Here is a 144,179-nt window from a genome sequence, read left to right as displayed (position 1 = left end):
CCTTTTTCTTGTTTATTATAGAGATATATCTTTTTTTTCTTCCATCTGATGTAGTCCATGGGTGAATGATTAGAGACCTAGTGAAAAGCAAAATTACTGAGATAGACTGGTTACTGATGTGAGGTGGTTTTGCTAGTGTATTTATCCACTGATTCCACTGTTATGAATAATACGCATATTCATCACGCCACTGCTTCAAGGGACAATGCTCTCATCCAGGCCCTCTGTGCATTTTAAATAGCTGGGCCTTCCCCTGAGATCTGGGAGTAAAGGACTAAACTTGTCTTTGGTGTAAACTCTACAGAGATCAGTGAAACCACTGAGACCTAGGATGACTCTGACCCAGGGAGAGAGACTCTCAGGAGCTCCATTTAATCTCTGTCACAGCATGATTTTCCCCAGGAATCACCAATAGCCATCCACCTCTCTTAACACCCATAATAAATAATTTACTCACAGATATAAGGAAGCACTTTGCCTCAATCTACTAATGATTTTAGCTCTGAAAGGGGCACTGCCATGCTTAAATCCTCTTTACATTGCCTGAGAGATTCAAAGTGCCATTATGGTTAAATGGGATAACAAGAAATGAATAGGAGACAGTACACTGCAGTAGTTATCAGCATTTCCATTGCAATTTTCAGGTGGATCTTCAGCAATTTAAATATCTAAGTGAGGATCATCTGAAGTTACCTTAGCTGTCCAGTCAACAGAGACCAACACTTCTGGGGGAGTCTTTTTGTATTACAGATGGAGCCTACGTGATGTATAAAGGTTTTGACAGCTAAAGCCAAGTGAGATTAATCCCATTCCTAAATATCTGTTTGAACTCAGTCCCTTCTCACCAAGCTTGGTGTCTCCCTGACACTTGCCTTGCTTAGTCTCTTAAGCCACAGTGAAGAGGCAACAGTGTGACCCTAGGATTTGGCTTCAGCCATCTGCAGACACCACAGCTGGAAGCAGCATACAGCTGCACATGTGGAGATAGTCCTCATCTCCAGAGGCCAGCTTCCAGTCTTGCTTAGGTCCTGGCCTGAGACCTGCTAAGTGTGGCAAGTGCAGCAGCAATCCTCAGAGCTGATGTCTTTGCAGCAGAGAAATGTACTTGCTGCAATCCCTTCCTCCCTTGCACAGGGTCTGTCCTCTACTTGACTGACCTCCATGTTATGTATATTTGAGGACTCTCCTCTCTAGATCAAAATGACCTGGATGCTGGCATTTCTTATCAAATGCTGTTCCAGTCTAGAAGCTTCCAATATAATTCTTTCATGATAGCTTTAATATCTCTGGTTAATTTCCTCCTTGATGTGCCCTTTTTTATTGCCCTAAGTAATTCATTTCCATCCCTGGCACTGCACATTTTAAGAATTGATTTAAAATTAATACATGAATAAAACAGTATAAATAATGTATGGTTGCTGTATTTAATATTAATAGCCATTAAGTGAGGGGAAAAATTGCATACCTGCAGATGATTTGCAAAAGGATTGTGAGGCCATAATATTACATTTCAAAGAGAGACGTTGAGGTTGCCTAATGCCTCCCATCAAAAGAGATTTTTTATTTCAGCTGCCTACAGATTTGTCAGACTTCTCTCCTGCAGAGATTCTTTTGAAAACAGACTTTTGCCTCAGAGTGAATTATTCACTGCTATGCACATTGTGGAAAACATCTCCCAAATAGCTCAGACGTTTCTGTGAATGAGACAAGGCAGAAAAGTGTGCTGTCTGCTGACATAAGACAAGCTAAGTGTGTAGACTTAGTAGCACTGTGCTGTAGAGCAAGAACCAGGCAGAGATGTAGCCAGTCTGTCTTGTAATGTCCCTGTGAAAATTCTTCTCCTCCCCCAAATCTGGCCTTGTGGAAGCATTTGAAGCTACCAAGCACTGACTTGCTGGAACACCTCTGTACACATTTACTTGCAGAGGGCATGCACCAACCTGATACCAAGGAGTCTGTCCTCCTTTCTGTGCACCACAGCAAGCCTGAGCTCCTGCAGCACTGGTTCTCCCCTTGATCTGAACTCAGTGGGCAAAAGGATCACACCAAGGAGAGCCAGGATGGATGATGAGGACAGGAGACACGGCAGAAAACAAGAGCCTGCAGGCTCATAGGCAAGGACCAGAGAGGTAAACTAGCTGTTAGAGCAGAGTGCCAGTGTGGTGAGGAGACCAGGATTTAATAAAACTGGGAATTAAGGAGTGTAAGATAGAGAAGAAAACGCTGGGAGGGGTAGTGCCATTCACAGAGATACTGAATTTCTTACCCCTGGGCATTTCAATATGCCCTTGCATCTGTGTCCCATAGCTAGTGTACACTACAGAGCCATAAACTTCTCACTGCCCTGCCAGGAGCCCAAGCAAGCAGACACCTGGAGGTTTTGTCTTGGCTTTCAAACACACCTCTCTCTTTCATATGCTGTTTCATATGCTGTTTCTTCTGGAAGAACAGGAAGGTCCTGGCATTTAGGAAACAGCTCCTCTCCAAGAAATGTGCCCTCCCTCATCTTGACCATACATGGGGATCACACACCACTGGCCGTGCTTACTGTCTGGCTCTGCCATCACACAGGTCAGATGAGCTGAGCTGACTGTCAGGGATGGGTACTAAGGGGAGAGAAAAAGCTGAGACCAAGGAGACCAACATCCACAGGATATGTTTGGTTTCCAGTAAGCAAGGGGTTAATGCTAGTTGGAGCCCTCACACAGGTGTAGTGAGTCAGGGCCAGAACTGATGGCTGTCCAGGAGGGAATACAAGAAACTTTCACTCTTCAGGAAGGTAGAGAGGAGAAAGGATCGTTTTCACTCTTGATGAACATGGGGATTTCACCTCATTTTTTAATGAATCAGCCAAAGGCTTGCTTTTCCCCATGCTTTTCCCCATGTTTTTCCATGGCACAGACACAGCCCTGAAAGCTTTTCTTCTAGTGGCTTTTCTTTACCTGCTAGTGCAGTTGTCATCCCACCATGACCCCCTTGTCAGGTTCAGTGGGGAGAGAAGGAGCTTTATGTTGTTTTCACATCACAGAGACCTTGATCAAGCTTCAGCTGCAACGGCTGGGATGCTAGAAGCAAAAAAAGGTATGCCTCTGTTGAAGTTTAGTGAATCTGTTATTAATTTTCCTGTTTGTGTGTCATTATTTGTGAGACTCAGACAGGAAGGAGCATGTAGTGAGATGAGGGTAGTAGAGCTCAGAGGAGCTTCTTCCATGATGAGTCCCTGCAATGTCTCATCCGTGGATGATTAGTCCTGCACTTTGCCTTCTCTAGAACCCTTCTCTGCTCTGGTCCCAGCTGTTTCCGTAGTCTCCCTAAGAAGAGAGGTTGCTCATTTATTCTTGGGTAACCTTCTCAGAAATAGGCAATGAGGATATCCAGATCATCCTAGTGATGACAGTAAACTCCCAAACTCACTGGAACTGTTTTGTATGCTGCTCACTTGTGATAGCAGGCTGACTTTAGAGGAAAACAAGTTCTGTCGTTGAACAGCAATACTTCATCAAGACAAACTTTAGCTACAGGGCTGCCCCACACCACAATTCAACTCCATCATATTCAGCTAAAGAGGCAGGACTCAGCACCTCCAGATAAAAAAGTAACACTCTAGCACCAGGAAATGAATGGCCAGAGGCTACAAAATACACCTGATTTATTTAAAATATTAAAAAATTTTAAATATTTATGTAATATTAAATAATAATCTTGCTCAGAGATAATCTCATAGGGCAGAGCAATGTAAGTTGAGTAGACCCTTCTCAGCCCATGCCTACACTGTATCTGATATCCAAGTCCAAACCCCAGACGGCCAGGTGGGAACAAGCTTGTCTGGAGCAGCCTGATGGGGATGAAGTGATTGTGCCCTGCAGAACAGCAGTTCAAACTCAGCAAAGGTCTGTGGTGATTTTTGCTACCAGAGGAAAACACAGAGTGTTTCCGCACAGAGTGACCATCACCAGTTCTGCTGCACACCTACCTGCCTGCCTGGGGCATGGGGAAGGGAGTGACCCGCGGGGACTGCGTGCCCACAGGCCACTGTGGGCCATGGCTTGTCCCGTGTGTGCAGAGAGCGGCAAACCGTGCAGGCACACAGAGGGGCGAGAGCCTGCACCCACCCCTCCGGCAGCACAGCCTTCAGGGCCGGGGCCACATATGGAGCAGGGAGCAAACATGGAGAGCATGACTGTTTAAATGCCTGAAGCCTGAATCGCCAGCGCTTTCTTGGAAGTTACGCGCTGCACTTCCTGGGTGAGCGGCACGCTGACAAACAGTGCGCTTGTCACTTCTGAGAAACAAAAGAGAATGAAACCGTAAACTGCTGAGTTGCTCAACCTTTGCTGTGGTTTGGCAACAACAACAACAAGAAAAAAGTGTAGGAATTTCTTAATGCTTAGTGCAAAGTGATGGACAAGTCAGTTTGGGAGCGAGGTGTATTGGGAACACCTTAACATGTGAAGGAAAGAGGGAGCACGGGAGCTCGGGTTTAGCCAAGTGTGAGAAATGTTGCACATCCAAAAGATCAAGACAATTTGCAGAGATGGGGACTGCAAGGTCTCAGCTTCCTGACAGCCTCTAAAAGTCACCCTGCTGGTCCTTTTCTGCTCCTCCAGTTTGCCTGACCTCATCTGACCTCAATGATGCATCTCTAAGGCTCTTTAATGACCCCCCAGTCTCCTTCAAACTTCAGAAGCTTAGTGGACGCTGCAAGAATTAGATCTTCCCCGCCTCCAGTGAAATGTAAGAAGTCTATGAGGAAGGACCACAATGCAGAGTCACAGCAGCCAGGGAGATGGAGCAGGTGTGTGGCTGAGAGCAGTCATGTCTGCTGGCATTGAGGGAAGCATGGAAGAACAAGGAACCCTCTAGTCCTTCCAAACAAGGGAACCTAAAGTGCTCAACAGAGGAGACAACTGACCACATTATCAATCAGCTGAAGTCAGACAAATGATTGCTGAAGCGGACTCCATGCTGGAGTGGTACCAAAGGAATTGTCAGTTCCAGAGTTGTCTTCATCTGCACTTCCCATGGCATTGTTTGCCTGAGATCTCTGTCAGAGTCATCCCCCTACGTTCACCGAATTACCTGGATCGGTTGAAGATCTGTCATGCCATAGCTGGAAACTATATTCAGATCCCAAAATGTGAGACTTTGAGGGTCATACCCTACTCTGAGTGCAGATGTCAAAGCACACACACAGCTGTGGAGACCTTCCTGGGCAGTCAGGCTGCTGCCTCAGGGAGGTTTTCTTCCTCTTGTTATCACAGGAGAAAAGAGGCTCCTTTCATGGCCCTCTGTGTTCCTTTCCCCAAACAGCTGTCAGTGCCTCACGTTTTAGCCAGCTACTTTACAATAAGAAACACCTTTCTAAGCCTACCCTAACCTCATGTGTGCAGTGCCAACAGTCAGAGCAAAACAAGTAGGTTTTTTTTCCTGTGCCCTGTGGGCTGTGCATGCTGAGTCTGGCCCTTCCAGCCTTTTCTAGCTCCAAAAGACACGAGCCTTGGCACTGAGGCCCAGAAGCTGTCCTGCTCTAGAGCTGTGGGAGCTTCTGCCTCGACGTGCGTAGCTAACACATGTGTCCTGTTGAGTCCCTTCCCCAGCAGCCTGGAGGCTACGGTCTTGACTTTGACATCACCTAGTCATGCCTCTTGCCTGACTCCTGCCTTGTTTCAAAGGCAGAATCCGAGGATTTGCTGTCACTTTAAAGCATTCGCCATCCTCCACCGCTCAGTCATTCTGCCCCGGGGCTTGGGGGCAGCCTGAGCGTGATGCAGCAGTTCAGCTGCCGCAGGGCAGCAGATCCAATCTCTCTCCGGCACGTTCAGCTCTTGTTTGCGGTCAAACCTCTGCTCGTGCTGCATGCAGATGGTGGCAGGCGCCCACAGGAATCTGCTTAACAAATACACGCCTTGCCAGCTGAGAAGAAAAAGGATTTGGGGGTGGAAAGGTGCTGAGCAGGAACTATCACGCTTCTTACTTCCTGTTCAGCAAGCTGTCCAGCTCTACAGCCACTCTCAGAGGCTGTGAGCGGAGCCAGGCAGACACTGCCTGCCGAAAACAAATCCCACTTCTCCGAACGTGGCTGTCAGTACCCAGCAGAGATGCTGAAATTCACCTGGAGCCCAGGGCTGCAAATGCCCGTGCGGCCTTCCCGGTTACTGCCCCCAGGCCGGGGCTGGGCTGGCAGAGCTGCCACGGCCGCCTCTCCATCCTCACCGCGGAGAGGCCTCACACCCAGGGACTGGCCCTTCCTGCCTCGCTCCGGCTGTTCCTGAACTGCTGCCCGAGCAGCATGAGGCAGAGCCGTGGCAGGGAAGGAGGCACAAGGGCCCGATGTTATTGACTCCAGCCAGCGAGCGGGCAGTGTAATCTGTCTGCTTTTGTTCCGTTCGCTTGGTGGTGTGCTCTCATTAGCCCCCCACCAACAGTCAACCTGTCAGCAGGTCTGCGCTCCAACTGCCTGACCTCTGACTTCCACTCATTCTTCCACAAATTAATTTCCCAAATTGACAAATTAAAGTGCACAGTATGCCCAAGGTCACTAAATCACACTGGGTTCTGGTAAATGTCAACTAGCATCGAGGGGAGAAGAGGGAAAAAAAAAAAAGGAAAAATAGGGGGAGATGAGGGATAGAGGGTAAAAAGGGATAAAAGGAAAAAAATACCATATTTGTTTGAAAGAAATGTACAAAAACTCTGAACTGTAGTTTCTGATTTGCAGAGGATGATGCTGTGTGAGAGCAAATAAAATGGAGGCTCACCCAGCACACTAGAAGGGCTGAAACACAGCTGGCCAGGTCTCGGTGCTCTATCAGGTCACGCTGATGGCTTCCCAAAATGGCCTTGGCTGGCCCACAAAAATGGTGAAACCGTGAAGCCCAGGCTGGGTCTCATCTCACTTGCAGTGCCACTACACTGACACATTGCAGTTGAGTTTTTCCTGATTCATGTCCAGTCAAATGGGAATGCCAGCCAGAGTCTGGGCACAGATGTTAGGAAAAGCAGTGCACATAGATACCCAGGGAGAGGGGAGACTGACATTGGGAAGCCCCAGGGAGTGAAGAGCATTTACCATTGCACCAAGCCCCATTGAACCTCGAGTGCCAGTCAGCAAGATGTGGACACGAGGAACCTGCAGGAACATGAACCCCATGACCCTCTTGCCACTGTCACCACGTTGTACAATCTTCCCCAAAGACCAAATAAATGCCTTTCTGCCATACCCTGCCCACGAGTAACCATAAACCCTGCAACTCTCAGTGTATCCATGGTCAGTTTGTATTTTTTGGTTGCCTGCATTGTCTCTGAACTCATGCATTCCTCTCCACTGCATTTACCCACTGCTTTTTTAAAGAAAGCCACTGTGTCATCTTGCAGCTGCTGCTCACTGGGTATGGAGACCAGCATTGATACGATCCTCTGATGCTCCTAATAGCCTCTCTCTGCACCTGCACCATCAGGGCTTCATCTTTCTTTACCGCAGCAAACAGAAGTGCTCCAGGGGAGATCTCACCCCTCTCCATTGGCATTAATACTTCCCTGCCTCTTGGGAAGGCTGTGACTCATATACCCTACACTCACATTTGTCTTTTTCATGGTGGCATGATATCTATGCTTCTTGGTTATCCCATCAACTAATACACCCAGGTCTTTCTCTTCTGTGCTTGTTTTGAGCTGATAAGCTTTCAGCTTATAGTGGAAATTCGTGTTATTAGTCCCTAAGTGCATGACCTTGCACTCTGTAATATTGAATTTCATCCCATTTCTAATAGTCCAGCCCTCAAGGTCAGTCAATGCTTCCTGTATCATACCCTGATCTTGCATAATAACTATGGTCCCAAACCTGCTGTCACTTACAAATTTCATCCCCACACTTCTACATTCCATCATGAGGCCACACTGAAATATTAAGCAGAATCAGACCCAAGATTATTTCTTGAGCAACTGCACAAACAGTCCCCTCCCTCCAGCTTGTTCATTCCCACACCAACATCACCTGTATTCATCCCATCCTTAGCCAGACCTCCACACACTGTTCTGCCTAACCCCATCATCCCCCACTGAATTCATAATTTCCCATGTGGCATCATATCAAATGCTTTGCTGATAGTCAGATCAGCCATGTTTCCTTTACAAGGAAAATCAATTAGCTTTCTTTGATAAGATATCAGATTCTTCTGGCACAATTCACCTTTGACAAAACCAGGCAGCATACAATCTTTTTATTTGTGTCCTTTTTTCTGTTCTCTACAGACCCCAAAGAGGTTTGCCTTGCACAGAGTGCTGATGAAAGCACACTCACTGTGCAGACACAAGCAGCAATCCTTGTTCCATTAGTGGTGTTTTCATCTAGGAGAAAGATGTGCCCCCCGTTGCAGTGATCTTTCCTCTGCCCTGTTTTCTGCAGCTCTTCCCCTTCTACAGCATGGAAGCATTTGGCATAACCCCTGTCTAAATCAAGGTATTGTACATAATGAAGAATTTGTCTGCACAACCAAAAATTGGTGTTCATCAAAAACACTAAAGAACAGACTAAGACTGGACGCTCCTGTTCCATTCTCCCTGCACATGGCACTTTGTGGTCCTGCTGAAATCCCTGGGACTGTTCATAGAGTAAACTATTACTCCATAAACTGAGTTCAGTGGCTACCATCTGGAGAAATTTTATGGCCTGCCTGAGTTGTTTCTATGATCACTACGGACAGACGTCAGCAAATACGAGCACTCAGCCTACATTTGTTATCCTCATTGTTTTTGTTGCTTATCAGAGCACTTTCCCAAGGAGTTATGCTTTCAGTAGGCTCCACTGTGGGGCTGTCCCTTAAAAGACAGAGTCAATGCCGTCCTATCATTCAGGAAGTCATTGAGAAGTGGAGAACTGAGGTTTTACTCTTGCTGCATCAAGACGAAACCACCAGTCTGCGATTACTTGAAACAATTTTGTGATTCTGTAGGGCTAAGTTCTGCACTGCCTGCTGTACTGGAAAAGACGTATAGGACAAGACTTAGGGCACTGACTCCATAAACAGGATATGAAATATTGTAACCGTGGCAAGCACAGGTTATTCTGTGGTTGCATCATGGTTCTGTGAAAGGGATCCCTGCATCATTCACTCTGTAAGCAAAGGACAAGGAGAAATTACAGCTCTCACCCTTCCCATCTTCTCCTTCTCAGGCATCAGTCCTGACACCACAAGAGAAAATTGGGAAGCACTGTGGTTTTGAACAGAAATCCCTCTGGGTTCCCCCTGCCCACCAAGTCTCTCCTCTAACTTGCAGGAGGGTAGGCATATACTGCTTCTCTCTGTCCTGGGCAGTCAGAGCCCATGTAGGCTCTGTAGGATGCAGTCAGAGCCATGTAGGCTCTGATGTAGGGAGGGACAAAGACTCTGCCTGCCATTGCTCAACATTTGCTGCAGCAAAAAACTAATCAGTCAAATAGTCTTGTATATTTTTTATATGTTTGGATAAAAGATGGAATCTTCCTATTAGATGTCTGCAGGGAATTGTTATTCATCTTGACTCCTTTGCACCAGCACGTAATCTGGGTTAAAGATCAGCAGAATAAACTCCTAGTCCTAACTCATCTGAGCATGGTCGGGCAGGTATGAATCTGTGCTTTTCACATGAAAACTCCTTTCTTCTTCCCTGCTCCCACATGGTAAAACACAGAGTAAAAGTAAATCAGCATCTGAAGAATTTTGTTGGTCTTGAGAGAGGAATTCTATCATAGTTTATCTGCTTCCCTATGACAATGACATTGCACCTCTCCAGCTAGCAGTTCAGCTCATAAAATATGCTCATCTGAGTAAAAAAATCAGTGTTACCCAGAAGTTTAAGCATTACTTTTAAGACCACTAATTGATTCTGCTGCTCCGATATCCTCTTGCAAGGGATTCCAGAGCCTAGAAACAGGCAAATGCTCTGGCACCAGCTGTCTTGAGCCTAAATCTAGTCTCCACCAAAAGTCTGGCATTAGATGTCTTCTCATTTTACATGTTTGCATTTTTAAAACAACATTCCACAGTTTTGAGGCTACTGTAGGCTGGATGAAGAATCAATTTGGTGACCTACAATTCTGAGTCTTACCCCGGGAGACAAAAAGCAATGACCACAATAGAAAAGAAAGCTGTTAAGTTACTCTTTACATCAGCTCCGCACCTGAGGTGCACATGCACCTCCCAGGACATGGATATAAACTAGTGTGACCATGTAATTTATACTTCTGCATCCAGGGACTTGTCCAATATAACTAAAGGAGGGTGTTTTATTTCAATATTGGTTGAAACACATGAAAATTCTACCCCTCTGCCTTTAATACTGCATGCTGCTGCACTTACCCTGCTGCTGCTCAAGACAATAGTGTTCCCCTGCATGCTGCCTTTCCACAAACCACACTGGGCAAACAGGAAAAGCAGACACCAGTGGACAAGCCTTTTACAGCAGCTACTTAGCCAGCACAGCTTGAAGTCCCATGGTTAACCAGAATCACCTCTCCCATCTTGTAACATGTAGTGATTTTAATTTAAGAGAGATCAAGCCTCACTCCTTAGTCCTCGTGTCCCTTTTCACAAAACACGGGAAGTGAAAACCACAAACCACAGAGAACGTAACAAAATTCAACCAGGCTACCAGTTTAAACCTCTAGCTTGGAGCTGGCAGGCACACTCTAGATTTACCCTGCAAAATCAGTATTTCAACCTGTTTCTTTCACAGCTAGCTGTGATTAGAGTCTGCACCTGGGATTTGCTGCTTCCAATGTTGCAAAATAAAGCACAAAAAAAGCAAACACATAGGTGAAACACAGGCACAGGAAAGAAAGGCAAGAGCGTTTATTATAACCAAAACTTTGCACTTCATGTCACCAAGTGGACTTGTCAGTCTCACATGCATAGCCAAGGAAATCAACCCTAGACCCCAGAAATTACACTACATATCATATAACCCACTGGAATATTAATACCCTTTCCTTTTAAAATCTTTGCTCTCCCTTTGGAGCCTGCCCTCTCACTGGGGATCAGACTGACACATTATAGGCTCAGCTTTCTTTCTGAGCTGACACCTCGTCCAGGAAGAGCTGGCTAGGATGTCAGTCTTTGGAGGGTACATAGAAAATTCCAATGTGCAATTTGCATATCATCACTTTACTGGAAGGTATAGTAAGAAGAAATAAATACTTCTGTCTTATAGGGCAATACCTTCAGCTTTTAGCCAGCAAATCACACTTGAATTTAAAAAAAAAAAAACTGCACTGAGTTTCACTACGTGACCATCTTCTCAATAATGTTGAGCTGAGAAAAAGCCAGTGCAGAAACAACCACTCCATGCATCTCCCTTTCCCCTTCTCCCCACACTTATTTATGGAAATATGTGGAAATTGAAATATAGTCCTTATTTTAGGTGACTCCAATTGTTACCTTTTGAAACCTTCCTGAAAAGCTGCCTATTAAAAAAGAACTCTGTATAAAATGAAGTCTAGGATGATAAAATAGGAAGCATAAAATCTGAGAAATTATTTAGATGCTTCCATCATCTTCCCAACACAGAGACTTTGGTCACAGAAAAAACACTACTGAAGATGATAAATTGTGAGGTTTTTAAACAGAGCAGATGATTACATAATTATGGTAATTTAATATCACCTCATAGTTATACTAGAGTGACCATCTTGTAAGTATTTTTACCATGCAACAGAGGCTTCATTTCTCCCATCACACTGTGAATATACACTTGCATGTGCATGGAAATAAATAAACTCAGAGGAAAAGCTACACCTGGACACCAGAAGCCACATACTCATAGCAGTGACCTTTCAAGGGAGCCCCCTCATAGGAGCTCAGACTGACTGGTGTCTAGGAAACATGTGCCTCTCTTCTCCACAGATGAAGAGTGGAGAGTGAAGTCCACATACAGGTCAGCTACTACTGGTGTCTAACTTACAAACCAGCCTTTGGAAGATGTCTGTGGTCAGGACAGGGGTGAGCCTCAGCTTGCTCCCAGGACCTCAGCAGATCTAGCATGCAGCCCAGTAGCACGTAGAGATAGAAAAAACACTACCAGCAGCCACGGAGGGAACATGCTCTGACACAGAAACTTTGAGACCTCTTTTGAGCAGTGTCCACTCCACTCCATTTAAAAAAAAATAGCCAGGTTATGATTTTGTCATCTTTCACAATTCCCTACCTCATACCACTCCAGAAAGACAGAATTCACTCCCCTGCTGAAAAAGAGATGTGAAAAACTGAGTTGTTTGCACCTTCTCAAACACCACCATGTTCCCCATAAGGCCTATCAGAATACAGCCCTCAGTGACCTAGACAATTTACAAGGGGCAGGCCATAAAAGTTTTTAAAAGTGAAGAATTTGAGAAACTACCTACATTCAGTTTACTCTGTAATCTGTTTGTACATGGTTTGGATCTTCTTGCACAGGAAAGGTATTATCTCAACAAAACTTACTACAGGAAAGCAAGCGTTAAAATTAACTCAAACTTGTATTATAAGGACTGATGAAGGATCAGAAATGTATGAGCTCTATTCTCCCAACTTTTGTTAAGCAAATTCCTTTCTCCTTAGAGTTACTTGCAGAAGTGGTACTGGGTGGCTGTTTCCAGAGGTCTTGCGATTTTCTCTGGAGAGCAATGCCCATAAGACCACAGGGTGCTTAAAAAAACAGCATGACTTAGACCAAGGAGGCACAGCTGTGTGTTCAAGAAGAGTTTCTTGCATTTTTCATCTTAAAAATGGGGTGTGTTACCAGTTAAATCCTTTTGTCTGCATTCTTCTATCCACAAACCATAAAGTAAGAAGGCTCTGGCTCCCAAAAGTAGCTTTACATATAGAGACAGTCCTCCACATCTGAGACCATCCAGAGTTTTTCAGCCCTGCAGCCCTGAATCCACCTGTCCCAATGGTTTTGTCTCTACTGATTTTGCCGTGGTTTTGCTGCAGTCCTCTTTTCACTTTCCTGCTGGCCAGACCTTTAAGGCCCTGACTTGTGTCAGACAGAAGCATTTTAAAATCTCATTCCAGATCTCTGCAGCTAACACTGTACATGGCTAGCACAGCTAGGTGAACAAGGACACGGCTACAAGCTGATGATAGAACCTCTCCTCTCATCTACCGAATACCAGGAAAGCCCGTGTGTCTTCAGCTAGTTAACTTCTTCTGTAAGAAGACTTTTTTCCTCAACAATTAAATGAAAATGACCCCTAAGTCAATTTACTGACTGGTAATGACTGTACCTTCCTTCCAATTTCTCTCCTGTAATTATGTGTGGCCAGGAGAGGCCGTGCAAATTTAATCAGTGGAAACAAAATGTTGTGGGAAGCGCTGTATCCATGACATTGCTGTTGTTCTCCAAGGATCACTTTCAGAGATTCTCCTAACATTACGATGTTGCATTCCTTCAGGTGTAGGGGCCGGTGTATCAGGAGCACAGTTTTTCTCTGAGGTATTTCCTTCCTCTGACTTAGGCTGCTGTTGAGGTTGACCAAAGTGCATACAGGGGCCAAGATGCCAAGGGAACATGTGTCCATACTGCATTGTCTGAAGGTACTCCAACAGCAGGATAAGGACAACTCTCTCAGCAGAGTAGCGACTGAAGAGAGAACCCAGAGAAGCTCTGAGGGTCAAGCCATCTATTTTGCTTTTCTTTCTATTAGGAAGCATGAGAAATGCCTGCTCTTTCTTAGGTGTTTCTCACTCTCTCTTTGGGGGTTACTCTATCTCACCACACTTTGCTGATCTGGGCAGTCTCAGTGCAGCCTGGCATGCCTCACATGTGCATGAGGCAGTGCATGAGCTGCTGATCTGCAGGTGAGAGCCCTCAGGTGTGTGTGCTGGTCAGCTCTACTGCCCATAAAACACAATGGGACAGCATTCCTGCTGCACAAGTTCAGTGAGGAACCACCTCAAACTGAAGGCCATCAGATGTCCACCACCATACAGTGCTCCATCTCCAAGGCTGATAGGTGTAGCCAGACTGCATTTTGTGGGGTTATTTTTTCCTAGGGGGCAATTGGGGGTTGGTTTTTTTCTTTCCTTTTTTTCCTTGTTACCTGTGGCGTTTTTTCCCACTGAGTTGATAACCAGATTATGCCCCATAATCTGGTCCATGGTGTTTTGTCTGTACAGTAAGCTCACACCATCTTTGAGGAGGAGCTGGCATTTCAGTCAGGAAATATCTGAATGGTATCTAAGTACTTTTCAGCATCAGCTATGGTTGGCTGTGTGGTTTCATCCACAAATGAATCATCCTCAAGAATCAACACCCTGGGTGGGGCATGGATGGGTCTCCCTCCTTGCCCCCACCCTCAGTGCTCTAAACACTGCAGTGGTTTGATTTTTAAAACATATGTCTAACAAATGTAACAGTGATAATGAGGAACATGTCAATCTGCCATGTTTCCTGTTCAAATTTCCGTTTTAATTTCCAAAGTTCAAGTACATCTTGATCCCCACAAGATAAACATGAGCAAGTAAAACAGAAGTGTGAAGAGGTGAGAGCTCAGAGCTGCAATGAAGGCCAGAACCACTGCACAACACAGCCAGGCTCTGCTGGGGGATAAGATTGGCCAAGCAGCCCCATACCACCCTGCTGAACCAGTTAGGTTGAAAGACCTGATCCCCAGTTTTGGCAGGGCCTGTGCACTGCCCCAACAAGCTTTGCTGTGTTCAGTGCCTAATAGATTTGCTTTCTGCTGCCAAAGAGACAGTGAAAGTTTCTGTGGTCAAAATCTCCGCTTCCCTCTCACACCCCAGTTGCATCTAACAATTCTTTTTTTTTTTTTTTTTTTTTTTTTTTATTAAAGCACTAAGGACCACATAAGCTGACATTTTAAGTGCCTAAAATGCCACGTGCTGTGTCTTTGTTGCCCAGTCCTGCCTACCTCAGTGACTGATGCTGAGACTTCACAATCAGCACAGGGCACTACCACACATAACACAAGCACAAATGCTATCCTTCCATGCAGGTGAGCTGATGTTTCAGGAAAGAGATGAGAGAGAGTTTACTCTCTTTCAAACACAGTATGCATCCAGAAACTCCTCGATCACCAGCCACACAGCTAAAATTTTACCAACAGGAAAATACTATCCACGTCTCTTAGAACACACTCCTCAGCTTTTTTAGTAAAAAAAGAATACTTTGAGTCATTCTTTCAGCCACAGACCAGTTCCTAGAGTTTGTAAGCCAATTAGATCAGCCCATCCTGACACACTTCTCTATGGTTTTGATTCTGAGAACACCTTCACTAAGTTTAAGATTAGAAATTATAAGAAATAGAAAAATCTTGGGGGGAAGGGAAAGAAGAGAAGATGGCTATCTAGGTTTATGAGAGGTATATTCAAAGATTTCAGAAGAATGGCAAACAGCTATAGAAAAATTGTCTTGTCTTGACTTGTCTTGCCCCAAAAGTCCTAATGAAAAAATATGGTCCAGATGTCATGGAAGTAAAGGAGAGGAGATAAAATATGAAACTGGTATCAAGAGATGACTTCGGAGATGAAATCTTGTCCTGCTTGCTACTATCCTGAGTAGTTAAGTAACCAAATTCTGTCTATCACCAGGGGTTCAGAATAGATAAGGGCAGTCCACTTAAGCTATTTTTCATCTGTTCATGGCAATCTTTGAGACCTTCTGACAAGCAGCATTATCTACCACCACAAGTTCCTCCTTGTCATTCTCACAATCGTGCATTTCAGGAGGAGGAAGTGCCAGAGTGCCAGCCAGCATCTGGAGTTGTCTCTTTCTCCAAAGGAGCTACACTCCTGTTTTTACAATCCTCCTATCTGCATGCAATCAGAGAAGGTTTTCCACTGTCCTCAGCTGTTCTTTACGCAGTCTAATATGGCCAGATAACCTGCCTAAGAAATGGGTTAAACACATTTGTCTCCTATCCCAGCTTCACTAGTGCTGGGATTTTTTCACATCTCTTAACAATAAGTCTAACACATAGGTGTCCATGTCATTTGGGATGTCTCTGGGCATCCAGCACATCTAGGGAACAGCTGCACCCTTTGGGAGTGGGAGCTGGATGCCAGGTGGGTGTGGGGAATTAGACTGTGTAGGTGCTACATTTCTTCCTCCCTCTGGGCTGAGCTACCAGCCTCTAAGTAACCACATTTGCTTCTCCTACTCTGAAACACTGATGATGTCTTTTAAAAAAACTTTCGTACTTCAGGGTGATCTTTTCTTATAGCTCCTGACAAGCTCCGCTTAAGCACTTCCTCAGCTATTTCTGCAGAAAACAGTAAATACCAATAGAGCACATATCAAGACAAAACTGTAGAATCTGGCAATGGAGCACCCAAAATCCCCATCCATTTAAGACAACAGCCCTTTATTATTAACGATTAACTTTCTTCTGTCAAATCTCTCAAATTCACGATACTCATAATGATGTCAATTATTTATTAGCAATGCACTGGGAACCAGGGACTGATTGTTGAATTATAACTTATCAACAGCTACTTCTGCTAGGGAAAGGGAAGAATCACTTATAGAGCTGGACACTGTGACATTTGGGGCTGTCAGGGGACAGTCTGGCTGCCTCTTGCTTAAGGTTGAGCTGACTGATCAAGTGTCACACCCAAGGTGACCCTGGAAACCCATGGTTTAGGAGGGATTACAGCACAGCAAGATCCTTAGCAACACTCGCTCTTGCCCTCTGAACCCTAGACCCTATGGCTCCTCATCAAAATGTGACCTGCTTAGATAAAAATATCCAGTATTTTTTCACTCTGGAGCAACTGGTTTAAAAAATGTCTAGAGCCTGGTCTTGTTGTTTGAAATGAGCAGCACAGTTTTTCTGCTCTGCCTGGGTTACTTTCAACATGCTGCTACTGTTAAAATTGAAATAAATAGCTAACTAGCCAGCCAAGATCACTAGAAATGAAAATGTGCCAAATCAGCTCATAGTGACATAAAGACACATCATCATATGATCAGCACATTTGGCAAAACCTGACCAGTCAGTCCTTTAGGTTGCATCCAGAAAAATCACCCTCTCCCTGAGAGCATAGGAGGAGCGGGCAGCACACTAGGCTCACCAGAGCCAGTGTCTCTCAGAACATACTGCCTGTGCATCACAACCCATGTGCATGTGTGGTGAACAAAGCAAGTTTTGTGAGCAAGCAGCTCAAGGGTTCAGAGAAACAGCCAGTGTTCAGGGCTTATGGAGGTGCTATGTGTCAGTCAAACCTCTGTAATTGTCCATGCCTGTGTTTTTAATTCTTTCAGCAAGTTTTCAGACAAATGGCATTACCTCAGACCTAGGGCAGACTAAAACCATGCATGGCAAACAGCTACCAAGGTTGCCACAGCTCAGCTGATGCCTGGCTTGTGTACAAGGGCACTAAGTACAGGAGGCTCACACAATCATGAGAAAATGAAGAATGTTGGGTGAAGACTACTTCAGTCCTTTAACATTTTCTTTCTGAAATCCAGAAGGCTGAGGAGGTTGCATTATTAATCTGATGCCACTGAGATATATTTTCAATATGAAGTCTTTCACTGGAAGTTTTTGCTGCCTGGAACCAGAGAAACCTAGGAGCTGAGCACGGAGTAGTGGAGTATTCCCTACTTCAAAGCAAAACACTCTTTGTGGAATCTTTAATGATGTAGTAAGAAATCCTTACAATGAAATCATAAACCTGAAGCCACTGAATGTTGGGGCCGCACAGGATCTGAGTTCTCAAGATGTACCCATGGCTGATTACAAAAAAGAGCTGATGTCATAACATTTCCAAATTTCTCAATAAGATGCTGAATATGCTGAGTTTTGATTCAGTCTGTAATACAGCCTGTGCATCATCAGTGACTTCCTGCACGTGAGGGATATTCATGGCAATTCAAAGCTAAAAAAAAAGCCCATCAGTCTGCCAAGAGGAATAGCAAAGGAAAATGCTGCTATCTGAGGACAAGGGAGCTGAGAGATCCCATTTAAGCTAGAAGGAGACTGACCACATTTCCCCCATGAAATGCCTAGGACACTCAGACTTGGAAGTCTGTTTCAGTTTCATTTCCCATCAGGGCTCACTGCAATCAGAACTCCACACCACAATTTTAAGCATTTGATTTCCTTTCTGTACCTTGTCATCCTTTCTCTAAAGAAAAGAAGTAATCCAGAATTCCTCACTGATGAGGTCTTCTGAGATTTGTTTCATGCCTGTTCAGCCACATAAGGCTGAAAGGTAAAGAAGGAAGATAAAAAGAAATGCAAGGAAGGGTTATTATTAACAAGTATTGTCTGTGGGTTGAGAATATCTCTTGCTACAGAAAAAAAATCTCTGCACTTTCCAACTGTTGTTACTTGAACTTGTGACGTAGAATGGAGCTGCTGGCTTTCTCAGCAATTAAAGCTCAGCTGTTATTGAGGATGTTTCCCAACACATTTCCACAATGGAAAAACAAACACAAATACCCAGTGTCTTACCAGTAGAGGAAGTATTTGCAAGCAAAGGCCTAGCACATCAGGCTGAAAGTCTACTTGATTATACCAATACATAGTGGTGTGATAAAGGCAGTCTTGTGCTCAGTAACTGAAATAAAAGAGGTTTTTTTCCATCTCATTCAGACCTGCCCATTCCAGTGACAATGAAGTCATCTAGGGTGAAAAGTGTCGTAATCTGGCCTTCATTAGCTTTGGGTTGCTGACAGAACTTCCCTCTTCCATGTTCCATCACTCTGTCTTTTCCCTAAGAGAGGAGTGAGGAAGCAGCACAGACAAAAAGCAATCGTTTATCAAAGCACTTGGTTAGTGGACAGGTGGACCACTTTCATTCCTCAAAAAGAGCTCTTGAACACTGACTCAAGTTATCCCAGTGTAGGTTTCTGTCTGGAAATGAGGTCATGGTTTCCTTATATCTCATCACAAAACTGGCCTCGTGCCACCAACATTATCAACCGCCCCTATCACTCTGACCAGGATGGGCTAAAGTATGCAAGGAACCTCTGTTCAGCTGCTCTCTCTGCCTCTGTCTGCAGTGGTCACCCACCTTTTCAAGCATTTCAGGAACACATTAAGTCATTCTAGACAAGGTTTGCTATGCAGCTAAACAAGTGACCCTTTCTGTGCATCACGCAAAATGAGAGCTGGGAAACAATTGGAGGAAGTGAACCAAGCAGATGCTCCTGCAGTAATTATCATCATTCACTTAGGGAAGAGGGGGAGCAGGGGAGCACCCTGGTTAGGACCACCCTCTCCTCTGAGGCTGGGGTCCGCTCCCATTGTTCTCACCAGGAGCCATACCACCGCCTCCAGCGGGAGCAAGACCAGGTCTTTTAATCCCCACTTCCTCTTGGCCGAATGAACCGCAGTGTATGCCAGTGACAGCTAAATGAAGGATTCCTTTTTCCAGAGGACCGGCAACGGCTCTTAACTCATAAACTCAAGGTAATTGACATTACAAACAAGCCTTACCCAGAGGGACCCCAAAGCAGTCAACAATTGTGCTTTAATGAGTAGGAAGGGAGAAGGGGGGAAGTCTTTATATGCTGCAGTAGGACATTCTAAGAAAAGCTCTTTCCCTTTTCCAGGCAAGGCAATGATTAAAGTCTGTGCATGAAACCCAGCAAGGAGGGAGGCCTTGCTGAAAACGCCTTTCTTCCTGGCTTTCCTGTGGAAAAACAAGGGGGGTTGAAAAATGGTTCTTGGGACTTGAGAAGGACAACAGTGGCCAGTTAACAAACCCAAACAATAAAAGAGGAAGCCAAGCTCAGACAAAAAAAGTTGAAGATTCCAACACTCTGGAGTTTTGCATACAAACAGAATTCAAATACTAGTATGAACTGCCATAGAAGGGCAGAGAGTGGGGTGGAAGTAGCTAAGGCTGATGTAACACTGCTACCTTGCTGGCATTGTGCTTTAAGTACAGTAAACCTGTGCAAGGCAGATCAGAGGCAAATTTACAGCATACAGACTGTTGTATAAAACTGACCGGGAATTGCCTAGACCAGTAATATCATTTTGCTTGAGACCTCAAACTGAACCCAAACCATGTTTCCAACTTTGAAAGGCCAGTGCATTATCTGCTAAGCCATCAATCCTACTGGAAAATCTTCTCCACGCTCATACAAAAGGAAAATAAAACCCAGGCTGCTCTGGGCTCTAAGCCAAGTCTGAACACAACATACACACTCCCCAACAGGCAGGGAAAGTGATGCACCAGGGTTTGGCAATTATGAACAAGCACCAATAGTTGCAAAGTTAGGCTTTGCCACTAAAGTCTTTATGCTGACAGTTTTGACTATGCTATACCAGTTGTTTGGAAGCTGCAGGTGTATTTCCTTGCTAGTATTATTGCATTCCTCCTGGAAGGGAAGGCAAAGCTGGAGTATGCTAGCCTTCAGTAGAGGAGAGCTATGTACAGACAGACTCTTGAAATGCAGGGCACCATCTTGTTTATTCTTTTCTTCTGTGCCCTTCTAGACTGTAAGCACCTTTGTTTTACCAGGGCGGGTGCAGAGGCACCCAGAACAAGATTTTCTCCTATCCTGTTCTCTGCTTTGAAATCTCTGGTCACTGCAGTCTCCTGTGAAAGCTGTGTCCTTCCACATGATGTAAGTTCTCACCTAGCTGATGCACAGTTACTCTTCAAGAACGTACCTCATGTGAGGCTCCATCACAGCGTAGGTCTGTTACACTTTAACAATCTATTGTTTTGTTCCATATCCAAGCAAGGCACCATTCATTACCATTTATTACCCTTTATCTACATACCAAATTCCCCTTGAGGTGACTGAAAATGTGGCCATATTCAGTGTTATATTGTAATAATCCACAGCACCAATGGTTTGGTTATTGGTTAATAGTGCTCGGCTGGCACTCACAGTTTCCACAAGGACAGTGACAGTTTGGCCCCAGATGTGACACACTGAATGCCCATCTCCAGGGGATACTACTGGGTATTAACATGTGATTTCCCCAACTTCTGCTTCAGAAAAACCAGCCCTATTGCCCTTTCTAGTGTTATGTTCTAGGAAAACAGCCACAGTGCTGAGGGGTGACAACACTCCTGCAGAACACTGCAGTACAGGGTGGCACTAGGCTGAAGGAGGAGCTCTGCAAATGAACTTCTCCACTGGCACTATGAGATACCCTCTTCAAGGTCACACAACTGCTTTTGATGGGATATTTTTATGGTGGAAAGGCTTTTCCAAAAAAAGTAAATGAGATGTATACACGATGCTTGGAAGGGACCTGACAGCATTACAAAAGACAGGACAGAGAGGTTATTTTTTGAATATATGAATAAAGACCAATAGAAACACAGAAAGAGCGGAGCTATCCATGTCTGTGAAAAAAGTGTAAGGCTATTTTGAATTAATTATATTTATATTTATATTTATATTTATACAGCACAGGCATCCTGTGAGGCTTGAAAATTCATGCACGGCATTGCACATTGCCTATCAAGAAAGCTAAAGAGCTGAAGTGCATGCAGCCAACAAGCCTGATTCAAAGAAAAGGAAATTTATTCAGAGTCCTTCTGAGTAAACCCATGTTTTTTATAAGAAACCATGAACTGCATGGCTTAGCCACTTCTGCATAGCAAACTGCTTGGTTTATCAGTTTCAGAGTGGCTTAAGGCAGTATCAGTTTTACCTAGATTTGTATCTACAGTTCCAGAGTACAGAGATAAAATAAACTTATGTTTAGACCACAAACCCTACTCCCTCAGTAGAGTTTTTTAATGGATCTTTTACTGCTTAGGCATTGCATGAAAGAGATAAATGGACAGTAGTTCACAGAATCACAGAATGGGTCAGGTTGCAAGGGATCACAGGAGATCATCTGGCCCAACTTCCCTACTCAAGCAGGGTCATCCTAGAGCACATTGCACAGCATTGTGTCCAGGCAGTTCTTGACTATCTCCAGTGAAGGACACTCCACAACCACAATGGTTCAGAAACCATTAAAATGCACATTAAAATGCACAGTTCTTGACTATCTCCAGTGAAGGACACTCCACAACCACAATGGTTCAGAAACCATTAAAATGCACATTAGTAAACATAAGTGAGCATTATCACTGAGGCCATAATTGTGGACTCCTTGGTGATATCCCCAGGGCAATGTGCCATATGATGTGAGCTGCTTCCCAGCCACTAGTGCTTGGAAGGGCAGTGACCCTGCATTTGGCAGAGTGAAAACTTCCTAAGCCTTGGCATTTGGAAACACTGACCCCCAATCAGACTTTTGCTACTCACTGAGAATTCATTCCTAGACATGGGAATTGCCACAAACTGAAGTCAGTTACCGTTGAGAGGGACTTCAAGTACTACCTTATTTGAATTTCTCCTCCTTGGAGACAAAGTGTCCTGTGAATGAAAGTCATCTGGCCTTCCTCTAGCCACCAAATCTGCTTGGGCTGGACATGGGTCCAGCATGGATGTGCTCCTGGGGTTTGAAAGAGCCTACAGCCCTTTGGCCTTGCCAAATCCCCAGTCAGTGCCTCTCTCAGATGGGCCAAGATGCCATCCTGGTCCTGCAGGAAACTGCAAGTGCTGCACATCACTATGCCAACTTTGATATGCCTCCAGGCAGGCTTGAAAACAGTCCCAACCCTACTGTGATGCAGCAACAGACTGCTTTAGATGAACATGCCTGCAAGAGAGGGCTCCCTTCCTTCTCCAAAATATGGCTTGTTCCATGAGACCATGGGCAGGTTCACAAGACCACACATGAGATCACAAAGCAATTTCCTCATCTTCCTAAGTGATTCTGTGGCTTCTTTTGCCCCGACCAACTGAACAGGTCCAGCGTCAGCTCCGAGTAAGGGGAGCTGTGGGCACTCAGTACCTGAAACACGTGGATTTAGGAGCCTTTATTCCCCATGGCCATCCATTTTAACCCCTCCAGAGCGTTCAGAGAGGGGCGTACAGCAACCAGGGGTCAGACTTCTGTGGACTGTAGCCACATCAAGGTCTCCTCAGCAAGGCAGCTGTACAAAAGTGACCCAGGCACCTGGAGAGAGAGCAGCAGTTTGAGAAAAGCCTCTCCCGGCCGCCCGGCACGGCCCCGGTGCAGCGCAGCCGCCACGAGACGCACACGCCGCCCACAGCAGCGACTGCTATTCACAGAGATGGAAGGAGCCATTTTTTTGTCATTAACAAAAGGCAGTGTCTATTAAAAAATAAAAGGCGTCGCAAAACAAACAAAATGATTCATTGGGATTTTAGAACTCACCTCCAGACACAGCGGGAGGGGAAGAGCTTGCCATTACCCATTCTGGCTGCAGAATGGGATCAGCCTAAGGAAAAGCATGTTCCCACAGTAGACAGTTTGAGCTTGTTTTGTCAGACACTGAGGTTCAAATGACCTTTCTTTTTTGGCACAAGGATTTTGGCAGCCTGGAGAATGCTGGTGCTAAATAACAGTAACACCAGCTTTTTCCTGGTACCACATAGGGTAAACAATGCCAACAGTGTTTCAGGGACTTGGTGGGGCTGAGCTGCCGATTCGGATGCAGAGACGGATCAACCTTTGGTTAGAGAATGAATAGCTTTTATTTACTTGTAATCTCCACCTTGATGGGAGACAGACATGCATGTGAGAGAAACTCCCTCTTCAAAAAGATTTTTCACCTTTCTTGTCTCTGTGCTCTGCTTCTTCAAATATCTTCTTGGATGTCATCTTGTCAGCTAATGTGTCAGGCAGAAAAGGTACCCAGTCACAGGAACAGTATTGAGAAGCAAATGTACGGTATTGACAGCTACAGAAAAAGCTAACATAATCCTGCACTGCAAGTTTCCTACCTCACGTTACCTTTTAATTCAGATAGTCATGACTTTATTTTTTGTTTAAAAACTTTTGAATTCATAGGAAAATTTCAATTCATTTGGTCAGAGGGATGGGGATGTTTTCTACTTCACCTTTTCACAAGGTCTGTGAAAGGCTTTGTGAGGAAAGAGTCCCTCAAGTTCTGATACAGAAGGATCCTGCTCTCTGGGGTCTCTCAGTCATTATTAGACATCAAACAATCCAAGCAAACATCAGATTCCTTCTCCAGACCTGTCTGGTCTGCATCTTACTGAACAGCACTCCACTCCAAAGTTAAGCATGCAGGTATCTACAGCTCCCTCCAGCTTCCTACCAGGAGCAGACTTCTCAGAAAGCCACTAGAAGGGATTCCAGTAGGGAGGGAAAAAAAAGGCAATCCAAAAAGCTAAGTGTCATTACCTTTTGATGAGCTTAGCCTTAGATTCACTCAAGGAAGCAAGGCAGAGGGCTTGCTAGGAACTCTCGAACATACAAGAAAGATATTGCATAGCTCAGTATTACCTGGAAATGTTTGGTTCATTTCCTGAAGACACTAACCCTCTTGAATGCTCCAACAGCTTTACTTTCTGTCTGGCTGTCCACTGTTCCACTCGTGACCTCGCTGCTAAAAGATGTCTTCCAAATAAAGTGTTTTACACCTTATTACAACACTGAAATGAATCCAGGTGGTAGTTTTCACAGGAGCTGAAGGTAGAAAGTCAGCACCTCACTTCCTTTTAGAACCCTTGACAATCCCATCTTCAATCCCAACTCCCTGCAGCAGTGGGCACAGCAGTTCACACAGGAGGACAGGCAGGGAGGATGCAGTCAACCCCCAGCTCAACAGAAGGGCTGAGTTGGTGGTCATCATTCTCTCAGAAGGAGCTCATGTGTGGTACCCACTTGCCAGGGAGTGACATCCTCTGCAGTCACTGGAAAGGATGCAGTGGTGCAGACTAAGCTCCCACAGAAACAGAAAGCTGTCCAGGTCTCAGGCTGCAGGGAGTGCCAGTGTCTGGCATTGGAGCTGGATGACAGCAGAGACAACAGCTGGGTGAAATGTGAGCAGGCAGATGATCTGCCCATCATGGTGGCAGTGCTAAGAGAGAAGGTGGAAAGGTTAAGAAGCATCAGGGACCCTGAGGAGGAGATTGGCTGGTGGAGCCACTCTACATCATCCTTGTGGCAAATGCACCAGCCAGCTGCATCACAAGAAGCAGAGGATGCCTTGCCATCTCACCACATCAGGCAGAAGAAGGGCACATCTGGATTGGAGGGGGGAGGAATGGAAACAGGTCTCTGCTAGAGGCAGCAGGTAAATCCCCTCCCACAAGGAAATCTGGTGTAAAAGTTCTTTGGAAGTGAAATTGCTTTTTGTATCGACCTGAAATATACTGAAAAACATCAGGAGTTATTTATCTTCCTCTGGAAACTGATGATACTACTTTTTTTCATGGAAAGAATGTAAGTGTGATATTGTTTTTGCTCTGTTCGAGTATAACAAATCCTGCCCTAACCTCACAGCAACAAAAGAATCAAGACTGAATGAAGAAAACCTTGCACAGAATCCAAGCCTACTATATGCTGATTGACACCTACTCCTAAGGAAGGTACTAATCACACAATATTAAACCATTGCTCCTTTACATAACAAAAACGTGGTTTTCTGAAAATAGTGGGTTTCTGATATTGCTTTCTAATCTGACCATAGATTATTCTTTGTTAGATCTTTCTGTGTGCCCATCTACTTGTGTTCTCCCCACAGAGAGATACCTGTAACACCTCAAATGTAAATAAGTTCAAACTCCTCAGAAAGGTGAGAGCAACTCATAGTTTTGGTGAGGAATACCACTTTCTCATCAAGGAGGAGAGGTAGAACACTGAACAGAAGCATCCAGGGGTCCCACTGTCAGTGGGAATCAAAAGAGAGCTACATTAAAGAAAATAATTAAGTCTTTTCCCATTTGTCCAAAAGGAAAGGCCAGAGGCTATCTACAGGAGCAGCATGGATCAACACAGCTAACAACAGGCATTTGATCTCTTAAGTAGAAATAAATCATTCATATTTCGAAACATAGGCAAAAGTATTGTGTTAAGAAAATAGCTCCCTTATCCCACTGTGATGCAGACAGTGTATCCACATAGATGTCAGTGACACAAAATTCTATTTGCTTGTGTCCAGTCAGATGAGCCAGGAATATGAACAGCAGATTTTCAGGACCAAAGGCATCTTGAAGGTGGCTTCATCAGCTACCTGGGTAATTAAGCCACAGCCTATCCAAATGCCAAGAGGGTTGTTAAATATTTCTTCCATTAAACTCAACAAACATTAAACTCTGCTTTCCCCATGGGCAGATGGCCATGCCACCCAAACCTGGCCTAATACCTCCTGCAGCCCTTATACCCAGCCCTGTCCCCAGTTCCCAGGCCTTTCCTTCCCTCCAAAATTAGAGTTCTGTCTCTCTGCTTCAGCCCTGCCTGAGGCACTGGCTGCTGCCAGTGAAGCTCTGAGACTGAGTGGATGGTGACCAGAGCTCCTTTCTGCTTCTGCACTCCTGGGATGAAATGCCCCATTTTCAAACTCAGACAATGAAGTTCAGCACCCTGACCCTGCAACACATTCCTCAAGTGTCTTTTAGATTAGTAAAACAGGTATTTAGGGACCAGTGCACTCATTTGAATGTTCAGACACAGTAATTTGGCACCTGGTCCTGATTTGAAAACTGGGTCAACTGTTACTTTCTCCTCTGATCTGCCTCCTTTCACTGGTGACAGTCAGCAAAAACTGCTTTTCTAATCTGAGACAGTTTTACAGATTAATAGGGCAGAACATCAGCACCTATACTGGAGAATTACAATCTATGGGGCTGCAAAACCATGTGGTTCATCCTATTAAAAAGGTAGGATTTCAGCAGCCTTTGCAGAATTACATCCTGAGATATAGGACAGTTCTCCCAACAAACAGATGTGTCCAGGGTGTCAATAGGCATAATTTGCAGTGTCCCCTGAGCAGATGCTGAGGTAAAAGACTATATGGAGGGCATCTGGAAAGACTTAAAAGGGGATTGATTGTGGAAAACATATTCTGTAGGCTGAGTGCATATTAAGTTTTTATCAGTTTCACTTCTGGTCATCTGTGTGCTGACATATTAATGAGGGCTTGCTGCCTGCTTCTCAGTTTTGTTTTATTTTTGTGTGAATCCTGTACACAGAATGGCCCACAACCAGAAAGCTTGTGGTGCTACCCATTTCAGTTTAGAAACTGCCAAACTGAGAGCCGTTGACCTCAAGTTTCTGTTGACTAGAACAAAACCAAAAGTCTGCAAATCCATGTTAACTCACTTTGACCAACTACACAAAAAAGCCATGATCAGGCTGGGCTCAGTGTTTTACTGGGATGTGCCAATCCCAAACTGTAGCCCACTCTGTGGGGCCTGTGAGGAGGGACAACAGAGGCAGGACAGCAAATCACCGAATCAGAGTTTCAATGCCTTTGGCTGGAGAGATCATGATACCTCCAACACAGTTTGTCTCAGCTTCAGCTGAGACAGTCCTGGGAGAGCACAAAAGCACCATCACCAAGCCCAGGTGGGGTCTTCAACACAGAGGTTACTTGGGAACTCAAGGGGTAGCCTAGTATCCAGTGACATCTTTTCAGCTCAATTCATAAATCGCAGCTTCCTATACACATTAGTAATTAATATGATTATTAATATGATATTAATATTAATATGATTAGGAGTGATATAATTGCACCCAGCCCCTCTGGATACAATTACAGGTTATTGTCTGCAGCCAGTCATTCCCTCTGTGTCATCTTGTGTGAACTCCTGCCAGTTAACCTCCATCCCAGCCCAAACCTTCTGTTAATATGAGATCATCTTTTCCACCACACCAGCAACACCAACTGTGGAGGAAACGTCCCACTAGGTTTCAGCCCCATGCTGCAGACACCACCTCAGGGACTGGACACTTGAAGCCTCTGGGATCTCCCAAAGGAAAGTGATGGAGATGACCAGTGCTTGATTGGCTTGATTGTAGCTTTGGGAGTTGTCATGATCTGCTTGCAGTGCCCTTGCCCTGGCCTCTGTTACTCTCAGCATGCTGGGCATACTTTAATTCAGACCCTCATTTATACTTGGTGTTTCAGTATAACCCTGCAAAATTCAAGTTCCTGTTCTGAGCAGCACGCTGCATGTTTATGGTGATAAGTCCAAAGACACAAAGCATCCAACAGATGCTTGTTGCTCAGGCTGACAAATGATGTCTGAGATTATACATTGTGTTTTGGCTATGGGTTAAGTCTCAATTCAAGACATTTTTTTTGCCCATTTCAAAGCACAACTGAACTACTACAGGGACTCATGCTTAGCTTGGATATATTTACTATCAAGTGTATTATTACAGCTCTCCTTTTTCTAAATGGGCTGACCTTGTGCATTTCCCTTGCAACAATTTTAGAAAGATGCTTGGGGGAACAAGAGCTCCTCAGTGCTCTAGTGAGACTGATCCATCTCCAAAGTCTATTTAAGAAAAGTTACCCTGAAGACTCTTATGGTACTGGCAGAGGCTGACCCCAGCCATCTTTTCCCAACAACAGGGCCAAAGCAGGGAGCTGTGAGGGTCAGCTGCATGGCCAAGGACTTTCAGCTAGTCACATCAGGATTCGTCCAGCCACACACAAAACTGGAAAAGTAACAAAACACTGTGTAAGCATAGAGAATGTTTAAGTCTTCCAGAGAGTTTGTTTAATTTTTTGATCCTGCTAATAAAACATGAGGGCTTGACCTATTTCACATTGTTTCTTCTTTTCCTTACTGCTTCTTCTATATTTTTCTTATCAACTGTTCTTCCCATAAACGCTGTTGCTGAAGCAATGAAGTTTTCCCATTAAAAAATAAAAATTCACTGTCATTTCTGCAGCCTGACCAGGCTCCTCTGTTTGTTACACTGTGCCCCACTAGGAACTGGGAGGATGAGCTCCATGGCAGGACCCCCAGTTCGAAAGCACTGGGACGCGCGTGTGCACGAGCATGTGCGTGTGTGCAGAAAGGGAATGCGAGAGGGAGAGAATGTGTGTGTCCCCAGTTTAATTAGAAAATTTAATTGGATGGAGTTTGGGTCATTTCCCCCCCCTCCCGTTTAGAACTGGCTCCAATAAACAGACTTTTCTCTTTCCCTTTCATCCTTCAGTGGTTTGTAGTTCTGCATCTGCTCCGCTGGCATTGTCTCTGCTAACGGCCATACCGATCAGGAAGCCAGAGCCAGGAGGCAAATGAAGGGACTGCATTGATACCACTGATCACTGAGCCCCACATAACTGGCAACTGTTTCTGTCTTTTACCTCTGGAGATGAGTTGAACAGATTGTGTAAAATTTGGTGGCTTCCAAAAAAGAAAGGGGGGTGGGGAAAGAGGGAGGCACATCTTACTGCTTTGGCCCTCTTGGTACCTGGTACCCAAGGGTCTGTTTGAACAACATCCTCAACACAGGAAGCAAAAGTGAAAAATTCGTGGAAATGAGCAAATCCGCTGATTTCAGAGAATGTTTGTACAAAAGAGTGAGAGACTAAACACACTGCTCCTTTTTCTCTGGGGGCGGATGCTACAGGCTTAAGTGCTGCCACAGAGCTCTCCACCTCTCAGCTTTAGCTCTGCTGTGGCAAGAGAGCAGGCAAAGCCTTGCACCACATGCTTGGGAAAGCGCTCAGCTCGGACACAGGGGAGCCAGTGCCAGGAACAGTGACTAACATTCAAGAGAGTCTGAGCATGTGGGACACTTCTCACAGATGCTGTTTTCCATTGCTCAGCAGCATCTCATCACACAGGATATGGGCCACACTCATAAGGTGAGGTGGATATTTGTCATCTCTACCAAGAAAAAATGGCCTGGGCAAACCAAGCAGTGGCTTTCTTGTTCTCTTCAGTTTGACTTTCAAGCAAGATAGTAAAAATCATCTCCCTCACCATGTTCTGCCACCTTTCTGCACATTAGCAGCTCTCCTGATGTTTGCTGTATGCTTGAGAATGCAGATAATTTACATGGAAGTGGATGTTTGCCCATCCTTGTCCAGCATAGAGGAGGATTATGACAAAATAAACCTCTCATAGAGGTCAAATTTTGATGGAAACAGTTCCTTTCTCTGAATTTTAAGACGAAAGGGACAAGGTGGGCCCCTACCATATCATCCTGCTGGTTCCTCAGGTGGATCAAGTTCAAACACAAGCATTATATGGTCCACACACCCCATAATCTCTCTTTTTCTTCTTGCTTTCCCTGCCCTCCCCCCACCCCAACCACATTACACAGTCAGGCTGGGATCAAATTCAGCTTACTTGAATGTATATCATTTCCAAGTTGAAGTCTAATCTGCAGCTTTGTCCCCAGTGAGATACTCAATTTACCACTCCTGTAACTAAAGCTCATTGTTACGGCTATAATAATCAAATGTATCACTTTCCTAAAGGATACTTCTGGTCAACATTTTGCATTTTTTAGAAAGTTCTCTATAAAACTCTTCTTTTTGTTATGTCACACACAGGCTTCCTGCTCCATTCAACCTTTGGGTTTTTTTCTGTGACCTATTCATTGCATCAATCTAGAGGCAAAAAAATAAAAAAAAAAAAAAAATTATATTTCCCTTAGAAGAATCAAAACTGTTCATGTCTACAAAAGAATAATAGCATGACCAGGGGACTTACAGATCAATGTTATCCAGATCAGCACTTAAATGGAAATCACTCTGCATGAAAAATTCACGATGCCCTCTATCCTTTACATGGATAATGGGGACATCTGGTTACAGCAGACAGAATCATTTTACATACATATATATATGTGATATACAGAATTGTGGGCTTTCAGTGTAATTCAGACAATGACTGACATTAGTTATGCCAGAATTAGTTATTTTGTAACTATTTTGAGGAGACTAATACACCTTCCTCTAATGAAGACAAGTTCCTAATAGTAGCATTATCCAAGACAGGACATAGGTCTAGATAAGACCACTGATGAGGTCTTATCACAGGTGATACCTGCAGGTTTTACCTGATTCTATTTTTTAATTGAAATTTTTCATATTGATAAAAGGAGTGGTGGCCAATCTTCTTGTCCATTCATTTCTCCTTCTTTGGCCTCAGCCCCAGTGAGGTTTCTGCAGCCCTTGGACTCTTGGCAACATTAAGAAGGAGGAAGTGCAGAGCCTCCCCACACCCCAGGCACTTTGCACTTTTTGCCCACAGGTGTCCAAAGCAGTTTATGCCCTGATGGACTCAGAGCAGCTAGGGAAAAACCATGTCTTAAATCTCTGACCACACCACTGAGGATTGTACAAACCACACACTTACCTACCACCCTGCCCACCCTTCTAAAGGCTAATGCCTCAATGCTTTATGTCCCAGGACTGAACAGGACCTTCTCACCCTTTAAACACAGGTGGAGGCAGCTCCTATGGCCTTCTGATGTGGTGTACTTGGGCTAGGAATAGCCCTCAAGAAAGTGGAAAACTCAGCTTGTTCCTTTCCCTACTGCCACAGGACTCGATCCCATGCTCTCACCAGTCTGGGGAGGGAAAGCCTTAAGGAAGAGGCTGAGCAGAGAGGCAATGCCTCCATCTTTCCCCCCACAGAGGCCACTGCATGAAGGCTTCAAGGGCTAGAAGGAGAAGCAGTGTCAAACAGAGCCCTGTGCTGCAGTCTTCACATTTAAAGGCATACATGAGTCTCAATTTCTCAGCCTTGCCCCTCTGTGGATTTGTACTTAACATGATCCGGTCTTTGGACAGAAGTTGCTCGTTTTGATTTGTAATGGGGATATCCCTGTCTTTAGTTAGGCTTTTGAAAAGAACATTAAGCCTATATTGTATTTCTTCTCACAGAACTCTCACAGCTGCTTCAGTTTTGCCTGAAAACACATCAGAAGTTTAAAAAAATCAGTGAGCTTCCCTCCTCTTTCTCAGGAAAGTCAAGGGTCAGTGTGCAGTGCTGCACAGCACCCCACAGGGTGCATCTCCTGCCAAGAACAGAGGACAAGAGGGCAAGTCTGGAGTCCAGGAAGGGACACAGCAGCACCTCATCAGTGTGCAGTAACATGGAGGAATGAAAAGTGGGCAGCAGTGGCACTTTTAACTGTTGGGCATGAAATTTAAAGGCAGAGGCCAGCAAGAAGAGAAGACCAACCCAAATGGCTTCAGGATACACATATACAAAGGTGCACATATATTAGCATTTGAGATTAATACTTGGAGATTAATTCCTTGTCTTATGCCTGGAGAAAAGACATGAACAAAAGATATCCAAGCTTAGCAATCCAGAGATAGAAATGATAATAGATGAATCAAGATCATCTCCCACCACAGAGAAAAATCAAATATCCTATTTGTTGTTCAAGTTAATGATTTATCAGCATGTGCTTTTATTATCTATATATATTTAGCTGTCTTGGACAATATAATCAGGTTAGATCAGCAGAAGAGGATCCCATACTACATACTTATGTCCTAATAAATATGCACGAGAACTACTTCACACGCTACTCAGGCCAGAAGCTGCTCTCTCCATTGCCATTAATATTGATTGGTGTTTAAGTGGAACTCACTGTCAGTCCATTGCACCAGCTCTAATGTGACAGCCACAGTTAGTGCAATTTCTGTTTCTAACACAAACCCTAACCTTCCTGCACTTCCTGATTCCCTCAGTACCCACTGTCTCCTCAGGTGCTGCCTCAGTCAGACAAAGGCCCAAGATGTGGTTTACATGGAGGAGAATTTTTCATATATTAAGAGCATAATTTTTTTCCCATCACCCACACAATTTTAAACACTCAAATGAGGAAATTAGTGTTGAGTGGTACAGACTAGATCTAATCTCATTAATCCAACAATAATTGAAATACAGGACTTCCCCCGAGGCCATGGATTAATGACCAGCTAGGTGGAGCTGCTGACATGAAGCACAGCCAAGTGCCATTAACCCCAGCCAGGCATTATTTAATCCCAGAGGAAATGTCCTGTGCAAAATTTGTTAGCTCTTGGGCGAGAGGAAGAGGGAGGAGAAAGGTGCACGTGGGCTGGGTGCATGGAGGGCTCCCTTCCGGCTGTCCAGCACGGGGCATCCCTGCAGACTCCCACGTGTCTCCCAACCCACGCTGACCAGTGGACACATAATTAAAATGAATTAATGATCTGAAGCAGAAACTGTGTTTAATGAAGCCCCACTCAGACTTGTGTGCTAATGCCAGCCCTGTTTGCAGACAAATATTTACTAACCCTCTGTGCATAAAGTGATGGGCCACCTGTTCTCCCCTCTCATTGTGTATCCCGAAGTCTAAAGGTAACACTGCCTGGTTAGACCTTCAACATTCAAGCCACTCCAGAGGCTCATAAACATCTTCAGCAAAGCTGAGCCAGATCTGCAAAGCTCTATTTCTTTCAGCCTCTGTCTTTTTTTTTTTCTTCCACTTATTGTACACTCCCTAGATGCAAACTCAACTAAAGGCTGTTGCCTCCTTTAACATGAGGTAATTTCCTGTCTAGATTCTCACCAAGTAATTTCTGTCTTCTTAACCAGAAATCCTTGAAGGTGCATAGGTTGCTCCCAGCCTTGACAAAGAGCTCCAAAGAGAAAAGCAATAGGCAATGCCATATTATTAGTCACAATAACAATACTAGCAACACCAATAGTTATAAAAGAAATCACAGTCATAGCAGTTGCATTTAGCATCATTGTAATGTAATTAATAACAGTAATGGTTTAAGGGTCTACTCTTGTTTTCATTGAACTAGAGGGGAGTTTTGGGATTTACTTAGGGGAACAGGGTCAGATCTTAAACAAGCAAGGATTATCCCAAAAAAAAAAAAAAAAAAAAAAAAAAAAAAAAAAAGGAAGCGATATAGGATTAAGTCTCCCAAGTCTCCCTCCCCTTTCCACTCCAAGCAAAAGAAAACCAGGAAAGATTAGAAAGCTGTCAGGGAGACAGACAAGCAAGAGACAAGCAGAGGTTAAAAAGCAAACAAAGCTGCACGCATAGCACTGGGTGGTGCCCCTATTCACACCAGCAGGGGAATGTCCACCTGAGCAGTCCCTTAACAACAGGAATGAGGGACTCCATGCACAGCTCCTCTGGAAGAATCAAAATGGGCCTCACATTTCACCCGTCTGCTCAGTGGTTTATGCTTTGATGCTGCACTGAGGTGTTAGGTGCTCCCACATGCTCAGGTGCTGCCCACCTATCCCAGCATGGAAGTGTGGGAAGTTCTAGGATCCGTGGGAGGAGACAATGTTCCCACACAGGCAGGTAACTCTCCTCCTTTGGCATACAGGATGCACACAGACAAGCCGACACACTGAGGTGTGCAACTGCAGCTTGGACATTCAAGTGACACCAAACGCGTTTCTTTACATCAGGCCAAGTCTGAGCTGACAAGAGCCAAAGCTGAACGAAAATGTACCCTGTCCAGGAAGGCCAGGAAGAAGAGCCCTGCAGGCAGCCCTGCTCACACTGCACCGTGTTCAGCTTTTGGTAAGCTCGACCCAGAGGGGCAGCTCTGGCCCTGGAGTTAGGCTGAGTCATGCACTCGTGGTGGCACAAGGAAGGGTGATTGTGAGCACTGATGAACTCGACAGCTTTTTTCCACCTCTGCCTCCTCTGATCTGCCATCAGCCACAAAACTTTCTGTTTCACATCTGTATTTTTCTGAGAATGGCATGACACAAAGCAAAGCCCCACGGTATTACAAGGTCACGAAAAACAGGCAACCCAAAAAAAAAAAAAAAAAATTACTGCCTGCTTGCTTGTTCCTCCATCTCACCACAGCCAAACATTAACAACTGATTGTTCCTTTGTAGATAGTTGACTGCTTCCAGCCCTGACATGTGCAATCACTTTCTGGTGTCCCACCCGACAAAGCACAGTGTGAAAGGATGTACACATGAAAGCTAGGGTAAATTCAAAAACATCAGTCCCAGGCTGCAAGGGAGCCGAATTCAATATCAGCAAAACATACAGGAAAGGACAATGTATAATGGAAGTGGAGGGGGACAGAAGGGAGGGTGTGCAGGGGGAGGGGATAACGTAAACATTCACGCATGAAAATATTAGATGATTCTTGTTGCACAGTGACTTGAATTCAAAGTATTTATGTGGTCATTTCCATTTCTTTTCCCAAGAGGGTGCTGGGACTGGCATGGCTGTCAGAGGAGTGTGAGAAGATGCCAGCACAGGCAAGCAGTTTCCAAGGCAGAACTACAGCAATGCCTGATATTGTATTAATGTGAGTGCTGGCCATCTGGCCATTAGGGACAAGCTGCTGCCAGGGTGTCTCTCTTTTTCCATCTCATTTCAGAAGCTCTGGAGCCTGGGACTGAGACCCCTAGGGAGATTCTGGCTAAAGATCATTCCAGCATCCACTCAGATGTTGTAGAGAAAGGGCCAGAGAGCTGATAAGGCAGGAGAATGTGCTCACACCCACACAGGAAAAAAAAAAAAAAAAAAAAACAACACCAACAGAGAATAACACTGAATGAGGGGGTTAAAGGCAGAAAGAAAATGAGAGCAGTTGAACAAGGGAACGGTTTAAACAAATAAGAGGGAGGAAGCAGGAAAAGGAAAAGAAAAATAAGAGGCACAGCACTTACTCAAAGGAGCCTTTAAAGGATGAGAGAGGAACAGAGAAGAAAAGGAGTAGAAGGGGTTCAATAAGGAGAAATGGCTATCATTAAAGGCACAGGGGCTTTGAAAGGACTACTAGCACAATGCACCTTTTTGGATTTTAACTACTCAGAACTAAAGTAAGGGCTTTCAATCTGCCCTCTTGAATAGTACCTTGTCCCAGGAGCCTGCTGAAGCCAGTGCTCAGGATTAGGGAGTGGGTAAAGGTGCCAAAATTTTCTCTTGTCAAAATAAATGCTCTTCCTTATGCTTATCTTTTTTGTAACTATCATTGGAGGTACTTAGACTGGGAATTTTCAGTGAAAAGACAAGTACAAAGTTGATAGTCACTATTTTATATCAGTATGGAAGATTGCCTTCCTGGAAACATCAGTGTCTTGATTGATGCTAAATCAGAGAGAAAGAGAGAAAGAGAGAGAAAGAGAGAGAGAGAGAGAGAGAGAGAGAGAAAGAAAGAAAGAAAAAGAAAGAAAGAGAGAGAGATGTGGGCACCCAATTCTTCTGTAAAGTGAAACATCACGCTACAAAATAAATCTTGGCTAATGGGCAAGGAAGTGTCATGGAAGAGCAAGAGCACTAAAATGACAACCTGTGAAACCTTACTTCCTGCAAAAACTGCTCAAGAACCAGCATTACAGTGTGATTTCCTCAGTAAATTACTGAAAAGTAGGCATCATGTGCAACTGTTACTTCTGTTGCTATTATTACCACACTACTATTATTTTGGCCCAAGAGGAGGATCTGCAGATGGGACTGAACTCTGAAAACAGGATCCCTTCTGAGATTTCCCATGCTTCCTCATTCTACCTAACATTTGTCGTATCTGTCTCTGGCATTTAAAGGATCCTCTTCAAAAAAATGCTTCTGGCATGAAAACTGGGGCATTAATTCCACACAGAGAAGCCCAGGTCCATCTCTGGATGATGCCAAACTAGGAGGGGCAATTTGAACTCCACTGTGACACAAAGGACATTCAGGTCTCGGTGGTGAGTCTGGTATGGGTCTCACAGTTTGGGGTTATCAGTAGTTCCAGAGGACACGGATTACAAGAGAGGGGAACTGGGAGGGGAAGGCTTTTTTCACTGACATGGAGTCTCACACATCAGGAGACCCACTGCAGGAATGGTCAAAGAGGATACCAGTGTTCTGTGGGGCCTCTGGGTTGATCTGGTAGGACAAAGCAAACCCAGAGCCCAAGCATCTGCTGCCCAGTGGAGTTAAAGATGAGAAATCAAGGTGCAGATCACGTGGAGAAGTACAGTTTTCCCTCACCTCTGAGAAGCCTGCGGCCATTCCTCATTCAAGGAGGTGATGTGGGGCACAGCCTGTCGCGGAGTAGAAGCATAGCGAATCCCTTATTCAGAGAGGTAACTCTCAGCAGAAGGCTTCCTTGGTGCACCATGTGCACAGGTGCACTCCTGGTGCTTCTGCTCTTTCTGGAGGCAGCCACCACTGCTCTGTGGCAGCAGTCATGCAGCTGGGGCACAGATACAGCTATTGGTTTTGCCAGGAGCACATACTCCTGCAGCTGTGATATCTCATCTCATCTGCCTGAATGAGACCGTGGAGAGAAGTAGCATAGGAATGAGAAGTGAGATGGAGACAAAACCGTGGGGAAACAGAGCAGGATATCACCAGCATCTGCTAAAACAGTTTTCAATGGGCATTTCACAGAGCAATCTCAGAAATTATCATAAAACTGTTTTCAGTGTGGTTCTGGGATCTTGGCTGGACAGAAAAGCAATGACACAGAAATCAACGACAAAATTTCCCACAGTGTCAGTTAGATGAAGTTCACAGCACAGGAGAAAGCTGAAGATCATCCTGCAGGAAAGCACAAACCTCCACGTCACAAGTAATGTTAAGCCCAGCTTTACAATATTTACACACTGTGATTATGATACCCCCTGGTTAAGAGAAGAACTAGCTAGCAATAATGGATTACACACATTGTTTGGGATTTCATTTTGTCCTGTCCTGTGAAGGCAGAAAAACTGTGAAGGACTTATTATTCAGAAACAATGTAATTCACACTCCAGAAAAATCAAATATTTTTTAAAAAATATAACCATTTTCATAATATGCACTTTGACACTGGAACCCAACCTTGGAATGTCCTGATAGACCAAGTTCTTTCAAAACTAAAAGTTCTCATTACCTTTCAGGATCAGGCCTCAGTCTCTCCTTAATGTTCATGTGGAACTTTCTTCCCTTTTTAGGCTTATTTTTGTTATTAACCAAGAGCCAATTAGACAGGTTTTGAATAAGGTTGGAGGACTTTTTGTTCAAATGAGAAATTTTTAGTCCCTTGAAGTGTAATGGGTTTTCAATAGAAATCCTCTCCTGCTGTGCATTGATCAGCTATTGATTGGTGAGGGTTTAAACTGAATTATCACTGCCAAATAAAAGACCTTCAGGATGAAGGAACTGAGCTGAGCACAGTGTTATATGAAAAGTAAGCCAATCCTTTGTGATGGAATCGAAAGGCCTTGGTCACTCTTGAAGAAAAAAAATGTTAATTGAAAAATTCCTTAAATAGGTAACAGCTCTGAAAGTCTGCTTTACATAAAAGATATGAAATCACAATCAGCCGACAGAGAGAAAAGGATCCTGCAGCTCAAGTGGTTTTTCTCTCTAAATGGTGCTGATTACTTTCCCATTCATGGATGACATGGAGTGATGGAAATTAGTCATTTCAGAAGAAAGGGCTAATGACAGCTGAACTTGTGGGCACTGAGGCAAGTTTGACGATTGGCTCCTCGAGACAGAAAGTTAAAACAAAAGACTTCCTATTGGGTGTAAAGATTTATCCCAAAACTAGCAGGAAAACAAATACACAAGCTTGTTAAGGCTTCAAAAGATCTGGGTTTTAATTTTTGCTTTCATGAGCAATCACAGGAGTTTCACACTTTGTGGAAAGAGCAAGAGAAAAGAATTGTGTTGACTACACAAAATTGACTATTAAAAAAAAGTTCTCAATCAAGCCATTCCCTTTCAATTTGGAAATTAAAAGAATGGATCTTGCTGATCATCTGAGACAGGCGTGGGAGGTCAGAGTTTCACCCAGCTGTTAGAACTTCAATCAAAGACATGATCTACAGAGGCACTAAAAAGCTTTTGGTAACCTCCGCGTAAGTTAAAAGGGAGCTCAGCATTCTTAAAGACAGGCCAGATCTTTGAGAAGGTAATTCTAGATACCTGTATCTGAACATGGATTGCATTCTGCCAGAGTCACAGAGCATTGTAGTTGCTTCAAAGATGCCAAATCTGCATCCTTATATTCCTGCTGGAGTAGGAGCATGTCTTGTCTTGCCCACATCCTCGACTACATGCATCTCTTGTCTCTGCTGCAAAGCCCACCAGCACCACCCTGGACATGGCTCTGCCTTCTCTGCTGGGAAATGTCTTTGTTTCCAGTCCCCAGTATGTCTTTTTTTGGCCCAGGTGGCATGTCCTTAACACTGAACATCTTTCTTATCCTATCAAAGGGTAATATAGAATAGGATAATTTAGCCAACAGATTAAACATGTCATTTTGTTACAAGCAAAGTTATTTCAGGAGAACAAATCTATAACCCTGTCTGCAATATTTCAGTACCTCAAAGTCCAGGATTCAGGACAATCTTTTTCCCATTTCTGAACAGCTGGCTCCACAACTCAGTGTGGATTCCAAAACACCATCATTCAAATTCATATTTCCGAGGCTCTGTAGCATCTGGTTTAGGGATTAGTTTAGTATGTTATCCATACTTTCTTATCTGGGAAAGAAAGGTTTGGTTTAGACTCCACAAAAATTCATTTCAGTCTGGCACTTTGTACAACAAAATCACCTGCATTTCAAAACTTCAAAGGTGTCAGATCCAACACAATTGCTTGATTTTCTTCAGTCCGAGGAACCATATCTATCTAGTAAAAGCAGTCTCTTTGATTATGCTACTCTGTAGACATTTAGCTGCTGGTAGTTGTAAACTGAGTGCTTGCCCAGATTTATGGGCAATGGAGATTCCTCCAATAAGATCCAGTAGATGCCTGCCTTATAGTAGGATAATCACAGCAGTAACAGAATAAATACTCCTCTCTCATGACTTGCCAGTACCACAAATATATTGGTCAAAGCCAGACCCTTCAAAAGAATAATAAAATGTGGCATAAGCCCTTCAATATTGTAGTTGTAGACACCTTGAATCTTAAAGTCCCAGAAGAGCCTTATCATTCATTAAAAAAGACTGGATAGCATTCATGCCACTAATATTTTTATCCATACAAATAAATACTTTTTTGTTTATTTTATTTATTAATATCCCAAAGCTGTGAATTTCATTAGATAATCACCCATGCATCCGGAGAGCACAAGCTGTGCTTTAGGCAAGCATGCATTGAACCAGGCTTGAGAGAAAGGTAACTGGAAAAAAAAAGTGATTTTTTTCTGATATACATGAGGTCAAACTAAATATTTCTAGTTGTCCCATCTGGCCCACAGCTCTGTGAAACAATTTAGCATAAAAAAATCATTCCCTTCTGCTCATTTTACACCTCTGCCTTTTAACGCAGACAATTCATTTTTCATGTACTCTGTGTACTACAGTAAGTAGCAAATAACATCTATCTCCAGTGCAATCTCCTATTGAAAACACAGATTTCCCACATTTTTGGTTAAGTAATTACAACAGAAGAATATGTTGGATAACGAAAGCTCAGGTTTTTTTACCCTTTCAGTAGTGATGAGTCACCTGCCTTAGTAGGAATAGACCCTGAGGCAAATTAATTTGATGATGCCAAAGATAGCAGTCTAGGAGAAGGAAAACATATGAAAAGGAGACTGCAAATATTTTCTTCCCCTGCTGGGTACAAAATATCTTCTTCATTTTTGCTCATCTCAGCATATTTATGCAACAGAAAGATTGATAAATTAAATAGTACTTTCCTAATCTCCAGTCGATCCCTAGCATGGATGGGCTGAATTTTAGAATAAGAATTAAAAGAAAAACCTCTAAGGAGAATGCAGAAGTTTAGCATCCACATAGCAAATATCGACCAAATCATGTCAAGTTAAATCTGATGGTTTTCCTGGAGGACCTGATTTGACCCACAACTCACTGCCAGGTACCCTGTTATGTCTCTAAGGAATCAATGTTTTGGGTGGCCTGGAAAGTCAGGGTGCTGGAGCAATGCAGGGTGTCTTCCCAGAACACTCTGCACAAGCCTGGGGTCAGAGTTTGAAAAAAGGAATTCAACAAAGGGAAGTCAAGTCTCACCTCTCCTGCACCTTGAATTTCAGAACCTACATTTTATGTGTCAAAGTTTCAGATTACAAGCGCCTTACTGTCAGACTTTGGCATCTGACACAACATGCCTACTGGGCATGTTTTTCAGACTCCAGAAACTCATTGGGCAAATGAAGAATAATTTGTTTAACCATCCATACTACTCCTTTGATGCAGGTATAATGAAAATGTCAATTTCATAACAGAGAAAATTGAGAAATGGAAAAAATATCACCTACCTAAGGTGAGGAAACCAGCATCACAGACAATGCTAGAATGCAGATCCTCTAATTACTGGGCTGTGTTCTTCTAATTGCCAAATAAACCCACAACCCTAGCACTGGAATGATTATACCGTCATCACCATCCTGTTTACTCAACAATTCAGTAATAGAGCAATGACTGGGAGAAAATACACTTTGGTTTTGTAAAATTATCTCAGAGGTTTGACAAGTCCTCACGCAGAGACATGTAATGAGTTCAAACCACTCTTAAAACTAAAATCTCAAACGAGCTTCTGAAAAGGAATCTGTGTCACTTTCTGAACTGAACTGTTCATTTACATTCCTTTAATGATCTGACTGTATTGAACCCAATACACTGAGCAACCCATGCAAAAAAGCTCATTTACACTTCCAACTTTGTTTTTCCAAGGGAACTGTATTATTTACCTCTTCATTTCCTTTGGAGCATTTACAGCAGGAGCTATAAGCTAAATGTTTCGAGCAGTACATGGAAGATGAAAGGTGACCAAATATATTCAAGCAGATAATAAACAGAGAGCATTTGTAGGTGAAAACAACCAGCTTGGCATGAGAGAGAGGGAGAGAGGGAGAGAGAGAGACACACACACACAGAGAGAGAGAGAGAGAGAGAGAGAGAGAAAGAGGGAGATAATGCAGTGGGTTTAATAGGAGGCTTTTAACGTTTCCTGTTCGGGATTGGCTGGCTTATTAATGATTTAAGCACAAATTGAATTAACCAAATATTGAACATATGTTCTTTTAAACTCTCTTAAATCTACCAGAGCCTCGCACGAGAGAGCTATGCGGCCATGCTGTTCAAGAGGGGGGAGGATGACAAGAGGGTATTGAGGGTGACTGGGTAAGTAAAACATAACCTGAAGGTGGTCAATTTAATGCTGTGTTAGTGGCCTGAACTTTCAGTTCCCAAAGGGAAAGGATGATTAATGCCACTACCAAATGTATACCCATACCTGACCCTGATCTCATCAAATCCTGCTGCCACCATCTGCTGTTTTTAATTCCTCTGCAATATTTGTATTTGCTACCTCCCTCCTACAAAGAGAGGGAGAAAAAAATGTTCCCTGCTTATGAATGGTGTGATCTGGTTGTACTGGCTGAACGCTGGCCAGGAGGCATCTGTTGCTTATAGTCCTGACAGCATCTGCTACTATTTCTCACTTTTCCCAGCATGCTGTGAGATATGGTTTCTCCCAAAGGTGGCCTTTGTATGCACCATTGTCAATTCCATCATTGTCTGCCACAGCCTGTTCCCACGATGCAGTGGTAGTTATTACCACACTGCAAAACCTTTTCTTGCAGGCTATCTGTAATCTAAGATATTGTGTGATTGAGTTATGCAGTTAACCTTTTTCCAATGCATCAAACCATTAAAATAAAAAGAAACAGGCTGGACCATTTTTGGTAGGAAAAGCTTCAGAGCTTGTAATGGATGAGAAAATGAAGCAGATTTTTGTTGTTGTTGTTGTTGTTGTTGTTGTTGTTGTTTTGGGTTGGGGTTTGGTTCCTTTTTGCTTTTAAAATAGTGACAGTTTGGCATTAAGTCAAGGTTTAAAAACAAACAAAGATACAAAATGCAAAAAATGCCCCAACTAGCAGTTTTAATTCCTTTAAAAATACTATAAAGGACGCATTGTTTTTTCTCCTGATTCCTGATACGGCTATTAAGCATTGTAACCAAATGTGTGTGAATGCTATTATTTATGTGTCTGATCTTTAAATACCCTCTGCTAGTGGGATACAGACTGAGACTTCTGATGGACATAGGCGTCCCAAGCTGTCATCTTGCCTTGTCCTTCTGTCAAACAGTTAGTGTGTCAAGCACTTCTCCTGGGAACTTTTAGAGTACGAGACTGGAAGCGCAGAACGGACCGTCTCCAGAGAGCCACTTTTAACTCACGACAATATCCTTGGTGTCAGCTCAGAATAGCCCACTATGGGGCTAGGAGAAAGAAAGTGCAACAGATGTTACTAGTAAAACCATGTTTACAATTCGGAAAAGTTATTGCCCTTACGTACCTTCTGACCAAAATTCACTTAAAAGTCGGCCAGGTTCCTAAAGGTTGGATTTTTAAAGTCAATTCTGTTCACATAAATCTTCACATAGAGAGCCGGTACTATTAAAATAGACATCACACCTCTCATATGTATGTGTCTCTCCCATTCCCCCTGAACCATCTGTAACACTGTGGACTTTCAAATAATATAGTTATCACATCTGTATTTATGGCAATTTCTATATCTACATAAGCGTTGTAAATATTTCTCCCTATAATACATAAATCAGAAGTGATGTTTTATCTCCTCTAATGTATTCATGCATCTCTTATTGTCTTTTTTTCCTCTTCAACTTTTCATTAATTTGCAGCTACTTACTACACATAAAATCACACTTAATCCCCTCAGAAGTACTTTTAAAATTTCATAATAGTTAAAGTAACCAAAGTGGCTGACTCCGGAAGTAGTGATGATAATTAGCTACAATTTTTAAATCCATTTTAGTGCTGACCAAAATGCTGGAGAGAGGGAGGGGGAAAAATTATGGAACTTGTGAAGAAAGCTTTTAAAACTAAGCCCCCCACTCCACAAATCATCATCTCTCCTTCTGCCTAGCCTCATGGAACTGTCAGGCAGCACAATACAGCACATGGTAACAAAAAAAAAATCAGAGAAAGATTTACAAGACTGCATTTGGCTACAGTTTCTCTTAGTCTTATTTATATTATATTTTGCATCTTCTCTATAACATTTTTGGGTAAAAAAATACTGAGGAAAGGAAAAATTGTGGCATTTAATATCTCTGTGATTCCTATTTTAAATGGGGACTCATGGTATTTTAACAGTGTTTTTACACTGCCAGTTCAAATAAGGTCAAGTGCAGTACCAACATGGAAGGAATGTGAAGAACAAGTACTGACTGTACAGACATACATGCTCTTTAGCAACAGACCACCTTGCCTTCACACATTTGCAAGATGTTTAAGGTCCACTTTCAGTTTTATCATAAATTTAAATGAGGATTTCTGATTTAAAACTGGTTTGTGGTCTCTCTGTGCACGTAACAAGTTTAGGGAGAATAAGGGTGGTTGGCAAGCTAAGCCAGGTATGATGCTAGACAACAGATCTGCTGAGCTGCTGCTGGTTAAGACCATTAAAAATACATTGCTGAATCCATGATCGAAGTTCTCTTCGCAGTCTTAAATCTTTTTTTTTTTTCCACAGGCAACAGATAACAGAAAAACATATCGGGTTACTCACTTGCAGCTTTTCTACCACTAAAATGAGATGAGCTTGGAGAAGCACAGACTATCTAGAGCTGGACTCTTGGACTTAGTATCTAGTCTCCACAATGGCTACAAAATCTAAACAAGTTCATTTGCACAGAGAAATTGATTATTTTTTTTAAAATGAGAGATGAGAAAGCATGGAAGTGAAAGAATTCACACGTACAAACTGTGTAGGATCCATATTATAAAATTTTACATCCATTGGCAGAAAGCAGTAAAATTATCTTTGCAGCCTGAAAACATGACTTATGACATTGAGCAGAATTATAACATACAAAAGCTCTGAGGGATAGATTTGAAGCTACAGATTCTTCCCAGGTTGGCTGTGAGAGCTGAAGTTGCTGCAAACCTACCACCCACCATTCTTGAGCCTGTAGTTCCCTGAGGCACCACTGTAACCTTTGCTATTGCCGTTAAGACACGGGATCCTTTACTGACAGCTTCTTTTGCAGGAGGACCTGGGTGTGTTTGTTTCCTGTAACAAGGTGAACCAAGGTAAGACCCGTCATGAAGGGCACTATGACCTTCCTGACATCTTCAGTAAAACAGCAAACCCCAGATGCGATGTGAGGAGGCACACAAGTGCTGATGTGAGGAGACACACAAGTGCTGCTTTCAACAGAAAGAGATTTGCACCCTAATGGCATGATACGGCTTAAACGAACCTCACTGGGTATTTTTTCCAGTTTCAGGCCAACCACACAGACTCTGATGCTCCTCATTTTCACCACTGTCTGCTGGTGGCCTGGCTGAAGCCAGCGCATGGCTCCTGTGGGAGGTGGCAGCCAGGGGCACAAGCCCACCTGGACTAGCGTCAGTCAGCCTGCCAGCAGCTCCGAGTGAAGAGCAGCACTGGCACATTTACAGAAAGGACTCTGTATCAATGTTTTCGCGTGTCAGGAAACATGCAGGGAGGCAGCGGTGATTCTTTTTCCCCTGTTCTTGCAGCAGCAGGAACAAGTATGGACAGAATTCCTTTTAGGATGGGTGTATTTAGGTGAGGAGCTGTTGCCTCTGCCCCTCCCTGCAGCATTACTGCCAGCAGATCCCTTTGCAAACCAGAGAAGGGCCCCTGCTTTGTGCGGGCAGGTTTGGATGGCAAGCGAGAGCCGCCGGCCGCCCCTGCTCACCCACTCCTGTTTGCTGTGGGTTTAGCCAGGCGGCTCCAGCTCCCGCCCCAGCGAAACAGAGCTGCAAGCACAGCCCAGAAGCGGCAGGACAGGCCTGTACTGGATCGGGAAGGGCTCACGGGGGGACCGATCGCGGTGATCGCCCACCCCACCTCGGCAGCGCCCGCCCAGGTGCTCGCCCCAGGTCCCCGGGCCGTGAGCGACCTCCTTCGCACCGCCCGTGAGGCATCAGCCAGCGGCCTCCGGCCGGCCGCTGCAGCAGGGATCCTTCCTCCAGCCTCCTCGGGCCTTTTGCCGGCCTTCCCTGGCCTCTCGCCGGCCTTCCTTCCCCGGCAACAGCGGGGCGGCAGCCAATGGGGCCATGGCGGGTCAGGGCGGCACGGCGGCGGCCGCGGCGGCGCGGGCCTTTGTGCGGGGTGGCAGGTGACCACGGCGGGGGAACAAAGCGGGGTCAGGGCGGGAGCCGGGGCCCTTTTCTCAGGCCCATGTTCTCCACTCCTCACAATCTGTCTGAATTTAACTTGCCATTGAGGGCCCTGCCTGTAGAAAACAGCTTTATGTCGACTAATCCAGGCAGAAGTAAGGGTAGACACAGAGACAGGTTTGAAGGCGGGGACGTGGTTATTCTGCTGCCTTTTTTTTTTTTTTTTTTTTTTTTTTTTTTTTTTTTTTTTTAACTCCCCCTCCCTTCGCCACTGCCTCCAGTGAAAAGTTTTCTGAACGAGAAAAAAAAAATGGTGACAAGATTAATCAGCCCGTGGAGCTGAAACACATGCTTGACTTAAACAACCTCTTTGCTGTTATTAACAACTGCTCCAGCATTTCTCTTGTTATGCTAATGGTACAGATTAGAGTAAAATCTATTCCTTCTTTGCTGAACAGGCCAATTGATAGAGGCTGATCTATCTTCCTCCCCCGTTTTGATTCTTTTTTTTTTCTCCGGGCACAAGTGTTTGCAGCAGTAAGAACAACAGAACATGAAAAAAAAATCCTAAAAAGCAAAACTGCATACAAGAGTGACTAGTCCCCACATTCACTAAAATCATTAATAAATTGAAATCTATATCATTCTCCACTACAGCCTGGAAATAATATCTGAGTGTTGCAAGATAATGACCACAAAAGACAGGAAATTCAACATCGTGTCTGATGTCCTGCCTTTAACTCATTCATTTTTTTTAACTTGCAGACAATGAGTGCCTGCTAAAGGAGATGGCTTTGATTAGTTTAAATACATTCCTTGGATGAAATATGAAGGAGAAGGGTGTGTTGCTGGCTAGTCCTGGAGAGGGCAGCTTGACTCAACACCACGCCGCCATGTGCTGGAGTGTCATTCGGATGGAAGGAGACAGTCCTGTTGCCAGCATAAGTTGTAAGGCCATTTGCTCTATGGCATCAAGGGGAGCAGGGAGGGGCCTGTGTGGCAGTCTGGGCTTGGTGGTTTGTGCCTCCTGTTAGCTCGGACCTGACCCTAAGTGCTCTTCAGTTTTGCAGTGTTTCCCCCCACAGCTTTTTTTGTAATCAAAGCCTGGGCTCTGCCTCACAGGTAACAGCAATGATGACGTTGCAATCTATGAGTCTACAATATGGTAAATATTTAAAAGCCTAATATGTCTGGCGTGTCAGAGAGGAGCATTCAGCACATAATAACTGCTGAATTAGAATGACTACACCATCAACTTCCATTAGCAGCATGTGTATGGTATCTATTTTAAAGCCTTTGTTACTTTCTCTGGATTTGAATTGTAGCTATTTAAATAAGGGGAAATATCATCATCCTGATTTGGCATAGTCCTAAATCAACTTAAATCAGTGAGAATCCTCCCAGAGATCTTGCTGACTTTCTAGATTTAACCCAGCACTGTGTATAGTCACAGCTGGTAGATACTGTAAGTTCGCTCAGTTTCAACATTCCTTTGCTTCAATGAGTCCATCCACTCGTGATGCCTAAGGTCACACCAGGCTGATCTGCCTGGGTCCAAAGACACTGAAGACAGTCCTGGGCCAAGCCTAGATTTGGAGGTCTGCACTTGGCTAGCACTATATTTGATCAGACGTATTTTATAATTGCACAGAGTCAAAGACCACAGGGATTTTTAGATCATCTGCTCTGACTTTCTGCATGCCATATGCCATCATATTTTTCCCAGTTATTCCCATATTGAGCCTAATTACCTGTACTTGATTAAAACAGATCACCTATTCTGCTTTAATGAGTAGATATAAATAAATTTTAAAAGAGAAAAAATTAATATATAATAATATATAAAATAATAATAAGAAAAACAATAATAATACGTAAAATAGTAATAATTTTTTAAAAAAATAAAGAAACTGCTACCTCCTGTGGTAGTTTGTGCCAGTATTTTAATGACTATAAGTTTGAAAAACATGTACCTGATTTCTAATTTGAGTGGGCCTTGCTTCCATGTCCATTTTTTGCCTGATTTGGCCTTCTGGAATCTGACATTTTCACCTTGTAAAAATATGTAGATTTCTTTGCAAACTTGTAACAAATCTATATTTAAATTTTTTGGAAAATATAAACTGGTTAAACTCCTTAAGGGGTTCAGTGAAAACCACTTCCTTGATCTTCCTTGGCTATTAAGTGAGGATGGGCTGCTGTCCCTTGCAAATCCTGTGCAGGCACCCAAAGACTGCTTTGACCCCTTTCCCATAGTTCAAGCAACTTGTCTGCTGTAAGTTCCACCCCTTTCCAAAATTGTCGTATTTCAGGGGGCAAACCCACTTTTTCTAGGAGGAGCTTACCTATTTTGCTCCTAAGTATGCACCATTTTGTAGTTTTAAAGAAGTTTTGTTTGTCTGACACATAATCACAGTGTTCCACATGAGCTGCTGTGTCCTCAAGCATTCCACTAATCGTTTTATGTAAATTTATATTTAGAAGGGCAATTTTTTTACTCCAAGATAAGCAGGATGAGGCTTGCATCTGGCTGTTTTCAAACACATTAGGAACAATCTCATTGAAAGAAAATTACCCAGGGACACCTTTTTGTCCATACAGGCCAATATCTAACTATTGATCTGTTTATATTATGATCTATTGTGATATTTTAAAAGATTTCCATCTTATTTAGTGTCCCATAGCATCAATGCTGTAAGAACTATATTATGTTTCCGTAGTTGTCTTTAAAAGTTGAACTTTGAATCTCATTAAAGGAGTTGACAGTTATCTGGCAAGTTCAGCTTTCTTTGGTGTCATTAATCCAAAAATTATTTCCGTCATCTAATTCTTTATTGATTAAAATCTTTACCAGTCTAAGCATTATTCCTCCTCAGATATATGGTAGGCTAATTGGGTCACTGTTTCTTGAATCATCCCACTTGCTTTCTTTGAAAGCTCTTTACAGGTGGAGGGTCCAGCTCTGAGGTGAATTTTAAACTGAATGTCAAAAAACTGAAGATTTCGTCAGTGGTTTCTGAATTTCTGTGTAAATTAGTGGTCCTCATGTTTCATAAATGACTATGACTGAAAGATGTTGCCTTCTTTTTCTTCCAGTAACTCAGTGTCTGAAAGATACTTCTATGAAAATAGGAGTACATGAAGAAAAGAAAAAAAAAAAGCTATGAAATACCTATTTTTCCACATCCAAGTAATCAGTTTTTGTAATCTTCATCTCTTAATATTTATCACATCAATAGGATTTATTTTGTTCCTACTATAGCTTAAAAATTCCTGTTCATTGTCTTTAGCTATTCCAAATACCAATTTGCTGAATTTTGGCTTTCCCTTATTAATTTTCTAAATTTTGTCCATTATTATATCCTTTAGAGGAAGCTGTTGGATATTAAGAAGAGTTACCACCCTGTTCAGCACTAATGCATCTTACAGCAAAACCCTGCAACCCAACATAGTATTATAAAAAGGGATGAAGACAGCTCTTCTTGCAAATAAATGAAAAAAGAGCAAAAGTGGCTATAGTTGTATATATTAGTTATTTAATAATATTTGCTGTTATTATTATACATAATTTTTATTCCTAATGGTTCAACCAGAGACACTGAACTTCCTGTCACAGCAGATAGTCAGGAAAGATGAACAAAACTACAATTTCCATTTACCAGCGTTCACACAATTTGCTTTGGTCAACATACCATGCAATCCCTGGTTTACCCAAAAATAGCTTGTAGACAGAATCTGTGCCTAAAAATAAGTCAGCAAGGGAACTAAACACAATAAAAAAAGGGGCTTTGGTGATATGTGTACATTTTTCAGAAAATTGCACAATATCTAGCAATAAACACTTTTTCAAGCTTGAACTACTCCGTCATTAGTTGTGTTGTGCACTGCTTCCTGTGTTGTTTATGTTTCTGTAGCATTGCAGAGTCCTGTTTGTGGACCCATTATATTTAGGCATCAGCACTCTGTTGAACAATACCAGATTTTGTGGTCTTGCAAACCAGCTACTGGCTGGAGAAGAAGTAATGCAGAGTTGGGAGATTTTCTCAGTGTGAAAGTTATCAGGGTTTCTGATAGATAGAAGAGATTTTTAACAGCCATTCACATTTCTGTCTGTCATTAGGTAACCTTAAACATTCACCTTTTAGCTCAATGCACTCCAATGGGAATATTGTTTCAGAAACCAGCTTCTTGGACAGCTGATGGTGTACTGCATTCAGGCTGGAAAACAACTGATTAGGCAATATTTCATAAAAGCTCCAGGGGACAGAGTTTTTGAAATGAATCAGAACATATTAAAGAAATGCCTAGACTCTGCATCACTGTCTTAGGGTTTGGCTGCAAAAAACCTTTGTAGGCTGACACAAGCTCGCTCTGCCCACACTCCAGGCAAGCACAAACTCTTTCCACCCTGCTCAAAACCAAGGAAGCTTTGTTCTGGCGGCCATGCAGCTGTATTGGTGCTGCATGCATCCAAGGTGCTTTCCCCTGCATCTCTCAACAGGACTTCTAGCAAAGGTTCAGCATCCCTTTAGCCACAGATTTCAGTTTGGAGCTCCATGGGTCCAGTTACCTCACTGAACAAGCAGATTATCACACAGCATCATACAAAAAGGTATTCCATATACTCTTGTGTGCACAAGAGATGGGCAAACACCACTCAAAATCCATTGTATAAGACCTCTCAGCAAAAAATTGTGCTATACAATTCATAAGAAAAAATCTTGTTCCTAGAATTTGTTGTAGTTAGACAAAGTCTTCTGTAGTTAGATCAAAGTCTTCTAATCTGGAAGAGGCAAGAGGCCTCTTCAGGAAAGAGGCAAAAATATCTCATCTAGCAGTTTTTCAAGGGCAGAATAGTGTTCTTCCCAAGAAAAACAACTGGTAAAGCCACAGGTACCAGCCCCATGCCAGGATTGCGCCAGACGGCAGTTGTTGTACCCTCTGAATGAATGATGCCGCTGCTGTATTAATTTGGCTTGTATAAGAAGATGTTCTGTTTATTTTCATAAATACATGTGATTTTATAGTGTATCTTCTCTGTTATACATACATATTGACTTTACAGCAGGTATTGTCAGTGTGTGACATTCCTGAACTTAGCTCACCATTGGTGCTCTGTGCAAATTTGAGTATAGCTTGTTGAAGCAAGAAGGACAGAAATTGGAGAAATCCCAGAGAAAATGAGAGAAGGCTGAATAATTTCAGCTGGTCACATTCAGAAAAGTCTGGTTGCACCTAGGATAAGAATCTTCAAATAGCAAAAGGTCTCCAGGAAAGAAGAGAATAAGCTGTTCTCCTTATCCACAAGACAGAAGCTTATCCAGACATTAGAAAAACTTTCTGACAGTCGTGACAGTGAAGAACCCAACTGGATCACTAGGAGTGGTTGCAGGATTTCTGTCACTAAAAGTCTGAAAGAAGCAGATAGAAAATATTTCTCAGGAAGGAGGATGATCCTGCCTTGGTGCAGTGCTATGGATTTGAAGACCTCCCAGGGTACCTTCCAGGACTATTTTTCTGTGTTTTTAGAATTACAAGCTGAATGTGAAGGGCTCACTCTCCATAAAAAAAAGTAAGAATTCTCCCTCTAAAAACCCAAAACCCAGTATGTTAGCAAGCTCCAGCTTGCAAGTGCTAAAAGCTTCAGAAAAAGGGCTAGTGCCAGCAGATTTCTGTGGGTTAAATAAGTGTCTGGAGGAATTAACTGCTGCCCATCCCAGGTTCTCAACCATCACCCATGTGCTGGAAATGCAACTGCAGACATGACAAAGAAGCAATTAGCCCAACAAAATCAGTTATTACCAGTGATTCATATGGTAATGATGGTGGTGAGGATGATGATGGTACTGCTGAACTGTAGCAAGGATGATAATAACCAGTGTTTTAGGGGACAGATTACAGGTTTAATCAAAATGAATAGTTTATCACAGATAATGAATTTTACAGGACAATATGGCCCTAGAAAAATGCCTTGTTCTGAATGCCTGAAAATTACATTGATTTAAAAGTAGTGGGCTACCATATTTGCACTATTCATTTAGGAGAAGAGAGAATGCAGCATTTTTATGTAGATATTCTTTGCCATCCTTAAAAATGGGTATTAATGTCATGATCATGGCAAGAACTGCTGCAGAGTCCCACGTCTTTATTGGCATAACTTGTATAAACTTAAAATTTTACTTGAATCCCATTACTTGTTTTGTCCCCAACATCAAAAGAACAAAAAATTATCTATATGCTAACATAAAACTAAGATTTATGAGTATCTTGTGAATTTCATAAGCAACAGTTCAGGAGAATATTGAGGCTCCTATTATTGCAGTGGGACATCAGCATAAATGAGAGGGAAGCTCTCTCTAACAAAGAATAAATGGAGAAGCTCCGGAACAGTATATTATCACAAAAAATATGTTACGCATATTCATTTCCCAGAATATGTTCTTTATTCTAATAAAAACAGGTCAGGATCTTCGTTTATATGTTGTAGGGGGAGACTGAGGAACAAAAAATGAGAGAGAATGGGGTGGTAAGATAAAATTTAAGAGTTGTCCATATTTTAAAAATGGATAGAAACATTTTGGATCCAAGAGAACATTGCTTTATTCACAAAATAAAGCAGGTGTGGGCTACTAGCATATCTCGTGTCCCATTCATTTAACTTTTCCTTGTTATGTATAGTTTGCATGTTGAAGTCTCTCTAAGACTGATTCTTGTTCATGCTTTTTTGCAACCTTTTTGCAACCTTTTTGCTTTTGCAACTTTTTTGTTGAGTTCAACCTATGCTGTGCTTTGCTTCAGCAAGTACCCTCCAAATTCAAACAAGCTGCAGAAATGCTGAAATCAATACATGCCTCTTGAAGGATAGATCTTTTATAACACAAAGGGGAGAATGACTAATAGATTACTGAAGCCTTAACAAAACCTCAACAGATCCCCATATGGTGCATTGCAATTAAAAGAGTAGAGAATGGATTTCTAAGTTTTTGGGTGGAGAAAAGAAAAAGAAAAGAAAGCATTTTGGACAAGAAAATGAGTGAGATGGAGACAGAAGTGATGTGTGACCATCCACCAGATAGAAACCCTTCTTTCTGAGCCTTTCATCTCCGGGTCACTGGTTCCAATCGAGCCCAGGTCGATAGCGAACAAAAATCATTTTAATCTGATGGCTGTTTGCTGACCTATGTGAAATGAACTGGTTGTGTCAGTCCACTTCCCAGCTGACAGCTCTCCCCAACATCAAGGCCACTGCTACAGGTGGCAGTAATTGGTGCTTTTTTGAGGCCAGCTCAGCTAAAAGGCTGAAGAATAGAAAAATCAGTAGGGCTGAACCACCTCCTCCTCTTGTTCAGCTGCTCCCTCCAGGTAAGTGCTGGGGGAAGCTGGCACTGCTGTTGCCTGCACCACATCTGCTCTTTGAGCCAACAAAAGGCTTCAGGGCAAAGGGGAGTCCTCTGAAGTGGTAAAGACCTCTTGTCAACACAGATCTTGGGGAGGCTGAGGGGTAGTAAGGCCCCAGGCCTGCAGTGCCCTGCAGGTGGATACCATTGTTGGTGGCCCCAGGAGAGTGTCAGTGTGAGCATGGGGCTCTGAAAGAACCCACCGTGCTATCAAGCCCAGTCCCCAGGATCTAAGGGTCAATAGTTAAAATTCTGTCTGCAAAACAGGACCAAGGCCTAAGCCAAACTTTCACTGATGTCAGTGGAGGGACATTGGGGCTCACATGCAGATATGTCCAAAGAACTTTAATAGGCTTATGTGAGGGGAGACCTGACAAAATGAGCTCAATCTAAGATGTTAAAATAATATAGGAAGAAATAAAAAAATAATTTTGAGAGCTTAATAAAAAACAGTGCCCTGGAGAGGACAGCTTTAATCTTTGGTTTGATCAGTGTTTCTCTGAGCAGCTCCTACCTCCCCTGTTCTGAGGAGATAAAGTATTAGGAAGAGGATATTATGAGGAGGACTTTCAATTACACTGTAAGCCACAGTCACCTACGTTGTGTCCCTCAGACACCTCCTGGGAATGTTGGTTATGCCATGGGACATTAGAGATGCCAGGATGAGCTGGTTAACTGGGTCATCAACAGGTGCTTCAAAGCCTGCCCACATGGTGCTGGTCAGTGATGTTTTCCACATGGTAAATCTGTGCCTGCCCCACTGCAGACAAGAAGAAAAGCAGTGAAGGGTGTCAGAAGTGCCTGCAAAGTTGTCAAACCAAACCTCAAAAAGGGGAAAATGCACCTTGCAAGTATCTGTTTTCCCTTTCAAGGACACATACAGAAGTGTTAAGAGGGTGAGTTACCATCAGGCACTCTCCAAGTGGAAGGATCCATGATGCTCATGGATTGTCTGACATCTGAATGAGCTACTGCCAACACAGCACTTCACAAGAAAATTGTGTGCTGGAACAGCTATGAGACATAAGTGCACAGAATATGGACAAGGAATGAAAGAGGTCTTAAAAATTAGGAGGAATCTGTCTTTTGCACATTGTGCCTTGTGCAGGTCTTTACCATAGGTGCTCCTCTCACATATCACAAATGTCCTTTTCAGCACCTACATCGAGCATCTATGTACTAAGACTAGTGACTAAGGGCTTGTAAGCTATGGGGTTTAGGGCAATGGAGTTTTACGGTAATTGGGAATTACATGAGACCACCTACTTCATTAAAACAAAATGAAAGACAGAGTCAAAGCCAGGCCTGCAAAGGTAAACAGTGCATGAATTCACTGCCTCCATATTTAAAGCCTTCAAAGCCTTTCAGTTAAAATCCTTTTCCGCTCTGGATCTCAGCATGAGTCTGGCTGCAGGGAGGTTTTGTGTGGTGGCCTGTCAGCTTCCATCTCCAACACAGTGAAATTCAACTAATTGTAAGTGCACATTGCTTCAGGCGTACACTGCACACTGCCACTCGGGCCATGCACACGCGCCGTGACCCCATCCACCTACTGCAGAACGCGGTATTCTCCACCTAAACACACACACTTTTCTTTCTGGCGACTTGCAGTCACTAAAAAGATGACAGTTCAGACAGAGCAAGGAGCAGAAATCTCTGTTGTGTTTCTGCAAAAACCAGTATGGAGGGATTTAGTCTCGCTACTACATGTATGCCAAGAATTGCAGCAGTCTTTGGATTGTGCCTCCATTAATAAAAATGGGTTGGCCAGAGAGCACAGTGTGAAGCTGTGCCTGCCCATGGGCTTTGATCCTACCTGCTGAAGGTTACCTCACTGCCATGTTAGGCTCTGCAATGCAGCTGAGGATCAGAAAGCATCAAGCGAGAAAGAGGAATAGAAAAATCAGAAATACCTCACAGTTGAAAACCCTCTGTGACCCAAAATAGCCTCTATTAGTGCTAATTCTGAGTTGCTTGTAAAGTTCTGCAAGGCTCATAGGAATAGTGTAGTCAGATTCCTGGCAGACTGTCCCCTGCAGGCTTTTTTTCAGCACGTTCCAATTCCTCAGATTTTTCCATCTGAACTTCACAGAAGTTATCTGCGTTTGCTTCTAGTTTGGATAAGCCAGTCTTTAGTTCTGTCAAAGCAGGATTTCTTTTCTCACTCCTTAAACAAGAATCCTTTTTCAGTTATTTAATTTGGCTATCAGCTTGACCATCGCAAGTTATGAATTCTTGTTTTCTCTCACTCTTTTTGCTCTCCTCCCCTTTCTCTTCTCCCCTTTACCTCTCCACACCCCTTTTTCTTTTTACCTGAGGTATCTGGAGATGGTGGTTCCAGTGCTGGTTATATTTGGCCCTGAAGTTGTTTTTTTAATAAGCATATGAAGGATGATGAGATTGAATATCACAAGAAAGATCTGCTTGCATGAATGCCATTATCTTCAACTGGACTCTCTTCTGAGGGGCACAATGTAGGACTACATTTGCCTTCCTCCCCATTAAACTTCCTAATTCTTCAGCTGAGAGGATCATTTGCATAATTTCTGCTGCTGCCAGTTTATCACAAGCTACAATGTCTGCAAACCATACATTTTATCCTTCTATGCTCACATTTTGTCTTTCTTTGTGTGCTCAGTGAGTGAAGCAAACACCCGCTCCAACCCACCTAGCATCCCTTGTATGGGCCTCCATGTCTTGGGGTGCATTAAGATCCAGACACACTCCAAGGTCAGCCCCATTAGGGTTCTCAGGCAGAGCACAGATGTCTCCAGAGTTCAATGAGAGTGGCCTGGAGGCAAGTGCCTGCCCCCAGAAAAAAGCTCCTGTAGCAATGGGAGAATTTTAGGGACCTATGTTATCCAAAGCTCAGAAGCCGAACTGTAACAAGTGTCTCTCCAGCAATGGGGAGCTGGGTTTCTGAATCAATCTCTGTGTGCCTCAGTCTTATTTAGCTCTTGTATAAGGTCCTGGAAGTGATAATTTCAATCCCACCCTATGCCTTTATCATGTGTTAGTACCTGATTCTTCACTGCTGACTCAAGGTGCTACAGTTGAATGAATCATGTAAATAAGATTAATATCTGGTTATTTGTTATCACAACTTTCAGACTGATTGTCATAAAGTTAAGTTCAGTTCTGAGCAACCTTCCTGATATGACTAGCTGTTATTTTTTCTGCTACTCTACTGCAGAAATGTTTCTTATCAGTCAGATGATCTGATAGTTCTGCTCTCATATTCAACCTGTGACACTGTAATTCAATGCTGCTTCAATGACAAAAACATTGAAAATCAACCACATAAGATGGACAATTTAAATAAATAGCTCTGACTGCTCTAAGAGAACTCATAATGCAAAAGACTTTCAATGCCGCTCACCACTGAACCTCACCACTTCTGCTCACCTAATTATGCAACGCTTTTCTTCCCAAGCCATTGCACCTGAAGTGCTGATTATACTGTACTTGGAGTGCTGTATGCTCTCTGAAGAGCTGTTTGCCATCTCTGTGAGGCTGCTTACTTCCTGACAGAAGTGATCCCATTGCTATTTCTACTTTGTTTTGGAGGGAATAACTGAAGTGCTAATGTTCAGAGGTACTTCTACAACACTACAAGAAGTACAAGTGCACTAATTCACTTTTTGGAGATAGGAAGTTGGAGCACAGCAGTTAGCCCAATATTTTGTCCTCAGTTCAATGTGAGAACTATGATCCAGAAGTACTAGACCCCTCTCCTGACTGTGAGAACACCTTTGTCCAAAAATATACGTTAGTCATGGGACCTCTGAGGAAGGTAATAGCTGCCACTAGCTGTGCCAGGAATTCATTGAAGATAAGACAGTCTCAAAAATATTTGAAGGAGCAATTCAATTTCATTACATAAATTTTAAAATCTCTGAGGAGTTCAAAGAAATAAACAGAATATGTGTGTGTGTTGATGATGTGTGTTGTGTATGCGTGCATGTATGTCAGAGATATGGATTCAGATAAAGATACACATGTGTAGAAAAAGAATATATATAGTCTCTAACTATTCTCACTAGTTTTATTGCTTCATTTCTTTATTTCTAAGTGTTTGATAAATAAATTTAAAAGAAATAAGTAATTCTAAGTAACAGAGTCAAGAATGACTTCTCTTAAACCTTTTGATGTTGATATGGAATATACTGGATTTTTCTTATATAGCAAAGACAGCCTCTGAACATACAGACAGAAGGAACTAGTGTGCCAGTGTATTCTTGTTTTGAGGACTTAAATGCTAGGGACCTATAGCTTTTTAACTGATATTCTGCAAGACTTGAGTTCCGTGCACAAGGCTTCACAGGGTAAAAAGTGGCACCATAGCAAACCGGAGACACAAGTATTCCTCTTCTCACTTGGCCTGGAATGTCTCGCCTATTTGAACTCCTGTTTCCAAGAAGACATTACAATTAGGAAAAAGCAGATTAGATAGAATTGAGTGGCTCAGCTGATCTTCCCATGTGTTCTGATAGAGTTTGTGTTTCTGGGAGTAGCTATTCAAGAGAGTTAGGGCTCCTTCCTTTAAAAGAGACTCCAGATCTATCATAGCAAAATGGGTTCTGTCAGAACACCTCACCCACCTTGTGGGCAGAGAGACAGTTTCTAACACCAAATTGCAGAGGGAAATGTAGGAAGCAGAGTTCAAAAAATGAGGAAGATAAATCATGTGTCCTCACATGCCTTTCTTTAGACAGGTTCTCAAGAAGAACCAGACCCATCGTTTCCACAGTTGTCTCTGAGTGCTGACTAGTCTCCTGCTTTAACACTGTTTTCTGCAAAAGGCTATTAAATTTTTCCAACCAGGACACTCTCAAAGGACTTCTTCTGACAGCTGAGCCAGTGCATTTACAGAGTAAATGCCTTTCCACACTTTAAATTCACAGATCATCTGCCTATTGTGAGATCTGGATTTTTCCTTTGGCATTCTGGATACGAAAGCAAAGCATTTTCTCATAACAGGGTAAATTCGCTTGCCTGTTCTCCCCTACAATTGCCCTATGGTTTCTCTGACAACGTAGAAATTACCAGAGTCATTGCTAGTATGGGTCATTTTTGCCATGTTGACAGTAAATCATAGTCATTAGCAAATTCTGAATTCCCCATTGTATCTTTTTCTTGCAGCTAAAGAAAATTTTCATCTCTCTTTCTTGTTACGTGTCTTCTAAGATATCCATAGGGTACAAAACTCGTGATTAGTCTTGCTCTCTTCTAATCTTGATAAGCAATATTTTTAAAGAGTTACTGAGAAGTTGAGAGGAGGTGTGGGCTTGAGGTGCAGCAGAAAATCATTAGCCTTCAGCTAGTCAATAATCCCCAGGAAATATCCACCCTGCAGACATTACTGCTGTGATGATGAAAAGTGTTATATAAAAACAGACTATAATTATAAGGTGGTAAGCAGAGGAAAAAGTTGTTTTTCTGAGAGTAAGTGCTCTCCAAATTTTATTTGGTTTTGATTTCCTTTTGCCTAACAGTATTAAGCGTAAGCAGAATGAGCAGTGAGTTCCTTTAAACCACTGCTTCCCTCATATATGAGCCAGTTTGTACAGACAAGGAGGGGGGTTGGACATTTGGTTGGGGTTTTTTTTTGGTTTGGGAGTTTTCATGGGGGTTTTGTTGGTTTGGGGTTGTGGTTTTTTTGTTTTGTATTTTTTTTGTTTTGGTTTTTTTGGTGGGGTTTTTGTTTTTTTGTTTTTTTTGTTTTTTTTTTTTTTTTTTTTTCTCTGAATACTGTTTATTTAAGTGATTGTTGGCTCTTTTCCTGTCCTTTGTTGACCCCAGGAAACAACTTTTTTTTATGTGTTTCCATTCTGGGATTTCTATTATCTACTGACTTGTGCTGGGTGTACCTCAGCCAACAGGCCCAAAAGAGAAGGAGAGAGCTGAAGTTCCTATTGAACTAAAGCCAACTTGTCTTCCAGTTTGAAAACCATCACTTGAATCAAAGATTCTACTTTAGAAGGTAGTTTACAAGTCTACTTCCCAAGAAGAAACCAGGATGCAGTGTTATCACCTTCATGAAGTTAAAGGCCAGGGTTTTACGATTTAGTGGAGAAAAGCCATGCTGTTAATTAGTCACATTTATTTAGCAAAAAAATGGGGGAGGGTGAAAAGGGGAAAGGAAGTTGGGAAAGAAAAACAGAACAGAAGGGAAAAAATCTTTATGATGAGGTGCTTGGCAGGATGAAGGAACAAAAGGAAGGTTTTCTGCCTGTCTCCTGATATTTTCCAACTCAGCAAAAAAATCCATTGTGTAGCTTAAGGGGGAAAAAAAAGTTAAAGTTGAAAGCTTAGTGTGTGAAAGCAACTGCTCAACCATTGTGTAATATGGGCTAATGTAATGTCACTGTTTCCCCATGATGTAAGTTGCAATTTTTGTTCCAGTTGCTGTGGTTAATGTTATCGCTTTCACTTTTCAAAAGGGGGCAAGGAGGTGCGTGGAGATGGTATTTCTCTTTACCCCCACCACCCCTTCTCCACTCCCAAACAAATACTTCTGTTAGGACATATCAGTGCTGACCAGATGTCACTGATTTTTTTTTCTTTTTTTGCATGTGTCCCTTAACAGCTGGCAAGAATATCAGCTCAAATTATTCACCACAAGCACACTCTTTCTGTTTGTCTCCAGATAAAGGGATTTGAAATCCTGGTTGTCAGAGGGGGATGCTGAAAACTGTGGAATGGATTTCTTTGGGGAGAGGGAATACTTCTTGAAGAACTTTAAACCAGTTGGGGATGGTCATGACTAGGATGCACATCCAAAGACATCCCTTAGGGTTGGCGCTTCCTGTTTTCAGAAACCGTTTTAAGCCCAGGATGTTTTCTTGGAACGACTGTGAAGTGTTCATAGCAATCAGTAATTCCAAATGTAGAGACTCTTTTTGTTTCGGTATGTCAGCTTAAAAAAACCCAAAAACCTGTGGTTACGGGTGAGAAATACAATGGGTGGATGGCAGATAGACACCACTGTGCAAGATGTTCTAGAATTGCTTGGCACCATACCCACATGTCTTTGCTCCATTGACCTGCACTCTCTACATTTTGCAAAGGGGCTGAGGGCAGTGCTCAGAGTGGGTTTGGAGTGGGACCACACACAGCCCTGGTGTCACAGCACTTGGGAGATGGCAGTGGGGATGTAGCAACTGGCATTACACCTTGAACCACACTCAGTGCGTGCCATGGTGCACAGCACACAACAGGGGCTGATTTATCCTCACAGCTCATGAGCTACTGGCACTTGTCATCCATGTCAGTACCTTCTGCCTAGCCATAACCTTCTCCCCTCGTATTTCCAGTTCTATCTGCTTTTCTCTACGAAACTGTCACAACTAGGTGGTGTATAGAATAATGCAGTGTTCTCCCCAGTTATGACTCTGTTGCAAAATAAGTGGGTTTTCCTTATGTGAGCAAAGTGGGTCAGTATATGGAAGTAAAAATTAAGTGAGTCAGTATATGGAAGTCATGGCCTGACAGCATTTTTAACATTATCTTCAGGCAAGTGAAAAAAACAAGATCAGATGAAGGTAACTCAGAGTTTCTGCATGCTCATAGACAGTCTCAGCTCTGTCTCTAAACTGGAAAAATCATTGTATTTATTTCATACTGCGTCTTGTCTCTGGTGTTGTTTTGAAATGACCACTTTATAAGGAAGAGAAAAAGAATTTTAATGAACAGTAAGCACAGAAATTCACCTAGGAAGAGTATATAACACATGACATTCCCCAGGTATTGTAAAGCTACACTTCACCATGTAAAGGCTTGTATTTATTCTATTACTTTTTGTCTCTACTGTTGCTTCATGGTTGGTAAGAACAAGAATGCTTTTCTGTAGCATGCTAAGCTCTTGAAATTGTTCTTATTGTTCATATTTACCTACCCTTTAGTGAGAAAGCTTTTTATTATGACCTGGAAGTCTTTCTGTATGCCCCACCACCAGTCCCTGAAATCCATTCAGTTATGAGACCACCTGCTTTGAAATGCAGAGAAGGGAATTGACTGTGGATTCTGTCCATTTTAGGATGCAGGGAGATTGGGCTCTAGACTACTGGAAAGGCAGTCTGGAGTGACCTAGATTTCTGTAAGAAATTCTGTCTCCATCTGAGTCAATAGCAGCCTTGCCATTGACTTCATAGGGGCCAGGATAAAAGCCCCTGTACCATTTTTTGCTAAAAATGAGATATTATGGTACTTGCCATTTTTTTCTGAAGTGGTTTTACATGCATATAAAATTAAATTATTCAATAAGAATTAATTCTGATTATTACTGTATTTTCCACATTATTTTCCATCACATTGTTTTGTTTGTTTCCCTGATGGCCCCAAGGAACAGAGCAGATGTGTTCACTGAGCTCTCATCAGTGACTTTTAAATTACTTCATCATTGAAGAAATGGCAACAGTGGCAGTCTTTCTTGTGATATTCAATCTCATCATCCTTCATATGCTTATTTAAAAAACGACTTCAGGGCCAAGTATAACCAGCATTGGAAACACCATCTCCAGATACCTCAGGTAAAAAGAAAAAGGGGCACGGAGAGGTAAAGGGAAGGAGAGAGAGGGGAACAAAAAGAGTGAGAGAAAACAAGAAGCAAACCTGAAGAAAAAAAAAAAAAAAAAAAAGAAATTAAAGAAAGCAAGTAATTTGTGAAATTGAGAAGCAATATGGTCTGAATCCTCCTCAATTATTGATGGCCTGAAATTCAAATATTAATTTAGATTAAATATTTAATCTCTTTAGTCTTAGAAATAATTGGGGAGCACATTATTAGAAAAAGGAAAAAATATTCCTCCAATGTCTTACAATGGAGTATTACTGAAAACTTCTGATTCCCCCAACAGAAAACCTATTTAAAAAAAGACAAGTCATTAATCAGTAACAGCTGCTCCCAGCACCTGTTATTTATTCCCGTCATTAACACTTCCTTTAGCATTTCTGACAGAAATGGGTATCTTTTCTAACTGATAGAAAAGTGATCTTTGGAACATCCCCAGAACTCGGTGGCTACATTTGATCTACAACGTGTGTTTACATCTTATCGCAGCTTTTCTTTTTCACTTGTGAGCTCCTTCTTTTTTTAAAATGGGGATTCTAAAAGCACTGAACGTACCGTATCTTTTGTTGAATATTTGTGCAGCCTCTAATCGTTGGTGTGCCCTGGTTAGCTGGTCACAGAGGCAGGGACACACGGTGCCTGTGGGTACAGGTGCCAAAAGATTCCCAACCCATGTGGCCCCCCCGTGTCTAATTCTCATTGAGGTAAATGGAAATGCAAAAAGCATCAAACTGAGGGTTCAGTGCTATAGGTGTTGCAACGTTTCTGTGTCAGTTTTGTCTTCTATCAGAGTCTCCCTGTTCAGACCAGGCATAGCTAGGGTACCCCACAGAGCTGCAGAAGAGGCTCCTCACATGCCTTTCCCCACCCTGACCCTACCTAGAAAAGCAGGGTTCCCCAGGGAAAACCATGTCCTGCCTTACCTCTTCCTACAACAACCCTTTGCTGCCTCTTGCCCTTTCTCTTCCCCATGCAGGAGGCATCTAAACCTGGTGAATCAGAAGAAAACAGAAAATCAAAGAGCAAAAAAGCATCATTTAGAAGTACTTTCCTTTATGTCCATTACCTGTCAACTTCCAGCAACAAATCTAGTTTGACACAACTGCTTTTCACAATCATCCAAAACTCTCCTGTGCGTGTGCAGAAGTAAGGCCTGAAAGGCAAGCCTGGTTTAAAAACTTTATGGTAAACAGTAATTTAAGGTATAAAATAACATATAAAAGATGTGTACATGTGGCATTTGGGGACATGGTTCAGTGGTGGATTTGACAGTGCTGGGTTAACAGTTGGACTTGATATTAAGGATCTTTTCCAACCTAAATGACTCTATGATTCTCTGTTTCTGTGCTTAATTAAACAGCACCAGTGAAGAAATGTTAGCATACATGTAATACTACTGCTCTTTGTCACCATTTTTTTTCTAGGTCTCTCTTTTTGCTTAATAAATATCTTTGAAATCTCTTTCATGCTTATTCACACTTAAAACATTGAGATTTGTAGTGGTTTTCTACCACCTTTAGATAATGCTTTTCATCTGAAAGCCACTGTTTTCATTTAAGACTGTTGAAGTTGTGACAACATTTCTGTTAGTCTTGGGGTTTATAATGTTGTTTTAGTAAAAAGTGTGCATGGGGTTGGATTTAGGAGAACATTGTTTCTTTAATACAGATAGATAAAGAAAGCAGTGTATTGTATTTATCAAAAGGAAATGTCAGCAGAACTTTATAGTCTGGTAATTAGATAACGCAGATAAGTCTGCTGAGTTTGTGTGCTCACAACTGCCATTCCAGATAACACTTCCTGAAGTCAATTAGAAGAACTTACACAACATCATACATTTTTCACAGTTCCTTTCTTTAAATTGATACAGAAAGAAAGAAAATTAAGCTACAGGCTATGACAAGCAGGATACGTAGTCGTTCCATGTTAGTTTTTGCTCTGAACAATCCTGCTCGCTTTGAGTAAGAGTAACGGGCATCCGACTTTTCCAAAGACGCCCACAGTCACAGAAGCAGCAGCTGTGCCAAACCATCACCACTGCAGGGCAACGGAGAATTCCATGGGCCCTTTGATTCACACTAAGGTAAAACCAGGCTGAAGTGAGAGGCTTGCATTTTTCAGACAGGTGGCCTTGGTAAACACCCCCGTTTGCATGTATGGAAAACCTCATAAAGGAAAATCTCTCAGTGCCTTAAAAAGGAAAGAACGTAACTAATGGCCAAATTATCTTGGTTGGATCATGTGGAAGGCCCGATTCTCCTACATACAACTTTTATTTTAAATGCAGATGAGTGTTGTGGTTTGACGTAGCTTGGGCTTTAGTTAAGGTATTTTCACTCCGTGGCTGTTGAAAACTTTCTGAATTATTTAGACTAATAGTGAAGTATTATGGTAAAGTTCATACCTCGTAACACTTTTTGCCCCATGTAATTAGTTGCTCTTGAGATAACCAGTTTTTTCCTTATCCAGGCTACCATTAAAAGTATTTTCTGATATCTGGCCAAAAATGCTGTTTGCTTATACTAAGTGCAACCCTCCTCAGGACACTGAAGTGCTACTTAGAGCCAGAAAATGGGATAAGGGAGAGACCTTATCTTTACAAATGCTCACATTCTAAAGCAAAATCAAAAGTAAAATATACAACTTTTTAATGAGACAAAATTCCCAGATCAGTTCTATTTTTGGGAAAGAAAAAAAAAAGAGAGAGAGAAAGGAAGTTTCCAGATAATTTGTTGTTTGCTGGGAAGCACTTGTCATTTTGCTATCTTGCTTCATGAAGAAAATGAAACTCAGAAGAGGTTTTCAAGAGGGTATTTCAGTTTACCATTGCTGAAAAACAATTTCCCCACTGAAAATATCCTTTGTAAAGGCATTGACTTGTAAGTGTTATGGAAAAACACGGTTTTCTAGTAGGTAAAGATTCCAATTAGAAATGACTGTCAGCTGTCTCCAGCATGAATGTCTTGGCAACAGTGGAAGCAAAAAATGGCTCTGCAGAACATCCTTGCTGCAATAAGGGCTGGTCAGATTTGTCTATCTGCTGTGTTCTTTCCCACAGAAGAATGCTGTCCTCACAAAGTTCCAGTTTCATGTTACAAAAAGGAACACAGGTCAGCCCAGTTCTGATCCTTTCTCCTCCTCAGCCTCCAGCACCCTGGGAAATTATCATGTGAAGATACACTAACTTGCTGTAAGCACTCAAACCTTGTCCAAGCAGCCATGTATTTTTTTGAATGATACTTGCTTCTTTATAGCTGCACAGCCATGCTCTGGAAAACACAATGGTACAAACTTGCCTTTACTGGCACACTTTAGCTAAATAAACAAGGGGAGAGTAGGTATCTGCACTGATGTATGTGACTTTTTTTTCAATATAGCTTCCTCCACACTGACCTTTCAGATGGTATTGTTTAATATCATGAAAAAAAATTATCCTCATATGTAACACATGCATGAGGCAGGCTTAAAAGTTAGCAATTCCAGTTTATATAATTGCCCTAGCAGGTGAAATGGATCTGCACTGACCCTCAGAGTTACTCCCACGGCCGACACTCACCATTCCTCATCTGTGCCAAGGAGTCACTAAGATACTCTGGATACACCTGTCCTGGAAAACTAAGCAGCTTCTGGTCTCTAAAATGCAATCATTTGTAGGGTTGCACTGCTATGGTGGTTCCTGTCAAGCTTCTTCCCCCACAATTATCAGGCTGTTCCTTGGCACAAAACAGGAGCTATCCCTCACCAGCAGGGTGGATGTAGGCAGTTGATTTGGTGGAGTAAGGCAGTTTAACACTATGGGTGCAGACGGATCCATACTGTCTGGCTACAGGGCCAGAGAGCAGCCCCAGTAGTGTGGGATTTATTGGTGCAGGAGATGAGGCTGCAGCAGCAGGAGAAAAGATTAAGGATGGTTCTTCCTAAGAAAAAAGGCCAACCTGTCACAAGGATGCTGTGACCTCCAGCCCCACCTCCAGTGCTGCCCTGCCCCACTGACTAGACAGCAAGCCCCCCATGGCAGTGGTCTGTAATCCCCCTCTGGTTCACCCACAGCAGGAGGATCAGCTGTCCTGTTGTCACAACATAGGCTCCAGGTTTCATCTCAAGATCTGCCTCGCAGTACATGTTGGGTCTTTCCTGGCCAGGCTCCTGATGTCTCTGATTTGCATAGCAGGTAGCACAGACACAGGCAGAAAGCCAGGTCTTAACAGCCCAGTGAAAAATGTACCTCCCAAGAAGGGAAGGGAACAGAGAGGCTTCTCATTCTTCTGACACAAGTAGATGTCAGGTGTCAGAAGAGACTGCTTCTCAGGTTGGGATTTGGCCTAGGAATAGTTCTCAGGAAATTTTATTTGGAGAACATGACTTTGGATGTTAGGCTGTTCCAATAGGGAAATTTCCCAGGGTCTGTCAGTAAAAAATTCCCATCTGTATAATTTCTGCAGTTTTTCTCCTTGACCCTCATAATTCCAAGCTGAGTTTAATCTGTATCTCTACCTGCAAAATTGTTTTGCTGTAAAAGAACCTACTGCAGGCAGAGACAACTACAGACCTTGATCGCAGATGCTGACCTGCAAGAGGAGGTTGATGGCACTGTGGCCATCCATGTCAACACTGTGGTGTGTGATATCCTTTCTGGGCCATGGACACACAGCTGTATCACATTCCCCCTGCACTCGCTGTGCACACACATACCACCACAGCTACCTTCTTCCCCCTTCCAGTTTGTCTCCTTGCTGCCAGTCCAGGATTTGCATATCCTCCCTGATATGATGGATGTTTCAATTGTGAGAGGGGTCTCTATTCCATGCAAGCATCTGAAAGCTCTTTGCAAAAATAGCTCAGCACCTCACAGACAAGCAGTCTGATGCGCAGAAATAGGAAATAGCCTTTACTTGCCTCAAAGGGTGTTTCAACATTCCCCACCACCACAGTATCCTCTCACAAGCACAGATGACCTTCTCCCTATTAGAGAAACCAGGAGGCCCCCATTTTCCTAAGGTCCTGGAAAGATTAAGTGACACAGGTCCAAGGTTGCACAGGAAGTCTGGAGGGAGTGCTGGAAATAGAAGGGGGCCCTGCTGAATCCCTCTGCAGTGCCTTGACCACAAGACCATCCTTCCTCTCCCAAGGTTACACATCAGGTCTGTGGTGGAGCCAGGAATAGCACCCAAGTTTCCTGACACACAAACTGTCCTGTGTACTGTGAACTGTGTACAAAATAAGCACAAATATAAATTTATTTAATTTATAAAGCTGTCTTGCAATTAAACCGAAGACTGCTGTCTGAACCTAAAGTTTTCTATGTATTGAAAGATGTGACACTCAAGAAATCTCTGTCCACCACCACATCAGCTAGTACCTCCCAGCAGCTAATATCTCCTGCTTCTTCAGCGCTTCTAATTTCTTGACATGCCCCGTCTGTGCCAATAATGCAAATGCCACTTGCCACAGGCTGGCAAAGGTGTGGGCCGAGAGGTTCCCTCTCTGGCCACCCTGTTGAGAGCTGGCCCCAAACAAGGAGGCCAAGTCCTCCGTGGCTGCTGCTGGATGGACAGAAGGAGATGTTGCAGGTCGAGGTATGCACTTGAATTAACAGTGCCACAGTGACAGCCTGAGGATGGACTCCAGGTCCCCAAAGTCCTGGCTCTGGGGGATGAGTGCCCAGGGCACAGACCTGGCTAGGCCAGCCGCAGGCTTTCATATCCACCACCTGGAGGGCAACACGCTGCATCAGTGCGGGCAGCTTCCCTGTGATGTGCTGTGTCAGGAGGGGCACGCTGCCATGTGTCCCTGCAGTTTGCTGGAACCTTTCCATTAATTTAATGGGCTTTGGATTGGGCCCTGAATTCTCAGCTGTCCCAGCTAAATAGACTCCCCAGGCAGGATCTCCTCTCGTTTTAGAATGAGGAAGCCTTTCGGAGATCCTGCTGACTGGGAGGTTCCTGCCCTTCTTTGGCAGCAGAGCTCCCATCCTGGAGTGAACACAGTCCTGTCACTGCCCCTTGGCCACAGTGTGCACCACCTGCACACACGGCTCCACACCTGCATCTGCCATCCTCTGTCCCAAGCAAGACATATTCCACTTCCATCCCCTGCCCAGATCATCCATAATTTTATCCCAGAAAGGCTCAAGTACTATGGATGAGGAGAACAGAACCAGTGCTCCACACTGCATACCTCAGCCTGCTCTGGTCACTGAGAGCCACTGTGTATACACACATACTCAGGACTGGGGGAATTGGTAATCCTGAAGAAGAAATAAATCCTTGTGTATGACTGTAGCCCTAACCCTGCTCAAGAGAGAAATAGAAGAAGCCATTGGGCTGATTTGTGTAACCATCATTTCAGGAGGTGTTTCAGAGGGACAGGACCATGCCCTTCCCTTTGCCTATAGTTTTCTGTCACTCACCAAACTCAGCACTGTTGATGATTAGAACACTTGGACAAACTTATCTTTCCAAAGCTGTTTTATTTATTTTATTTTATTTATTTTATTTTATTTAAGCAAAGATAGGTAGATGCCAATGCTGTGCATTTTCACAAGAGCAAGGAGCTGTGTACTTTTCCAGACCTTTACCTGACAGTAAACTAAACTAGATCTTGCTGTTGCACCAAAGACCTGATGTTACAGAGGTACTCAGCCACTGATGGTCTTCCTTTTGTTATTGCTTTTTTTACAGAAGCAGCATTAAAAAGGCTTAGCCAAGACCATGGCACTGACTGCAAATTCCAGTACATCATAAGAGATGAGCCTGCTCCATAAAGCTTGGGAAGAAGAGGAAACACAGAAATAAAGTGCTTTGGCCAAGGTTGAAAATCAAATGAGCAACAAAGATAGCAACAACACCTTCCAAGACTCGCTTTTCTGTCCAATCTGTGAGATTATGTTGCACTGAGCACCTGCTGCCATACACACCATCATGCCTCATTTAATATATGATGCATTGACTGATTATTGGCAGGTTGTTATGTCACTGCTCAAATTGAAACTGCTGTTCAGACCATCTCTGGCAGGCTGGTTTTCAATACCACTCATCCCTCTCCTTACGAAAACCTTCCTTAAAAGGACACTATGGGATAGATGAGGACGATAACCATGTCAGGACACTTTGTGAGAGGTGAGCCTCTATGCCTGGTCTAAGGTTTCATTGAGCAAAAAGCTAAGCTTGTAAACAGACAAGCCTCTGCAGTCAGTGTGAGTTTTACACAGACCTCACACAAGAGTGGAGTTCCAGTGGTTCACGTCCTTACGCACACTAAAATAAGGGGAATACATGAAGATCACTGGCTGCAATAATTGCTTGATTATATCTGCTGTCTCACTCTTTGCATTTAGGATATCACCCCCCTCCCGTGAAGTAAACAGGGACAGAGGATTTTCACCATCTTTGCAAAGCTGCAGAAGGTGGCCCACAATGATGAGGTTCAATTTTAATGGAGTAAAAATGAGATTATTCCCTAGATTTTCCTTATTTTCCTGAAGTGGAAGAACCCTTTGCCTGTTTCTGAAGAGCCTCTGCTGATTAACATGCAGCACAACATGAAGACAAGCTCATTAGAGCAAGCTGAATTGGGGAAATTGCCTGAGCATTTAGAGGCAAGCCAGGGGTTGGAATCACACTCTGTCCCACTAAGAAGGCAGCAAGAGCCAGGGGCAGACCAGAAACTAAGGACTTAACTGGTACTTCAGAGGTATTGTAGTCAGGGGAGTTGTGGCCAGCAGTCCACACTGCTCACTGTTACCATTTCCTGGAGAGGGAAGTCTGGGGAAACTCACGGCCCATGGGAGCACACCAAGGACCTGAGCTAGGGGCCCTCCCTTGCTGGTATGTCCCAAACTCCCTCGGACTCCAGGCAAGTGTTTGAGCTTGCAAAAAATTAGGAGTTGAGTCATGACAAGCCCCACGCCTGGATTGCAATGGAGTGCACTCAGCTCCCGCTCTTCCTCAGGAAGTGACTCCATATGTGTTTATATAAACACACAGCCCAACATGACTGGGCAAAATATTACTCAAGGTTTTGCCGTTTGCCTTTGGGGTAAGACTGAGCACAACAATGGGGTCAACAGGTCAGAAGGTTAAGAGGGGAAAGAAGTATTGTTATGTTGTGTATTCCAGTTGTTCCCCAGTCTTGTAATAAGTCTCAATCCTACTCGATGCCCCCATGAATCCACAGAGGCCTGTCAAATGCCTTGTTGCAAAGTTCAGTCGGTTCATCATCACATATGGAATAAGCATAGCACTCTGGTTATCATTAATAATATTTATTTTGGAAAAATATTTTAAAAATGAATTTCTTCATTAACAAAACGGTAAAAAAAATCAAATAACATTTGCACAATATTCCATAAATACATTTATATACAAAAAAATATAGTCACATAGACCCGAAGTGCCTTTGTACATATTTACCAAAAAATTTAAATTATAAAAAAATGAACATCACAAAATACTCAAGCTTTACAATTATCATGAAAATATTTTTACAGATTCAAAAAAATAACACACTTTTTCTCACCTAGTAAAAACACATTTTAGTATCAAAAAAGACAATAAAGGCAGTGTTTGTGTCTCTAATTCAAGAAAAGACTGGCTCATAATAATCCAAAATATACACTTCAGGCAGTGCATGCTTCTTATGTAGTAATTAAGTCCATTCATTTAAATATATATAGAAAAGCAACTGACCATAGTGCAATGATAAAATTCATAAAAGGCAGTGCAACAGTAATCCTTGAACACAGACCCTTGCCTGGTGTCCATCTTGTTTCTTTATTTTGCAGTCACTTTGCTAACTTCAGTAGAGAACCAGCTCAAGCCTGAATTTAGTTTCTCAGCAGCAGTCAGTGAAGGAATCTATCTCCCATTCCTCTTTCAGCAGCATTCATCGGGGCACGTCTCCTCTGAAATTGTTCTTGACAACCACCTTGCCATATCACCTCTGGTTTACACCTGGACAGAGAAAACACAAGCAGAGATCAGGAGAGGTTAATGAAATATGTGAAGAGAGCTGTTAGGCTGCAGAGGGTGAGGACTCTGCATGAAGCTCACCAAGGGGTGGGTCAGCACACCTCAACCACATTACCATTTTACCCTAGTCTACAAAACTTGTCAAACCCACATTCACAGCAGCAAGTCACTGAGCTTGTATTTACAACATCCACAGCATCGCAAACTCCAGCTGGCTGGATTTCAACATATACAAACCACTGTGACATTATGAAAAGGAGTTTACCTGCCCTGGCACATACTGGATGGGAGCTGTGGACCAAGACTTTCTCTGCTATTCCAACCCTACTAACCTCAGTTGCTATGATGCACTCGTCTTTCTCTTCTGATATGACATACACCGACTGGTACTTTGTGTCCTTTGAAGTGGAATATACTGAATCTGGTCGCTTTCTTTCAGAAGTATCACTATTGAAGGCAAAAAGAGAAAGAACAAGTCAGATGGCTGTTGCTTAATGCTACCTATGAGATATACACTCCCCCTTCAAAGCCAAGCTGCCCCCGGCCCTCAGATGTGAGATACCTCTTTAGTTGTACTGCACTTTTCTCCTCTGCCTCTGAATCATACGTTTCACACTTGGCTTCACATTTGCTGTGCTCCTCCTTAACAGAGTCCTCATTCTTTAGTTCATGCACCAAATTGTAATCCACTGATGGGTATCTGACTTTGTAGCCATTTTTATCAGAGTTATCGCTGTGAAAGTCTACTTTCTTATTTGTGTTTTTAATCTGAGTGGCACCAATGACACTTATGGAAATGTCCTTCTCGCGCTGGCAGTTTGCCAGGTTATTCATCGTCTCAGTCTCACTCCTGCAGGCATCAGGCTGGTGGTGCCTCTTCTGCACTCTGAGCCTGACGCAAACGACCACAGCCGCACACCCCAGCAGCAGCATGAGGACCAGGATAATCCCAGCGCAGACAGCGATCCAGGGGAACTGGGAGTTCTGGCCTTCCGTGTACTTTTCAGTGAAGTCGACGATGACGGGTCCCTGAGGCGGCTCAGGGAGCAGGAACTGGCAGTTGAGGCCGCCGTAGCCGCGGGCACACTCGCAGACATAGCGGTTGTTCCTTTCGTGGCAGGTGGCCCCGTTGTGGCAAGGGTTGTGTTCGCACCTGCTCACCGGGGTGCTGCAGTTCTTCCCGTTGTATCCTGGCGGGCAGGTGCAGGAATAGTCATTGATGCCATCCTGGCAGGTCCCTCCATTGACACAGGGGAAGGAGGCGCAGTCGTCCACGTTGTCATCACAGTGTCTCCCAGTGAAGCCAGCCTGGCACTGGCAGATATAGGAGTTCCCCAGATCCACACACTGGGCTCCTGCAGGACAGGAAGGGAGATGAGCTGAGTGGTGGGAAGCCAGATACAACAGCTCCTCGCTCGCTGCTCTTGGGGCAAAAGGCACAACCAGCAGCTGAGGAATGCTTTCTTTTTGAGAGGTTAGCTCAACCTTTGACAAGTCTAATCCAACATAAAAAGCACATCTTTTTAAGGAAGATTTTTGTTAAGCAGAATTCTTTTTCATTCTCAATCCTATTCCTTTTTGAACATTTCACTCAGCTCAAACCAGAACACTAGTCCAGGTCAGGTTAACACCACATCTCATGTTACAGAGTTTGAGTGGCAATGAGTAAGGAGGACTACAGTACAAAAAGTCTTCACTAGTTTAATCGAAACAGGAGAATTACTGTTACCAGATCACAAGTAGTAATATTTAGCACTCGTGTAGTATTTGCATCCACAAACCTCTAAGATTCTTTGCAAAGGATTTGAAAGTATAATCTTCCACATTTTCATGCATGAAGCTTCAGACCAAGTTTCTTGGCCATAGCTGACCCATCAGAAAAGGTAATCTGCAGCAGTGGCCCAAGCCACGCCATTGCTTTCTTAATACAGATCCTCCTCCACCAAGTCAACTACTGACATGACAAGGACTTTTTTATAAGAAGATGTAATGATAGGACAAGGCTTTAAACTGAATGAGCTTTAAACTGAAAGAGAGCAGGTTTAGATAAGATACTAAGAAAAAATTCTTTACTGTGAGGGAACAAGTTGCCCAGAGAAGTGGAAAATGTTCCATCCCTGGCAGTGTTCAAAGCCAGGTTGGATGGGGCTTTTAACAGCCTGGTCTAGTGAAAGATGTCCTTGCCCATGGCAGGGGCTTGGAACTAGATGACCTTTAAGGTCCCTTCCAACCCAGACCATTCTATGATTCCATAATTGATCAGTGTGTCTTGATCGGTGTGCCTTATTATGAACTCCAGACCAGAAGCCAAAGTAAGTCTACGGTCTCCTTCCAGAAGACTACTGTATTGTGTTTGGCCTTACCATTAGCACAAGGGCTGGAACTGCAGTAATCGATTTTCTTTTCACAGTTGAACCCAGAGTAGCCCAGTGGGCAGCGGCAGCTGTAGCCCCCGTCAGGGTTGTCAGTGCAGCGCCCACCATTGAAGCACGGTCCGTCAGCACAAGTCATGGCACTCAGCTCACAGTTCTTCCCATAGAACCCTGGGGGGCAGGTACAGGAATAGCTGTTCTCAAGATCCTGGGGGGGAGACACAAGAAACGATCAAAACATTTGTCTCAACTTGCTCAGAAATCCAAAAAGGGATTTTGAAAACTAGTAAAACTGACATTAACTCCTCCCTTGGAGTTTCAGATGACGCAAACAACTCAGACTTACAGTGCAGCTTCCACCATTCTTGCAAGGGTTGGCATCACATTCGTTGATTTCAATCTCACAGTTCGAGCCTGTATACCCAGGTCGGCAGGAACAAGTGTAGCTCCCCTGACCAGTATTGGTGCAAGTGGCACCATTCTTGCAGGGCTTGTGGTGGGTGCAGTAGTTCAGGTCTGTAAAAGATATATATATATATTTTTTATTTTTGTTTTTAAAGAGGGCAGCCAGGATGCCTGCTACTTTGCAAGGCTAGCAGAGGGTGGGTGAGCTGAAAATAGTTGCCTACTTTCTGCTTTTTAAAACAGATGCTCAGGCAAGGACTGAGAACTCACCTTGGTTGCAGAAAAGGCCACCCCAGCCTTCCTGGCAGTTGCACTGCCACGGCTGCTGACAGGTACCATGGAGGCAGCCTGGGTATCGGATGCACTCATCACAGTATCGCCCCTGCCAGCCCACCCTGCATCTGAAAAAAAAAAGATGACAACAAAGTCTCATCAGATTTAGGCTTCTCACAGTTGAAAACCCTATCACAAACGCTGCAAGCACACTGATGCCAGGGATCAAGTTTCATAAAAGCCTTCGGTGATCCTTCATGTGAGAAAGTCACCAAGTCCAACTGTAGCATCAGCTTTCATCCGTCCTAGCTATTTCTTCCTCTTCCTTAGATAGACTCATGGTTCCAGATAGTTAATTTGTTTACTCTAATAAAAAAGAGCCAAACCTTACACACAGCACTGTAAACCCATTAGGATAATATTAATGGCACTGTTGTTTGACTTATGCAATAATACTTGGATCTGGCATCAACCAGATATCTCAAATTTCCATCTAATATGAAGAAAGTCCTTTAAACCAACCCTACAAATGTCCAATGGCTTATTTAACACCAGAGCATCAACGCTGAAAGACAAAGAAGGAAGCAGGAAGGGAGTGGAAAACTTACTTGCATTCCCCAGGCTTGTCACAAAAGCCGTGTTGCTCGTCACATCCAGGCAAACAAATCGCTGTAAACAAACCAAGCAGGGAAAGACATCAGCACTGGTGCCAAAACAACTCTGAGAGCACCTTGTGAGTGGGCAGTGAGTCCCTTTTACTAGGCTGGGGCAGTTAAGCACAGCTGAATTAATCTCTGCAGTCTGCAGGAGTATTGATCTTGCCCCATAACTGGGCACTTTACTTATCACCAGGGATGAGCATTCTTCTTAATACAGTTGCACACAAACAAAAGAGGGCTCACAATTGCTCCCTTCCCCACAGCCCCTCACCCCCCCCCTCCCCCCTTTCCCTTCCCAGTGAGGGTCAGAAGTCCTTTTTTCCAATTCTATGCACACAGCTCCACCTCTTAATATCCTCCGAAAGTGTGTGTGCAGATAAGAGTGGACAGCTGGTGTGCAGGGTGCCAGTGCAAGACAGCTGCTCTATTGTCTATTCTCTCCCAGCAGCTGCCCCACTGCAACAATACCCCGGCCCCGGAGCCAATGGGGCCGGCGGCCGGCGACCGGGCAGCCTATCCCTGCCCACGGCTAATCTATGGCACGCGCGTGATTTCGCTGCAAAAAAACTTTTTTTTTTTTTTCTTATTCAAATAAATAAGTCTAAAGTTCTTCCTCCCTCTTTCCCCCCTCCGCCCTGCTCCGAAAAGGGGCGGGCGGGTGGGTGCAGCCCTGGTAAAAGAGGTAAGCGGGCCAGCGGGAGGGAGGATGAGAGAAGGGAAAAAAGGGACTTCTGCTCATTACTTCGCCTGGTTATGGAACTCATTAAGCAGGCACTGCAAAGTTTTAATTCAACAAAGCCGGCCGGAGACAATGGCATGAGAGGGGAAGGAGGGGGGAAGAAAAAGAAAAAAAGAATCAGTGCTGATAATCAGATCGCCTCCAAGTTGGAAAGAATGGAGCTGGGGGCAAGGCAACGGGAAGCAATCTGCAACTGGCAGCTCCACTCACTAACGGCAAAACATTCCTTTTGCATGCACACATAAACACATCTCCCCTGCCTAGTAGGTTTGTGTCAGTGTTATAAGCTGGTTTTTTTTTTTTTTCTGAGAGGGAAAACACAGCAAAGAACGCACGTAATGAGTCAAGAAAGATGGATAGCCTTCTGCTTCGCTGTGGGAATAGCAGAGATGTGCAGGCATTCAAAAGTGCTGACAGCCCCAAAAGAGCTCATTATCAAAATGCTTCCTTTTCCCCCACCCCTTGACACAACTGGGCTAGGCACTTTTGATCATAGGAAAGGTTGTAGCTCTTATTTACAGCACTATCAAAGGCGAGCCCCTTTGCCTGCTGTTTATTGTGCAACATCGTACCATGAGCTGCTAAAAGCATCCTAGCAGTCACTAACAGCGGTGAATAATCAATCAGGAATGGTTTGATAGCAGCTCAGCTGAGACCACAGTGTAGGTGGGTTTAAAGAGAAACAAAAACACAAGAAAGCTGAGAGGCTGCTTTACAGCCTGGAACTGTTTTCTTCCTGCCTGCCTGGCCCTTTGATGACTGCAGAGGAGCACTGGCCCAGTATGTCATCTGCCAGCACATCTCAGATCCATGTATACACACAAACAGAGAATGCCATCACACGCTGCAGCAGGGGCTCTGTGTGCACGTTTGGGTGTACACCACTATGGATCTACAAAGGGCGGAATCTCATACAACCGGAAAGTATCTGACATCCTGGACTATCCTGTCTGTGATCTGCTTACTGTCCCAGCTTTTCCTGCTGTATCAACACACCACATTCCTCAAAAACTTCAAGCTCTGGGGTATGTTTCATGTCCCTCACTACTTTTTTAGTATCAATTATCACGGCAATGGCACAGAAGAGAGCTGAGGAAGATGTTGAACATTCCTGTGGCCCCATGTGCAGCAATTTCTGTTAGTGGCAGCATATGAGTGTCCCAAATGAGAAATGTACAGTCTAGGAGCCATAGCGAATGTATTGGACTTCCCGATATTTTTCTTAATACAAGGTTGCAGAGCTTCAGACCATAGCAAGCCTACTCATAAGGCACATGGATGTTGCCAAAGCCTAGCTCCCTCTCCTGAAGCTATGTACCTTGTAGGTGATGATACCAAAGTTGTGTGGTTGGAGGGTGGATGGGTGTAAAAAGTAGTCCTGATATATTTTAATAAATCCTCAAGCAACTGCTGAACATTTTGCTGCCAGATTAAATGGTCTACAGTAAATGAGCAGGAGTGTAGTGTTGGCATTGACATTTTGTTGGCTTGAGAGGGGGCTGTCTGCATTAACTTTCTGTAGCAACACTGAGGATCTCCCATCCCTCACACTGGTAAGGCTTGGGCACAGAACCAGACCCACTATTGCTTGGCTCTCCCTTCCCCATGGGGCCTGATGTCAGAGAAACAGCCCTCTGCCAACGTCAAGAGCTCAGGAGACACTGCTGCGAGGGGCACCCGAGGAGACAAGGAGGTGGATACTCACGCTCCGTGCAGTACTGGCCTTTCCAGCCCGGGTTACAGACTTTCTCGCCACGCTCTCCACAGGTGAAGTGACCGAAGGCATCGTCCCGGGGGCGGCAGAATACAGAGCAGCCCTCTCCATAGTAGTGCTCATCGCACACAAAGCGATAGGAGTACTTGAGGTCAGTGCGGCCGCTGCTGTGCAGGTCCTGGGACCACTCCTCACCCACTGCCAAGTGTCTCTGGGTGGCCAGGCGGCTGATGAGGCGCTCAGGGTTTTCTGTGGGAAAGGGGAGAGAAGAGTGGTTAGAGACCCCAAAGCAGGCAGGGCATAGGGGGGGTCTCTGGTGGGAGGGGAAGTGCAGAGGCAGGATGCCATGGCTGCATGCCAACAGGTTGGCCTCTCTTGCCACAGGTCTACTGCTGAGGAGAGTGTGCTACACAGTGCAGAGAAAGGGACAAAATAGGGCTGCAGGGCTGGGATTATTAAGAGGAAAAGCATGTTTCAGGACACTTACCAGTGGTGAGGTCATCAGGTGAGTCCGTATGCAGAGCTTCAATGATGAGCGAGAAGGTGCCCTGTGGAAAGAAGAAGCAGAGACAACCCACCAGGAGAGCATGAGAGCAGGTAGGTCCAAGGGGTAGCGCCACCAGTCCCCAGGAATTATCAGTCGTTGTCCCCCTCCCATCTTGACACTTCAAGGGGATTGGTGGCCCCTTGGAATGGCACGGGGTGGGTCGGGATGGGTATGTGCCGCCCCTTCCAGCATCGCCCCCCACTTACGGGCCAGGTGAAGCCGAAGGGGAAGCGGATGGGATTGCTGAAGGCGGGGTCGGCGCCGCCCGCGCCGTCGGGGACGCTGAAGGAGTTGGCGCCGAGGACGGGGGTGATGGCGCTGCCGTAGGTGCAGGGCGGCTCGGGGGACACGCTGGCCTGGTAGTGCTTGAGGCAGACGCGGAAGAAGGTCTTGCAGTCGCACTGCTGGAGCCCGCCGGCGCCGGGGCCGCCCCCGCGGCAGCAGTTGCGGTTGCTGAGCAGCCCCTTCTTATTGACAAACTCCTGCAGCTTCAGCTCGAAGACCCCGGAGGAGCCGACCTGCGGGGCGGGGACAGCGGCTGTCAGCCACCGAGCTGCCCGCTCCCCAGCCCGGCCCCGGCGGCACTGGCACCCCTCCCCGCTCCTCACGGCTGCAACAGGCAGCGACAGTCCCTGGCATCCCCCGCGGGACTCCTCGGCACAGGGACACCCTGGTGCAGGCATTCCTGTCCCCCACCCCGCGGGCACTTACCTGGCAGCGGCTCAGCAGCACCGAGAGGACGGCGAGCGTCAGCAGGAACCGACCTCCCATTTTGGAGGTGCAGCTCTGGTGCCCTCGCTTTCCTCCCTCTTATCTTCTCGTCAGAGGGAAAAGGGGAAAGTGTCTCTCAGGGTAAAGGGAAAAAAACACAGCGGCCAAAGCCGCTCGTCCCAGCAGAGCTGGAAGAGTTAGTGTCACGGTCTCCTTCTTTCAGGAGTGTCTCTGACTTTTTTTTCCCTTAAGTCGATACCTCTAGATGTAGCCTGTCGGCAACTGACAGCTCTTTCGGATGGCAAAAGAAAAAGAGAGGAAAAAAGGACGGGGGGGGGGGGGGGGGGAAAAGTTAAGATTTATCTGTTAAACTCTTTTTCTTTCGCAATCCACGATGCTCCCCCTTTTCTCCAGGAAGAAAAAATAAAAATAATAAAATAAAAAGCAACTTAATTCCCAACGGAGGCAGAGAAAAGGCTTCCCAAGGAAGATTAAAAATTGGAGATCTGGAAATCCCTGCAGAGGCAGCGGCGGAGGCAGCGGCGATAATTCCCGGGGCGGTGCGATTCGGGAGCGGCTCTGCGCGGCTGCGCTCGCCCTGCGCACGTCGGGGCTGGTGGGTGTCAAACAGCAGCGGTAGCGGGCAGGTCACGTCGGAGCCTTGATCCCCTTTTTTCTTCTTTTCTCTCTTTTTTTTTTTTCCCTTTTTTTTTTTTTTTTTTCCTCTCTCAGAGGAAGCGAAGCTCTCTTTCCTTGTTGTGGGTTTACTTTTGTTTTTAGAGGAATCCCAGCCAACAAAAATAAGCTCGTGTCTCAACAGCAGCGAACAGAGCGTGTCCGGGTGTGCTCCTACGGGGGAGGGGGGGTGCCTGCTCCGCTCCGCTCCGTACCGCGGCTCGGCGGCTCTCTCCGAGGGTGAAGCGCTAAGGATCTGCCTCTCCTTGGGCGCCTGCCGCCCTTATATCCCGCCGGCCGACTGCATGCTTAATGAGATGCAAATGAGCAGCCCCCCAATCTGGCTAGAGCTGTCACAAAGGAGCCACTTTTCCAAACCCTCCTCTCAATGGATCGCCAAATGGTCAGTGAGCTGTAAAATGTGCAACCCTCCTCCCCCTCCCCTTCGCGCTCACAAAACGTGTTCATTTACATTCCTGCAAATTTGGTAACCGCAAGAATCCCCCTTCTGCTCCCGGGAGAGGGTAACACCCCCTCTGCACCGGGGAGAGGCAGTGCAACACGCTCCGGCCAGAGAGCAGCGCCGGGCACGGCGGGCTGTAATTGCCTCTTGGAACGTGCAGAGCAGCCGCCGTGACCCCAAAAAGTGACTCGGTGATCGTGACTACTCCAAGGGGCATCTCCGGCGTTAAAGGGACGAGGGAGGTGGGAGCCAGCGAGCCACAACGAGGGGAATGACATGCCATGAAATTCACACTTGCATTTACCCTGGCATAACCGGAGTAATTGGGGAGGGGGACAACGAAGGTGGACGAAGTGACCCGGGGCTCGCTCTTCCCTTCACGGCGCGCATCCCGCCGGCAGAGGCACGGGGCATCCCCGGGGGTCCGGTGGCGAGGGAGGACGCGGGCAGGTTCGCGGCGGGGACTCGTGGAGGGGACCCGTTCGTGAGGCTCCGTGGGTCCCGTCCCCGCCACCACCGCTGCCGGAGAGAGCCACTCGCTTCGCCCGGGTCCCGCACCCCTCTATGATTATTATCATCATCACCAGCAACCTCTGCCTCTCTCTCCGTCTCTCTCTCTCCCTCTCCCTTTTTTCGTCCTTCAGCTTAGTAAAAAGTGAGTTTGGTGTGTGTCGTTCGCGTGGCTGTCATTAAGGCCGTTTGTTATTGTGTGAGGGCTGAATCAGTTAGCTCTTTGTGCTCTCAGCTGTATGGTAATGTAGACAGCACCTGCTCCCTGCACAATGCGAGGGAGAGAAAGAGCTCCCCTCGGCGCACGCTACTGCCTCTACAACAATGTCCGCACATTTTTTAAAGAAATCCCTTCCAGCACTTCCCCCCTCCGCAACACACACACACACTCACATACATACACACGCGCACAAAATAAACTAGCCCAAATTTACACCAGTCGTCACCTTTATTTATTTTATTTTATTTACGTATCCATCAGACAGTACAACTTTTGTTTTGATCTTTAAAACATGGAAAGCAGTTTACTGGTGCGGTGAAAAAGGGATAGAGACTATTACCATTTGAGCAGGCTCTTAATGATGGATGGAAGCAGGGGATAAAAGTTGGAGGGCGACTCTGGCATGTCACTCGAAGCTGGGTTTTCCACTTTGTTTAGGCCCTCTGTTTAAACACCTTTGGTAGGCGCAGGCGGATTCATTAGGATGCAAGGTGTAACTGTCTCTGTAAATGTCATTTTAATTGTAACAGATCATTTCAGCACAGATTAGGCTTGTGTGCGAAAGGAGAGGATTTGGCTACAATAACCTCACTGTAGGTATGCCGTGCTAAAAGCCTTATTATGGAGACTTTATTGGGTTGAAACGTGCATTTGCATGGCAAAATGTGACTTCCATTGAAGCAGATGTCTTGATCACAAATTATCTTACAATGCGCTAGGAAAAAAAAAAATCTTAAAGACTTCTTAAAGTAAAAGCATTGAGTAATACCAATTAAAAGAAAATCACTAATGAGTTCATTCAGCCCAGCTCTTCTTGACTGTTCCAGGACTGTAGCTGCCCACATTCATTTACCAGGGGTTTGTGGCACCTACCCCAAACCCAGGCCACCTACCCCAACCCTTGGTACAAGCATCCAGATCTTTGCAACGTTTTGCCACTCAACCTGTGTGTCCTTTACATCTAATTGGAGTCGAACGAGCCATCTACATCCAGGTGCTCTTCCTCTCCCCTCCCCCCGCCCCTCGACGCATAAGCAAAAGTTTAAAATGTACAGGAATGTTTGGGTTTGATTTTTTTTCCCCTGAGTTGTTTCTGGGCAGAGAGGGGGCCAGCGATCCCGCAGGCAGCGTGCGAGGACGTAGAGAAGGCAGCCCAGGAGGGAGCGGAGCGGAGCGGAGCGGGCGGCGGATCCACGGATCCTCGGCCGCCCGCCCCCGCCGTGCCCAGCCTCAGCAGCGGGGAGCGGGGGGGCGCCTCCCGCAGCAGCGCCGGGTTTCACTGCACATTACTTTTGCCACCTAGCGTCAACATCCTTTCAAGTGGCTTGTCGCTGCTTCGCAAACTTTGCTGCGGCGTTATCCCCGGGAAAAGAGAGGGAGGGGGGGAGAAACATCGCTTCGTATGAGGTTTACTAAGCGAGTGGGGCGGGGGCGGTGGGGGCCGGGGGTGAGCGGCAATATCTGTCTTGAAATTTGGGTGGTGGCCCGTCGGTGAGGCGAGAAGTGATATATCAACGCGGATCTTTTAATCTACAAGAGATAGAAAGTTGGTCCATTAGCATCCCCTTGCTTAAAAAACTGGAAATAAAAAGTTACACGCGCAAGGGCTATAACCTAGCGATAAAAAAAAAAAAAAAAAAAAAAAAAAAAAAAAAAAAAAAAAAAAAAAAAAAAAAAAAAAAAAAACCCACGAAAAAACTTGCCCCCAAATCCTTAACAACCCCCCTTCGGTACTGGGTATTTGTTAAATTGACGTGGCACAGATTTCTCGATTACCGCTGCTGAGCGTGACTGAAAGGCGCCGTGAGAGCCGGCAGGATCCTGCCCACGGCGCTCATTCTTCTCTGGCTTAATTTATGCCACGCGATTCTGTATTGGGGAAATCAAGCAGAAAGCTCCTTTTTCTGCTTTTTTCCCCCCTCTCCCTCTCTCTTTCAGATGCTGGACTAACGGGGAGACTGTTTAACTTAAGTGTTTCTATAGGAGGCTGTTGTAGTTTAACTCCTGCCCACCAGTAGCTGAGGCGAACAAAGGAGGGACTCGAGGTCTAACTATTCATCCATTCTCTGCACTTTAATTTTCATTGATTTCGAAGACAAGGGGAGCCCTTAGGGATTCTCGCTGAAGGGGGATGACACGCCTTTAGACGCGATCAGCCCCCCAGCCAGCCATCTGCTCCCAACCAAATGGCGCTTTTCGCTCCCAACCGCGTGTCTCCGCACCGCGCTCGCCCGCCGCCCCCCGCCGCCCCCCGCCGCCCCGCGCTGTTCGCCGTGCCCGCGCACCGTCACCGGCCCCCGCTGCCGGGCACGGCCGCTCCGTCCCGTCCCGCCCGACGCCCTGCGCGGCCGCGCCCGCCCCGCCGGGTGAGCCGGCGGCGGGACCCCCGGGGGCGGGCGCGGAGCCCGGGGCCCCGCCAGGGCGCGGTGACCCCGCACGGCCGGGACGCGGCGGGCCCGGCCCCGCCTGCCAGCGGCTCGCTGGGGCTGGTGGGTATTGTACTTTCCCTCCCTGCCCCTAATTGATACCCTTCCCGCAACGCCGCCCCCCCCCCCCCCCCCTCCTGCTCCGGCGAGTATTTACGGTAGCGCCGCGCACCAGCGGGGCCGAGAGCTCCCTATCAGCCGAAGCTTTTATTTCTAAGCGAGCCAGATTATGGGAAAAGTCACTTAAAAAGGGGGGGTGGGTGGGATATGTGCGTGTGTTAATTAGGGCGACGCGCTGCCATCGCTGGCGTTCAACCCTGATTTTTCCCGGGACGGAGGGCTCCGGGCATATGGCGAACGGTGCGTCGGCGGAGGGACGTGTACGTGTGGAGCTATGTGTAGCCGAGTGTGCATAATATTTTAATTAGGTCTATAGTCCCTACGGAGGTATGTGTGCGTGGCCGCCCCTCCGCCGCACGCCCCCTTCACCTGTTCCTCCGGGCCGGACCGGGCCGGGCGGGAGGGGATGGGAAGCGGGGAGAGGGCAGGCAGGGTGCCGCCGGGCCGGGGCTCTGGCTCCCCCGCTGGCCCCAGGCTCGGAGGCGTGACCGGGCTGCTGGCGCTGCCCCGGGCCCCGCCGCCGGGCGCCCCGATCCGAGGCGGGTGCGTGACGGGCGCGGAGGGGCCGCGGTGCCGGAGGGGCGCTCCGCCGCCCTTGCCGTGTGCGGGGAGGAGGATTAAGAAGTTTAGCGTGTAGGTTAGCCCAAAGTTGCAAAGGCATGTGCTGATTAGAATAAGAAAGGGCAGTCGCGTGGCTCAGCTGGCACACAGCGAGGCCAGATGATAGATAAGCAGCTCTGGCTCTTCCCTTCCCCCCAGCCCCCTTTTTGAAATCGCAAATCATCTGCTCCGGCCCTATCCTAGCCCCTCATTTTCATTACAATAGTTGTGTGTTTACCTGTGATCCTGGGACGGGGCATTCCTTTGTCTCCCGAGGAGATTACCGCAGCCAGCTGCTCTCCAACCCTTCCCTGGGCAAATCCCGAAGTGGCCCCTATATGTGTTTTACTGATTGCACACGAGGAGAAAGCCAGATACCCTCTCCCCCCGCCCCGGCCCCGTTTCCCTGCGCTACTTGTTTGTTTGGGTTTGCTCCCTGGCTCGCTTCCGACGGGATTTCGCTTGTGGGAAACTAAGAGGGATAAAATTGGTCACTCGTGTGCGTGAGCTGTCATTGCTCCCAAAGCCGGAAGGGTGAAGGGATGCTGACCTCCCTCCGGGGGGAGCGAAACCACGGGACCCCCCTACGGAACAACGAGACAAAAGGGGGTTTGGGAAAGAAAGTTTCCCCTCGCCTTGCTCTCTGTCAGCCCTCGGGTTCCCCCCGGTCTGGGACATAACTTTTCCCGAAACTTCCCGTGGGTGCCCTGAGCTGGGCAGGTCCCATTCCTTCTCCTGGCCCTGGCTCTGGGACACACAGGTTCAAATACTCTTCCTGTCCATGCCCCCCTTGGGAGCACCTCGGCCTTGCTTCTTTGCCCACCTTTAAATTTAAGGATACTCAAGATCTTCACTACACCAGAAGCCACAGATCACATTTGAACTATAAAACCTTCTAAAGTGCCTTACCACACGAAATATCCCTTGATCCTGATATTTATCCTGTGCCCCAGCACCCCATTTGCCGTGTCAAGCAAGCCCAGTGTAACTCCATGAAGTGCTGAGGCCTGGCTTGTCTTGGCAGGAGTGTCACAGGGAGGGAGGGTGAGCAATAGTAGGACTCAGGTCATGTACAGGTGATGAAAAATGTGATGGCACTCCTCAAAAAAATGTTCTGCATTGCAGCTATGAGATTTTGCTGGATGGCTGGAATAGACCCTTCCGCTACCAACTTCAGTAGCAATATTCGCTGCCTCTGCCAGTTCTTGTAGGAAAACTCCCTCCTTTGCCCAGCATTATTAATTGTTCATCTTAAGCCAGCACTCTAAATAGTAGCTGCAAACTTCCACTCCAGCACAGGTCGCTCTCCAAAGCCATGACAGCACAGAGTGCTGTTGTACTGCACTGCATTTCGTGCATGAAGGGTTTTTGTGTTCCCCCCCTTTGCAGAGTGTGTGCATCTTGTGCATTCTATGTTGCCTGTAGCACAAAACTTGCTGCTAATAAACTTTGGGGGAGGAGAGGGGGCAGCAGTTTTCTTCCAGGGCTTTCCAAGCCACTTCCAATTTGTGCAGTTTTTATTTCTTTCTGCATCTCTCCACGTTCAGGGTAGGCAGGGGGTGGGAGAAGGTGGGGGCAAAAACTCCTCTGCAGAAGGTGATTATGAGAAAGAGGATGGGTATGGATGGGGCGGGCCTGAGCTTTTGGAAATGCTCTCCCCTTTTCTGAGAGCATCTGCCCGGAGACGAACAGATGTGGGCACCTGCGGTGACAGGCCACATATGCTCCATCCTATTCACAGGCATTCAGACACCGCTACAATGGTGAGGCTTTGTGTACCCGGAGTCACCAAATATATTAATCTGCACTCCCCAGAGCACCGCTCTCTTTAATTTTTCACCGGCAATAACATCTGATTTAATCTTCCCATGGGCTCCCCCGTGTCCCTCTCCCCCCTCCCGGAAAGATGTGAAGTTATTCACGTCCCCACCTGTTGCCGCCGGGCTGCGAGCGGGTCTCGCTCCCGGCCCGCACCCAGGGCGTTATCCCGGGATGTGCGGCCCGGGAAAAACGGGAGCTCCCCTTGGCTGGCAATCGCCGGGCACGACAAAGCGAAACCACCACGAACCCGTGCCCAAGGTCGCGCTGCCGGGGGGGAAGATAAATCGCCCAAGAGCGACTCGGGGGGGGGGGGGGGGGTTGGAGCGATTCCGGAGCGAGACGCTTTCATGTCCCCCGCCCCGTCCCCCGTGCCGGCCGGGTTTGTTCGGGGGCACAAAGGCCGCTCCGGCCCCATTGTGGCCGCACAAAGCCAGGGACCGCAGCCCGCGGGCGGGGCAGCCGCGGCCCCACGGGCGCGGTCGGCCCCGCGGGCGCGGCCCGCCGTAGGGCGCAGGCGCGGCCCCGCCCCGCGGGGAAGCGGAAGCGGCGCTCGGGTCAGTGCCGGGCGGTGGGGCCGGGCGGTGGGGCCGGGGCTCCCTGGGGCCGGGCCGGGCCGGGCCGGGCCGGGCCGGGCCGAGCCGAGCCGAGCCGGGCCGGGCCGGGCCGGGCCGGCCGCAGCCCCGGTGTGCGCGGGCGGCGCGGCCCGGCCCGGGAGCCGCACGGACCCCGGGGCGGGGTCTCGGCCCTGCCGGGGCTGCGCGCAGCGGCCCCCGCATCCTGTGAGGTGCCGAAAGGCCCCTTTCAAACCAAACTGTGATTAAAGAGGGTGGTATTCAGAACTCTGGGTTTAACTGATAGGTTTCAGGAATGCTAAAAAGCTGTTTGTTCACAATACTTTGGAAACTCGCTTTCCTTTCTTTCCCTTTGGAACACCATGTGCATGTATATTTCTTAATAAAAACAAACAAACAACAACAACAACAAAAAACAACAAAAAAACCTATCCGTGTTTTTCTAGTATTGTGTACTTTTCTATACGCTATTAACCTGAAATCTCCTTCACTGGAGATACTCCCGAATTGTCCAAACACATTTTTGTACCATGTGCTCAAGGATTACCCTGCTGGGGCAGGGAGGGCGGACCTTGTGGTTCCTTCCAGCCTTACTCATTCAATGATTCTGTGAATTTTGTTTGGTCGTATTTATGAGAATCTTTTGATATTTATATTTTTCACTGATATAAAAAACAGAAGTGGAAGGGAAATCTAATGAATACTTATGTTCGGTTTGCTGAGGGGAAATAAACTCTTTCAAGTTCTTAAAAGCCCATATACAGCAATGACCTCTCAGAAAAAGCAGAAAAATAACAGTTCCGTTTCTAAGCAGCTTTTTTTTTATTATTATTGTAGAATTTCATTGTTTCTCAGTATTGCATCTCAGAATGTTTTTGTTTTTCTTCTTTCAGACTGCTGTGAGTTTCGGAGATCAGCCATGGGTGTTAGAGGCTTGCAGGGATTTGTGGCAAGAGTTTGCCCTGATGCATGTCAAACGGTAGATCTGCGGGAAATGGCAGAAAAGCATCGCATTGAGCATCCTGATTCCCCACCTGTTATCGTGGGTAGATGCCATGAGTTGTGTTAGACGCTGGTACACACCAGAATCCTGGGTGTGTGGTGGCCAGTGGCGGGAGTACCTTGCCATTTTAGAGGATTTTATCAATGCTTTTATGGCAGCTGGTATCAAGTTGGTGTTTTACTTCGACGGGGTGGTAGAAGAGAAAAAGAGAGATGAGTGGATCAAACGGAGGATGAAGAATACTGAGGAAATAACCAGATTGTTTCAGTTTATCAAGACTCACAGGAAACAGCCAGGGAAGGAAATGTTTGTTCTTCCTTCAGCTCTGCCTACTTTTACACGTTATGCCCTGAAATCACTTGGTCAAAAAACAGTCTGCACATTGCAAGAAGCAGACTTTGAGGTGGCTGCATATGGTTTGCAGCACAACTGTATAGGAATTCTGGGGCAAGATAGTGACTACCTCATCTATAATACATGTCCCTACTTTTCCATTGAGAACCTCCGTTTGGACAGACTGGTCACTGTTATGTACTCTCGAGAAGTCCTTTGCCGCGTACTGGGTATTAGTTTGACACACCTTCCTCTCTTTGCATGCTTGCTTGGCAATGATATTGTTCCAGAAAGCATGTTGGAAGGCTTTTGGCACAAATGTTTAACCACCAGTCCCCACAGGAATAGCAGCTACAACAGAAGAGCAAACATACTGCTGTCTGTAGCAAATTACATCTCAAAACTTCCATGCTCGTACAGCAGCCTGAAACACTTGGAAGAGATTCTACCTCTGGGATCAGACAAGACATTGCTTTGCAGAGGAGTGAACTCCTACCTTTTGCCTGGGCAGCAGTCTCCATGGATTCCTCCCAATATAACAAATTGTCAAATATTATCCCTTCAACAACAGTCAACTCTCTGTCAAGATAAAGAAATCTTTCAGGTAACTTTTTTTTTTAAAGCTTAGGTATCATTTTATTGCCATGACTAGTTAGTGGAAGTTAATAATGAGTACATCAGTTCTATTGATTTAAATTTGCTTGTGCAAAAATCTTTTGTCTGTTAAGTGGAGCCCCAGTTAGGACTATTGCGTGCATTAATATGAGCACAGATGTAGCACGTTTAATAAAAATTATTTTTTCTCTTTTTGAAGTGTCAAGTAGGTCAAATAATGGGGAGCAGCCCTGTATAAGCCAGCAGTTGGGCACAGAAATGTACTTCCCATGTGTTATATGATTTCCCATGTTTATGTAATTTGTGCATCGACTTAGTTTTTACTTTGAGACTCCAGAGGTCAGCCATAAGCTGGTCAGTGATCTGCTTGGCTGCGCCTCACAGTGGAGGTGTCAAAGGTAGTTGGGCTAAGAATGCAGAAGTTGAAATTGCTCATGGTGGGGACATGGAAACTCCTACAGAATCATGTCGTGAAGTGACAGAATGGTTTGGGTTGGGACCTTAAAGACCACCTAGTTCCCCACCCTTGCCCTAAGCGAGGAGACTTCCACTAGACCAGGTTACTCAGAGCCCCATCCAACCTGGCCTTGAATACTTAAAGGTATGATCCAACTTCTGTCTTGTCAACCTGGGCCAGTGCCTCACTAACTTCACAGCAAAGAGCTTCTTCCTAATATCTCATCTAAACCTGCTTTCTGTCAGTTTAAATCCATTTATTTCCCTTCATCCTGTCACTACACACCTTTGTGAAAAGTCCCTCTCCAGCTCTTTTGTAGCCCCCTCTAGGTATTTGAAGGCTGCTCTAAGGTGTCTCTAGAGCCTTCTCTTCTCCAGTTATACAACCCCAGCTCTCTCAGCCTCATAGCAGAGGTGCTTCAGCCCTCTGATCATCTTTGCAGCCCTCTGGACTGACTCCAACAGGTCAAAGTCCTTCCTGTGCTGGGGGCATCAGAGCTGAACACAGCACTCCAGGTAGGGTCTCACCAGAGCGGAGTAGACAGGGAAAATCCCCTCCCTTGCCCTGCTGGTCACACTGCTTTCGATGCAGCCCGGGGTTTGGTTGGCTTTGAGCGCACATTGCTCGTCAAGCTGCTTATTCAGCAACACCCTAAAGCCCTCCTTAGTGCTGTTCTCAATCCATTCTCCATCCAGCCTGTCTTTGTGGTCAAGGTTGCTCTGGCCCAAGTGCAGAATCTTGTTGAAATTGATGATATTTGCCCAGGCCCACCTCTCAAACCTGTCCAGATTCCTCTGGATGGATCCTTTCCCTCCTGCGTGTCAATGGCACCACACAGCCTGGTGTCATCAGCAGACTTGCTGAGGGAGCACTCAGTCCCACTGTCCGTGTTCCTGGCAAAGATGTTACACAGTGCTTCTCCCAGTACCGACCCCTGAGCACACCAGTTCTCACTGGCCTCCCCTTGCACATTGAGCCATTGACTACAACTCATTTGCTGCAACCATCCAACCAGTTCCTCATCCGCTAAGAGGCCCATCTGTGAAATCCATGCCTCTCCAGGGACAAGGATGTTGTGCAGGACAGTGTCAAATGCATTAAGTCTGTATTTTGTCAGTTTTGGTTCAGGTTAAATTGCCCTTATTTTCATTGTCCCTGAATGACCCAAAAGCACTTCAATGGATTTATTAATTCCCAAAGGGCAGGAGTGTAGTAGCAAGTTTTAGTTATGGCATCCCACACGGACAGGGATGCACAGGTGTTGGGGTGAGATGTGGTATGTCAGATTGAGTCACTCTGGGAAACTAGATATATTAGCTTAGGGTGATGTGCCTGGCTAACAGAAAATGCGTTACTTTGCATCAGATTTTATGGAATAGTAGTAAGTCTGGAGCACAATTCTGTAAATTTGTGGCAATTAAGATAACATTGAGATTTTTTTAAAAATCTATATAAGGAAGTGTATTTTAGACCCTATATTAGCCATCTGTTGCTCCCCATTTTATTAGGTCCTTATAGACTTCAAACACAGAACTTTTTTTTCTTTCTCTTGCTTATCTTGAGCATTTTCTTTAAAACTATTTCTGTTTCTTCATATTACTCTAAAGTAGTAATATAATTTACATTTTCCTTTCTAAAAAGACTATAAAGCATTTTATAACTACATTGTAGCTTATGCAATGCTCATTTCAGCTAAACTGTGGATTTATCTGGGCTTTTAAATTAATCACACATAGATACATACATATCACTTTTGACTGCTGTGATTAAATAGAAAATATTTTTAAAAATTAGCAGCCATACATCATAATAAGGTGTTCTTGGTGACTCTTTCTGCTTGAAGTGCAAGGAAAAAATAGCCAGAACACAATTATCTAGGTTGGAATATAGCCAGGACAATAGTGGCAATATCTTTATTCCTTAAGAGAATATACCATGTGGTCTTTATGACAAGTGATCATTATTTCTTGGTCTTTAATTTGAAGGGCTGAAGTTCTGAAGCGCTATGCTGAGCTACTGCTCTAATAAAATAATAATGTTTAGAAATTCTATTGTAGAATGCCTCGTTGTTACTGCATGAATCCTACATGAAGCCAGTCACTGGGCCAAGGAAATTACAGCCAAAATGTTAGACGTGTTAACTTCTCTTTTGTTTTTGTTACAAGTATTCAAATATTTGTATGTGTAATGTGTGTGCTTTGCTTCAGATTTTGAAACCCATATCTAGTTCTGCTTACCTTGCACATTGTTGAACTGCACATAAATGGCACACAAAGCTCAATTCAACCACGAGGGCATAGCCTCATGTTGCTGTTTCTCTCAGAAGAGCATAACTTTCTAGCTGATTGTAGGTATTAATCAGAAATATTTTTCAAGATACAGACATTGAATACAGCAATACTTTTGAAATCAGCTTGTAGTATTTTCAGTACATAAGGATGTGTAGATTATTGGCAAATTACAGTAAACTAGCGTTATGGGTGATCTCATATCTGTGGCTGGCTTCTGTGAAATAGTTCAGTGCTTCATTAAAATCATGCTTAGAATACTTGATGCTCTGTTTTTTATTTTATACAAAACTATACTTGTGGGATTACATTGTTTACACATATTAGGAGTACTGAAGCATTTCTTGCAGGGAACCTTTAATTTATGTGTAAGTGCTCTGTTGACTGGCACTGTACACAGCAAGTATGACATTTCAGTAAGATTAATTTTGATCAGTGACCTAGTGAATGACTGCAGCTTTGACCTGCTGAGTTGTCAGGCATTGCAGATTCTGAAGTTCTGCAGAAATGGTGAAATTTTTTTCTGGCTAGTGGTCCAGTAACTCCTGGTGAAAGCATCTGTGGTGGCTGATACAGTACAGATAGCACAGCACATGCAGGGAATGCAGAGCAGAGAAACAACAGTGCCTGCTCACCATATGGCACGGGTCCTGGAGAATTTATCTGTGGCACCCCATGAAAGTATTCACTCCCCTCAGCTGTTTGAACACCCCCAGAGTTTTGGTCTGGGGTTGTGAAGTAGAAAGTCTGTCTGGCCGTTCACTTGACCCAGTCCAGATTGCCAGTGTTACTGGTTGGAATTCTGTGCTGCCTGAGAGCATCTTTGTTGCTTTCTCACCTAGGCTGTTCCAGACCAGCAGACCCTGCTGGTGCTGAGGCTGCTTGTAGCCAGCTGCTGTAGCCAGACGTATCTGTATCCAGTGCGTGGTTAATGTGCAGCTCTGCGTGATGCTGTTAATTCTGCTCTTCAGCAACATGCCTGCAGACCTGGTTTTCCTCACTAGAGTAAATGGCATTTCTTTTCACAGTGGAGAGCTATTGCAAAGTAAAAGTGTGGTGAAGTTAAGTATTCTAATTTTACCAGAATGTGAAACTACACCAAGTCAGGTTGGGAAAGAAATACGGCTGTCCTATATAATTCATCTTGCAATAAAATTAAAAGTTTGCATTTTTTCATGCCTTCTCTTACTGTTCAAAGAGAAGAGTTACATTGACTGAAAGGGGGCAGCTATGCTGGAATTCAGAATTAATTTTAAGAATTATTACTTTCTAGAAATCAGTTATTCAAGCTCCCAAGTTTTAAGAATTAAAGGAGGGTCTAAGAAAGGCAATGATGGTTTTCCTGGGGATTCCTCTCCACAAAAGATGGATGTCTGAACATATACTATACTGGTGTATTTGGAAAAGCACTTGTTCCCTCTCTGGCTATTCCCTCCATTTCTAGTGATAAAGAAATATCTATTTCCTCAAACAGGAATTATTTTGTTACTTTTGATTCTTCTTAATTTTGGAGATAATGCCTTCTTCCTTCTTTGAACAGTTGGCTAAAGAAACAGCATGTCCAATCTGAAATTATTGTATCTTCAATATCCTGAGTCATGGAGAGATTGAGTGCAGCAACTCCTTGGAAGATGACTACGATACAGAGATTCCTGGGCAGGCACTTATCTACCGCCCTGCTCGTCAGCATATTTATTCTATCTTGTTGGAATCTGGAAGAGGTAAGGATAAATAGTTACACCATTCATTCAAGTATACTTTCAATTTTGAATATGAAATCTTGAATTCATTGCTTCAGTGACTATCAGCGTTTAGGATAGAAAATGCATTTAGGATAAAATCTCTGAGCAGCTGAAATGTAATTATTATAGAAATAAGAGAAAATGTGAAATAAGTGAAATTGTGGGGCTTTTTCTGTATGCTGTTCCATTTCAGTGCTTTTAAACTGATATTTAAAAAATTGGAGCTTTTATTCCTTGCTAAATGGAAGTTGTGAAAGTTGTTAATGATCAAAAAATTGAGCAAAACAATAATCTTTAGGAATTTTTTAAAGTCGGAGAGTATATAAAACCTAATTTGCTTTGATAGTGTGGCTCTGGATGAAAGTAGTGAGTTGTAAGACACTTTACAGAACAAGAATGCACTGTTAAAGTTTTACCTTCTGTTGATTTTCAGTCTGCAGTTTTCAGAACAGTCAATACAGCTACGGTAGTAACACAATGCAAGTAGCCATGCCAGCAATTATTAGTTCTTTCATCCAAGTGCTAGAAAATACAATTTCCTTATCCAGGGATATAAACAGATTGGTAGCAGGTACTTATATCTGTGCTTGCATTCATCTCCTTGAAGACAGAGAGTTCTTTATTCACATCCTTGGACCAATTCATGTTCTTTAGACTTCCATTAGTTAAGTGTTATCTTTACAGTGTCTTTCAGCCAGTGAGTTGAAAATTAAAAGTGTACTGAACTTTTATTCTTTTGAATGTGTTGATTTCTCCATGGTAATCACTTTACATTTTATTGATGAAAGTGCACCGCCATCAAACCTAATATCTCAACTATTTGCTTAGAAAGGCACAAAAAGTTGATTTAGTACATGACTTCCCTCAGTAGCCAGAGGTTGAAGTTGTGCCATAATAGGAAAAACTTGAATCAGAGTTTGCATAGCAATTTGGAGAGAATAACAAAAATCTCAGCAGTAATCATGCACATCTGTCATTTTTCATTTTTTGGTGTACTTGCCTCCAAATTTTGTAGATAATTATAACTGGTTGGGTTTTACTTATTCATCTAAACAGCAGGATATTCATTGATGTTTTCAGAAACATCCAGACCAAAATTCCTAATTAACCAATTGTTGCTGCAAGATGGCAGGGTACTAGGCAGGTTAGCATTTGTGTTACAGTGGTTTTAGTACTCAAAGAAGATTAGAATTGAAATACAGAAACTTTTATTTAGAGCCATATTGAAAATGAAATTAAAGTTGTCTTCTTTTAAGGAAGTGATTGAGAATAAAACCCACAGATAGCATGTGTTATTTATTCTCAGTTCAGGCTTTCAATTGCAGAGAAAATTTTCTAAAGTAAGTCATAATACACCCTCAATTCTTAACTGTTCCAGAAAGGTAGGTAGATTGTGTCCACGTGGATGCCTCTATTAAATCTGCATTTTCAGTGCATGTATCTACCTCTAAGTCTTTTCCTAGTAGTTCATGGTTTGTTTTTTTATTCTAGTCTATAGTTGCTTCTAAGACAAGATTGTAGATTATTAGTCACAGTCTGTATGGGAATGCATAGGTATGTGTAAGCATTATCTTTTATGGATTCACTGATAGACCTACAAAGAAGTTTTGTTCTTTACAAGTAGGTAGAATCCTTTGCAGTTTCCCTCAGATGAGGTCAAGTTGACTGGTTTTTTGTAATTGATAAGGGATAGGATGGGAAGAAGTAGTCTACATTGTCTGAAGGTTGTAGCATAATGTAGAATCACATCGGATTAACATTAAAAAAGAGCTTACTGGAACAAGACAACAAATTAATTAGTCCATGTGGAGTCTGCCACATTATACAGCTGCTGATGTAGCACATTTGAAGCTAACTGGAGTAACTCTACACAATGTTTCAGTTTGCAGTGGTAATGTATGTGTTAGTGATGCTCTTTTTTACTCCTTAATATCGTCAATTAAAGTATGGTGGGAAACTGACCTCTTTGCAGTTTGCAGATCTGCTTACTTACTGTTAATTGGCAAAGCAGCCAAAATTTGGTAAAAGCAGTGGTTACAGTTTTAGTAAGAGCAGGTTAAAGCTAATGTAAACTGTTTGCCCTACTCTGAAGCAAGAGTCTGTTAGTTTTGGATGTCTAGGTTGTGATTTCCAGGCTGCCTGAGAGACCCACAAATCATAGGAGCAGGATGTCATATCCTTTGAAACCATTGGCCCATACCATGCCACTTTGCCTGAAGCCATAGTGGGATAAGTGCTGCTTTTGCTGTGAGTGCCACTTAAGTAATTCTCTTGCACAGCCATTCGTTTCAGTCCCTGTGCATCAGCTCAGTTGTACTGTGTAGCTGTTTGTGCAGCTGTGTGGTGGCCCAGTTTGAGAAACTGAAAATAGCCTCTGTCTCTCTTCCCTGCCTTTCTTGTAGTCAGGTAACTAACCTGGTCTGTTTCCCTATCTGGCTCTGTGTAGCCACAAACAGCTGTGGTGAAACACCCCGAGGGAATACAGGGAATGGGAATGAGCAAATCAGTGCCTGCCTGTAAAAGGTAGCAGTGCTGCTGAAAGAATGCTTACATAACATTGCTTTGTTATAGTTTGGTGTATGGTAAGCATGCATGTACCTTTTACTCATGGAAATGTTGGAGAATCACAGCCTTATTTTTGACCCTACAGAATAAATGGGGGGCTGATGGTGAGAACACCACCATGGTTCTGAGAACATGGCATTGTTGCTGTGTATTTCAAAAGTACATTTATAATTAATTGAGCCATTTCTGATCAATATGTGAATATTGCATACAGTGATAGAAATTGTCAACGCTTCAGCATCTTTCCGAGAAAAAGTATTTTCAGAAAAGTTCGAGCATGAGGGGAAAGTAACAGTAAACAATACACCCTGATAGGCCAGCCAAGCTTTCTTATGTGTGCAAAGAGTTCAGAACAAAGCCAGCAGGTTTTGGCACTAGCACAGTCCATGGAAATACCTGCACCTGCATGTCCATTGCCAATTAGGAGGTTATGTAATGTAGCCTGAGCCCGTGGCCAGCTCCTCGAAGTCCTGGCATCACTCCCAGTTCTAACATTAGCAGGCCAGACTTATCCTTGCTTTGACACTGTCAAAAACAGTCCATTAGCAGAATTTTTGCCAGTTATCACCAGTGACTGCTCAGGAGAGTTGGCATTGTTGCAGGGATAGAGGAGCACACATAACATTTTCCACCTGTCCCATGTTTTGCACATAGCTGAAGCATTCTTTAGGCTGCCTAAGCAGTGCTTTTACAGGTTATTCAGAATCTATTTAAACAAGGGAACTGCTTTTTTTTTTTTTTTTTTTTTCCCCATTTGTTGATGATTTTCTTATATCCATTGTGGAGAAAAAAAGCTTGAAAAATTAGTGTGGTGGTTTTTTTTTTTGGGTTTTTTTTTTTTTTTCTGAAGACATTTCCATGCAGGGAGGGTTGACATTTAGTAACCATATCTCCATTTTTGTTCTTGGTATGTTAATGTGCTGTCACTTTGCAGGACCTTGCTTTCAGCTATATTTATTTGGCTGTTTATGTGAACAGTAATACACTTTTGTTACTAATGGAAAATAGTAACCTAGCACTTAGCTGATGTGGTGCTATGTCCTGTACCTACATTCACAAACATTAAAAGGATGAGCTGTAGACTTCCTGCCTACTTTTTACTGTGCATGAGTTCAATGGTTGATGTCAAAAATAATCTCTCACTGGTATTTAGAATCAAGACACATTTTGGTAAGTTTTTCTGTGAGTTGTGGAACTCATAAAGAGCAATGTTCCCCACCAGCAAAGTTTTTCTATTTCCATGCTTCTTTTTACCATCTTAACTTCTCATGTCCTTGACGATTCTCTCCTGCAGTATGTGGTGTTCCCAAGCATGTTCCCTATTGCCTCCTCCCCTTCCCAAATCCCATCTACGTTTTTGCTCAGCTCTAGCTCTTCTATAGCTGTTTGTGTATTGATTTCCATTCAGTCTGTTTGGATACAGCAGGTAAGTTGACTTTCCTGCCTTTCTTTCAGTTGGTGCCCTAATAGGATCCCTCTTTCCGCCAAGTCTCCAGTTTCACAAAATGTTTAGGACTTTAATCCATTTGAAATCACTTCTCCTTTGTCAGACTTCGTTGAAACAGACCAATGCATCCAGGAATTAATTATAAGACAGATGTCCTAATTGTATTAGGTTTCTCTCCTTAAGAAACCAGGCTAAAATTTAGGAGTCTGAGTGAACTGAATAAATTGAATAAAACAGAGTAATCTACACAATAATCTTAAAACCAAATGCTAAAACATCAAATGTTTCTGAAGGTGACTTTGGGTTGTTTAATTGGATGTTTTTGTTCATGAAATAGCATTATAATGAACAATGATTTATAATCAAGATGTGAGACTATTCAGCTACTAGAATGTACAGTTTAAGGCTTTTTTTCCCCTCCTAGTGCGGGCATTTTTAATTTTGTTTTTAATGTCATCAATTTTTGAACAGAAGCCAGGTGTAATGCTGTCCCTCATAGTCCATGTGTTTGTTCTTCAGTTCCTCACCTTTATTGGGAGTTTGTTGTGCAGGTCCCTGGAGGGACGGAGGGAGGGAGGAAGGAAGGAAGGAAGGAAGGAAGGAAGGAAGGAAGGAAGGAAGGAAGGAAGGAAGGAAGGAAGAGGGTTTGTAAAACAGATTTGTTGTATTCTTTTCCCCTTCTCTTACCTCTGTCACTAGGAAATACATCTGAGGAGTTTTTGCCCTGCACCATGGCATACTAGTTGTTCATTCATTCCAACTGTTATCGTCAGCTATTGAGCTACAAGTGAGATCAGGAAATTAATGTGACAAAACCTTTTTGGGTGGACAAGGAAAGGACACTGTTGGGAAAGATTTGTTTGGAAAGGTTTGTTTTAATCTAGTGGAAGTTTTTGATTAAGGTTCACAATGTGGCATCGGAAATACTTGTGGAGTAAATTTCAGGGAGTTCAGAATTGGTGACAGAAGGCAGGAATTTTAAGAATAATGGCTTCAGTACTGGTTGAGAGCTTGAAGAAATTAGAGATACAGTTCTGTGAATCTGGAAAGGGACAAGGGAAAAATATTTGAAAACACTACTTCAAGTGCTGAGGACTAGCTAAACCTCTTTAATTCATTCTGTGTATTGGATTATAGGGAGTGGAAGTTTAGGGCACTATGACATGGGTACCATAAGCAAATATCTGGACGGAATGCAAAACACCATGATAGTAACACTGATTCTGTGTTTTTTGGTGGGGTGGTGGGTTTTTTTTGTGTTTGGTTTTTTGGTGTTCTGGTTTTTTTTTTGGGGGGGGGGTTGTTTTTTTTATTTGGACGAAGACTTGCATTGGAATGATTTTGAGCTGACTATTGTAAATTGGATAGCTTGCATTTCAAAAACTCTTAAATGTGTCATTTTTTTTTTCCTGAGGGTTGGTTTGTTTTGGGTTTTTTAAGCATCAAGTTGTTAGATGTACAATTCCTGTAGTGATTTTTTTAATTTAAGGGGCATTTTTAGAGGGGCTGAGCAGGGTTGAGGTTAGAGAAGACTATGAAAGCCACTTGAAGTATTATGTATAAACAATTCCTTTATGCTCAATAAACTGTAAAAGCTGTACATCTCATGGTGGGATGACTCCACTGCTGTCAGCTTTCAAATAGTCATCAAGACCTCCCTATGAAGATTTTGGCTCAAACCCTGATACAGGAAATGTCAGGGCAAGCTGGGAGGTGAATCATATTAAGCACTGCCTGGGTATGTGGCAGTGTGACTGTGCTGAGGGACTGAGGTAGCTCATGCAGGTCCCTGAGCTATGCCACGTGCCTCCAGAGCTTCCTCAGCTGCCTTGGAGTGGGAAGGCCTAAGCCTGTTTGAGAATGTTTTCCACAGACTCTTGTACTTACATTTTTGGTTGCAGTTCCCCAGTCCAAACTCATGTTTATATTACCTAATTGAAAGTCTCTTTATTTGTTCTGATGATTAATCATAAAGATACTAAAACTATTTTTTCTTGGTTTGTTTCTAAAGCTGAGCAAACAAGTCATCAAGAAGTGCTTTCTATTATTTTAGAATCCTGATCACAGCTGATTCCAGCTGTTACACTAGTGTCAATTCTTGCATTTGACTTACTGATCCAATTCTGTCTTTTTTAGGTGGAACCTGTCCTTTGGTAAAAGAGTGGTTTGTCTATTTTGGAAATCCTCTCAAGCAGCCAGACCTGATACAACCTGTACGACCTTCTGTTACAGGTAGAATAAAAATATGTATAAATCTAAACTGAAAGAATCACTTCACTAAAATGAGGTTAGACAATCCATCATATGTTTGATATAGAATCCAGGATGACTGTGGGAAAAAGGAGCTAAAGAGCTACACACTTGTAGTAATTATTGCTGGGTCTTGTTGAACTCAGTGCTAATTCAAAAATCAGTTCTAAAATGCAGCCAATTTCTTAGGAATTCTAAATACTCCTCTAAGAACAGGATAAGTAGTGTGTAGGGCCATATTAAAACTCATCCATTAAGCTGTTTGACAGATTGTGTTAATGAGAATAGTGGAGAATGTAAAAAAAGTAATTTTTAGATCATCTCTGACAACCCAGAGAAAAATTCCAGCTTTTAATTAAAAAAAAAAAAAAAAAATTAGGCTATCTCTTTCTCTGAAGCTGTTTCTACTCTATTAAGTTTTATGTATTTTGTGTGTTTTGTCTTCTTCTCTTTGGTAAAAAAACACATCAATGAACACTCTTAGTGAAATTAGATTTTAGAGAAATGTGATACATTTATGAGGAAGTGTCATGCATTTCAGTGAAAAGATTGAGCACTGTATATATAGGTTTGTGTGCGAATATGTATATATACACACCCACAATTGTGTCATGCAGTTCAAGTTTAGGATGGGGAGTAAACAATTTTGTTATGCCAGGGGGAATATTGTTCTAAGTGTTCATTTGTCCATGCAGTTGTAGTCATCCTTGTTCTCACAGCTCTTTCTCTTTGTCATCTGTAATCAAATGGATCAGCAGCTCGGAGGTTTTTCTAGTCTTTCCCATGAAATGTGTTTGTTCCATTGATATACAATACCATTGATAGGTTGTTAAGAAAGGTTACTATCTACTCACCTTTTGGAGAGTAATTACCAATGCATCTTCCCTCAGCATCCTGAGCCTCCTGTAGTAGTCCTTGTGCTGATCTGGTCTAAATCCAAATTCAGAAGTGCAAGCACTTCTTTGTAAATTTATGGTAAATTTTCTTTTAAGGTGTCCAAAGATTACACATTTATCTTCATATTTGAAACGTATATATTTAATGAGAGTCTTTGAATTCAGAAATAAAGGAAAACCAGTTGCTTTTTAGATATCAGCCTTTTCGAAATCCTTTCTAAAGGACCGTTTGGAAAGAAATAGGTTATATAAACAAAGTACAAATTAGTTTTTATTTGAAATACAGTACTGTCACTGTCCTGTACCCCTGACACAATATTAGGAGAGCAATTATCTAATTTGCTTTATGATAGCATGAAATTGCTGTGAAATTTTCCAAATGGAATATGAATATGCAGAGTAAAAATTGATCAGTACCTGTGCAACTTTTATTTCAGCACACAGTGCTCTAGGAACATGCTGCAGCACAAGGAAACAAAACTCAACAAAGTATAAATCGTACCTATGTAGTTACATTTTAAATTGTCTGGCAAATATACTGTATTTATTGTTGTGAAATTTTCCATCCCAGACAGTATACTTCCTTTCTCCCTTTCTGTGGAGGAATCCACCTAATCTCTTGTACTCTGGATCTATAGCTCTGCAAACATACAACACACAGAACCCACCTTCATGTTGACAATAAACAGGATTTTAAGTGTGTTTGTTTATAGCAACCACATAAATGGAGTTTATGAAAACAGTCTTCTCAGATACAATCTTTACTAACTTAGTAATGAAAGGCTGTTCAAGCAGACTATTAAAAAATGGGAGGAGGACTTTTAGTGTTTATTTTTAGTGCTCTGTTGTCATTCCTTCAGCAGACAAATATTTTTCTAAAATTTTTGCAGTCCATATTTGTATGCCTTACATTCGCTCATGCATCTTTGATTTTCCACAGCATGACTTTCTAATTCACCAAATAAGGTTCTCAACAGCACATCACATTTTTCAGACAGGGATCATATTTAGAGCTAAATTTAAAGTTGTTTTAGGAAGTTAGAGTTCAAGGCTGTCAATCAAGATCAGGTTACTAAAAAAAAAAGCCAAAAAGTTACCAAAAACCTGTCTAAATATCAAAAGTGCCATTAATTTGGGAAGGCTCTTTTGTGAAAAAACCGATAACCTAATCATTAAAACTACTTTAGAGCTGTGCTGAGAATATATGGAAGATCCTAACTCTTCCAGTTTGATTTAGATTAGAAAGTCTAAAGAAACTGTGAACTTTAAACTTTAGTGTACGTAATGATACATACTTGAAATTTCTCATTGATTTAAAAAAATACAGAATTCCTACTAACTTTTTGTATGTGTATGAAACAGCAGAAGTGCCTTGCATCTGGAAAGACTGCATGTGATAGATTGAATGTTAGCTTTTTTTAAAAACAGAATATTGAACTCTAAAGGCAGGATGACAAGTAAGATGATAATTTAAAATATATTTAAAATATAGTATATTATCTATATTTTTTATTGACAGTCTTCTAAATTAGCATCTCTGCTTGTTTGCATTGTCTGTGTCTCTTTCTTCCTTCTAGAATATTTCTTTTCAATTGAATCAATATGATTATGATTTACACACATTGACAGAGCAGCACTTATATTGATAAGAAGTGTCACAAGCAAATCAATTTTGTTAGGAGATCCATGATCTAGGAAAATACTGTTTCACATGCATATCTTGTGAACATAGCAGGTGTATTTGATATGTGTGCAGTTTATGTGTAGCAGAAAAGGTCCTAAGTCTTTGCTAGAAATGTATAGATTCTGCTGTTCGTTTTATTTCTGAAAATGCATAGGGTATTGCAGCTTCATACCACAGAGTTTGGATGTACTTTCAGTACTCTAATCATTGCATCCTTCATGAATGTTTCATGAATATGTTTAAGTTCAAAATGCTCTCTGTCTTTAATAGTCAGATTTAATTGGCATTTGAGATTTTTGCCACAGTTGTTGGGAAGTTACTGTTGACTGTTTCGAGCAAGTACATTTTTATAAACTTATTTTTATTGCTCAGTGTTTACATGAGCATGTAAAAATGAAGAAGTAATAAAGTTCTATTACTGGTGTTATAAAACTTCAATAGTCATTACTTCAAATGTACATGACCATTTACTATAATACATTTACATCTGTATACACATTAATGATGTGTTTAAAGTTGATACAAATGTGAGGATCACCTTTGTTTAAGTGTTGAGTTAAATGATGTCATAGAATTAATGCATTGCACAACTTCTGTATGTATTGCATACCCATAAAACGGTTATTGAAATTCAAACGGACGAAATAAATGTTTATATAATCCCTTGAAGTGCTGTTGTTTCTCATGCTGCTTTCTATATGACAATTGTCATATAGAAAGCAGCATGTGTGAGTATAAAGGGAAAAGGTAAAAAGTGATTCATCCATGTATTTTTCTTTAACTTGTGGGTTGTCTGTTTTTGTGTTTATGCAAGTAGCATCTCACCTCCATGGAGGTCTTTTTAAACCTCTGCCTCTTGGGGTTCCTGAGGACTGCAGTTCACATAGTGCTGAATATGGTTTTCATACATTTTTGTGAATGTTGAGAGTAATTATGTTTGCATATGTTTGTGTAATTGTTGGGAAATTATTGTTCCTACAACCCCAACAGATAATTTTGTCATTACTAGTCTTTACTATAAAGATGTTTCAGTTAGGTACATATAATTATTTTGGTGTGTTTGCCTTTTGTTACTCAGTTTTGGTTGTTTTTTAGGTTAATTTAGTAAATATATAGACATGTTCAGAAAATAAAATATTTCTCTTGCCTATCCAAGTAGATTTCTATTTCAGAGATGTTTTCTAGTTACTGTAAATAATGTAGTGAGGATGTACCTAAAGCAGAGAACATTTTGAGGGTCTACTGCAGATGAATCTTAGATCTGCTGTGAACTGCGTGTATGGTGGAACTGTATGGTATCCTAAAGTCATTAAACTTTAGGATATTTGTTTCTTTGTTTTACTTATCTTTCATTTGATATAGGAGATTAGTCTTGGGTATTACATGGAATTTTATTACTTGAGGAGGAGAAACCTTCAGAAAAACAGTGCCTTTTGTTGGTGTGTTCCAAAAGGAGACTGCATCAAGTTTTCTTTCCCAGAGTAAATAACTCATCAGTACCACTTTTTCCCAGGCACAAGCAGATGTTTCTGAAAGTGTAAGAAACTGTTTATGGAAGAGATGTCTTGAAATTTTGTTGTGCTCTCTCAATATAGATCTATAATCTTGAATATTGACATAGTTAATGGGGTTACTCTGAAGAAGGAAGGATTTCTGGTTTTAGGTACGCCTCTGGATGCAAAAGAGAACTTTCCTTTTAACTGCTTCTTTGTATGCAGAAACCATCAAAACTATTTGAGTTTACCCATTTACAGATAATTGTCTCACACATAAGGGTTGCTTAGGCTTGGTAGGAAGACTTGGCTTTGTTTTGGTTTCATGCATGTTATATTTGATTTTCGTCCTGGAAGTCAGTCTCTGCCGTTCTTTTTTTTCTTATGGCAGCAATTTCCAAAATCAAAACCAGTACTGTGAGTCTTACTGTGCTGTCTGTACTGCCCCACTCACTGCCACTCTTTGTGTTGTCTCTTACCTGCATTTCTACCTCAAATCAAGCAGCTGTATTTTGTTTTTGTTTTTTTTTTTAATAATATATTTCCCGTAGAAATAAGGTTAGAAACTTACGGTTTATATGATATAATTATTTTTCTGCTTAAAACTTTTGACAGGAGAGTTACCCTTGAAAATAGTAAAGGAAACATCCATCAGAGAGATAAAGAAAGAAAATACTAACTTTTCTTCTAGTTTCCCCCTCTCCAAAGAATTTGGACCATTTGGTTAATGGGCTTTCCTGGCTAAATAAACATCATCTATGTAGATTTCAGCACCTTGTCACTTTAACCATTTATTATCACCAAGTGTTCCTAACTGGTCTGCAGCTGCTGCATGTCACATAAAAAAGGAGGAGGTGTTACCAAATGTAGCTTAATTAGTCCACATTTAAAATTCACACTTCGTTTTATTTAACTACAGAAGCAGCTCTACTTTATGGCATGATTCTGTCTTTTATTGAGATTCTCAGGCATAACCAGTTAGCTGTTCTGTTATTTCACGTGCATTACTGTTTATTTTGATAACAGATTAAATGTAATTTAAATGAGGAGCAAATTTTGCATTAGCCCACACATGTCACAAGCTGGGAGATGGCAGCATGGGGTAAATATTAAGGATTTAGAGGCAAGCGTGAATGATACTAGAGAAAGTCTGGAAAGATCCATTATTCATAACTGATGACAGTTCTTTTGTGTGTGTTTGCAACAGTGTTCCATACAGTAGCCTAGGAAGTGAAAATTACCAGATCGCCTTGGTTTTTGTTCCCAGAGTAGAACGTGCTGCAGGGGAGTCAAACCCACACAGTGCCTTGTGGTAATGCCTGCTCAGCACAGAGTGGCATAGGTGTTCATGAGGGAGACAGTGTGAGCATCCTTCAGGGACCCCTGATATGTTAACTCTAGCAGAGAGAGAAAAACAGATCTGGTTGTTCTCTGCTGAATCACTGTTTTATGAAGTTAGCCTCGTTTAATGCTCTGCATCCCCAGGGGAAAGAACATGCTTGTGGGCAAGCTTTGCCTTTGCATAGGTTAAATGTTTGCTGCGTCAAGGTTTGTCTGTGTTATTGTAAGGGTGGAATTCAGTCCACTCTGCTTAAACATGCCTGTATTCAATAAATTTTGTTTAAATTACAGGCCATTTTTTTTGTTAATTTTTTTTTTCAAATGCAAGTTTTGTCAAATACATTTTATTTTTGACTCTGTGGTCCTGGCAAGTGCCAAGAGCAGTTCATTTCCTTTCCTGCCAGAGCAGTCATTTCCTTTCAGATTGTAATGAGGTAGACATGTTTTATCTTGTTGCTGCCAAAATAAAGTAATGGATTTCTTTTGTAGGTGGAACACCTAATTTGAAAACACTGTGGCTTGCCAAAGGGCCTGATGTAGAGAAGCAACGGTATAGTACATTTCTGGCATGCTTTCACCTTCAAGATGAGATGGAAGAACTCCAGGCTCTGGAAGCACCTGTTGCAGGATTCTGCTGCTTGCTGGCCTATCTTATGATGCAGGTAAGAGGGACAGTTGCTTTTTCCTCAGCTGTCACCCCTGATAAGTGCGAAGGACAAATAAACTGGATTTTGCTAGTCTGTGTTGGGCATTTCTCTTAATCCTTAGTGTAGGCATAGTGTACTGCATGACAGTATTTTTAATTACTCCACTTAACGTGCACCATCCTGTTCAAGAAATACTTGGGGTTTTTAGTAGCTAATCATAACTCTCACATGCCCGTGACAAAACCCCTCGGGCAGTCTAGCAGAGAGAGTATAAACTGAGGGGTTTCCCCTGCACTTTGGGACCTGTTAGCAAATTAAAGTTGCTTCTTTTGTGTTTCCTTTGTGTCATCAAAAGGAGACATTCCCTCAGGTGACTATGCAGACTGTGCAAACAGACAATATCAATATTTAGTTAGCGCTCACTGCTCTTTCGTGCCTTCTTGTTAGTCTACTAATCCTCAAGCCAGAATTGAGGATATGGCTCTTCTCATTAAATTCTGAGTAATAGAGGATCATTAGGTAGCACATCTGTTATAATTCCAAATACTTGGCAGCCTGCAGAGTACCTTACTTGTAATAAAAAGGGACACAAGATTTAATACAGTATTGCTTCATTATTTACTTTTCTCTTAGGTATTTAATACATTGTCTGTACTTGCCACATTTCAAATAGTGATCTTGCAAGCAGATTTTCCTCTCTGAGGATGAGCAAATTATGCATTTATCTAATCTGATAAACTCAGATTCATTTGTACTTAAAACTGAACTTCATTTTTTCTTTTGTTTTGCTTTTTTAGACTTCAATTTCATCAGTAACAGATTTGTACTAGTGTGTGATACATGAAAACAAATACTCCCTGTCTTTTCCTTTCATTTCCCTTCATGTGTTTACTCAAAGTTAGGTGGCATATTGAGGAAATACAGATGGGAATTACACAAATGATCCATATAGTTCTCTTTTTTCTTTGATTTTTGTATAATAGAATACAAATTGAATTTTTTGCTGAGCTAATACTTACTAAACATAATTTCATGCCTTGCAGTTTCAAGTCAGCAAGATATCATGTACCTACCTTTTAACACACTTGAAGGGTTTTTCTTATTAGAATATGAAAATACAGTTTCATTTATCACTATTTCACTTATTTGAGTTATCTGTGCACCCTTTCATAGCATGATAACTAAATTAATTGAGAAGAGTTTCTTTAGTGGGATTGGGAAGAGGAGTAACAGGATGGAACACCTACAGAAATGTGGATTTACTGAACCTTGATCACAAGGTATTAATAAAATAGAAAAAAAATGCTTGCCAGGAAGATGGTTTTCAGAACTTATCCAATGGCCACTGTTATAAACAAAGACAAAATCAGATTTACAGCTCTTGCTTTCAACAGAAATAACAGCAGAGTGATCATGCAAAGGGCTCAGTTTGATGGAAGGTTTTTCATGGCAGTGCCAGTTTCTCAGGAACTGCCCCATTTTCCTGATCCTCTTCTGCCCTTGGAGTTGCACTGATACAATCTACTCTGGGAACCAGACTGGGGAATCGATTTGGAGTAAATGTTTTTCATCGCTGAATTATTTTAAACTCTTGTTATTTCTCTGATATTGTCTGTTTATTCTCTTGGGATGTTTGAGAGGAAAACATGAGGGCAGGAGTGTCAGTAGCCATGCTTTGAGCTGGCCATATTGCTTCCATTTGTTTTATAGCTGAGAAAACAAGGAATGTCTAGCTGTGTTCCGACTCTTGTCTTTACACTTTAGTCCTACATTTTTATTAGAGAAGGAAGGTGAATTGTTTCCTCAGAAACTATTTAAGTTGAGAAGATTGTAGGTTGCCTTAAATCAGGCCTGAAGTCTTCTTTCAGCTCATATAAGGGAGAATAAACATCTTAAAAAATTCATTACTTATAATTTAATCTTAGCTAAAAATGAGGGGTTTGCAGGAGCCAGCATACTCACCGACGTGTCTGGCTTCCTCAGAATGTATGTGCAAATATTTAATGAAAACTTCAGGTGCATTTGTTTTGAAGTAAGAAAAAAAATTCCAATAAACAAACCTTAATTATGTAAAAAAAGTGTTGATATGAAAAATGTTTACTTCAAGAGTACCTTTCAAATATTCTCTAAATTAGGAGAAAAATTCTCTAAATTAAGAAAAAAAAGTGAAAAAATTACAGAATATTAGGTCTGTCTTTAAAGCTGGCAAAGCAGTGAATGAGTTCAAATCAAACAGAAGCTTCCACACAATTTGGAATTTTCTCTTTCAATCTCTAATGTTTTGGATTAAGTCTGATGGTGGAATTGTGATAACTCTTCAAGCTTGATTACTGAGTAAAATATTTCTCTAAAGCAGTGTTTTTACATTCAGAAGTATTTTTGGCTGATCTGCTCTGTAAAGGGCAATTTCTTGCTGTTGTACTTGCAAGCAATCTTTGATTTCTTTTTCTTAGGACAAAATTGTGCAAGAATTAAGGGTTGTTTTGTAGATAAAAGTCACTTTTTCTGTTACTTAATTGTATAAAATGGGCAGGTTTAGTAAACCTCTCTTGTTGCCATCTACACAAAGGTGACACTTGACTTGAATTACAGGGTAAAGTAAGGCCATTATCAGATCTTAGCAGACAGGTGGAGTTAATGAATACCAAGGAGCATTTTGAAAGCTTAAAATGTTTCTGATATCCCTCACATTCTTGTGCTTTATGCAAGATTTAACTGCATCATAGAGGGGAAAGTATTTTACAGTGGGACAAGCAGTGGGACCTGATTTAAAAAAAAAAGAAAAAAAAAATCCTGAAAAGTGGTTGAATGATTTTTATCCTGTTAAAAGAAAGGCAATGCAGAGTTTTAGGCAGCCTCTTAAGTGTTCTGTACACCCACAAAGTGCATTTCCACATTTTGCAAGAGAAACTTTTCCTCAAGTTCCAGTTGATTGGGAATCGTAATGCTTTATGGATCTCACTTTGGAGCTCTCAATATCTCCTCAACTGCTGTAACAGATGTGTGGTCTTGGTGCACTTGTATAATAATACAGTGTTTTATAAGAGGAAGGAAAGAATTAGAACTCGACTGGTACTGTCATAGGATCATGCCAGCTGCTCTTAAGGTGCTGTCTTTCTTCTGAGCTGGTCATGTGCCTCTGCAAAATCTCAAAACACTTTTTCCCAGCAGAAAAAGTGCCCATCCCCCCTTTACTCGTGCAAGTGAACTGTTACATCAGTTTAGAATTGTCATTTCCATTTCCCCACTTAAACATTTTAGGGTTTAATTTTTCGTTTTGCAGGCTTCCATATATAGCCTCAAAATCTGAAAGGAAGCAAAAATGTTTTGATAAATCCTGAAATGTAGGTTAAAATAGGTAATTGAAATATTTTTGAAATTTCTTACAGATAAATATGCAAGTATTTTTTAAAATTCCTAATGGTCATCATATATGTGGCTCATTGAGGTGGTTTTTGTCCTATGCATTGATTATAAAGGAATATTTTTTTTAATCTCCTTTTTTTTTTTTACTATGCTTGATGGTACAGAGAGGGAGGAATTTCCTGTTATTAAGAAACTCTAAGGGAAGTGGAGAAAGGGAATAAATGAAGGGTGGGCATTTTGTTTGGTGTGTGGAAACCCATGTGTATACACTATACACAAATATTGGGGTATACACTTCATTCAAGCTGTGAAAGAAAGTATTTTGTTCCCTGTGTGTTTTCCTAGATGATGCATTCATGGTGGTCATCCTTACGTGAGGTCACTGTTCCAAGTTTGATGTGCTTGAGCGAGAGGATTCAATCTTCAGAAGGGTCCTTCAGAGCCTTCATATGATGTGTCGTTTTTTCATCTGTTTTAGGTCAGTAGCCTCTCTCTGGAGGACTTAAATGCATTTCTGGCACTCATTCTTTGCCTCAAAGGGAAGTCAGCAGCTCAACTTACAGGCCTGCAGGTATGGAGTGGAATAATTTTGTAGCATGAAATACTGATAACGTTGTGATAAATGTTTTGGGGGTAAATCATTCTACATTTGTTTTTTTACAGATATAGGAGCTAGGGGTCAAGGTAAATATATAGGCTTTTCATATGCCTATATATTTTGTGTGAATACTTACATTTGCTAATTTTTTGTGTGAATACTTATATTTGCTAATCACACAAAAAATTAAAATTAAAGGGACATTTTGTAGTGTTTGCAATCCTAGAGTGAGCAAATTATTCTCAGATTTCTTCCTTTCCTAGCTTCCAAACTTCCTTCTGATGAAAAATTTGTAACAGTGAATCTTGTCTTACAACATTGCTTCTTTTTTTTTTACAGAGGAGGATTTTGGTTTTGGACATGGGTTGTATGAAAATCTCTAGATTAAATTAAATTTTAGTATTACTACTTGAGGGAGAATATAAACAGTATAAACCTAACCAGAAAAAGGTAATCTAATGTGACTCACTGCAGTGAAAAGCATTTGGATACACTGTTCTGTAACTATGTGGAAGTTCTTTTAAGTATTTTATATATACTCCATGCAAATCTGTTCTTCCTTTCTTATCTTATGCCTTTCCACATGTGGATTGAAGATTCCTAGATGGTTATTGCAGAAGAACCATTTAAACAGTTCTTCTTGCATATGAAATTATGCAAGAGTATTTTCAATTTCGTAACCTGAAATTGTAATCAAAGTATTAGCAGTGTATAGCACAGATTCCACATGTCAATTGCTATTTGAGTTGTGGGTTTACATAAAAGTAAGTGGGAAAGGGTTAGAAATGGGTAGAGCCTTAACATATCTTCATTCAGTAAATCTTGCTTGTGTTTCCAAGAAGTTCCGTGTTTCTTTGAACAGTCCATGAGAGAATTTTGAAAGTACTTTTTGTTGTTCTCAAGGTATCACTCCTGTTACTATCCATTTGTTTCCAGTGCACAAGTGCCAAAATAACAAAACCAGTGTGATTCCAGTTCCATTTTTTTGATTCCTTATAACAAATGAAGTCCAGGTCCTGTAAGTTTCTTCATACTCAGCACAAATTTGATTTGTAGCTGACTGTGTAACAAAAGAGAGCAATGAAATGAAGACAATGTGGAATACAGCAGAAATGTAGGATTTATTTCTGTCAGGTACATTACTGCACATAGTGTTGCACTCAACATTGGAGGATCAGAACTTCATCAAGTCTGCATGGCAGTCATTCAGCAGCAGCATAAAGGAGATCAAGCCCAAGCAGGAAGTGTTGAAACAACTTGTTTATAGATGCACTTACAGGGATTGTTACATAAGTTTCTAAAGTGTTTCAAATTTTATTCTGCTTGAATTAGGTCTTTCTGTGATTCATTTGTGTTGTGGCTTTTTGAAAATACAGATCTGCATTCCAAACATGTAATACTAATCAATGTATGCTACTTACCAGCATTGTGCTAATTGAAAGTCGTTCACAAAATTTTGTTGTCTACCCACAAAGCTTATGGCAGATCAGCTATGCACACAGAAGTGCATGAAGTTGGGTCTTACACTGTGTCATGTATCACTTTATGAAGTGGACAGAATGTTGTTGGAATTGACTTCTGCATGCCATTGGCAAGCGCTTTCCAAAGTTATGTCACTTTGCTGCTTATATAAGCACTTCATGCACTGTCCCACAATGCCTTCTGTCTGCTGTGCTAGAAACCAACACAAGATTAATGAAACTTTTTGTACCAGGCCACTTTGTAGATCTGCTCCTTGTCTTATTCTATCAAAATTCAAGGTAGTGCCTTTGGTAATAGTTTGAGCCAGAATAAATCCTTCTCAAGGGAATAGTGAGGAAAGATCTCGATCTCTTTCTCTTCTGAGGTTGTGAATACATAAATAAAAGTTTCAAAACTTTCCCTCATTGCCTTCAAATTAACCTCTTTTCCTGTGTTTTGATCACTTGACTTTCCCTGTGGAAAAATGTTGCTGTTTCTCAGTTGTATTTGTATCTGTATCTGTGTCTTGTCAAACTGTATCAAGAATAGAGAATTTAATAATGTCCTGGGAATTCTCTCTTTAAAGGGCAGGAGACTAAATAAACAGAATGTCTTATACAAATATTCTAAGAATAATGATCAATAAAGCAAGCTTTCTGAGAATTACCATTCAAGCATTTTATTTTCCAAATCCCATCTCAGAATAGCTTAAATTGTTTCTACTCATTACTGTGTTTATTTAGTCATTTTACAAAATGGAGTTATGTTCAGTAGAGTTATTGAGTTATTTTAATAGTGAATAAAGTATCAATAGGTATTTAACAGCTTAGTTTTCTAGATATTTGTGTTTAAAATCAAGGGGTCCAGTGCAATGAATTACAGTACCATGTAGTTGATTAATAAATGGAGTATATAGTAAGAAGTCAGGAATAGAGTTTAATCTGTTTACCATACTTTTTATTTTCCATTGAAAAGTTAAAACTGATCCCTAGAAACAGCTTAATCACAGAGCTTCCAAGGAAGTTATGGTAAAATTAGTCAGCATCTGCCAACTTTTATGAAGATATTTTCTCATTTGCCATTTTGGACTTAACATTATAGTATTATTTAAATGTAGAAAAAGAATTATTTCTTGTAAACAGTTCTATGAAGAACACTAATTTGATTTGTAAAAAAAAATTCCCTCATTCTGTAAAGAAGTCCATTAGTAAATATGTTTTAGCAGAATACTTAACTTCTACTATGAAATATGAGAGAAAGTATAAATAGAGCTCTTTCTGATGGAACGAAGACAGAGTTTCAGCCTTCACTTTCAAATCTACTTTCTAATATGCTGTCCATATTTCATAGTTAATGAGATCCATAAACCCAAAAGTCTATGGAACAGAGAAGTCTATGTTTTGAATAAAGTGGGTTAAAGCCATAAAAAATATAGTTTATCTCATGCTGAAAGAAAGTGGGCTGTGAACATGTAACTACATTGTACATTAAATATTACTTTCTGAGAATAACATAATGTTTATACATGAAGATTTGATTATTTTTCAAGATTGATGGTTTCAAAATACCAAAATGTGCACATGATAGAAAAGACATTTTTATGGTTAGATTTTTTCTAGTTTTCTTGTGCTGCCCCCCTTTTATGGTAGATTAGCATTCTACTTTGCCCAAGCCTCCCATAGAGCTTATACATAAGGTCAGAATTAAATTTTGGACCCCAGGTTGTCTATTTCCCTTCTTTCTATTTTAATCTGGTGTGTGGTGTTGGCAAAAAGCCCAGAGAGCCATCAGTCTAACTTTGAGGCCACTGCAGAGAAAAAGAGACACCAGCAGTTGTGCTTCCAGATTTGTTTCTTGTATTGTGCTAGCCCTGGTTGTTTACAAGTGCAATTTCAGGTCAGCTTTCACCAGTAATGCATGTAAAATACTCCCCAAACAGGAAAAAATATAATGACTTACAAACACAATTACATTTTTTCTAAGCTTTCTCTAAATATGTGACTACATGAAAAATTAGTATTGGATGTGTGAATCACATCTTTTCTGAAAGTTCTGACCAAAGATGAGATGGAAAAATTTGGTTAAAAAGGAAATACAAATTGGAAATTGGTAGATGAATGTTGGGTCCTGATAAATTATTTTAAAAGTGAAATATATGTCAGAAAATAGAAAATCAAAGTTAATAGTAGGTGCATGGGTGGGCATGCACCTGTTACTGCTGGAAGTAAATTCCAGTTACTGCTGGAATTTAGGCCATTTGCAAAGCCTTTATAGCTTTGCTATAAAGTGTCCCATTATGCTAGAATATCTGCTTAAGAGTAATAACATCTTTTGTACCACCTGTAAAAGGTGCAGTTTGGCTGCATATGAGGTATAAGACAGTCAAGTGCTGAAATATATTATTTCCGTTTTTTAAGAGCTTTTTGTTATTTAAAATTGTTACTAATGTGAAATGAGCACAATCATTTTAGATGAAATTATAAGATTCAGAGAGTCTTTGCAACTTGTTTGCAAACAGACTTTCATACAATATGTATTAGGTATTACTTAATTTGCTTTTGGAACACTACTAATAATAATAACAAATATTCAGAAAACTAGTTAACTAGCTTGAAAGCTGGAAATACCTGTAGCAAGAATTTTAGTTGCATAAAACTTTTGAGTGTTTTTCATTGTACAATCTCATGGAAACAAAATCACCTTGGATTTATACCTTGGTTTACCTTCATATTATACCAATCTTACACAAGGTGTTTTTCTCTGAATATTTTCCTGAGGGATACTTGGCCACATCCATTTAAATAGCAATATGTTTTAGAGTCATAAAACATACAGAATAGGTGTCTTGGTTGGGATCTCTCAGATTTAAAGAAGGATGTTGCTACATCTTTTCTGTCTTTGCTCTTCTATGCTGTGCAGACAGAAAAGCATAAGTAATATCCAGATTCTGAACACTCAATAATTTCAATCTCCTGATGTGTTGGCAAGCCAAGCTATGTTTGTCAGCATCATTATGTGTGATAATTTTCAAACAGACACCAAATCTATTTTTCAAAATATGATTGTTGAAAAAATCCTTTTTTTCCCCCAGGGAGTGTATGTTCATTGTGTCTGTGTGACTGTTTCCTAATTAATATTTACTTGAAGTCTCATTGGATTGAGTAAAAGATAACATGCAAGTAAGAATATTGTAAAGATCTTTGGGATAAAATCCTTCTTATATACAAAAGACCTACTTCTGTGATGTACATTAGTATTAACTAAAATGGAATTTGAGTGCATTCCCAGATGCTTTACTGAATCAGGGTTTATATTCCCTCAAAATTTGCATCTGTCAAAAAGTATTTTAAAAATTATAGGCAAGATCGTAACTGGCAGGTGGTGGATAACGGGGGGATTGAGGTGATTTGCTGATCTTGGCATTGCTTCCCAGCCCATTTTCTCATCTGTGGTCTTTAGGTTTCCTCAGTGTTCTGGGCTAATCTGGAACTAAAGTGCAGCAGTATGGGATGTGATTTCAAGCTGAGATTGGTTCAGTCCCTGTTCAAAATTAGAAATACTCTTCTCATAGTCAAGATAGTCTTAAATGATGAATCAGTCCAAATGGAACAGTTCCACTGCACTTACATGGGTCGAGCTTTAGTGCAAATACAGTTATGTTTCAGGAGCTGTAGTTCCTCACTGCTTACAGCACTTTTCAAAGACCCATCTCTAAATTTGTGGCTATTTTTATAAGCATCTTTTGAAGTTCTGAGGGAAGTTTACTTAGTCAACGGACAATTAGCTCTACCTTTTTTGCTGCTGTTGGTTTATAAGCATATTAAAAAGAAATCTTAGGCTTTACTAACCTCTTCAACTTGCAGACAACATTGGTGTTCTGCCCCACTCTCCCCATTTTCTTCTTGGCAAAATTTGGTGTATTTATTAGTATTATCAGGGTCTATTTCCCTGAACATTTTTTGCAGTTGATGTGAGCCCCAGTACAAGAATTCACGTAGCTGTGTAAAATTCTATTATATAAAATTGGCACAAATACAAACCATAGCATAACTAGATCACTGAATTGTTGTGGTTGGAAGAGACCTCCAAGATCATCTAGTCCAACTATCAGCCCAGCCCCACCATATTCACCCCTAAACAACATCCCCAAGTGCCACCTTCAGGTGCTTCTTGAAGACTTCCAGACATGGTGACTTCACCATCTCCCTGGACATCTTACTCCAATGCCTAACCACTCTTGCAGTGAAAAAAAATTTCCATTATCTAATCTTTATCTCTCCTGGTGCAGCTTAAGGCCATTTTTCTCTTGTCCTTTCGCTTAAAGCATGGCAGAAGAGACCAACCCCCACCTCACTACAGCCTCCTTTCAGGTAGCTGTAGAGAGCTGAGTTATAGGTCATCTCTTTGTGAAAAATATTCATTTGTTTAGGTGGGTTCTGTTTGCCCAGGCAGAAAATCTTGCACTAGGTTTTGAGGAATGGTCTTAAAAAGAGGATTTTTATTCCTTTGTGGATGATGGTCTTGCATTTTTCTGCATAACTGTGTAAGTTTGCTGTGTGTTTCTGTGAGTTTTCCCCTTTACTGTCCTGTAGCTCATAATTAGCAAGGTTTCAACAACATGGTAATAGCAGCAATATTTCAGTTATAAATTGCTTTTAGACGGCATATAGCTTAAAAAAATATTTCAGGATGCTTAAGGTAAAAGACACATTGGAATTTCAGATAACAAAATTGCTGTTAATTTTTAATCCATGCCAAATAATATTGCAGGAAGTGAAACATGGTTATTAGTAGTGAGGGTAATAAAGCTCTCCCAAAATATCAAGCAAACTGACAGCTTTGAAAAAACCAGAGATAACTTACTATAGAGAGGGAAAATAAATATTTCTGGTATCAACTGACATTTTCCTGCCAAGTTTGTGCTGGTCAAAGTGTACGTTTACTTCTGAGTTCAATAGGAGCGAGCGGCCCACGAGGCTTGGAGGTGGTGTTTGCACGGCGTAGGTGGGGTTGCTCCCCACTGCCTTTGAGGGCTGACCTGTGTCCCCAGGGCAGGTGACATCCAGGGGCTGGAGCAGGGAGGGAGTGGAGCTGTCGGGAAGCGGTGGCACGCGCGCACCTGCCCGTCATCTGCTCGGGGCCGCCCGCACCTGCCCACGCGCCTCTGTCACGCCTGAGCAGGAATGCGAGCTGCACATCTGTCCAGGCTTTCCCTGCAGAGCAGATGGCTGTGTGCAGCTTCAGAGAAGCCCAGTGTTGTCTGAAATGGGCCACTTTGAAAGAGGTGGATGCATTTTTAGGCGTATGGTTACGGTGCTTTGGTGGACGTACTGGAGGTTTTCAAATCACCACAGTAGAAATGTTCATCTGGAAGATATCAGAAACAGCAAGGCTAACCGAGAACTGATTTGTTCCCTTTCTTTTCAAGTGTACTCTTGATTGACATGGCCATTGTCCAGGGATTAAAAGTCAAGACAGTGTCCAGTTCCTATCTGTTGCTTTTCCTATGAGTTTGGTCGAATTGTTCAGTTCTTTCTTGTATTTTAGTTGTTGCTTGTAACAGTCATGCAGCAGTAGTCTCACTAATACAAGGTTTTTAGCCAAAACTGCTGTGTAAATATGAACTTTTATTATGTTAACATTAATAATTATGTCATACAAATATTCTCCTCCCCTTCACTTTGTTTTGGGGTTATTTCATTTGATGGTCACTGAGAAACAGCTGAGATGTGGTTGAAGGAACTTTTTATAAAGAACTGGAGCTGTGTTAAGAGAAAAGTGGTAAAAATACATTATGATATCCCTTGCCAGCTTTGTTTTGTAGCATCTAAAGACATCATCACTCATTAAGACATTCTAACCCCAGTGTTACACATGAGGAAAGAACATACAGGGATAATAAACACCAATTGTGTAAAGGTAGTTGTGTATTACCTCCAAAGAAAATTAGTCATTTATGGAGAAATTTAGTTAGTTGTTTAGTAATCTCATCAGCATGTCTAGAGTCACACTAGCACTATGCACATTACCTAAAAAAGTGTATTACATTCATCTAGACTGCTATATATTATCCTGATAGATTTAAAAAAGAGACATTCCGTTTCTTGCCAGGTACAAAGCTATATAGGTATTGGTTTTAGCAAGGATAAATGGATAATGGATAGCTGAGTATCTTTTCCTATTTAGCAATAGTTTTCTATATACTCTCTGTATACTCTCTCTGTATAGAATACACAAACACGTCTTGGTAAAAAATGTTACTATGCTAGGACTTAAGTTCTGTAAGTTCCTCAGTGGGAGCTTTAGTTGCGAATGTAATAAAAGCAGAGCCCTGCAAATACACTTTTAGAAATCCGTCCCTCAACCTGCTCAGTGCTTTTAACTTTCTAGCAAAATCATACAATTCTATGTTGTATTTGTACCCTGAGGCTTCAGTACAATAGAGGAATAGTTCAAGCTAGGAGCAATGGTAAGCAGTATTTTTCAATTACAGGAGGCTGAAAGCATAGTGGTGTTCTGCAGGAAGTTTATTTTGGCACAGCACCTTCTGCATTAAAAAAAAAAAAAAAAAGGTACCCTTTGTTTTAAAATGGCTGCAGATCAGTTCCTGAGGCTGAAATGTTATCAGCAAAGTGCCTGCAGAGTCCTGAAGGGCTGCGATGGGCTAAAGGGCTGCAATGCCAAAGTTGAGCTTATTACAGAGCATGCATTTTCTTTAAAACATCATTCTTCTCTGTATTCAATAAGTCTTTAAAAATGGCCAAGTTACTCTCATATAAACTCTTTTCCTGTTTATTTTTAATTTGCCCCAATACTGTGCTAATACTAGAAAATGTAGAATACTACCTGTAAATAATTTTATTTTCTTTAAAACCTAAATTTGTAGTCAGTTCTTGAATAGCTCAGAAATCTTTATACAACAGCCTTGTGCACCAAACAAGGATACTCTAATTTTCTGTATGTATTCAACTAAACCATAGCACAGGGCTGGCATTCTTGTGCCAAAAGGGCAGCAGCTTTCAAGCTGTGTATGGCAATTTTCCATTTCAAAAGGAGTAAGTGTTCTGGAAGTGGATACTCTATTGTAGCTTAGTTACAAATGAAATCCTGCTACCTTGAACATACCTGATCACAGGTTGCAGATTGTCAGTTCCCTTCACAGGTCAGCTGAAATGCTGCTGTGTGACTCATTTGATTTGTCTAGGAGCTTGGGATTGTCATGAAATAGAAGCAGACAAGTTCTTCTTTTCCTCCTCAACTTGTGGATTTAACACCTAGAAAACTACTTAGCCAGAACTGTTTACTGTGGACCTATCACTTCAAAGGGTGAACCGCAGTATCAACAATCTTATTGTGCAGCTGCTTTGCAATACAAAGAAACCCAAGGGGAAAAAAAGACAACAAAACCTATATTGCACTGGCAAACAATATTTGCTCTACTGGAATTCTCTACACAAGGTATCTTGGTTCAATGACAGTTTTATTTGAAGAGCTTATGACATGAATAACAGTTGTGATAATGTTTCTGAAAGCTGCAGTGCTTCGGATATGCTAAATTTTGCCTGATTAATTCTGCTGAAATTCACTGATCTTTCTGTTGGTTTCAATGGGAAATAAATCAGACCCTTGAGAAATACAAACTCAAACATCTTAAGAGAGGAGGTGGTCCTACATTAGGAAAATTGAATAAATCTTGAACTTCCACTCTGAATCTAGGGAGGAAAATAAAGAATACTAATTTTTAAGCTTGGCTAATTAAGCCTGGGACAATTGTAGCAGTGAACTGAGCAGTTGCAGGCCTAACCAGCTGTCATTTGCCAGTACAGTCTGAGGCTGTGGAAGGACAGACTGCTGCATTAGCAAAGGCAGCCAAGCACACTCTGCTGAGTAGTTCTGTTGGTGGCAGAATTTTTACATCTAAAACTGTGTTCCATGGACCAGTCCTGTAATTAAACAAAGGAATAGCACTGAATTAAGGTGTGGATAAGGACTTTAGGTCAGGACTGTGGTCAGGATGAGGCAGCAGCAATTGAAGACCCTCATTTTGAAGATTTTGACAATGGAGCTAGACACTGTAGAGTAGAATACGGAAATACATAGTGAGTGTCAGAAAGTAAGAGTGGAAAAAGTTTTGTATTTGAAGGCTTACAACGGAAAGTTACTGGGAGAGAAATAACCTTTTGCATGCTGTCTAATTTTCTTCTCTGTGTCCCCTAATAACATTTGAATGTGTTGGCCAATTTCAGCTGCTTTTGACAGAAATGTAGGAGTCTAGGAGAGCAATACTTGCTGCTGGTTGTTAAGTAGACAGCAGGGAAGATGGAGAAGGCACTCTAAGTTGCTCAACAGGATGAAACTTTATTGTGGCATCACTTTTATTAGGGGATCCATGTGAAAGGGAGACATTGCTACAGGCTACAAGAATTTTCAGAGTCAAAAAAAAAATAAAGTGTCTTTTCCTACCAACTAAATTCAATATTATCTATGTGATGGAAATGTGAGGAGGTTCGAGGATAAGTATGTCACCAAAACATGAGCAAATATTTAAGACACTAAAAATCAAAATCTGAATGAATCCATTCACTTTTGTAGAAGGGATATGGATGCTGGCTAGGCTACAGTCAGATGGTTAACCTGGTGACTATAATCCAAAATTGATGTCAGCATTCTGTAGATGTCAGAGGTATTGCGGACTCTCACTAGCACTTTAGATCAGAGTTGAGCAGTTGTGGTTAAAATAAGAGAAGTAATGTTATTTCACTCTTTCTGCAGGTGTTAATGTGCTGTCCATGGCAGAACTGAATAAATAAGCTGAGAGGACTAAACTTTTTAACTGTGAAATTCATTATCACAGAAGTGTCACTTGTGCTGGGGTTTTTTGTGGATATGATTAACAGTTCTGATAAAGGCAACTGTTTCTGAAAATTAAACAAGAAATGAGATGTAATCTTTTTGGAACTGAAGGAATTTTTTTTTCTAGTTGCAAATTGGTTAGCAGTTGTACTTTAGTGTTATTATTTGCAGAGTGCTTAATGGTAAAAGCATTTTTTTTTTTTTTTTAAAGTTTAGTTCAGTAGTGGTTTTGGCTTAATGTAAATATGAGTGTTGTTCCACAGAGAGGTATCATTTTACAACAAAGTCTTGATAAAACCCAGTAAATAAACTTTCCTGAACATATAAATACTAAACAATTGGGTTGTTTATAGCTAAATATTTACTTCAAAGTCTTAGAAGTGTTTAAAAACTGGTTTTTCTAGTTTCTGTTGCAGCCGATGCCCTCATAGGATCTCTTTTCAATCCCTGTTTTCCTTTGCACACACCTTGTTTAAGCAGGAAGAACTTAATTTAAGCCGTAATCTTTTATCAGAATAAACTTTAGTCTGTTTTCAAAATAGTGGTGCTCTTCTCCCCCCTCAGTCTGACAGGGCTCAGCAGCTTATTGCTAAAACTGAGTGATGCCTAGTAAAAGCCCTATTTCACCAGCCCAACTGTGCAGGGTGACACTCCTGTAATTCACCAACATCACACCTGTTTAGGTTATCTTTTTCTCAAGAACAAAGAATAGAGCTCCTGTGTGCAGGGAGTTTAGCATCCTTTCCAGCTCCCACTGGGAATTTACACTAATGGCTGAAGGCAGGACAGTCTGGTCTCTGTCTCTGGGTTGAGGTTGCTTAGTGATGCTTTCCATTGCTAAGACTTGTCATCAGCTGAGCTTTCATCTCTCTATATTTAGAACACACTGTGCCTTAGTGCTCTCAGGCAAAGCTAAGCCTTACTGTTTTAATGACAAGTTTGTGAGATAGGATCTACTTGCTGCCTTTATTGCTCAAGCACAAATTGCCTATGGTTAAATATTTGATCATTTAAGACACAGGTGGCTGCTGGGGGAGTTAATACTGATAATATACCGAGTTCAAATGGATCTAAAAGGAACTGGTTAAACTACACAAGTACACAGATTTTGATCACTACCACTTGAATTCCAGCAGTTTATTGCATGGGACAAATTACATTGATTTGTAACTATTGTTATTGAATTGATACATTTTAACCAGGAATCATCAAATATGAACCTGTCCTTGAGTGTTGTGTTTTCCCTTTTATCACAAAAACAGGTACCTTCTTTTGTACGTGGGGGGCGAGGTAAGGAAGGGAGAAGTGGGAGAAATGCCTTATGTAATTTTAAAGCTTCTTCTTTTAAAATGTCTATATCAAAACGTTAGCCATAGTCATATCTTCTGTCTTTGACTTCATCACAGGAAGAAGGCAACAGAACAGGAAAAAAGCAAACTCTAACCTAAGTAACAATTATTAGTACAGACTTTTTGTATTGAAAAAGAGCACACCCAGAGTGTTGTTGAAAATCCTACTAAAAGAACCAGTTTTTAAATGAAATCTTGTATTTGGTACATTGAGACACAGAGGACATGTAAAGTAGCACAAATAAAGAACTGTGAAATTGTCATCATACCTTTTCTCCTTGGCTACAAGAAATTCAGATGGTGAGATGGCTTTGCTGTGACTGTTGACATCTGTCCTGTTCAGATACTTGCCCTCACATTTCAACTCTCATAGAACCTATTTATCATTTTGACAGAATTTCAAGCCTTTAAGCTCCAATTAGTTGAAGGGCAAACAGTTTTTTTAGTATGCTTCTGGAAATAGTTTGTGTAGCTTTCAAAATGCATAGTATAAGGTTTACACCTCTATCAAAAAAATCCCTGTGAATCTACAAAGAAGAGTCAGAGGACTAAAAGTATTTCCTTCAAACATAAAGGTATTTTTACATCCTGATTTTTTTTTAAATTATTATTTCATTAGATGAAATTTGAACTGGAAATTTGCATTCCATATACAAGATCCATGTATTTTCTCTTCTTGTAAGTTAAAACTATTCAGCAGGATGTGCAGTCTCTCAGTCTAGACTTCCAAAGTGCTGCTGTGAGCAAACACCTTCCACCTTGCCAAGCCTTTTTCTGTCACCAATGCACATGCACACAGCCACAGAGATTGGCCTGAACTCGATGATATGAGATAAATCTGTAAGTCTTTTAGCTAAGAGATTTCTGAAATTGTTAGAAAAAAACTTTATAAATAGTGTTGTGGGTGCTGTAGCACTTCTCTTGCTCTTTTCAAGTAGCTGATCAAGTCTCTGATATCAGTAACCTGTGCTGCCTGCAATGATGCTAGAGGACTGTGAAGTTTTGAGTTCTCAGTCTTCAATTAATGCTGCCAAATAGGAAAAAATTATCTTTTCCCCCAGGTGCTGGGAGGGTGGGGAGCTGCCATTGATAGGTTCAGCAGCAGTAGCACATCACAGGCAGCTGGTGTAAGAGTTCTCACACATTCCCTGTGTCTCTCTCACAAATGTCATCAGCTGGTGGTGGGAGTAGCAGCAGTGAGATCACAGGGCTGTATCTCACGTGGTTCACTGGGGTCCTGATTTTATAGAAATGGTAAAAAGAACAGACACAATTTCCAAAAGGAAGTAATCTCTAGGGTGTAATGCCCTGCAAGACAAGACTTCTCTTCTTTTGGAATTTTCCACTTCTCATCATGATGTCTTAACATTGCAGAGACCAAGCAGTTGTGAGCATTCCCATGGCAAGGCAACTCTGTGGTTTGCCATGTGCACAGCCTCATGGTTACAGACTCACTGTGCTTTCATTTTCTTTGGTTTTAATTGCCAGACATGGAAAACAGAAACTACCCTTTAGTGAATGTATTTCCTGTCCTATTAAAATAAAGAAATCACTGTGGATAGTTCTTGCATTGGTCTTGCTCATATTAATTTTCATTAAAACACCAACCCTTACCTGATATCTTCACACACAAACACACACACAGATCCTCCACCCCCTGATACTACGGTTCTTAAGGAAAGTTCTGGACCAATATCTCTAGACAATAAAGGCTTCTAATTGTTCACTCTGACCCCATCAACGTTATTTTATCTTGTTGGTCAATATGTCTTAAGTTTAACTGTAAATAACGCAGCTATGGTTGTAAATGATGTGAACACATTTCCTTAGCAGGTCTTAAGATTTGATCTGGTGATCAGAAACAATCTAGGAAATGAATTGTAAGAATCTCAGCTGCAACATGGTGAGAGACTGTGTGCACTCTAGCAGTTTACTTTAGTATGAATACTGCTTCACTTAAACCACATTCCTCTTTCAAGTACCCTTCAGCATTGTTAAACAGATTGCAAACCCCTGCTTTACTTGCCAGAGCAAGAGAGTTACAAGTGTGCATGTAGTTACTAGTCTCAGCTGGCAAAATGGTAGCTGACAACTGGAGGCAGTAACTTCCTGCAGCTCAATGGCATGATCTCCTACTGAAAATACATTTGTTTTAAAGGGAGGGCAGAGGAGAGTCTCCTTACTCAAATATAAAGTGTCACAATCAGAAAAATATGGACCTTTCATTTTCTAAATGACTGCTCATATTCTAGTGGGGGGGTGCCCATGCCCATGGCAGGAGGCTTGATACTAGATGAACTTTAAGATCCCTTTCAACCTGAACCATGGTACAATTCTGTGAAATTAGCTTGTGTTGGCTGCATTTGTCTGGATGTCAGTGGTTGTCTCCAGTTGTCTGCACTGGATGAATTTCAGCTACTGACTGTCATGTGGGTCAGTGCCCTGGTGGCCAGCCCGATGCCTTTCCAGGAATTGCTAGAGACAGAAGTTGTTCTTCCCAGAGGGCTCTAAACCTCCCTGCCTGGCATCTCCCTGCCTGCATCTTCATATCTGAGTCTTCTTTTGCTTTTGATTTTACAGAGCAGCCCGTGGAGATGCACCTCGTATCTTCAAGGCAGCTTAACAGAACCCTACTGCCCCTTGTCTGTGGTTAGGGAGAGCCCCATCACAGAAGTCAGCTTCACCTAGGGAAATTACACAACAGAACTTAGCTCATTGCATAATAGTGCAGAAAACCTAACTCATTCACTAGGGTCTGCCTCTATTCTCCAAATGATTTGTGATTTTCATTTTTGGAAGAAACTTTGTAGCTCTTTATTGCTATCAAAGGTTTCCTGATTTTGTTATGTGGACCTTAGGAAGGAAAAATTCTGGTTTGTTGCTACTACATTTCACAGATTTTGCTACTACTTGTCATTTTTTAAAACATATGGCACTGGTGGTGTACGTTCATACCTTTAAGTCTTTTGGAGATCTCTCAAGGTGTAAGATGTAGTAATAATAGCCAACCCTTTCTATTTCATTTCAGACAAACAATTCACAGCCCTCCAGAAGCTAGGACTAAGACAATTTGAGTCACTTTTTGCCCTTTCTGGTCTGCAGTGTTTTGGATACTGTTCCATTTGTGGTATAATTTATACTGTAAGGGTACAACAACTACCACAGATTACAGTATTGATGACCACACTGTTATAAATCTCTCCTGATCCTGACAGACAGCTTTGGTACAGACTGGAAAAGGCATTGCCCACTGAGGAGCTTTGTGCTGTTTAAACAGTACTTAAAATCAGAGTTTTCCCCATACTGGATTCAAGGCTTTTATATTTTGCTCTCCTCTGCCACAACAGGATGTTAAATTCACCCATGGAGTTTATTTTGGCTGTGAGTTTTAATTGTCTTGTTGAGTTTCTCATTTTACATTTTCTAAATGTTGTCACACGATTCCAGTATTTCTTCTGGAGCCATCCAGGTTGAAGTGAAATAATTTGACTTTCAGATTACTGTCAAAGGAAATTCTAGAGTGTTTAAAATAAAACCTTGGATACAATGAACTTTGTTCTGTCAGATGCTGCAATTTAAATGATCTGTAAACGCTGTAACATTTCCGGGGTAAGCAAAGTCTGGAAGGTCAGTGGATCACTGTACACATCAATTTGTACTCCCAGTTCATGTTTTGCATTCCACTAAAAGAACTTTTTTTTTTTTTCCTGCAGAACTGCTAATACTTGAAAAGTACTATGGAGCCATTTATTTTTTCTTTCCATTTACATTTTGAATGTGTTTGTCTTAAAAATTGAATGAGATGCTGTATTTTTTTAAAATTCACTTCTTTCACTTTATTGAATAAAACTAGATGCAGAATCCTCAGACAAATTCTGCTGTGGAGTAGAGGGCCATCATTGTCACAACATTGGGACAGTTGATAATTTTCTCTGCTGTTTGCATGTTTATATGGTAAGATGATGGTAAAATGGCTCATATTTCTTGATTTGTGAGAACCTGTCTTTGTGTGTGTGTGTGTGTTCACAGCTTGCTCAAGTGGACTCCAGGGCTGTACATCTGGGTGCTGTCCTCATCCGTGGCCTTACGACTTTGCTCATGGCCAACAGTGCCTGTGGCTTTCCGTTCAGGATGGATGATCTGATGCCTTGGGCACTGTTTGATGGAAAACTTTTTCAAGAAAAATACCAGCAGTCACATCGATGTTGTTCCATGGAGGAACTTTTGGAAGGCAATGTAAATAATCACTTCCTTTTAGTTCTGCAGTCTTTGTAAAAATGTACCTGTCTATTTTGTTTGTTGTTTTAATATTCATGCTTACACTGTTCCCCTTTCTTTGTATTTTTCTTATTTTTCTTATTCTTTTTTGATTCTCTCCACAAAAAATAATTTTTAAAAAATGTAGAAGTACCGAGCTTATGAAGGAAGCTGTAATTTTACCTTTATTTTTGTTCCCACTACTCAAAAAGTATTAGAAGGAACGTAGTTGTCAATTTCAAAAATGAAAATGCCCGCAGTAGTTTTCTAGTACTGAGATATTGATGAGATCTCTCTCCCATAAGATTTTAAGCAACATATTAAGAGCACCTTTTAAAAAACAAGTGTTTAAGAGTGATATTTTAAAAGGCTTTAAGGAACCTAAATTTTGAGATGAAGGTTTGGCAAATTCAAAGAGGAACTGGAAATCAGAAGAAGGTACATTCTTTTAGAATAGGTAAATACTGGTATTTCTTCTAGAATCTCACCAAGTACCTCTAAGTACTTCTTTAGTTCTCAGTCCCACTTTATCTTAAAAATCTGGGGATTTATAAGATTTTGCATGCTATGTTATCAAAAGACCAGTATGATTTCAAACATGTCCAGGCAGGGAGGTACCAGGGGCCTGCTGAGCACTGTGCATTGTGGCATCATGTCCAGTCTCAGAGGTAGGGTCAGCTAGACTCGGTGCAAGACTTTACTGATGCACTGGTGAAGCCTCAAACCAGACCTGCCTCGTGCCCCACCAGCACACAATATGTGGAGAGATGCTTGGGTAGATCTGTACCCATCTGGGATTGTAGCTCTAAAGACCTTCAGTTAATGTGTCTTTTGCAATTAATGTGTCTGAAAAGCCTGTATCATTTAATTACTTTTGAAAATCTTACCTTTGAAATGCTTCTGCTTCTACCTGCTACTGAATGTATCACTTGAGGTTAAAGTGAAGTAATTACAGAGAAAAAGGTTTCAGTTTTGATTTATTTTAATCTCATGCAATCAATGCTAGTTGTTTTTGTATAACTGGTTTTCTTATGTGATTTTGTGTCCAGCATACCATGCTGATCTGGAATGAGGAGTGCAGCTCTTGTGGGTGGGTGGAATGAACATGTTTTTAGCATGAAGGAGGAGAATAATGCTTTCCATATGTGTTCAATCATATGATTAGGACCATAACCTCTATCCAAATCCTGTGGTTCCTATTAACTGGTCTGTTGATTTCAGTAGATTTTGGATTGGGCGAATGGTTCATCCAGGAATTTCATGCAGGACTTTTGCAAAACAATAGAGGATTTAAAGAATAAATGGGAAAATGTAAAAGTATCCAGATCTTTGGGAAATTGATACTTGTTTTCCATTTGGGTAGAATTCAGGTTAGTGGATAATTTGACAATACATATTTAAATCTGTGCAACTTTTACATTAATTGATACAGGTATATTTAAATGTGTTACGTAGTATGTTTTAGCTAACATTCTAAAATCCTGTGTTAGTGTGGGAGTTCTATTTTATTCTATTCTATAATGAAGATGGAGAAAGATCTTACTTTCCTAGAACAGAGTTAGAAATCTGCTTCATCAACTGAAATATCTAGGTTAGGGTTTTTAAAAGCCTGATGATCTGTTTTAAACAAACCCCAGATAAACTGTTCTGTTGTGAGGAAAAATACTATTTCTTTTTTAGGTACAATTTTATGGTACATATATGGCTGAGATATGTACCCAGACTAATAAAACAGTTTTCCAGCTTATCAGTTTGAGGCAAGAATCTGTTTTGGTGAAAATTGCCAAGAGATGCCAGTTTAGCTGGGAACACTGGCAAGGCAACAAGTATATGTGATTGGGTTTTCATATTATTATAAGTTCAACTTTAATAAATAAAAATGGCATTTAGTTCCTGGCAGAGCTTAATGTACTGCTGGAAGCCAAGATCTTTCAGCACTTGTTTGTTAACAATCTAACCTTGAGCACTATAAATCTAGTGATAGTGACAGTATTGTATTCAGAAAAAAAAAGTTATTCTGCATGGGATGTTTTGTTCTGGAAAATTAAAATAAGAAGAAAAAGTTATTCCTTTGGTTGTTCAGTGCATGTCTCCTAACTCTTAGGGTCCATTCTCTATTATCTGGACAGTTACATTACTTCAGGGACTTGAGGCAATCTCAGAATCAGTGTTTTTCTGAATGCAATTAATAGGTTTCTGACAATTACGATGGAAATACATTCCTGGTTAAATATTTACATGTATGTCAAAAATATTGAACATTTTAGCGTTTGCTTCTTACAGGTTCCTATACCAAAAGAAGAAAATGTATACATTAAATACAGTTGATATTTTTATGGGCAACTTTTTGTGTAGCCCAGCTCTTTGTAGCATAACAGCTGTTAAAGATAAAAAATCGGACAGGTTCTGATAAGAATAAAATTAGTGCCATCTTGTTTTTTTAAAAAATTATGCTAAGCTCATATTATGCTAGTTCTGTTTTTCAAAACTGTAATCTTATTAGTTTGTTTATCCACATAGAAAATTGCCTATAATTGTCTCATAAAGAAGTGAGGCAATGATATTATCACTTTATTAGCCTTTTTATTGTGCTTCTCACTAATGAGTATGCTCGTGATTGATTTTTTTAAATTAAAACCAAATTGCGTCATGGGGGTGGTATAAATTATATGTTTTGTTCTTTTTTGAGCTTGCTTTTATCCAGCCTCCATACATTCTGAATTTATTCTCCCAAGAATAAAATGAAAGGTTTTTCTCATTAGAGGGTGTTCTTCACAGGCTGGACCCAGTTTTTGTGGTAAAATAAATTTTTTTTAAAATCTATGGGTTTTAGTTAAGTCTCTCTAAAGAGGTTTGTTGACTCAAAAATGTATTAGGGAAGTTTTCAGCAGGGTTCAGGGAATCAGACTCTACCTCTAATTTAGGAAACCTCTCTAGTTACTGCAGTCTTGCTACCTATTCAATTTTTAGCTTATCCTGTCATTTTCTTCTCTCCTTCCTGCTCCTAAAAAAGGAATTGCCATCCTGTAAAAATCAGTTCAACTTTATGAAAATCACAAATTATTCTATTGTTCTAAAAACTCTCTTTTCCTAATTCTCTTCATTGTGTAGTAAATCAAACATGCCTGGTACCAGTCAAGAAATAAGAAATACATTATAAGACTGTCACTTTTTCAGATCTCACAGAAATCAGAGAAAGTTAAGGATGTATCTCATCTCTCAGTATTGCATCCTTAAATTGCTTCAGCTTGTCCTTATGACAGTAGGATTTTTCATGACAGCACAAGGTAAACACTTGAATATAAGTCCCCTGTTTCTTTTTAGACTTAGGTATGATTTATCAGTCAAGAGTTGGGGCACATGTGTTACTGGGTTTAGTTTTGTTTCTAATATATGAGATGAATAGACTGATTTTAACTGGTGTATTTTCCATGAGTTCATCAGTCTTATCTGGAGGCTTTAACCATCTCTGCCTGTGGTATTGCTGATGGAAGTCTAGTTAAGTGTATCTACGGGTGCAAGGTCATAGAATATGATAGCAAGGGATTTACAGATGTCAGCAGAGAAGGAAAAAATACTTCACTGAGAAAAGGGGAAGCATTTCTTCTGCACTCTGCACTCTTACTCATCCCTTCAAGTATTGACATTTAATATTAAATGTTCAAACTTTATTTCCTGTAAAAGTGTGAACCAGATCTACCACCTTCATGCGTGCACAAATGTGGCTAAGACAAGTCTTGCAATTGTTTTATATGTGTTTAATTTATGCTACAGCTGAAGAAAGAAGAGCAGAAGAGTCATTGATTTTTAACTGTGTTTTCTGCAGGAGTCTTTGTACACTCCCTTCCTGAATCTGAAGTCTTTCATTTGCAAGGTTTGCATGGCAAAGAACAGAACGATACAGAGCAGACCAAGAGGGAATGGATTTAACACAGGTTGGCATTGTGTGAATTTTCTCAATGAAGTTAATATATTAATGAGCTATATTATCCTTCAGCAGCAGCAGCAATTATACAGGCAGTCCATCATGCTAAGTAAATCTGAAGTTCTTTCTCTAAGAAGCAATGAATGGATCTAAGAAAATATTTCACTTTTTAGCAATTTATGTAAATTTGATTACCCAAGTTTACATAGAATAATATTTCCATCAAAGTACATAGTTAGTGAGATATATGAAATAAGTATAATTCATTGACAGAAACATCACTATTTATTCAGTGACTAAGGATATTTTTATAGGAGAAAATAAATGACTCAGCTTTTTCTTTCATTCCCTCAGGGGAGTTATTTAACATTGATAGTTGAAGGTCTGAGTGAGGCATTGAAGATGAAATACTTCTTATTTGACTTGCTGACATATTTCAAAATAGGAGAGAGCTTTTGGGTAATTTGAAGAACTGTGCTTTTTTGTTTAAATTCTTGCTCTTTTCCCCCAGCTTCATGGCTCAGTTTGCTAGAGAACTCAGTTCGCAAATTTGTTTTCCCTACCTGATCTACTTCTTTAAGGGAAAAAAGACATCTAAAAGGTTTTTAACCTCAATCACAGATCAGCCTGAATGTTGAGGCTTTGAGACTTTGGAATAATTTACACTGAATCTCAGTGTTTATGCTCATATTATATTTATTACTTGCCTAATACCTGATTATCAGTTTTAATGTCTGTGAGAATAAAAATTACCCCTTCAGAATTCCTTGAGCAAATTACAACAGGCGGAATGATTTTCTGCTAGTTCAGTACTTTGCATTATGTGGCAGCAGTACTTCTGATGTGGCTCTACAACAAGCTCCTGCTGGACACTCAAAATTGAGGATATCTGTTGGTGATTTGTAATACCAGACCTCGGTAGCATCTGCTTTTCCTTGAGAGCTATATTTAACCATTTTAATTATGATTTGTGATTCCAATTTGGAGAGAGATTTCTGTTTTTTTTAATGACTGCAGTCTCCAAATCTGTGTCATAAAATTTTGATCTGGTTTCTAAATACACATGTTAACAGCTTGTAATCATGATGTGCATAGATGGAAATGAGGACAAGAACCATGCTTGTTAGGCTGACTTTAGTTTGGAAAAATCATAACTGTGTGTGAGTATTTTGGCACAAAGCTAAGAAATACTGTTTCCTGAAAAAGAATATGCTGTCTCTCTCTTTTTCTTCATTTAATATTACATACTGTCAGAGTTGCTTAGTGAATACTGTTTTTCAGGAAGAGAACAAAGAGATTTTAATCCCAGGTTCCAACAGCCACACAGAAGTCATTATGTTTCTCCATATCAGAACCAAATGAGGGGGTTCACACAAAGACATCTGCAATCCCAAGGTAAAAAATGGATATATGTTTGTGGATTGGAATTGTCCACATGACCACTATAACAGCTCTGTGTGTACCTGCAGTTCATGTTTATGTTTGCGGTTACCTCACAGCAGTCAGCAACAGAACTTGCACCAGTTACACAGTTGTGTGTTGCCACTTGCAAAAACTAACTCTGCAGGGTGAGGTGGCATGTAGCATTATAATCTGCAGTCATCTTCTACTTAGAGTGTTCTGGGAAATAAGCCTTCATGTGGTATTTGTAATTTTCATGCTTGGTCTCAGATGAACTGTGTTTAAAATTGTAATAGTTCTTAAAACACATTGGCACAGCTGCACAGAAATGTGTCTGAAGTCTTTAGCTGCAGATCTCGTTCATACTTCAACAAAACGCTCAGGCATATGAATAAAGTTAAGCACATTCTTAAGTGGTTTTCTAGATCAGGGTCTCTGCTTCCAGGTCACTGCCTAAGTGATACAAATACAAGTTCTGTCTTGCTTTGGCATTAATCTTAAGTCATTCACCAGTCTCACTTCTTGCAAAGAACAGACATTTCAGGGAAACACCACTGTGGATAGCACTGTTCAGTTGACTTAATTCAATTTTACTTCCTCGTCACTGTGAATTAAAGCACATACACATAGATTAAAGAAACTAAGCAAAAGGCAGAGAGGTGTCTAAGAAACATAAATTATTTATTAAGCCTGCAGAGCCTGAATTTCTTTATGTTTCCAGGTGAGGTTTTCAAATAAGATCAGTGATGTGATTAGGAAATATAAATAATAAATAGACACAATGAAGTCTTTAATGTGTTTCAGCTGCCACTGTTGAATGCTTCAGAGTAAGATAATATCATTTGATTCACAAATAATATTCTTTGATCCTCTCTGTAAAACATAAAGCTAAAATATAGAGTATGTATGGTGACAATAAACAAAACCCAAACTGGTCATTGTTACCAGTTCTTGATCATCTGAAGAAACCTGATATTCAGGGGTCAGCTCCAGAGATCTTATGGCTAGGTATATTCCACAGAGTGTGTTCTACAGTAACTTTGCTGCTGTGTTTTTCTTTAGCATCATTTAAACACCTTGGCTTCTTCTACGCTAGACGTATTTCTTACTCTCAGGACACTCTTTAAAACATGATCCCATAACTGCAGTTAAATTGCCTGGTTTTTAAGTAAAACAGGTTTATTGGAAAAATACATCTGTCCTTATAAAAGAGCCCTGCAATGTTTTAGAGCTCCTTTTAAAGTGATTAACTGGCATGACTCATTTTGACCAAATTCTTTTCCTAAGTTTGCTAATATTAGCACAGGTATTTGGGTTACTTCTCTATATAACTGTTGTATCTGCTATATGTGTTTCTCACCAAAGAGAGAGGAAAAATAACTAAAAAGTAGCTGGTTTCTGTTCATGGTAGCTTATGTGATAAAACTCCCTAGTAATATTGCTGATATCTGTCTATCCCATCCTCTATGTACCTTTCCATGGTACACTGTTATGGCTCCTGCTGTTGCATATAATATATATATCATTGGATTAAATGCAGTAAAAAGTAATGGAACAGTAACCATGGGACCCATATCTTCTGTGTCAGGAGTGTACATAATGATTAAGCAGCCTTTGCTCTCTCTTATCAGTTAATGTTTAAGAATTCTGTGACAATGCCTCAGCTTCACTAGTGGAGGAAAGAGTGCCTCCACCAAGCAAGCATCAACCCAAGAAGCAGTGGTATTTCTCTGAGAAGATGGCTTGAATCTTCTCAGGCAGAACAAGAACTGGACTCAGGTGTCCTTCATTTTATGGTCAATAGTGACCAGCTGCTGTAATAAGCAGCTCATCCTCTAGTTGTATTTTGAGTGCAGGGAATTCAGCTGTGGCTCCTTTTTTGCGTTTTGGGAGGGTTGGAGGTTTTTTTTGTTTAATTTTACTCATTTAACTCCTCTCCATAAATTTCTTGGCTGTGTGTTACAAATGGATAAAAGCACATCCATTTTACTCAGAGCAAGACATCTAAGCCTCAGGAAGGCAGATTTTCCCTTAATATTTTTTGTTTGATAATTTATGGATTTTAGGTTTGTGGCTGTAACACCACACCGCAGCCCATATACCCTATTGGTAGACAAACTTCATTAATTGGCAATTAAGACCACTAATACATTGCTTTACATCACAATGTTACTCATTCTGTAAGAACCTAAAAATAAACTAGGCATTAAGAATTGTGGAAATCACTGTTAATTATCTGTTTCTTCACAGAATTGTAATTGCATCAAAAGAGTACATTCACTTCAGTCTTAGCACACTGTAAAACACATAACTGCTGGTAATACTTAGTTAAGTCTTCCACACTGGTGTTGCTTTCAAGCAAGTTTCTAATTGATGGGATTTTGGTAGAACTGTAATGCAGATGGGACCTGGTAGAACTTCAGTGCTGAGAAAAGATTTGATTTATTTTGTGAGTACTGCTTTGCTAATAGGACTCTAACTAAAGCAGTATTGCGCACAGGCACACTTAAACCACTATGAAAATATTTGTAAATATAGCTTATGTCTGGTTTTAATAGTGTATTATCCTTACCAAAATTCATACAGTCAAATCTACCAGCCACAGATGAGATTCACTATCCCAACCTGTTAATTGGATTAGGTTTAAAAGTTACAGTCACCCAAGAGTTTTAAGAAGAGCCACCATGCACTTCATCCAAGATCTCAGAATACTAGCCATAATTACACACCAACTGGACAGGGACATGTACTTTTAAAATGTCTATAAATGGAATTTTTCTTGCAGGCTATATGTTAATAAACCCTTGTTTTCCTGTTTTAATGTTCGTTAAATGTATTTAATTTCTCTCTTACTCTCTCCAGGTAGAGGATCAGGACATCCACAAGGGAGGAGATATCACCTTCCTCCTTGGTAGAGAGTTCTTGTCTACAAGTGACAAACTGGAATGGTGGAATAGTGGGGTATTTTTGTTTATGAAAGCCTGTTTTTTTGAACTTTGCAGAGTAACTGAATGGTGTAGCTGTGGAGGAAATCACACAAAGTTGAGGCTGTTCAGCTTGTTAATCACTTACCATGTTAGGTCTAAGCTTACAAGACCAAAATCACTAAAACTTAAGTTACGGGTACCTGAGGCACAGTGGCATCCCAGTATAGCTATGTTGTTTTGTCCATTGACAAAGCAAAGTCTGAACTGGTTTTTATAATATTGTGAGGTATTCCTTAGTGCAAATTTAAGATTTAAACTATAATTTTTGCATATTTTTGTAATAGTTGTTTATGTTACAATACTTTCCTCACCATGAGTAGTGTGTCATGTCTGTGCTGGATTGTGGTTTATGTTTTGATTGTGGATTATATCTGTATCTTAAGGGTTATACCATTGTTACTGAAACCCTGAAAAGTTTGAAACATGACATCACTGATGTAAGCATCATCTGCCAGTGAAACAATGTGACCTTCTTGTAAAAGGTAACACTTTTTTTACAAAGGAAAAAAAAAGCTTTTACATTTGATATATTTAAGCAACTTTTTAATAATATTTTCAACTGAGGAAAGAATCTATCATGCTCTTCTTCTATAATGAATAATACATATGAGAACTCAGTATTTCTTTTCTGTCCAGAAGTCTAATTTAAACACTTACCTTCAGAATTATTTCTTAAAAAAAATTCAGTTAATGTCATTTCTTAGGCCTCGTGTGGCTAACTCCTTTTAGTCAACTGTCAGCGGAACTTCATTCCTGTTTAGTATCCCTGTTATGTCAAAGTGAATAGCATTGTCAGAAATCCAAAACTCCATACTCAATTTTTCTGTTTGTAACCCAATAAATATATTTTCATACTCTGTATATAGCAACAATCCAACAAAATAAATAAGCAATAAGTATTCCTATTTTTATTAAAAGCTTGAGCAGACACCATTTCATACAACATGATGTCTTGATTTGCATTTCAGGAAATGCTCTGTCATCATAGGGTATTCCTGCTTCCTTTTTCAATCAATTTGCCACTGACTGTAATTGTACTATCATTTTTTATACTATCATTTTTGTCCTTCCACTCCAAACCTTTTGAAATAATGTGGTCTGAATTTTACAGAAACTTCTCTGGTTTCAGAGATCTCATGATGTATAATAGTGTATTTTAAAAGAATGTGATTATGTGCCAGAATTTGTTGGTAATTCCCTCTTTAGGCTTTGATATGAGAAAAGATATCTGTTGTCCTTAATAAAAAAAAAAGTTAAATACAGTAAGAGTGGGAGTTTTGCTGTGCTAGCTGTGGTATGAATTGTTGGTAATAATTACCCTGACTACTGAAGAATTGATAGCGTCTCTGTGAGGTTGTTTTTCTTCCTAATGTTAGACTATAAGCAGAAGCTGGTTATTATTACTATTTCCAAGCCAAAAGATTTTTTTTTCCCACCCAGAATAGTAGAGGGAAAGCAGAAGCATGAAGTTGAAACGTAGATGTGCTACTTTCCTGTCTCACTGAACTTTGAATTGTTCACAGTATCAAAAGCTTATGGACTCTAGAAAGAAATCATATTGGAGAACATGGTTTCCTTAATATGTGGTCTACAGGGTTGTTTGGAATGGTTACAGAGCAGAGGAAAAACAGACAAGCGGATTTGAAGTGAAGGAACATATGTTTGCGAGAAAAGCATTCTTGTTCAGCTGTACTGCCTAGTCTTCTCTAGCCTGTGCACTGGGTAGCTGCCTTTCATCAAATCCTCACGGAAGTTGTGGATTGATTTATTAGCTTTATGTGTTCCCCTTCTGTAAGGGGACCCCGAGAAAATTCTATAACATCAAAAACTTAGTCAATAGTGACTCTGCAGAAATTGTGATGTGGTCATTGTGAGAGAGTGACTGACAGGAGCACATATATCAACTTTCCTCTTTATGTATCCTTCCTCTCAAATTACTTTGCTCATTTGTGACACCATCACACTGGGAATCTGAATCTGGACTTAAGAAAACCCTGAAACAAGAAATTAATCTTACTATGGTGTAGCACTGGAAGTATCAAAACATGTAGTTTACACCTCTTTTATAAAACAGGAGACTACAATTTTAATTGCTCTGCTGTCTTAGCCAGTCCCATGCTGAGATGAAGGGGAACAGTCATGCTAGAGCTCTACAGATCTTTCTTGTGCCATACTCTCTGAGCAAAATTATATGGATATTCCAACATACAGTGTTATTTTGCAAAGGTGGTCTTTATTTAAATGTTGGAGAGGAAGATCAGAAGTTTACATATTCACACCTTCACTGACTCCCCATTGGCAGCTAAACTGGGAGACAGGCTAATGTATCCTCCTTGCCTTAGAAGTTTGACAGGATATTCCTCTGTGGTGCAGAGCCTCTTCCTTAGAGAGTATCTTTTGGTTCTGTGGAAGCATGGTCAGCCCAGTAAATATGCAGAAACCTTGGTATGTTTCTGCCGTAGAGGCGTATGATGCTTGAGAGCACAGCAATGCTGTGAGGTTTTGTGAGTGTGCTGAGGCTGCTCTCCTGGGTACCTGCTGATGGCCTGGGAAACTCCTCAGTGAAGGTCATTCAGGATGGCTGAGGCTGCTCAGGACAGGGCTTGGTGATGGTGACTATTACAAGTGCTGGTGTTTCCTGGTGTCCCTGGTGCAGAGGGGACTGACAGCTCCATGCCTGCATCCTGAAGGCACTGCCAGGCTCCTGGTCCTCAAAGGGGTTTGACTGGTTACAGCTGGGTGACCTTGCATCCAGCTGGTTGGTGAGGAAGACCTGTATGAGAGGAATGTGGGAAGTCTCCTGGGAGTCTCACAAGACCCTCAACTCAAGAGCAGTGTTTAAGGCAGGTCCTTGCCCTTGGGTGCTTGTCTAATCTACTTTGCAGAAATTCAGTCCTGCGCCTGTCTGATTCTGCCTTTGCCTTGATGATTTGCCTTCCTTGTGTGACGTGGACATCCCTCATCCCCATGGACTTGTTCAGTGATCACAGAACTGTTGTGTGAAGCTGGTTACCACCATCAGACTTGCTCTGCTGTTCTTCAGGTACTGTGGGACTGCACCCTCAGCAGTGAGGTCACTGCCCTACATTGCCCCTCCACTGCTGGCTTGCCTTCCCTTCTGGAGGCCCCCCTTGCTGCTCCATGACAGCTTTAAGACCCTGACAGCACAGGGGGTCAGGAAGTTTGGCTGAAATTACCATAGTACTTGCATAGTGTCAAAACAATAGATATGGCCTGTGGGCTGAAAACAGCTGGAAAAGCTGAAAATGGCTACAAACCAGCCAAGTGTCTTTGTGTATCCCTATAGAATTAAAACCTTGCATTCATTGCTTTCCTAGACTTTGCAGCTGACACCCAGACCTTTTTCACCCATAGCCAGGCTGATAGGTACACTGTGTTTCAACTGTGCCCACCACAAATGTGAAGCTCATTTGTTAAAGAATATGTTCTTGAAACTGATACTTGTAGAGCTTTCTGGCTTATACTGCTTTTGGAGTCCTAGGCTGGTGATGAGGCATTAAATATTTTAGGCTGGTGATCAGGCATTAAATTTAGCCTTACAGTTTTTATCTAGAAGTATGGCATTGAGATGATGATGATCAGATCAGATGATGAGATCAACATGATGAGTTGAAGAGATGTCTGTAAAAGACACAGGCAGCTGGCACAGTATTCTGTCTGAGTGCTTGCCAGCCTCATAAATAAATAAATATTTATTTAATCTTACTACAAATTTAAAGTCTAATGTTTGGGTTTGCTTGTACCAACTGGGAAAATACATCTTCATTGTATTAAAACCCCTTGACCTTACAGTCGAATATTTTTTCAGGTCAGGAATCCAAACCAGTTACTGACCCTGATGCTGTGCTGGGTGCTGCTCATTGCCTGGGTAGCAGCTATGGTGGTGCACAGCTTAAAACTCACTAACATGCCTGAAATCAGAGTGCAGGCAGGACATCAGCTGTAGCAATTGCAGCTGCTGTCTCCCATGCCTCTAAAAACTACAAATACAAATATACAGCACCAAGCCTTACAGAGTTCAAGAAGGGTTTGGACAATGCTCTCAGGCATGTGGTGTAACTCTTGGGGATGATGCTGGGCAGGGCCAGGCTTTGGACTCCGTGATCCACGTGGGCATATTCTGTGATTCTCTGATTCTATGAATAGGGAGACAGGCATTTCTTCTGGGCAAAGAACTGTTCTGAGTGCAGAATTTCATTCACACAGTGTTGTCTTCTGCACTGGATGTTGATATTTGGTATCAAAATAGTATCTTGCCAATAAAAATCACCAAAAGACTCTCCTCCTTGTGACTACTGTTTACCATTCCTTTGGAGATGAAGAACTTGATTTGGTGATCAGATACAAGCACAAACCTGAAAGTTACACAGGCTAGGGGAGCAAGGACAAGACAGAATGCAAGGGATGGGTGCACACAACCCATCAAATTAGTATTTCGAGACTTTCTTCTTTGTGTTTGGTCTTATTTTCTGAGATACACATTAGATCTCTTATCAAATGACCTTTTATTAGTAGTGGTCACATAGATAAACAGGGATTATATATTATTATATATTATATGTTAATAATATGTTTAATCTAGGCATGATTTTTTATATTAATACATTGATATTTCAAATGTATTAAGCTTCTCTTCTTCATGCCAAAGGACACAATAGTAGGCACAGAAAGCAATCCTGAATCCTGAATATAAGCTCTCTGAAAATGCTTGATAAGTGCATTTTAATAGAAAATAGTGCCCCAGCTCAAAAATTAGGTAGCCTAGTCTGCAGCTGGCTTTTGGACTCATATTAGGGAGCAAAACTGTACTGAAAGAGTTGTTCTGATATCAGATGTGTTTCCTAAATATCCTTTAGGTAGCTTAGGAATTCATTATTCAGTGAAAGGAATCTTTTTAGAAAAGCACTTTTTAGAAAAGTGATGAGAAACTTGCATGATATTTATGGCATTTGGAAAATCTAGGTCAAGGTAACCCTTCAGGAGTTACCTTCATCACACACAGCTTTGTTTTAGGCAAAAGGTTTGTTAATAGCAGAGGACCAGCAGGCTCTGTATTTACTGCCTGATAATACTTGAATTTTCACTTGTGATCATGATGCAGCTCATCTAAAAGGGATGTAAGTGTATAATGTGCTGCCTTTTGATAATCATCTTTGTCCCCTAGTTTAATTATCCATCACGTTCTTGAGTCCTTCTGATCTATATTCTGCTGGAGGGTTTTCAATTCCAGTGGAGTTTATGGCGATCTGAGGCAGGGTGCTGGTGACACTCTTGTTACATAATACACAAATGAAAGATCACCACATTTAAATAGGGTGATAAGGCTGCCCCAAAATCTTCTCCATCTTCGGGCAACTTGCAATACTCCTCTCTTTAACAAAGCCTTCATTTTGTCAGTGTGATTTAATTTCTACTTCACCTTCGCTATGCAGAGGGGGAATTTCACAAAGGAGCAAATGGGAGAGTTTCAAATAAATGCACTACGAAATTGCATTTCCAAACAAAAGAGGGAGAGCAGCTATACAGTTGAGTTTAAGTAGCACAGAGCATTTAGAATCTGACCAGTGCATCTAGACCAAAACTTCTAGATTTTAAAAACAAATCAGAAATCTTGAGCATGTACTGGTTGGGAATGCACTTAATGCAGATTCATTAGTGGTTGTAACTGTGTGACACCACTGCAAGTCTAGGCATTGATTGTGGCTTATGCTTTAAATAAAAATTAGATTTTAATGATTTCCTGAAGTTTTTGAACAAAATAATTACCAACCTGCAAATCCAGCCTTCTTTTATTTAGAGGAGGGAATTCTTTTACTTCTTTGCATTGCCGGTTACTATATTAATTCTTGGCAACAAACAGTGCTGTAAGAAACTTTTGCTCCAAGCAAGTTAAAATATAGCATCAAAGAAAAAATATTAAGTGCTAACAAGAGCCAGTTTGCATGTCTTAACACTTCCTTGTTGGGAGCAGGAAAGAAATCCCAAATTTGTCACTGTGCATTTGTTTACACTGATGTGTTATTGCTTAATCACTCCACCATTCCTCTCCCTCATACACACCCCCATCTGCCTGTAGAAAGAGTCCGCCTTAACAAGGCTGATGGTTTATGATGTTAGAAATTAGGAAGGGAGTGGGGAGAGGAGAGGGAAAAAAAAAAAAAAAGGAGAAATAAAGCTTTTCTTCTGTCCTTATGATCCAGAATGCAGTGTTTCAGGGGATTGTTGACTGCTCTGTGTAATGCTCGCTAGGGGCTACAGCTGGTGCCAGCTCGAGCATTTAGATTTTGGGAGGACGAGTGTCCAGCCTGCTGGAGGGTGAGATGCCTCTCTGTGTGCTGGATATGACCTATCCTTCCAGGGGAAATAGTTTCAGTCACAGAACAGTTGTGCTTATAGGTATGTGAGGGTAGCCTGTGTGAAGTTTCTCTAAGAGACTCTGTAGCATTTTCTCCCATACAAAAATTTTCTGGCTCTTTTTATGACTTCAGTAAAGGCGAGAGGGAGGGTCCTTTTTTTTTTTCCTGAATTCTGTTGGGACTGCCAGAAGAGAAGCTTAAAAGGAATTTTACAGAAGAGAATTAAGCAGATATGAAGCCAGGGTTACTTGAAAAACTAAAAATTGAAGGCTATGCTTTGTCTTAGGCAGGCTGTGCAACTTCGTGTGAACTGCATCGTTTTAGATGTGTTAGGCTGACAGTGCTGAGAAATTAGCCCAGGCCTTCTGACTTCTGGTAGTTTTTCTGACTGCTGGACTACAAACTGGCATGACAGATTGCATCCAGCACAGTAGGCTGCAGAAAGTAGTTAATGGAAAATAGACTGCTTTGATGTTCACTTCTGGTGGGCTGATCCTCTGGTTTAAAGGCTAAACTTCTATTGTCCTCAGTAGGAGTTTTCTTTATGAAAAAACTTTCACAAAATCTGTAATTTCCATTTTGTTTTCTGAGACTGTGGTTTGCTCTATTTCTACATTCAGTAGCCAGCAAATATTTTCAAGAGTGATTTGTAATTTTTGGGTCTCTAACTTCAGAGGCCACAGACATGACCTTATTTCTCAGAAATAAGCTAAGCATCTGTCCTCTTCTACAAAAGCAGATGTCTCTAAAGTATTTCCATCAGAGCAGCAGAAATGAAGGCACCTAAACACTGCCTACTTTGCTGGAAAATGGGGCTAAGCACTGCAGAGATGCACCTTAGAAAACAGGCTCGGCTAGAATTAAAACGGGGGGGGAGGGTGAGGAGAGTGAGAGCAAATACAGTAACAGCCTATGATTAGAAATCTTAACAATGACAGTGAGTTCTGTTTAATTCCTAACTGCTTAAAAGCAGGCCTGTGGAAATGCTCTGCTTAGAAATGTCATGGAAAGTGCAGCTGGTCCATAGGCTTTATCTTGAAAAGCAAAGGATCTTTCCCATTTTGCAGTAACACTGCCATTTACTGGGCCATACCACTAGCAATTTGCAACAATGGGAGGGAAAAAAGCTGCCATTTGACCTAGAATGCAATTTTCAACTAATTAATAAAGTGACCATTAGTGCCCGAGGGGATAATAACAGGAATAAGAACAAATTACTGTGGGGTGCAAAGGAGGCTTGGGCATTGTATTGCAAATTTCTTATGGCACTATTCTTTTTTTCCCCCCCTCACTAATACTTTTAAAGTGCCCCCACTCAACACTTGCTCCTTGTAGGACCCTTGCAAACCACATAAGAATTAGCCCTTCAAAGATGAATCAGGATCTAATTGTTGTTAACAAAGTGCCACCTGGAGAGAAATGTTACAATATACCTTCATTACAAAGCATTCAATCTCTCTCACGCTCACAAGTCCTGGCTACAGTACAGACAAAAAGAAGCAGTTGCTAGCATTAAGATCAGGCACCTGCAATTGCTTGTAAGACACTGCCAGTCCCTGCACAAATATTCTCCTACCATTGCCTGAGCCTTGCTAGAACTGCTCTGTTTATGCTGCTTCAGAGCAAGTTTCGCTGGCATCTCTCTATTTGCAGCTCTCTAACCTGTCACTGGAGCCCTCATATTGGTGGGGACAATCGGGAGAGGAAGTTGCACCACTTGCCCTGCTTTTTCAGGATTTGCTCCAGGATATGCTCTCAGTAAAGACTCTTCTGTATTTTATGGATCCTGCTCTCAGTGCCCCCAAGGCAAAGATTCAGAAAGCCTCCAGTGAACTGACTATGCCTTGGTTTCATTTCTCTACCTGAATGAGATTTTACTAGAGAGTGTAGCACATCTACTACAGGTCCTGTCTGTGGTCACACCTTGCAGCTTCAGTGGTTAGAACAGAAGGCAGGACCCACCAGTGTCTGTCACTTAATGCTTGGATATGTTTGTGGCTGTGTGTCCACAGAAGTTGGACACAGTACTCTTCTGTCCTGAAAATTTCCAGTGGACTGTTTTATAGCAAACTGAAACCTACTGTCCACAGGCTCACTTTGCTCATGCCTTGTTTACAAAGTCAGGGAGTCGGCTTGACTGAGAGCTAACCCCCCAAGAAAACTAACAACAAACTCTAGTTTTTGATCAGGTAATCTGTCTGTTGTGGCCCATAAAGAAGGGACAGACACTGGTAGCTGGAAGCAGGTGAGGGAACACCTTCCCTTCCCTTTAGGAGAAGGACTTGCTCCTCACTAAGGTGAAACCAGTCTCACTTCCCAAAAGCATTTTATAAAACTTGTTTGGTTTTTCTTTTCAAGCAGTGGGAGATATAGAATCATAGAACAGCCCAGGTTTGAAGGGGCCTTGTAAAATCAGCTGGCCCAGCCTTCCATGGGAGAAGGAGCCCAGATGAGATTATTTAGCACCCTGTCTGATCACATCTTGAAAACCTCCAGTGATGAGACCCTACCACATCCCTGCAGAGGTTGTTCCAGTGAATGATTGTTCTCATTGTAAAAAAATTATTTACTGTATTGAAATGAAACCTTTCCTGATGCAACCTGTACCCCTTGCCCCTTGTCTTCTTATTTCAGTAAACAGGAATATCCTGCTCATTCTGAGGACCAGGAAGCAGGAGGGTGAAGGAGAAGTGGAAGCTATCTCCCCTCTTACTGTTCCTTCTTCAGATTACCCATCTTCTTACCCATGAGATTATCCATGCTGCTTTGGAGAACCGAGGGACTCACTAGAAGGGAATGCTCAGGTACCTTGGCCAGGTTGATTCCTTCACTGATGGATGTGGAGGCAGGAACTTCTGGAAATCTAAGCAGTGTTAACATCCTTTGGCTGTTGGTTTTCCTAGAAAAACTACCTCTGTCCAGAAATAGCACACTCAAGGCCTGTTTTGTTGGAAAAATAATCCCAATTCCCCCCTTGCCTCTTATTTTGGAACATATGTAGTGCTAATAGAGATACAGAAAAATATTTTACTCATAAAAAACACATTATGTAAAACCAAACCAATCCTTCTGGATCCTGAAGGACTTCATTTGTCAAATGTCACTCCAAATGTTCTTAACTGGCAGATACTGGCTGTATGTGCTCACCCTGCAGCTGTTGTGTAAACAGTCAGCATTATTGTTGCAATTAAAAAGAAAAGATTTTTCATTTTGACTTTGGCTATCGTTGACCATCTCCAGCTTCCACTTAAGAATACTGTTCACCATGAAGGATCTGCACTGCTTCAACATCGGTGAAGATTTGCCAGAGGACTAAATGGTGGTGACTGAAATACAGCCTTTGGTGTAACTGGGACATTGGGGCTGCACCAAACTCGTAAGAATGTACCAGCTTTGGTTGTACATGAGGTGGAGGAAAGGAACAAAGCATCCCCTAAGACTGGTACATCATTCCTCAAACAGCGCTAAAAGAAGTGGGCTTCCGAGAGCACAGTCCCAGACTTGCAGATTGCCTTTTTGAACTGAAAGTCATTGGTGGCGTGGGGCATAACACAGCCCAGAGCATAAAATGAGCATCTCCCAGCAGTTTGGCATCCTTGTACTTGAAATTTATCAAAAAGGGCTCAGCTACTCAGTCTTATCAAGTTAAAAGTGTTCTTAAGTGGCTTAGCTAGAGTTGCAGTGCTTGTCTCTGGCAGTTAGCAACAAGAGCACAGTCTTGGGATGCCTTGCTCCTTATGCAGGGATCTGCAGCCCGTGTGTGTCTGTCCACGCGTTGACACACATGGTTCATTGGGGAGTTCTCACTGAACACGTGTTCAGAGTTGATGAGTATCTCATTTGTTCTGCTCTAAGAGGATTCTGTCTAATCATTAGGATGGGGGCCAGAATTAGGAAACCTGATTGATTCCCCTGCACCTTCCTAGATCTGTCACTTACTAACTCTGTGACCTTGCTCAAGATACACCAGAATCTTGTGACACTCATTGTCATGAGCTGGAGTACAGATCCAACTTTAGAAGTTTCTAGGAAGCTGAGAGACATGGGAAGGGATTGCTGCAGTGTGTGGCCATTAAACATGTGGAAATAGGGAAATACAGGGAAATATAGGTTGGCTATTAAGAAGAAGTTTTTCAGGGAAAGAGTGATTAAATACTGGAATGGTCTGCCTGGGGAGGTGGTGGAGTCACCAACCCTGGACATGTTTACAAAAAGACTGGATGTGACACTTGGTGCCATGGTTTAGTTGAGATGTTAGGGCTGGGTTGGACTCGATGATCTTAAAGGTCTCTTCCAACCTACACATTCTGTGATTCTGTGAATATTACCCTAATAACTCTGTAATGCTGAGGCCAGATACTGAGCTGTACAAGACTGTGAGCCACTTGAAAATACCAGCAGATGACTCCCTGCGCAGCTCTTTGCTAGCGAGCTGTATTCACCTCTCAGGGATATTGCAGTTTGAAAAAGGACAGGAGATCCTTGTGTGAATAAGGCTATACAACTGCAGAGCATCTGGGTAAAGCTCCAGAGAAGGAACTGTGAATAAACAGTAGGATGTGCAGGGGGTTATCCAGGCTGCAAATCTCTGACCAAATTCATGCTCTCCAAAGAAAGGCACAAGGAACAGAGATGGAAGCATTTGCCATTTCCAAAACAGCTTGGCAGTCCCCCAGGACTGCAGACAGGCTTCACTGGAGGGTCTGTTCTTCTGCTGACACAAGAGATGGATGTACATACTAGTCCCATTAGCATTGAAGGGAGGTGCCTGGTAAACTTTCCCACGCGCTAGTGGAGGCAAAGGCTTCTAAAGGTATCTCACGAGGTAACAGACGGCTGTGGCTGCACATGCTGCCTCTCTTTAATATCTGCCTGTGATACAGCTGTACACTCACATCATTTGGCTGTATCTACTTGACATCTTGCTGTCTGTCACAAAGAGGCACTTTGGAGCCATGCGGCATGCTTGCCCATTATCCTCAGTGCAAGTCTATAAATATACAACTTGTATGTAACCTGTTTGTGTACTGATCCTCTGGGTCCCAGCTCGCTCTGGTGTTGATTCCAAGTTTCTTTTGAATCCTATTTTTTTTATTGAATGTTGGTCAGCAGAAATAGATGCTTTACTTTATTTTTTTTCCTTTTGTTTTTCTGTTTTTCTGTCTTTTGTAGGAAGCATTAAAGTTTATTTTGGACTGAGGAAAGTTATGCCCTTTGTGACAATGTGTTGTAGAGCTTTATTTAATCCTGTGGGGTATTTGGGTGCATTTTGTTGGGGGA

The 144,179-nt window shown here is 42.1% G+C and overlaps 2 protein-coding genes and 1 long non-coding RNA gene across 4 annotated transcripts; 1 reads left to right on the top strand and 2 right to left on the bottom strand.

Annotated features, from left to right (window-relative positions):
• Window positions 1–69,937: 69,937 nt before the first annotated feature.
• Window positions 69,938–79,304, bottom strand: DLL1 (delta like canonical Notch ligand 1). Of its 2 annotated transcripts, XM_066315763.1 has the most exons (11): window positions 78,158–79,302; window positions 77,653–77,964; window positions 77,387–77,447; window positions 76,891–77,148; window positions 74,396–74,456; window positions 73,785–73,915; window positions 73,456–73,625; window positions 73,101–73,317; window positions 71,300–72,092; window positions 71,070–71,184; window positions 69,938–70,719 (listed from the first exon to the last, which is right to left on the bottom strand). In XM_066315763.1, exons 1-11 carry the CDS (start codon window positions 78,215–78,217, stop codon window positions 70,714–70,716), a joined length of 2,184 nt encoding a protein of 727 aa, XP_066171860.1. In that variant the 5' UTR covers window positions 78,218–79,302; the 3' UTR covers window positions 69,938–70,713. The 2 variants fall into 2 exon arrangements, with proteins under 2 accessions (XP_066171860.1, XP_066171859.1); XM_066315762.1 differs by having other exon boundaries at window positions 77,653–79,304.
• Window positions 79,305–81,091: 1,787 nt separating this feature from the next.
• Window positions 81,092–83,544, bottom strand: LOC136359290 (uncharacterized). The gene is made up of 2 exons (XR_010743245.1): window positions 83,410–83,544; window positions 81,092–81,555 (listed from the first exon to the last, which is right to left on the bottom strand). It is a non-coding gene; the product is annotated as an uncharacterized lncRNA (long non-coding RNA).
• A 2,543-nt stretch (window positions 83,545–86,087) lies between these two features.
• On the top strand, window positions 86,088–133,455 carry FAM120B (family with sequence similarity 120 member B). The gene is given in 10 exon segments (XM_066315764.1): window positions 86,088–86,609; window positions 86,611–87,504; window positions 91,801–91,981; window positions 98,151–98,246; window positions 104,168–104,340; window positions 108,170–108,262; window positions 123,982–124,188; window positions 128,036–128,144; window positions 129,416–129,529; window positions 132,398–133,455. Coding segments are annotated over 10 exon segments (2,259 nt in total). The 5' UTR covers window positions 86,088–86,270; the 3' UTR covers window positions 132,451–133,455.
• Window positions 133,456–144,179: the final 10,724 nt, after the last annotated feature.

The sequence above is a fragment of the Sylvia atricapilla genome, chromosome 3 (assembly GCF_009819655.1).
Source record: "Sylvia atricapilla isolate bSylAtr1 chromosome 3, bSylAtr1.pri, whole genome shotgun sequence".
Taxonomy (NCBI): domain Eukaryota; kingdom Metazoa; phylum Chordata; class Aves; order Passeriformes; family Sylviidae; genus Sylvia; species Sylvia atricapilla.
This window is presented reverse-complemented; position numbering and strand designations above follow the sequence as displayed.

Bases quoted from the DNA above. Each gene is read 5' to 3' on its own strand.
- DLL1 (XM_066315762.1), bottom strand. From the start codon at position 78,129: ATGCCTGCACCAGGGTGTCCCTGTGCCGAGGAGTCCCGCGGGGGATGC. The intron at 77,149-77,386 runs GTAAGTGTCCTG...CCTTTCCCACAG, and splicing joins ACCTGATGACCTCACCACTG to AAAACCCTGAGCGCCTCATC. The intron at 72,093-73,100 runs GTAAGGCCAAAC...CCTGTCCTGCAG, and splicing joins TTCCAGCCCTTGTGCTAATG to GAGCCCAGTGTGTGGATCTG.